Source organism: Pongo pygmaeus, chromosome 3 (assembly GCF_028885625.2).
Source record: "Pongo pygmaeus isolate AG05252 chromosome 3, NHGRI_mPonPyg2-v2.0_pri, whole genome shotgun sequence".
NCBI lineage: Eukaryota > Metazoa > Chordata > Mammalia > Primates > Hominidae > Pongo > Pongo pygmaeus.
Genome location: NC_072376.2, coordinates 48,457,413 through 48,601,591, shown reverse-complemented (window position 1 = coordinate 48,601,591; position 144,179 = coordinate 48,457,413). Strand labels below are relative to the sequence as shown.

Sequence of the window (144,179 nt, the reverse complement as noted above, 5' to 3'; positions counted from 1 at the left end):
AGTGTGTTTCAAAACTGCTCTATGTAAGGGAAGGTGCAACTCTGTGAGTTGAATGCAGACATCACAAGGCAGTTTCTGAGAATGCTTCTGTCTAGTTTTTATGTGAAGATATTCCCGTTTCCAACGAAGGCCTCAAAGAGCTCCACATATCCACTTGCAGATGCTACAAAAGCAGTGTTTCAAAACTTCCCTATCAAAACAAAGGTTCAACTCTGTTAGTTGAATGCACACATCACAAAGATGTTTCTGAGAATGCTTCTGTCTAGTTTTTATGTGAAGATATTTCCTTTTACAATATAGGCCTCAAATCCTTCCAATTATCCACCAGCAGATTATACAAAAAGAGTTTTTCAAAACTACTCTATCAAAAAGAAGGTTCAAATCTGTGAGATCAATGCACACATAACAAAGTACTTTCCAAGAATGCTTCTGTCCAGTTTTTATGTGAAGATATTTTCTCTTCCAATGAAGGCCTCAAAGACCTCCAAATATCCACTAGCAGAGTCTACAAAAGGATTGTTTCTAACTGCACTATCAAAAGAAAAGTTCAAATCTGTTAGTTGAATGCACACATCACAAAGAAGTTTCTGGGAATGCTTCTGTCTAGTTTTTATGTGAAGATAGTTCCTTTTCCACCATAGGCCTCAAATCATTCCAAATATACACTTGCAGATTCTACAAAAAGACTGCTTCATAACTCCTCTATGAAAAGGAAGGTCCACATCTGTGAGTTGAATACACACATCATAAAGATCTTTGAGAGATTGCTTCTGTCTAGTTTTCATGTGAAGCTATTCCCATCTCCAATGAAGGTCTCAAAGAGCACCAAATATCCAATAGCAGATTCTACAAAAGGAGTGTTTCAAAACTGCTCTATCAATGGAAAGGTTCAATTCTGTTATTCAAATGCACACATCACGAAGAAATTTCTGAGAATGCTTCTGTCTATTTTTATGTGAAGATATTAATTTTACACCATAGGCCTCAAATCGCTCCAAATATCCACTTGTAGATCCTACAAAAAGAGTGTTTCAAAACTGCTCTATCAAAAGGACCGTTCTACACTGTGAGTTGAAGGCACACATCACAAAGAACTTTCTGAGAATTCTTCTGTCTTGTTTTTACGTGAAGATATACCATTTGCTACGAAGGCCTCAAAGAGCTCCAAATATCCACAAGCAGATTCTTCAAAAGGAGTGTTTCAAATCTGCTCTAACAAAAGAAAGGTTCAACTCGGTTAGGTGAATGCACACATCACAAAGAAGTTTCTGACCATGCTTCTGTCTAGTTTCTCTATGAAGATGTTTCCCTTTCCACCATAGGCCTCAAATCATTGCAAATATTCCCTTGCAGTTTCTACAAAAAGAGTGTTTCAAAACTGCTCTAACAAAAGGAAGGTTCAACTCTGTGAGTTGAATGCTCACATCAAAATGTTCCTTCTGAGAATGCTTCTGTCTAGTTTTTATCTGAAGATATACCCGTTTCCAACAAAGGCCTCAAAGAGCTCCACATATCCACTAGCACAGTCTACAAAAGGAATGTTTCAAAACTGTTCTATCAAAAGAAAGTTTCAATTCTGTTAGTTGAATGCACACATCACAAGGAAGTTTCTGAGAATGCTTCTGTCTAGTTTTTTTGTGAAGATATTTCCTTTTCCACCATAGGACTCAAATCGCTCTGAATACCCTCTTGCAGATTCCACAAAAAGACTGTTTCAAAACTGTTCTATGTAAAGAAAGTTTCAACTATTGAGTTCAATGCACACATCACGAAGTACTTTCTAAGAATGCTGCTGTCTAGTTTTTATGTGAAGATATTCACGTTTCCAACCAAGGCCTCAAAGACCTCCAAATATCCACTAACAGATTCTACAAAAGGAGTGTTTCAAAACTGCTCTATCAAAAGAAAGGTTCAACTCTGTTAGTTGAATGCACACATCACAAAGAGGTTTCTGAGAATGTTTCTGTCTAGTTTTTATGTGAAAATATTTCCTTTTACACCATAGGCCTCAAATCTTTCCAAATATCCACTTGCAGATTCTACAAAAAGAGTGTTTCAAAACTGCTCTATCAAAAGGAAGGTTCAAATCTGTGAGTTGAATACACACATCATAAAGAACCTTGTGAAAATGCTTCTGTCTAGTTTTTATGTTAAGATAATTTCTTTTCCAGTGGAGGCCTCAAAGTGCTCCAAATGAACACTTGCAAATTCTGCAAAAGGAGTGTCTCAAAACTGCTCTATCAAAAGAAAGGTTCAACTCTGTGAGTTCAATGCACGCATAAAAAAGGAGTTTATCAGAATGCTTCTGTCTTATTTTTATGTGAAGATATTCCCGTTTCCAACAAAGGCCTCAAAGAGCTCCAAATATCCACTAGCAGATTCTACAAAAGGAGTTTTTCAAAACTGCTCTATCAAAAGAAAGGTTCAACTCTGTTAGTTGAATGCACACATCAAAAAGAAGTTTCTGAGAATGCTTCTGTCTAATTTTTATCTAAAGATATATCCTTTTATTCCGTAGGCCTCCAATCGTTCCAAGTATCCACTTGCAGATTATATAAAAAGAGTGTTTGAGAACTGCTCTCTGAAAAGGAAGGTTGAAATCTGTGAGCTGAATACCCACATCATAAAGAACTTTGTGAGAATGCTTCTGTCTAGTTTTTATGTGAAGATATTTCCTTTTCCAGCGTAGGTCTCAAAGCACTCCAAATGAACACTTGCAGATTCTACAAAAATAGTCTTTCAAAACTACTCTATTAAAAGAAAGGTTCAACTCTGTGAGACGAATGCACACTTCAAAAGGCAGTTTCTGAGAATACTTCTGTCTCATTTTTATGTGAAGATATTCCCGTTTCCAAAGAAGGCCTCAAAGAGCTCCAAATATCCACTAGCAGATTCTACAAAAGGAGCGTTTCGAAACTGCTCTATCAAAAGAAATGTCCAACTCTGTGAGCTCAATGCACACATAACAAAGTACTTTCTCAGAATGCTTCTGTCTAGTTTTTATGTGAAGATATTTCCTTATCCAGCTTAGGCCTCAAAGCGCAAAAAATGAAAACATACAGATTCTTCAAAAAGAGTGTTTCAAAACTGCTCTATCAAGAGGAAGGTTCAACTCTGTGAGTTGAATGCACACATCACAAAGAAGTTTCTGAGAATGCCTCTGTCTGGTTTTTATGTGAAGATGTTCCCTTTTACACCATAGGCCTGAAATCATTCCAAATATCCACTTGCAGATCCTACAAAAGGAGTGTTTCAAAACTGCTCTATGAAAAGGAAGGTTCAACTCTGTGAGTTGAATACCGAATACCCACATCATAAAGAACTTTGTCAGAATGCTTCCGTCTAGTTTTTATGTGAAGATATTGCCATTTCCAACGAAGGCCTTAAAGAGCTCCACATATCCACTAACAGATCCTACAAAAGCAGTGTTTCAAAACTGCTCTATCAAAAAAAGGTTCAACTCCATTTGTTGAAAGCACACATCACAAAGTAGTTTCTGAGAATGCTTCTGTCTAGTTTTTATGTGAAGATATACTTGTTTCAAACCAAGGCCTCAAAGAGCTCCAAATATCCACTAGCAGATTCTTCAAAAGTTATGTTTCAAAACTGCTCTATCAAAAGAATGTTCAACTCTGTTAGTTGAATACACACATCACAAAAATGTTTCTGAGAATGCTTCTCTGTAGTTTTTATTAGAAAATATTTCCTTTTACACAACAGGCCTCAAATTGTTCCAAATATCCACTTGCAGATTCTATAAAAATAGTGTTTCAAATCTGCTCTATCAAAAGGAAGGTTCAACTCTGTGAGTTGTATTCAGAAATCACAAGGCAGTTTCTGAGAATGCTTCTGTCTAGTTTTTATGTGAAGACATACCCGTTTCCAACGAAGGCCTCAAAGAGCTCCAGATTTACCCTAGCAGATTCTAGAAAAAAAAGTTTCAAAACTACTCTATCAAAACAAAAGTTCAACGCTTTTAGTTGAATGCACACACCTCAAAGAAGTTTCTGAGAATGCTTCTGTCTAGTTTTCATGTGAAGATATTTCCTTTTACAACATACGCCTCAAATCATTCCAAACATCCACTTGCAGATATTACAAAAAGAGTGTTTCAAAGCTGCTCTATCAAAAGAAAGGTTCAAATCCGTGAGTTGAATACACACATCATAAATAACTTTGTGAGAATGCTTCTGTCTAGTTTTTATGTGAAGATATTCCCGTTTCCAAAGAAGGCTTCAATGAGAGATTCACATATCCATTACCAGAATCTAGAAAAGGAGTGTTTCAAAACTGCCCTATTAAAAGGAAGGTTCAACTCTGTGAGTTGAATGCACACATCACAAAGAAGTTTCTGAGAATACTTCTGTCTAGTTTTTATGTGAAGATGTTTTCTTTTACACCATAGGCCTCAAATCATTCAAAATATCCAATTGCCGATTATAGAAGAGAGTGTTTCAAAACTGCTCTAACTAAAGGAAGGTACAATTCTGTTAGTTGAAGGTACACATCTCAAAGAAGTTGCTGGAAATGCTTCTGTCTAGTTTTTATGTGAAGATATTACTTTTTCCAGCGAAGGTTCCAAAGCGAACAAAATGAACACTTACAGCTTCTACAAAAAGAGTGTTTCAGAACTGCTCTATCAAAAGAAAGGCTCAACTCTGTGAGTTGAATGCACACATCACAAGGCAGTTTCTAAGAATGTTTCTATCTACTTTTTATTTGAAGATATTCCGAATTCCAACGAAGGCCTCAAAGAGCTCCAAATATCCTCTAGCAGATTCTACAAAAGTAGTGTTTCAAAACTGCTGTATCAAAAGAAAGGTTCAACTCTGTTAGCTGAATGCACACATCACAAAGAAGTTTCAGAGAATGCTTCTTTCTAGTTTTTATGTGAAGATAGTTCCTTTTCCACCATATGCTTCAAATCGCTCAAAATATCCACTTGCAGATTCCACAAAAAGACTGTTTCAAAACTGCTCTATCAAAAGAAAGGTTCAATTCTGTGGGCCCAATGCACACATAACAAAGTAATTTCTAAGAATGCTTCTGTCTAGTTTTTATGTGAAGATATTCCCATTTGCAACGAAGGCATCAAAGAGCTCCACAAATCCACTAGCACATTCTACAAAAGGAGAGTTTCAAAATTGCTTTATCAAAAGAAAGTTTCAAATCTGTTAGTTGAATACACACATCACAAACAAGTTTTTCAGAATGCTTCCGTCTGGTTTTTATGTGAAGATATTTCCTTTTACACCATAGGCCTCAGAATTGTTCCAATTATCCACTTGCAGATTCTACAAAAAGACTGTTTCAAAACTCCTCTATCAAAAGTATGGTTCAACTCTGTGAGTTGAATGCACACATCACAAGGCCGTTTCTGAGAAAGCTTCTGTCTAGTTTTTATGTGAAGATATACCCGTTTCCAACGAAGGCCTCCAAGAGCTCCAAATATGCCCTAGCAGATACTTCAAAAGGAGTGTTTCAAAACTGCTCTATCAAAAGGAAGGTTCAACACTCTGAGTTGAATGCACACATCACAGAGAACTTCCTGAGAATTCTTCTATCTAGTTTTGATGTGAAGATATTCCCTTTTACACCATAGGCCTCAAATCGTTTCAAATATCCACTTGCAGATTCTGCAAAAAAAGGATTTCAAAACTGCTTGTCAAAAGGAAGGTTCAAATCTGTGAGTTGAATACACACATCATAAAGAACTTTGTGAGAATGCTCCTGTCTATTTTTATGTGAAGACATTCCCGTTTGCAACGAAGGCCTTAAAGAGCTCCAAATATCCACTAGCAGATTCTAAAAAAGGAGTGTTTCAAAACTGCTCTATCAAAAGAACGTTCAACTCTGTTAGTTGAATTCTCAAATCACAAAGAAGATTCTGAGAATGCTTCTGTCTAGTTTTTATGTGAAGATATTTCCTTTTCCATCATAACCCTCAAATCGTTGCAAATATCCACTTGCAATTTTTACAAAAAGTGTTGCAAAACTGCTCTACCAAAAGGAAGGTTCAACTCTGTGAGCTGAATGCACGCACCGCAAGGAACTTTCTGAGAGTACTTCAGTCTAGTTTTTATGTGAAGCTATACCCGTTTCCAATGAAGGTTTCAAAGAGCTCCATATATCCATTAGCAGATTCTACAAAAGGAGTGTTTCAAAATTGCTCTATCAAAAGAAGGGTTCAAGTCTGTTAGTTGAATGCACACATCACAAAGTAGATTCTGAGAATGCTTCTGTCTAGTTTTTATGTGAGGATATTTCTTTTACACCATAGGTTTCAAATCGCTCCAAATATCCACTTGCAGATTCTACAGAGTGTTTGAAAACTTCTTTATCAAAAGGAAGGTTCAAATCTGTGAGCTGAATACACACATCATTACGACATTTGTGAGAATGCTTCTGTCTAGTTTTTATGTGAAGATATTTCGTTTTCGAACATAGGCCTCAAAGCTCTCTAAATGAACACTTGCAGATTCTACAAAAAGAGTGTTTCAAAACTGCTCTATTAAAGGAAAGGTTCAACTCTGTGAGTTGAAGGCACACATCAGAAGGCAGTTTCTGAGAATGCTTCTGTCTAGTTTTTGTGGGAAGGTATTCCCATTTCCAAAGAAGGCCCCAAAAAGCTCCATATATATACTAGCAGATTCTACAAAAGGAATGTTTCAAAACTGGTCAATCAAACTAAAATTTCAACTCTGTTAGTTGAATGCACATATCACAAAGTAGTTTCTGAGAATGCTTCTGTGTAATTTTTATGTGAAGATAGTTCCTTTTCCACCATAGGCCTCAAAACGCTCCAAATATCCACTTCCAGATTCCACAAAAAGACTGTTTCAAAACTGCTCTATAAAAAGAAAGTTGCAAGTCTGTGACTTCAATGCATACATAACAATGTACTTTCTAAGAATGCTTCTGTCTAGTTTTAATGTGAAGATATTCCCGTTTCCAACGAAGGCCTCAAAGAGCTCCAAATATCCACTAGCAGATTCTACAAAAGGAGTGTTTCAAAACTGCTCTATCAAAAGAAAGGGTCAACTGTCTTAGTTGAATGCACACATCACAAAGAAGTTTCTGAGAATGCTTCTGTCTAGCTTTTATGTGAAGATATTCCCTTTTACACCATAGGCCTCAAGTCTTTCCAAACATCCACACGCAGATCCACAAAAAGAGTGTTTCAAAACTGCTCTATCAAAAGGAAGGTTCAAACACATGAGTTGAATACACACATCATAAAAGACTTTCTGAGAATGCTTCTGTCTAGTATTCATGTGAAGATATTCCCGTTTCCAGCGAAGGCCTCAAAGGGATCCAAATATCCACTAGCAGGTTCTAGAAAAGGAATGTTTCAAAACTGCTCTATCAATGGAAAGGTTCAACTCTGTTAGTTGAATACACACCTCACAAAGAAGTTTCTAAGAATGCTTCTGTCTAGTTTTTATGTGAAGATAGTTCCTTTACCACCATAGGCCTCAAAGCACTCCAAATATCCACTTGCAGATTCCACAAAAATACTGTTTCAAAACTGCTCTATCCAAAGGAAGTTTCAACTCTGTGAGTTCGATTCACACATAACAAGGTAATTTCTGAGAAAGCTTCTGTCTAGTTTTTATGTGAAGATAGTTCCTTTTCCACCATAGGCCTCAAATTGTTGCAAATATCCACTTGCAGTTTCTACAAAAAGAGTGTTTCAAAACTTCTCTATCAAAAGGAAGGTTCAACCCTGTGAGCTGAATTCACACATAACAAAGAACGTTCTGAGAATGCTTCTGTCTAGTGTTTATGTGAAGATATTCCCGTTTCCATCAAAGGCCTCAAAGAGCTCCACATATCCACTAGCAGAGTCTACAAAAACGAGTGTTTCAAAACTGGTCTATCAAAAGAAAGGTTCAACTCTGTTAGTTGAATGCACACATCATAAAGAAGTTTCTGAGAATGTTTCTGTCTAGTTTTTATTTGAAGATATTTCCTTTTCCACCATAGGCCTCAAATCGTTGCAAATAACGACTTGCAGACTCTACAAAAAGAGTGTTTGAAAATTGCTCTATAAAAAGTAAAGTTCAACTAGATGAGTTGAATGCACACAGCACAAAGAAGTTTCTGAGTATGCTTCTATCTAGTTTTTATGTGAAGATATTTCCTTTTCCAATATAGGCCTCAAATCTTTGCAAATATCCACTTGCAGTCTTTACAAAAAGAGTTTTTCAAAACTGCTCTATCAAAAGAAAGGTTCAACTGTGAGAGGTGAGTGCACACATCACAAAGAACTTTGTGAGAATGCTTCTGTCTAGTTTTTATGTGAAGATATTCCCGTTTCCAAAGAAGGCGTCAAAGAGCTCCAAATATCCACTAGCAGATTCTACAAAAGGAGTGTTTCAAAACTGCTCTATCAGAAGAAAGGTTCAACTCTGTTAGTTGAATGCTCACATCACAGAGAAGTTTCTGAGAATGCTTCTGTCTAGTTTTTATGTGAAGATATTTCCTTTTCCAGCATCAGCCTCAAAGAGCTCCAAATGAAAACCTACAGATTCCTAAAAAAGAGTGTTTCAAAACTGCTCTATCAAAAGAAATGTTCAACTGTTTGAGTTGAATGCATGCATCAAAAGGCAGTTTCTTAGAATGCTTCTGTCTACTTTTTATGAGAAGATGTTCCCGTTTCCAATGAAGGCCTCAAAGAGCTCCAAATATCCACTAGCAGATTCTACAAAAGGAGTTTTGCAAAACTGCTCTATTAAAAGAAAGGTTCATCTCTGTTAGTTGAATGCACACATCACAAAGAAGTTTCTGAGAATGCTTCTGCCTAGTTTTTATGTGAAGATAGTTCCTTCTCCATCATAGGATTCAAATCGCTCCAAAAATACACTTGCCGATTCCACAAAAAGACTGTTTCAAAACTGTTTTATCAAAAGAAAGGTTCAACTCTGTTAGTTGAATGCACACATCACAAAGAAGTTTCTCAGAATTCTTCTGACTAGATTTTATGTGAAGATGTATCCTTTTCCGCCGTAGGCACCAAGTCGCTCCAAATATCCACTTGCAGATTCCACAAAAAAACTGTGTCAAAACCGCTCTGTCCAAAGGAAGGTTCAACTCTGTGAGTTCAATGCACACATAACAAACAACTTTCTGAGAATGCTTCTGTCTAATTTTAATGTGTAGATATTCCCGTTTCCAATGAAGGACTCAAAGAGCTTCAAATATCCACTAGCAGTTTCTACAAAAGGAGTGTTTCAAAACTGCTCTATCAAAAGAAATGTTCAACTCTGTTAGTTGAATGCACACATCACAGAGAAGTTTCTGAGGCTGCTTCTGTCTCGTTTTTATGGGAAGATATTTCCTTTTCCTTCATATGCCTCAAAGCGCTACTAATCAACACATGCAGATTCTACAAAAAGAGTGTTTCAAAACTGTTCTATCAAAAGAAAGGTTCATCTTTGTGAGTTGAATGCACATATCAAAAAGAACTTTCTGAGAAAGTTTCTGTCTAGTTTTTATGTGAAGATATTCCCGTTTCCAACGAAGGCCTCAAAGAGCTCCAAATATCCACTAGCAGATTCTAAAAAAGGTGTGTTTCAAACCTGCTCTATCAAAGTAAAGGTTCAACTCTATTAATTGAATGCACACATCACAAAGAAGTTTCTGAGAATGCTTCTGTCTGGTTGTTATGTGAAGACATTTACTTTTCCACAATAGGCCTCAAATCGCTCCAATTACCCATTTGCAGATTCCTCAAAAGACTGATTCAAAACTCCTCTATCAAAAGGAATTATCAAGTCTCTGAGTTCAATGCACCCATAGCAAAGTACTTTCTGAGAATGTTTCTGTCTAGTTTTTTTGTGAAGATATTCCCGTTTACAATGAAGGCCTCAAAGAGTTCCAAATATCCAATAGCAGATTCTTCAACGGAGTGTTTCAAAACTGCTCTATCAAAAGAAAGGTTCAACTCTGTTAGTTAAATGCACACATCACAAAGAAGTTTCTGAGAATGCTTCTGTCTAGTTTTTATGTGAAGATATTTCCTTTTCCACCATAGACCTCAAATCTTTGCAAATATCCACTTACAGATTCTACAAAAAGAGTGTTTCAAAACTGCTCTATCAAAAGGAAGGTTCAAATCTGTGAGTTGAATACACACATCATAAAGAACGTTGTGAAAATGCTTCTGTCTAGTTTTTATGTTAAGATAATTTCTTTTCCAGTGGAGGCCTCAAAGCGCTCCAAATGAACACTTGCAAATTCTACAAAAGGAGTGTCTCAAAACTGCTCTATCAAAAGAAAGGTTCAACTCTGTTATTTGAATGCACACATCACAAAGAAGTTTCTGAGAATGCTTCTTTCTAGTTTTTATGTGAAGATATTTACTTTTCCACCATAGGCATCAAATCACTCCAAATATCCACTTCAAGATTCCACAAAGAGTCTGTTTCAAAACAGCTCTATCAAAAGGAAGTTTCAACTCTGTGAGTTCAATGCACACATTAAAAAGTAGTTTCTAAGAATTCTTCTGTCTGGTTTTTATGTGAAGATATTCCCGTTTCCAACGAAGGCCTAAAAGCTCCAGATATCCATTAGCAGATTCTAAAAAAGGAGTGTTTCAAAACTGCTTTTGAAACAGGAAGGTTCAACTCCGCTAGTTGAATGCATACATCACAAAGAAGTTTCTGAGAATGCTTCTGTCTAGTGTTTATGTGAAGATATTTCTTTGACACCATATTCCTCAAATCGTTCCAAATATCCACTTGCAGATTCCACAAAAAGAGACTTTCAAAACTTCTCTCTCAAAAGAATGGTTCAAATCTGTGAGTTAAATACACACATCATAAAGAATTTTCTGAGAATGCTTCTGTCTAGTATTCATGTGAAGATATTCCCGTTTCCAATGAAGGCCTCAAAGAGCACCACATATTCAACAGGAAATTCTACAAAAGGAGTGTTTCAAGACTGCTCTATCAAATGAAAGGTTCAACTCTGTTACTTGAATGCACACATCACAAAGAAGTTTCTGAGAATGCTTCTGTCTAATTTTTATGTGAAGATATTTCCTTATCCATTGTAGGCCTCAAAGCGGTCCAAATGAACACATTCAGATTCTACAAAAAGAGTGTTTTAAAAATGCTCTATTAAAAGAAAGATTCAAATCTGTGAGTTGAATTCACACATCACAAGGCACTTTCTGAGAATGCTTCTGTCTAGTTTTTATGGGAAGATATTCCCGTTTCCATCGAAGACTTCAAAGAGCCCCAAATATCCACTAGCATACTCTACAAATGGAGTGTTTCAAAACTGCTCTATCAAAAGAAAATTTCAACTCTGTTTGTTGAATGCACATATCACAGAGATGTTTCTGAGAATGCTTCTGTCTAGTTTTTATGTGAAGATATTCCAGTTTAAACATAGGCCTCAAAGAGCTCCAAATATCCACTAGCAGATTCTTCAACAGAGTGTTTCAAAACTGCTCTACCAAAAGAAAGGTTCAACTCTGTTAGTTTCATGGACACATCACAAAGAATTTTCTGTGAATGCTTCTGTCTAGTTTTTATGTGAAGATATTTCCTTTTCCACCATAGGCCTCAAAGCGCTGCAAATAAACAGTTGCAGATTCTACAAAAAGATTTTTTCAAAACTGCTAAAGCAAATGAAATGTTCAACCCTGTTAGTTGAATGCACACATCAAAAAGAAGTTCCTGAGAATGCTTCTGTTTTTTTTTTTTTTTTTCCAAGATATTACCTTTTCTGTCATAGGAATCAATTCGCTCCAAAAATACACTTGCAGATACTTCAAACAGACTGTTTCGAAAGTGGTCTTTCAAAACGAAGGTTCAACTCCGCGAGTTGAATGCCGACATCACGGAAATTTTCTGAGAATGCTTCTGTCTAGTTTTTATGTGAAGATACTTCCTTTTCCGCCATAGGCCTCAAAGCAATCCAAATGAACACTTGCAGATTCTACAAAAAAAGTGTTTGAAAACTGCTCTATCAAAAGAAACTTAAACTCTGTTTGTTGAATGTACACATCATAAGGAAGTTTCTGAGAATGCTTCTGTCTAGTTTTTATGTGAAGATATTTCCTTTTCCACCATAGGCCTAAAAGCACCCCAAATGTCGAACTGCAGATTCTACACAAAGAAAGTTACAAAATTGCCATATCAAAAGACAGGTGAAACTCTGTGAGTTGAAAGCACACAGCACAAAGAAGTTTCTGAGAATTCTTCTGCTAGTTTTTATGTGAAGATACTCCCGTTTCCAACGAAGTCCTCAAAGAGCTCCAAATATCTGCTAGCAGATCCTACTAAAGGAGTGTTTCAAAATTGCTCTATCAAAAAAAATGTTCAACTCTGTTAGCTGAATGCACACATCACAAAGTAGTTTCTGAGAATGCTACTGTCTAGTTTTTTTGTGAAGATATTTCCCTTTCTACCATAAGCTTCAAAGCACTCCAAATATACACTTGCAGATTCTACACGAAGAGTTTTTCAAAACTGCTGTATTAAAGGAAAGGTTCAACTCTGTTAGTTGAATGTAAACATCACAAAGAAATGTCTGAGCATTCTTCTGTCTAGTATTAATTAAGCATATTTCCTTTTCCTTCATAGGCCTCAAAGCGCTCCAAATATCCACTTGCAGATTCTACAAAAAGAGTGTTTCAAAAGTGCTCTGTCAAAGGAAATGTTCAACTCTGTGAGTTCAATGCACCTGTCACAAAGGAGTTTCAGAGAATGCTTCTGTCTAATTTTTCGGTGAACGTATTTCATTTTCCACCATAGGCCTCAAAGGGCTCCAAATATACACTGCAGATTCAACAAAAAGAGTGTTTCAAAACTGCTCAATAAAAAGAATGGTTCAACACTGTGACTTGAATGCACACATCACAAAGAAGTTTCTGAGAATGCTTCTGTCTAGTTTATATGTGAAGATATTTTCTTTTCCACCATGGCCTTAAAGTGCTCCAAATATCCACTTGCATTATCTATAAAAAGATTGTTTCAAAATGACTCTATCAAAAGAAAGGTTCAACTATGTTAGTTAAATGGCACACATCACAAAGTTGTTTCTGAGAATGCTTCTGTCTATTTTTTATATGAAGACATTTCCTTTTCCACCATAGGCCTCAAAGCGCTCCAAATATCCACAGGCAGATTCTGCAAAAGGAGTGTTTCAAAACTGCTCAATCAAAATACGTTTCAACTCTATGACTTGAATGCACACCTAACAAAGTAGTTTCTGAGAATGGTTCTGTCTAGTTTTTATGTGAAGATATTTCCTTTTCCACCATAGGCCTCAAAGTGCTCCAAATATCCACTTACAGATTCTACAAAAAGAGTGTTTGAAAACTGCTCTATCAAAAGAAAAGTTCAAATCTGTGAGTTCAATGCACACGTTACAAAGAAGATTCTGAGAATGCTTCTGTCTAGTTTTTATAAGAAGTTATTTCCTTTTCCACCGTAGGCCTCAAAGCGCTCCAAATATCCACTTGCAGATTCTACACAAAGAGTGTTTCAAAACTGTTCAATGAATAGAATGGTTCAACTCTGTGAGTTAAATGCACACATCTCAAAGAGGTTTCTGAGAATGCTTCAATCTAGTTTTTATGTGAAGATATTTCCTTTGCCCCCATAGGCCTCAAAGCGCTCCCAATATCCACTTGGAGATTCTACAAAAAGTTTGTTTCAAAACTGCTCTATCAAAAGAAAATTTCAACTCTGTTAGTTGAATGGACACATCACAAAGTAGTTTCTGAGAATGCTTCTGTCTAATTTTTATATGAAGATATTTTGTTTTCCACCATATGCCTCAAAGAGCTCCAAATATCCCCTGGCAGATTCTATAAAAAGATTATTTCAAAACTACTCTGTCAAAAGAAAATTTCAACAGTGTGAGGTGAATTCACACATCACAAAGAAGTTTCTGAGAATAATTCTGTCTAGTTTTTATGTGAAGATATTTCCTTTTCCACCATAGGCCTCCAAGTGCTCCAAATATCCACTTGCAGATTCTACAAAGGATTGTTTCAAAACTACTCTGTCAAAAGAAAGGTTCAACTCTGTGAGGTGAATTCACACATCACAAAGATGTTTCTGAGAATTCTTCTGTATAGTTTCTAAGTGAAGACATTTCCCTTTCCACTATAGGCTTCAAAGCACTCCAAATATACACTTACAAATTCGACAAATGGAGTTTTTCAAAACTGCTCAATCAAAAGAAAGTTTCAACTCTCTGAGTTGAATGCACACATGAGGAATAAGTTTCTCAGAATGCTTCTGTTTAGTTTTTATGTGCAGATACTACCTTTTCCACCCTACGCCTCAAAGTGCTCCAAATATCCACTTTCAGATTCTACAAAAAGAGTGTTTCAATTCTGCTCAATCAAAAGAAAATTTGAACTCTGTGAGTTGAATGCACTCATCACAATGAAATTTCTGAGAATGCTTCTGTCTAGTTTTTATGTGAATATATTTCCTTTTCCACCATAGGCCTCAAAGCTCTCCAAATATCCACTTGCAGATCTTACAATTAGAGTGTTTCAAAACTGCTCTATCAAATGAAATATTCAACTCTGTGAATTGAATGCACACATCTCAAAGAAGTTTATAAGAATGCTTCTCTCTAGTTTTTAAAAAGAGTGTTTCAAAACTTTTCTATCAAAAGAAAGATTCAACTCCTTGATTTGAATGCACACATCACAAAAATGTTTCTGAGAATGCTTCTGTCTAGTTTTTATGTGAATATATTTCCTTTTCCACCGTAGGCCTCAGAGCCCTCCAAATATCCACTTGTAGATTCTACAAAAAGAGTGTTTCAAAACTGCTCAATGAAAAGAGAGTTTCAACTCTGTGAGTTGAATGCACACATCACAAAGAAGTTTCTGAGAATGCTTCAGTCTTGTTTTTATGTGAAGATATTTCCTTTTCCACCATAGGCCTCAGTGTGCCGCCAATATCCACTTGCAGATTCTACAAAAAGTGTGTTTCAAAACTGCTCTATCAAAAGAAAGGTTCAACTCTTTTAGTTGAATGGACACATCACAAGGATGTTTCTGAGAATGCTTCTGTCTAATTTTTACGTGAAGATATTTTGTTTTCCACCATATGCCTCAAAGGGCTCCAAATATCCACTGGCAGATCCTTTAAAAAGAGTGTTTCAAAACTACTCTGTCAAAAGAAAGTTTCAACTGTGTGAGGTGAATTTACACATCACAAAGAAGTTTCTGAGAATGCGTCTGTCTAGTTTTTATGTGAAGTTATTTCCTTTTCCACCTTAGGCCTCAAAGCGCTCCAAATATCCACTTACAGATTTGACAGAAGGAGTTTTTCAAAACTGTTCAATCAAAAGAAAGGTTCAACTCTGTGAGTATAATGGACACATCACAAAGAAGTTTATGAGAATGATTCTGTCGAGTTTTTATGTGTTGATATCCCCTTTATCACCATAGGCTTCAAAGTGCTCCAAATATCCACTTACAGACTCTACAAAAAGTGTGGTTCAAAACTGCTCTATCAAAAGAAAGGTTCAGACCTGCGAGTTGAATGCACATATCACAAGTAACTTTCGGAGAATCCTTCTGTCTAGTTTTCATTTGAAGATATTTCCTTTTCCAGCATAGGCCTCAAAGCAACTCAAATATCCTCTTGCAGATTCTACAAATATAGTGTTTCAAAACTGCTGTATAAAAAGAGTTTCAACTCTGTCAGTTGAATGCATACACCACAAAGAATTTTCTGAGAATGCTTCTGTCGAGTTTTTATGTAAAGATATTTCCTTTTCCACCATAGGCCTCAAAGCGCATCAGATATCCACTTGCAGATCCCACAAAAATAGTATTTCAAAACTGCTCTATCAAACGAAAGATTAAACTCTGGAGTTGAATGCACACAACACAAAGGAGTTTATGAGAATGCTTCTCTCTAGTTTTAAAGAAGAATGTTTCAAAACCGTTCTATCAAAAGAAAGATTCAACTCCTTGAGTTGAGTGCACACATCACAAAAAAGTTTCTGTGAATGCTTCTGTCTAGTTTTTATGTGAAGATAGTTCCTTTTCCAATATAGGCCCCAAAGGGCTCCAAATATACACTTGCAGATTTTACAAAAGGAGGGCTTCAAAACTGCTCAATGAAAAGAAAAATTCAAGTCTCTGAGTTGAATGCTCACGTCACGATGAAGTTTCTGAGAATGCTGCTGTCTAGTTTTTATATGAAGTTATTTCCTTTTCCACCCTAGGCCTCAAAGTGTTCCAAATATCTCTTTGCAGATCCTACAAAAAGATTGTTTCAAAACTGCTCTATCAAAACAAAGGTTCAACTCTCTGAGTTGAATGCACAATCACAAAGATGTTTCTGAGAATGCTTCTGTCTAGTTTTTAAGTGAAGATATTTCCTTTTCCACCATAGGCCTTAAAGCACTCCAAATATCAACTTGCAGATTCTACAAAAAGAGTGTTTCAAAACTGCTCAATCAAAAGAACGGTTCAACTCTGTGAGTTCAATGCACTGTTCTCAAAGAAGTTTCTGAGAAGGCTTCTGTCTAGTTTTTATGTGAAGATATTTCCTTTTCCATCAAATGCCTCAAAGCTCTCCAAATATCCAGTGACAGATTGAACAAGAAGAGTGTTTCAAAACTGTTCAATCAAAATAAAATTTTAACACTGTGTCTTGAATACACATATCACAAAGAAGTTTCTGAGAATCCTTCTGTCTATTTTTTATGTGAAGATATTTCCTTTTCCATCATAGGTCTCAAAGCGTTCCAAATATCCACTTGCAGATTCTACAAAAAGTGTGTTTCAAAACTGTTCAATCCCAAGAAATGTTGAACTAAGAGGGTTAAATGCACACATCACAAATAAGTTTCTGTGAATGCTTCTGCCTTGTTTTTAATGTGAAGATATTTCCTTTTCCACCATAGGCCTAAAAGCGCTCCAAATATCCATTTTCAGATTCTTCAAAAAGAGTGTTTCAAAATTGCTCTATCAAAAGAAAGGTTCAATTCTGTGAATTGAATGCACATCTCACAAAGAAGTTTCTGAGAATGCTTTTGTCTCGTTTTTATGTGAAGATATTTCCTTTTGCACCATATGTCTGAAAGCCCTCCAAATATCCACTTGCAGATTCTACAAAAAGAGTTTTTCAAAACTGCTCTGTCAAAAGAAAGGTTCAATTCTGTGATTTGAACGAACACATCACAAATAATTTTCTGAGAATGCTTCTGTATAGTTTTTGTATGAGGATATTTCCTTTTCCACCATAGACCTTATAGGGCTACAAATATCTAATTTCTTTTTGTACGAAAGGATTGTTTCAAAACTGCTCTATCAAAACAAAGGTTCAACTCTGTGATTTGAATGCTCACATCACAAAGAACTTTCTGAGAATGTTTCTGTCCAGTTTTTATGTGAAGATATTTCCTTTTCCACCATAGGTCTCAAAGTGCTCGAAATATCCACTTGTAGATTCTACAAAAAGAGTGTATAAAATCTGCTCTATCAAAAGAAACTTTCAACTCTGTGAGTCATATGCACGCATCACAAAGAGGTTTCTGAAAATGCTTCAGTCTAATTTTTTTGTGAAGTTATTTCCTTTTCCAGCATAGGCTCCAAAGTGCTCCAAATATCCACTTGCGTATTCCACAATAAGAGTCTTTCTAATCTGCTCTATCAAAAGAAAGTTTCAACTCTGTGAGTTGAATGCACACATCACAAAGAAGTTTCTGAGAATGTTTCTGTCTAGTTTTTAGGAGAAGATATTTCCTTTTCCACCGTAGGCATCAAAGCACTCCAAATATCCGCTTTCAGATATTACAAAAAGAGTGTTTCCAAATGCTCTCCCAAAAGAAAAGTTCAACTCTGTGAGTTTAGTGCACACGGCACAAATAATTTTCTGAGAATGCTTCTGTCTAGTTGTTTTGTGAAGAAATTTCCTTTTCCACCATAGGCCTCAAAGCGCTCCAGATATCCACTTGTAGATACTACAAAAATAGTGTTTCAAAACTGCTCTATCAAAGGAAAGGTTCAACTGTGTGAGTTAAATACACACATCACAAAGTAGTTTCTGAGAATGCTTCTGTCTAGTTTCTGTGTGAGGATACTTCCTATTCAACCACAGGCTTCAAAGCACTCGAAATATCCACTTTCAGATTCAAAAAACAGAGTGTTTCAAAACTGCTGAATCAAAAGAATGGTTCAACTCTGTGAGATGAATGCACACATCACAAAGAATTTTCTCAGAATGCTTCTGTCTAGTTTTATATGAAGATATTTCCTTTCAGCTATAGGTCTCAAAGCACTCCCAATATGCATTTGCAGATACTACAAAAAGAGTGTTTCCATATTGCTTAATCAAAAGAGAGTTTCAACACAGTGAATTGAATGCACACCTCACAAAGTAGTTTCTGAGAATGCTTCAGTCTAATTTTTATGTGAAGATATTTCCTTTTCCAGGAGAGTCTGCAATCCCTCCAAATATGCACTTGAAGATTCTACAAACAGACTGTTTCAAAACAGCTCAATGAGAAGAAAGGTTCACCTCTGTGAGTGGAATGCACCCATCACAAACTAGTTTCTGAGAATGCTTCTGTCTAGTTTTTATGTGAAGATATTTCCTTTTCCACTAAAGACTGCAATCGCACCAAATATCCACTTGCAGATTCTACAAAAAGATTGTTTCAAAACTGCCCAATCAAAAGAAAGTTTCAACTCTGTGAGATGAATGCACATCACAAAGAAGTTTCTGAGAATGCTTCTGTCTAGTTTTTATGTTAAGATATTTCCTTTTCAGCTATCGGCCTCAAATCGCTCCAAATATCCATTTGCAGATGCTACCAAAAGAGGGTTTCCAAACTGCTCAATCTACGGAAAAGTTCAACTCTTTGAGTTGAATGCACACATCACAAAACAGTTTCTGAGAATGCTTCCATCTAGTTTTTATTTGAAGATACTTCCTTTTTCACCATAGGCCTCAAAGCGTAACAAATATCCTCTTGCAGATTCTACACAAAGAGTGTTTCAGAACTGCTCAATCAAAAGAAATGTTCAAGTCTGTTAGATGAATGCAGACATCACAAAGTAGTTTCTCCGAGTGCTTATGTCTAGTTTTTATGTGAAGATATTTCCTTTTCAGCTGTAGGCCACGAAGTGCTCCAAATATCCATTTGCTGATACTACAAAAAGTGTGTTTCCAAACTCCTCCATCAAAAGAAAGGTTCAACTCTGTGAGCTGAATGCACACATCACAAAGAACTTTATGAGAATTCTTCTGTCTAATTTTTATGTGAAGATGTTTCCTTTTCCAACAAAGGCCTCAAAGCGTTCCAAATATCCATTTCAGCTTCTACAAAATAATTTTTCAAAACTGCTCAATCAAAAGAAACATTCAACTCTGTGAGATGAATGCACACATCTCAAAGTGGCTTCTCAGAATGCTTCTGTCTAGTTTTTATGTGAAGATATATCCTCTTCCACCATAGGCTTCAAAGCTCTCCAAATATCCTTTTCAGATTCTTCAGAAAGGGTGATTAAAAACTGCTCAATCAAATGAAGGGTTCAACTCTGTGAGATGAATGCACACATCCCAAAGAAGTTTCTCAGAATGCTTCTGTGTAGTTTTTATTAGAAGATATTTCCTTTCCCAACGTAGGCTACCAAGGCCTCAAATATCCACTTGCATACTCTACTATAAGACAGGTTCAAAACTACAAAATAATCAGCTCATATTATACTGACAGGATCAAATTCACACAAAACAATTTTAACTTTAAATGTGAATGGACTAAATGCTCCAATTAAAAGAAACAACCAGGCCAATTGTATAAAGGGTCAAGACCCATCAGTATGCTGGATTCAGGAAACCCATCTCAAGTTGAGAGACACACATAGGCTCAAAGTAAAAGAATGGAGGAAGATCTACCAAGCACATCAAAACAAAAAAAGGCAGGGGATGCAATCCTAGTCTCTGACAGAGCAGAATCTAAACCAACAAAGATCAAAAGCGACAAAGAAGGCCATTACATAATGGTAAAGGGATCAATTCAACAAGAAGAGCTAACTATCCTACATACACATGCTCCCAATACAGGAGCATCCAGATTCATAAAGCAAGTCCTGAGTGACCTACGAAGAGACTTAGACTCCCACACAACAATGGGAGACTTTAACACCCCACTGTCAACATTAGACAGATCAATGAGACAGAAATTAATAAGGATACCCAGGAATTGAACTCAGCTCTACACCAAGTGGACCTAATAGACATCTACAGAACTTTCCACCCCAAATCAACAGAATATACATTTTTTTCAGCACCACACCACACCTATTCCAAAATTGACCACATAGTTGGAAGTAAAGCTCTCCTCAGCAAATGTAAAAGATCTGAAATTATAACAAACTGTCTCTCAGACCACAGTGCAAACAAACTAGTACTCAGGATTAAGAAGCTCACTCAAAACCGCTCAACTACATGGAAACTGAACAACCTGCGCCTGAATGACTAATGGGTATATAATGAAATGAAGGCAGAAATAAAGATGTTCTTTGAAACCAGTGAGAACAAAGACACAACACACCAGATCCCTGGGACACATTCAAAGCAGTGTATAGAGGGAAATTTATAGCACTAAATGCCCACAAGAGAAAGCAGGAAAGATCCAAAATTGACACCCTAACATCACAATTAAAAGAACTAGAAAAACAAGAGCAAACACATTCAAAACTAGCAGAAGGCAAGAAATAACTAAAATCAGAGCAGAACTGAAGGAAATAGTGACACAAAAAAGGCTTCAAAAAATTAATGAATCCAGGAGCTGGTTTTATGAAAGGATCAACAAAATTGATAGACTGCTAGCAAGACTAATAAAGAAGAAAAGAGAGAAGAATCAAATAGCTGCAATAAAAAATGATAGAGGGGATATCACCACCCATCCCACAGAAATACAAACTAGCATCAGAGAATAATATAAACACCTCTATGGAAATAAACTAGAAAAACTAGAAGAAATAGATAAATTCCTCGACACATACACCCCCACAAGACTAAACCAGGAAGAAGTTGAATCTCTGAATAGACCAATAACAGGCTCTGAAATTGTGGCAATAATCAATATGTTACCAACCAAAAAGAGTCCAGGACCAGATGCATTCACAGCCGAATTCTACCAGAGGTAAAAGGGAGAACTAGTACCATTCCTTCTGAAACTATTTCAATCAATAGAAAAAGAGGGAATCCTCCCTGCCTCATTTTATGAGGGCAGCGTCATCCTGATACCAAAGATACCAAAGCCGGGCAGAGACACAACCAAAAAAGAGAATTTTAGACCAATATCCTTGATGAACATTGATGCAAAAATATTCAATAAAATACTGGCAAACCGAATCCAGCAGCACATCAAAAAGCTTATCCACCATGATCAAGTGGGCTTCAGGCCTTGGACGCAAGGCTGGTTCAATATACACAAATCAATAAATGTAATCCAGCATATAAACAGAATCAAAGACAAAAACCACATGATTATGTCAACAGATGCAGAAAAGGCCTTTGACAAAATTCAACAACCTTTCATGCTAAAAACTTTCAATAAATTAGGTATCGATGGGACGTATCTCAAAATAATAAGAGATTTCCATGTGCTTCTGCATAGTTTTAAAGTGAAGATATTTCCTTTTCCACAATAGGCCTCAAAGCTCTCCAAATATCCACTTGCAGATTCTACAAAAAGAGTCTTTCCAAACTGCTCAATCAAAAGAAAAATTCAACTCTGTGAGATGAATGCACACATCACAAAGAAGTTTCTTAGAATGCTTCTATGTGGTTTCTATGTGAAGATATTTCCTTTTCCTACATAGGCCTCAAAGCACTCCAAATATCCACTTGCAGATTCTACAAAAAGAGTGTTTCAAAACTGCTCTATTAAAAGGAAGGTTCAACTCTGTGAGTTGAATGCACACATCACAAAGAAGTTTCTCAGAGTGCTTCTGTGTAGTTTTTATGTGAAGATATTTGCTATACCACAATAGGACAAAAAGCATGCCAAATGTCCACTTGCAGATTCTACAAAAAGAGAGATTCAAAACTGCTCAATCAAAAGATAGGTTCAACTTTGTGAATTGAATGCATACATCACAAAGAAGTTTCTCAGAATGCTTCTGTGTAATTTTTATGTAAAGATATTTCCTTTTCCACAATAGGCCTCAAAGCCCTCCAAATATCCAATTGCAGATTCTACAAAAAGAGTATTTCAAAACTGCTCAAAGAAAATTTCAACACTGTGTGATGAATACACTCATCGCAAAGAAGTTTACCATAATGCTTCTGTGTAGTTTGCATGTGAAGATATTTCCTTTTCCTCCATAGGCATCAAAAGGCTCCATATATCTACTTCCAGATTCTAGAAAAAGGGAGTTTCAAAATTGCAAAATCAGTAGATATGTTCAAATCAGTTAGTTGAATGCACACATCAGAAGCATGTTTCTCAGAATGCTTCTGTGTAGTTTTTATGTGAAGATATTTTCTTTTCCACAATAAGCCTCAAAGCCCTCCAAATATCCACTGGCAGATTCTACAAAAAGAGTGTTTCAAAACTGCTCAATCAAAAAAGTTTCAACCCTGTGTGATGAATAAACTCATCACAAAGAAGTTTCTCATAATGCTTCTGTGTAGTTTTTATGTGAAGATACTTCCTTTTCCACAATAGGCCTCAAAGCCCTCCAAATATCCACTTCCAGATTCTACAAACAGAGGGTTTTAAAACTTCCAATGAAAAGAAAAGTTAAACTGAGATGAATACACACAACACAAAGAAGTTTCTCAGAATGCTTCTGTGCAATTTTTAGGTGAAGATGTTTCCTTTTCCACAATAGGCCTCAAAGCCCTCCAAATATCCACTTGCAGATTCTACAAAAAGAGTGTTTCAAAACTGCTCAATCAAAAGAAAGTTTCAGGAGGAGCCAAGATGGCCGAATAGGAACAGCGCCCGTCCACAGCTCCCAGCGCGAGCGACGCAGAAGACGGGTGATTTCTGCATTTCCATCTGAAGTACCCTGTTCATCTCACTAGGGAGTGCCAGACAGTGGGCGCAGGTCAGCAGGTGAGTGCACCGAGCGCCAGCCGAAGCAGGGGCAAGGCATTGCCTCACTCGGGAAGTGCAAGGGGTCAGGAAGTTCCCTTTCCAGGGGTGACAGACAGCACCTGGAAAATCGGGCCACTCCCACCTGAATACTGTGCTTTTCTGACGGGCTTAGGAAACGGTGCCCCAGAAGAGTATAGCCCGCACCTGGCTCAGAGGGTCCTACGCCCACGGAGTCTTGCTGATTGCTAGCACAGCAGTCTGAGATCAAACAGCAAGTCCACAGCGAGGCTGGGGGAGGGACGCCCGCCATTGCCCAGGCTCGCTTAGGTAAACAAAGCAGCCTGGAAACTTGAACTGGGTGGAGCCCACCACAGCTCAAGGAGGCCTGCCTGCCTCTGTAGGCTCCACCTCTGGGGGCAGGGCACAGACAAACAAAAAGACAGCAGTAACCTCTGCAGACTTAAATGTCCCTGTCTGACAGCTTTGAGGAGAGCAGTGGTTCTCTCAGCACGGAACTGGAGATCTGAGAACGGGCTGACTGCCTCCTCAAGTGGGTCCCCGACGCCTGACCCACGAGTAGCCTAACTGGGAGGCACCCCCCAGCAGGGGCAGACTGACACCTCACACGGCCGGCCAAGTACTCCAACAGACCTGCAGCTGAGGGTCCTGTCTGTTAGAAGGAAAACTAACAGAAAGGACATCCACACCAAAAACCCATCTGTACATCACCATCATCAAAGACAAAAAGTAGATAAAACCACAAAGATGGGGAAAAAACAGAGCAGAAAAACTGGAAACTCTAAAAAGCAGAGTACCTCTCCTCCTCCAAAGGAATGCAGTTCCTCACCAGCAACGGAACAAAGCTGGACGGAGAATGACTTTGACGAGATGAGAGAAGAAGGCTTCAGACGACCAAATTACTCCGAGCTATGGGAGGATATTCAAACCAAAGGCACAGTAGAAAACTTTGAAAAAAATTTAGAAGAATGTATAACTAGAATAACCAATACACAGAAGTGCTTAAAGGAGCTGATGGAGCTGAAAATCAAGGCTCGAGAACTACGTTAAGAATGCAGAAGCCTCAGGAGCCGATGCGATCAAATGGAAGAAAGGGTATCAGCACTGGAAGACGAAATGAATGAAATGAAGCGAGAAGGGAAGTTTAGAGAAAAAAAGAATAAAAAGAAACGAGCAAAGCCTCCAAGAAATGTGGGACTATGTGAAAAGACCAAATCTACGTCTGATTGGTGTACCTGATAGTGACGGGGAGAATGGAAACAAGTTGGAAAACACTCTGCAGGATATTATCCAGGAGAACTTCCCCAATCTAGCAAGGCAGGCCAACATTCAGATTCAGGAAATACAGAGAACGCCACAAAGATACTCCTCGAGAAGAGCAACTCCAAGACACATAATTGTCAGATTCACCAAAGTTGAAATGAAGGAAAAAATGTTAAGGGCAGCCAGAGAGAAAGGTCGGGTTACCATCACAGGGAAGCCCATCAGACTAACAGCGGATCTCTTGGCAGAAACCCTACAAGCCAGAGGAGAGTGGGGGCCAATATTCAACATTCTTAAAGAAAAGAATTTTCAACCCAGAATTTCATATCCAGCCAAACTAAGCTTCATAAGTGAAGGAGAAATAAAATACTTTACAGACAAGCAAATGCTGAGAGATTTTGTCACCACCAGGCCTGCCCTAAAAGAGCTCCTGAAGGAAGCACTAAACATGGAAACGCACAACCGGTATCAGCCACTGCAAAATCATACCGAAATGTAAAGACCATTGAGACTAGGAAGAGACTGCATCAACTAACGAGCAAAATAAACAGCTAACATCATAATGGCAGGATCAGATGCACACATAACAATATTAACTTTAAATGTAAATGGACTAAATGCTCCAATTAAAAGACACAGACTGGCAAATTGGATAAAGACTCAAGACCCATCAGTGTGCTGTATTCAGGAAACCCATCTCACATGCAGAGACACACATAGGCTCAAAATAAAAGGATGGAGGAAGATCTACCAAGCAAATGGAAAACAAAAAAAGGCAGGGGTTGCAATCCTAGTCTCTGATAAAGCAGACTTTAAACCAACAAAGATGAAAAGAGACAAAGAAGGCCATTACATAATGGTAAAGGGATTAATTCAACAAGAAGAGCTAACTATCCTAAATATATATGCACCCAATACAGGAGCACCCAGATTCATAAAGCAAGTCCTGAGTGACCTACAAAGAGACTTAGACTCCCACACATTAATAATGGGAGACTTTAACACCCCACTGTCAACATTAGACAGATCAATGAAACAGAAAGTCAAAAAGGATACCCAGGAATTGAACTCAGCTCTGCACCAAGCGGACCTAATAGACATCTACAGAACTCTCCACCCCAAATCAACAGAATATACATTTTTTTCAGCACCACACCACACCTATTCCAAAATTGACCACATACTTGGAAGTAAAGCTCTCCTCAATAAATGTAAAAGAACACAAATTATAAAAAACTATCTCTCAGATCACAGTGCAATCAAGCTAGAACTCAGGATTAAGAATCTCACACAAAACCACTCAACTATGTGGAAACAGAACAACCTGCTCCTGAATGACTACTGGGTACATAACGAAATGAAGGCAGAAATAAAGATGTTCTTTGAAACCAACGAGAACAAAGACACAACATACCAGAATCTCTGGGATGCATTCAAAGCACTGTGTAGAGGGAAATTTATATCACTAAATGCCCACAAGAGAAAGCAGGAAAGATCCAAAATTGACACTCTAACATCACAATTAAAAGAACTAGAAAAGCAAGAGCAAACACATTCAAAAGCTAGCAGAAGGCAAGAAATAACTAAAATCAGAGCAGAACTGAAGGAAATAGAGACACAAAAAACCCTTCAAAAAATAAATGAATCCAGGAGCTGGTTTTTTGAAAGGATCAACAAAATTGATAGACTGCTAGCAAGATTAATAAAGAAAAAAAGAGAAGAATCAAATAGATGCAATAAAAAATGATAAAGGGGATATCACCACCGATCCCACAGAAATACAAACTACCATCAGAGAATATTACAAACACCTCTACACAAATAAACTAGAAAATCTAGAAGAAATGGATAAATTCATCAACACATACACCCTCCCAAGACTAAAACAGGAAGAAGTTGAATCTCTGAATAGACCAATTACAGGAGCTGAAATTGTGGCAATAATCAATAGCTTACCAACAAAAAAAGTCCCAGACCAGATGGGTTCACAGCCGAATTCTACCAGAGGTACAAGGAGGAGCTGGTACCATTCCTTCTGAAACTATTCCAATCAATAGAAAAAGAGGGAATCCTCCCTAACTCATTTTATGAGGCCAGCATCATCCTGATACCAAAGCCTGGCAGAGACACAACAAAAAAAGAGAATTTTAGACCAATATCCTTGATGAACATTGATGCAAAAATCCTCAATAAAATACTGGCAAACAGAATCCAGAAGCACATCAAAAAGATTATCCACCATGATCAAGTGGGCTTCATCCCTGGGATGCAAGGCTAGTTCAATATACGCAAATCAATAAATGTAATCCAGCATATAAACAGAACCAAAGACAAAAACCACATGATTATCTCAATAGATGCAGAAAAGGCCTTTGACAAAATTCAACAACCCTTCATGCTAAAAACTCTCAATAAATTAGGTATTGATGGGTCGTATCTCAAAATAATAAGAGCTATCTATGACAAACCCACAGCCAATATCATACTGAATGGGCAAAAACTGGAAGAATTCCCTTTGAAAACTGGCACAAGACAGGGATGCCCTCTCTCGCCACTTCTATTCAACATAGTGTTGGAAGTTCTGGCCAGGGCAATTAGGCAGGAGAGGAAATCAAGGGTATTCAATTAGGAAAAGAGGAAGTCAAATTGTCCCTGTTTGCAGATGACATGATAGTATATCTAGAAAACCCCATTGTCTCAGCCCAAAATCTCCTTAAGCTGATAAGCAACTTAGGCAAAGTCTCAGGATACAAAATCAATGTACAAAAATCACAACATTCTTATACATCAATAACAGAAACACAGAGAGCCAAATCATGAGTGAACTCCCATTCACAATTGCTTCAAAGAGAATAAAATACCAAGGAATCCAACTTACAAGGGATGTGAAGGACCTCTTCAAGGAGAACTACAAACCACTGCTCAAGGAAATAAAAGAGCATACAAACAAATGGAAAAACATTCCATGCTCATGGGTAGGAAGAATCAATATCATGAAAATGGCCTTCCTTCCCAAGGTAATTTAAAGATTCAATGCCGTCCCCATCAAGCTACCAATGACTTTCTTCACAGAATTGGAAAAAACTACTTTCAAGTTCATATGGAATCAAAAAAGAGCCCGCATCGCCAAGTCAATCCTAAGCCAAAAGAACAAAGCTGGAGGCATCACACTACCTGACTTCAAACTATACTACAAGGCTACAGTAACCAAAACAACATGGTACTGGTACCAAAACAGAGATATAGATCAATGGAACAGAACAGAGCCCTCAGAAATAATGCCACATATCTACAAATATCTGATCTTTGACAAACCTGAGAAAAACAACAAATGGGGAAAGGATTCCCTATTTAACAAACGGTGCTGGAAAAACTGCCTAGCCATATGTAGAAAGCTGAAACTGGATCCCTTCTTTACACCTTATACAAAAATCAATTCAAGATGGATTAAAGACTTAAATGTTAGACATAAAACCATAAAAACCCTAGAAGAAAACCTAGGCATTACCATCCAGGACATAGGCATGGGCAAGGACTTCATGTCTAAAACACCAAAAGCAATGGCAACAAAAGCCAAAATTGACAAATGGGATCTAATTAAACTAAAGAGCTCTGCACAGCAAAGGAAACTTCCATCAGAGTGAACAGGCAACCTACAAAATGGGAGAAAATTTTCGCAACCTACTCATCTGACAAAGGGCTAATATCCAGAATCTACAATGAACTCAAACAAAATTACAAGAAATAAACAAACAACCCCATCAAAAAGTGGGTGAAAGACATGAACAGACACTTCTCAAAGGAAGACATTTATGCAGCCAAAAAACACATGAAAAAATGCTCACCATCACTGGCCATCAGAGAAATGTAAATCAAAACCACAATGAGATACCATCTCACACCAGTTAGAATGGCAATCATTAAAAAGTCAGGAAACAACAGGTGCTGGAGAGAATGTGCAGAAATAGGAATACTTTTACACTGTTGGGGGGACTGTAAACCAGTTCATCCCTTGTGGAAGTCAGTGTGGCGATTCCTCAAGGATCTAGAACTAGAAATTCCATGTGACCCAGCCATCCCATTACTGGGTATATACCCAAAGGACTATAAATCATGCTGCTATAAAGACACATGCACACTTATGTTTATTGCGGCATTATTCACAATAGCAAAGACTTGGAACCAAGCCAAATGTCCAACAATGATAGACTGGATTAAGAAAATGTGGCACATATACACCATGGAATACTATGCAGCCATAAAAAATGATGAGTTCATGTCCTTTGAAGGGACATGGATGAAATTGGAAATCATCATTCTCAGTAAACTATTGCAAGAACAAAAAACCAAACACCGCATATTCTCACTCATAGGTGGGAATTGAAAAATGAGAACACATGGACACAGGAAGGGGAACATCACACTTCGGGGACTGTTGTGGGGTGGGGGAAGGGGGGAGGGATAGCATTGCGAGATATACCTAATACTGGATGACGAGTTAGTGGGTGCAGCGCACAAGCATGGCACATGTATACATATGTAACTTACCTGCACATTGCGCACATGTAGCATAAAACCTAAAGTATAATAATAATAATAATAATAATAAAATACTTTGAAAACTTAAAAAAAAAAGAGAGAGAGACGACATCTCCACTGAAAAAAAAAAAAAAAAAAAAGAAGCCAGGCCTGGTGGTGCATGCCTGCAGTACCCGTTACATGGGAAGCTGAGGTGGGAGGATCACTTGAGTTCGGGAACTCCAGGCTGCAGTTAGCCAAGATCGCACCACTGCACTGCAGCCTGGGCCATGGGAATGAGACCCTGCTTCAAAAATAAATCAATAAATAAATAAATAAATAAAAAAGAAGTTGAAAACTTTGAAAAAAATTCAGAAGAATGTAAAACTAGAATAACCAATACAGAGAAGTGCTTAAAAGAGCTGATGGAGCTGAAAACCAAGGCTTGAGAACTACGTGAAGAATGCAGAAGCCTCAGGAGCCAATGCGATCAACTAGAAGAAAGGGTATCAGTGATGGAAGATGAAATGAATGAAATGAAGCGAGAAGTGAAGTTTAGAGAAAAAAAGAATAAAAAGAAACCAACAAAGCCTCCAAGAAACATGGGACTATGTGAAAAGACCAAATGTACGTCTGATTGGTGTACCTGAAAGTGATGGGGAGAATGGAACCAAGTTGGAAAACACTCTGCAGGATATTATCCAGGAGCACTTCCCTAATCTAGCAAGACAGGTCAACATTCAGATTCAGGAAATACAGAGAATGCCACAAAGATACTCCTCGAGAAGAGCAACTCCAAGACACATAATTGTCAGATTCACCAAAGTTGAAATGAAGGAAAAAATGTTAAGGGCAGCCAGAGAGAAAGGTCGGGTTACCCTCAAAGGGAAGCCCATCAGACTAACAGCGGATCTCTCAGCAGAAACTCTACAATCCAGAAGAGAGTGGGGGCCAATATTCAACATGCTTAAAGAAAAGAATTTTCAACCCAGAATTTCATATCCAGCCAAACTAAGCTTCATAAGTGAAGGAAAAATAAAATACTTTACAGACAAGCAAATGCTGAGAGATTTTGTCACCACCAGGCCTGCCCTAAAAGAGCTCCTGAAGGAAGCGCTAAACATGGAAAGGAACAACCAGTACAAGCCACTGCAAAATCATGCCAAAATGTAAAGACCATCGAGACTAGGAAGAGACTGCACCAGCTAACGAGCAAAATAACCAGCTAACATCATAATGACAGGATCAGATTCACACATAACAATATTAACTTTAAATGTAAATGGACTAAATGCTCCAATTAAAAGACACAGACTGGCAAATTGGATAAAGACTCAACACCCATCAGTGTGCTGTATTCAGGAAACCCATCTCACATGCAGAGACACACATAAGCTCAAAATAAAAGGTTGGAGGAAGATGTACCAAGCAAATGGAAAGCAAAAAAAGGCAGGGGTTGCAATCCTAGTCTCAGAAATAACAGACTTTAAACCAACAAAGATCAAAAGAGACAAAGAAGGCCATTACATAATGGTGAAGGGATCAAATCAACAAGAAGAGCTAACTATCCTAAATATATATGCACCCAATACAGGAGCACCCAGATTCATGAAGCAAGTCCTGAGTGACCTACAAAGAGACTTAGACTCCCACACATTAATAATGGGAGGCTTTAACACCCAACTGTCAACATTAGACAGATCAACGAGACAGAAAGTCGACAAGGATACCTAGGATTGAGCTCAGCTTTGCACAAAGTGGACTTAATAGACATCTACAGAACTCTCCACCCCAAATCAACAGAATATACATTTTTTTCAGCACCACACCACACCTATTCCAAAATTGACCACATACTTGCAAGTAAAGCTCTCCTCAGCAAATGTAAAAGAACACAAATTATAACAAACTATCTCTCATATCACAGTGCAATCAAACTAGAACTCAGGATTAAGAAACTCACTCAAAACCGCTCAATTACATGGAAACTGAACAACCTGCTCCTGAATGTCTACTGGGTACATAATGAAATGAAGGCAGAAATAAAGATGTTCTTTGAAACGAACAAGAACAAAGACACAACATACCAGAATCTCTGGGATGTATTCAAAGCACTGTGTAGAGGGAAATTTATAGCACTAAATGCCCACAAGAGAAAGCAGGAAAGATCCAAAATTGACACCCTAACATCACAATTAAAAGAACTAGAAAAGCAAGAGCAAACACCTTCAAAAGCTAGCAGAAGGCAAGAAATAACTAAAATCAGAGCAGAACTGAAGGAAATAGAGACACACAAAAACCCTTCAAAAAATTAATGAATCCAGGAGCTGGCTTTTTGAAAGGATCAACAAAATGGATACACTGCTAGCAACACTAATAAAGAAAAAAAGAGAGAAGAATCAAACAGATGCAATAAAAAATGACAAAGTGGGATATCACCACTGATCCCACAGAAATACAAACTACCATCAGAGAATACTACAAACACCTCTACACAAATAAACTAGAAAATCTAGAAGAAATGGATAAATTCCTCAACACATACATGTTCCCAAGACTAAACCAGGAAGAAGTCGAATCTCTCAAAGACCAATAACAGGAGCTGAAATTGTGGCAATAATCAATAGCTTACCAACCAAAAAGAGTCCAGGACCAGATGGATTCACAGCCGAATTCTACCAGAGGTACAAGGAGGAACTGGTACCATTCCTTCTGAAACTATTCCAATCAATAGAAAAAGAGGGAATCCTGCCTAACTCATTTTATGAGGCCAGCATCATCCTGATACCAAAGCCTGGCAGAGACACAACAAAAAAAGAGAATTTTAGACCAATATCCTTGATGAACATTGATGCAAAAATCTTCAATAAAATACTGGCAAACCAAATCCAGCAGCACATCAAAAAGCTTATCCACCATGATCAAGTGGGCTTCATCCCTGTGATGCAAGGCTGCTTCAATATACACAAATCAATAAATGTAATTCAGCATATAAACAGAACCAAAGACAAAAACCAGATGATTATCTCAATAGATGCAGAAAAGGCCTTTGACAAAATTCAAAAACACTTCATGCTAAAAACTCTCAATAAATTAGGTATTGATGGGATGTATCTCAAAATAATAAGAGCTATCCATGACAAACCCACAGCCAATATCATACTGAATGGGCAAAAACTGGAAGCATTCCCTTTGAAAACTGGCACAAGACAGGGATGCCCTCTCTCACCACTTCTATTCAACATAGTGTTGGAAGTTCTGGCCAGGGCAATTAGGCAGGAGAAGGAAATAATGGGTATTCAATTAGGAAAAGAGGAAGTCAAATTGTCCCTGTTTGCAGACGACATTATTGTATATCTAGAAAACCCCATCGTCTCAGCCCAAAATCTCCTTAAGCTGATAAGCAACTTCAGCAAAGTCTCAGGATACAAAATCAATGTACAAAAATCACAAGCATTCTTATACACCAATAACAGACAAACAGAGAGCCAAATGATGGGTGAACTCCCATTTACAATTGCTACAAAGACAATAAAATACCTAGGAATCCAGCTTACAAGGGATGTGAAGGACCTCTTCAAGGAGAACTATAAACCACTGCTCAACAAAATAAAAGAGGACCCAAACAAATGGAAGTAAATTCCATGATCATGGATAGGAAGAATCAATAACGTGAAAATGGCCATAGTGCCCAAGGTAATTTATAGATTCAATGCCATCCCCATCAAGCTACCAATGACTTTCTTCACAGAATTGGAAAAAACTACTTTAAAGTTCATATGGAGCCAAAAAAGAGCCCGCATGGCCAAGTTAATCCTAAGCCAAAGGAACAAAGCTGGAGGCTTCATGCTACCTGACTTCAAACTATACTACAATGCTACAGTAACCAAAAGAGCATGGTACTGGGACCAAAACAGAGATATAGATCAATGGAACAGAACAGAGCCCTCAGAAATAACGCCACATATCTACAACTATCTGATCTTTGACAAACCTGAGAAAAACAAGCAATGGGGAAAGGATTCCCTATTTAATAAATGGTGCTGGGAAAACTGGCTAGCCATATGTAGAAAGTTGAAACTGGATCCCTTCCTTACACCTTATACAAAAATTAACTCAAGATGGATTAAAGACTTAAACGTTAGACCTAAAACCATAAAAACCCTAGAAGAAAACCTAGGCATTACCATTCAGGACATAGGCATAGGCAAGGTCTTCATGTCTAAAACACCAAAAGCAATGGCAACAAAAGCCAAAATTGACAAATGGGATCTAATTAAACTAAAGAGCTTCTGCACAGCAAAAGAAACTACCATCAGAGTGAAAAGGCAACCTACAAAATGGGAGAAAATTTTCGCAACCTACTCATCTGACAAAGGGCTAATATCCAGAATCTACAATGAACTCAAACAAATTTACAAGAAAAAAACAAACAACCCCATCAAATAGTGGGTGAAGGACATGAACAGACACTTCTCAAAAGAAGACATTTATGCAGCCAAAAAACACATGAAAAAATCCTCACCATCACTGACCATCAGAGAAATGCAAATCAAAACCACAATGAGATACCATCTTACACCAGTTAGAATGGCAATCATTAAAAAATCAGGAAACAACAGGTGCTGGAGAGGATGTGGAGAAATAGGAACATTTTTACACTGTTGATGGGACTGTAAACTATTTCAACCCTTGTGGAAGTCAGTGTGGTGATTCCTCAGGGATCTAGAACTAGAAATTCCATTTGACCCAGCCATCCCATTACTGGGTATATACCCAAAGGACTATAAATCATGCTGCTATAAAGACACATGCACACGTATGTTTATTGTGGCATTATTCACAATAGCAAAGACTTGGAACCAAGCCAAATGTCCAACAATGTTAGACTGGATTAAGAAAATGTGGCACTTATACACCATGGAATACTATGCAGCCATAAAAAATGATGAGTTCATGTCCTTTGTAGGGACATGGATGAAATTGGAAATCATCATTCTCAGTAAACTATCGCAAGAACAAAAAACCAAACACCGCATATTCTCACTCATAGGTGGGAATTGAATAATGAGAACACATGGACACAGGAAGGGGAACATCACACTCTGGGGACTGTTGTGGGGTCGGGGGAGGGAGGAGGGATAGCACTGGGAGATATACCTAATGCTAGATTACGAGTTAGTGGGTGCAGCGCACCAGCATGGCACATGTATACATGTGTAACTAACCTGCACATTGTGCACATGTACCCTAAAACTTAAAGTATAATAATAATAAATAAATAAATAAATAAAAATGAAATAAAAATTTAAAAAAAGAAAAATAATGAATAGATGTTCCCCTTCCTGTGTCCGTGTGTTCTCATTGTTCAATTCCCACCTATGAGTGAGAACATGTGGTGTTTGGTTTTTTGTCCTTGCGATAGTTTGCCAAGAATGATGGTTTCTGTTGTGGGGTGGGGGGAGGGGTGAGGGATAGCTTTAGGAGATATACCTAATGCTCAATGACGAGTTAATGAGTGCAGCACACCAACATGGCACATATATACATATGTAACAAATCCTGCACGTTGTGCACATGTACCCTAAAACTTAAAGTATAATAATAATAAAAAATAATAATGAAAAGAGATTAAGTTTCATCAAATGCTTTTTAAATATATCATTACATATATTGTTGATATGGAGAATTACATTGATTTTCAAATGTTAAACCTACCTTCCATTCCTAGAATAAATTTAACTTGATCGTAATGTAGTGCCTTTTCATATAGTGCTGGATTTGACTTGCTAATATTTTGTTTAGCAATTTTATATCCATGTATATGATAGAGATTGGCCTATAATTTTCTTTCCATTTAATAATCTTTTCAGGTTTTGATATTGTACTAGTCTGGGTTCTCCAGAGAAGCAGAATCGTGTGTGTGTGTGTGTGTGTGTGTGTGTAGATAGAGACAGAGGCAGAAAGACAGAAAAGACTACAAGAGAGAGATGTATGATAAAGAACTGACTTGTGCATTTATGGAAGCTGAGAAATGCCATGATCTGCAGTCAGCAAGCTGGACCCTAAAGAGAACTGGCACTATAGTTCCAGTCTGATCTGAAGCTGTGAAAACCAGAAGAGCCAACGGTGTAAGTTCCAGCCAGAATCCAAATCTGAAGGCAGGAGAAGACTAAAGTTCCAGCTCAAAACCAGGCAGGCAGAAAGAGTGAATTCTCCCTTACCCTGCCTTTTTGTTCCATTCAGGCCTACAATGGATTGGATGAGGCCTCTCCACATTAGCGAAAGCAATCTGTTTAATCAGTCTACCAATTCAAATATTAATTTCATCCATAAACACCCACTCAGGCACACCCAGGATAATATATAACCAAATATCTGGGCACCTTGTGGTCCAGTCAAATTGACAATAAAATCAACCACCACAGTTACCAAAGTTATGGTGATTTCATGCAAGTTGGAAAGTATTCCTTTTTTTTATTCTTTGTAAAAAGTCTATAAGATTGGTGTTACTTCTTCTATACATAGTTGTTAAAATTCACCGGTAATCTATCTGGGTGTAGAGTTTTTGCTGTGGGAAGTTTTGTCAATCAGGATTTAATCAGAGAAAGAGGACTAGAATATATATAAGGATTCATTACGGAGACTTGACTTTACAAATCTGTGGTTGCTGATTAAGTCACCTATAAGGCTATTGTCTTGAGAGTTAATATTAGAGTGTGAAATCTGCAAGGCAGGCCGTGGAGAAAGGAAGATGGATGTAAAGTTGGGGAGAGCAAGAACAAGCTGGAAGACACAGGAATGAGCTGGAGCACATGAGAGTAGACTGGAACTGATGTCAATTTTTCTTGCCTCTGACCTTGATGCATGGCTCAGAAGTTCTGTTTTATGTTTGGTTGTTTAATTATTAATTTTATTTCTTTAGTAAGTTTTCTATTTCTTCTTGTATCTGTTGTGGTAAACTTTATTTTTTGAGACATTAATTGGTATAAAATTGTTAATAATGTCCTCTTATTTTCTTTATAATGTTTGTAAGATCTATAGTTGTGTCTACTTTTTCATTCCTGATGTTGGCCAGTTTTGTCTTCTTTCTTTCCTTTTTCTTCTGATCAGTCCTACCAAAGAGTTCAATTTTATTAGTTTTTTCAAAATAGTCAATCTTTGGTTTTGTCACTTTTATCTGTTGTAGTTGTTTGTTTTCCATTTCATTAATTTCTGGTCTTATCCTTTTTTCCTGTATTCTACTCTCTTTTGGGTTTAATTTTCTTTTCCCTTTTCAGCTTCTCTTGATGGGTACCTATGTAACTGACTTTTAGGCTTTCTTCTTTTCCAGTTCAGGCATTTAAGTCTACATATTTTCCTCTAAACACAAAACTATATCAAATAACTTTTGATATGCCATATTTTCATGACTATTTAGTTCAAAATATTTTCTAACTTCCATTATGGTCTCTTTTTGACCCATGGATTACCTAGAAGTTTATTATTATATTTCCAATATTTGGGACTTTCCCATTATCTTTTTGTTATTTGTTTCTAGTTTACTCTTATCACCATCAGAAAATATAATCCTGTATGAAGTCAATATTTTGACATTTGTTGAGCCTTGCTTTTTGGCTTAGCATATGGTCTGTTTTGGTAAATGTTCTGCAGGCACTTGAAAATAATGAATAACTTGAAGTTCCTTGGAGCACTGTTCTACATATGTCAATTCGATTAATTGTGTTATTCAAGCTTTCTCCTTGTTTTATCATTTACTGAGAGAGGTGTATCGAAACCTCCCACTTAGATAAGCCTTGGACATAGAAGTTAAGATCCCAAGAGCCTGATGAGTAAGCAGGAGGCTAAAACATAAAGATAGTTAATCTGATTTGTATTAGAAATTAGTAGAAATTTGGGGGAGATATGAACAACTACAGAAGAAAATAGGATATTGCCAAACTACATGATGTGGAGAAAAGATTTGCAAAGCAAGGGAATATCTAATTACCTCATTTGAATATGTTTTGAGTTTCTACAGTGTAAACCCTTCTCTATCTTCCCAAACATTCAGTAAAAGATGCTACCCACTAAGACACATAGTAAGAGTTTTTTATTTGTTTCTTTTGAGGAAGTCAAGAAAACAACCAAACTCTCTGCTTGGCATAGAACAGAGGCAGCTCCTGCTGTCTGTGTGTGGATCTGTCTCCCCAGGCACTAACAGTGTGTTTTAAATGCATATCTGCTTGCATTTACCTTGCACAGTAACATGATTCCGGTGTCAGAAATGCAATGAGACCATGTATAAATTGAAATATGACAGTAGAAGGAGATCAGTGAGAGAGATGCCTATAAGTATGTGAGTCTTGTCTCCTTCACTTCCCACAATTCACAGAAATCTTGGGAAGACACTCTCTTCTGGAAGGAGTGGAATGCGGGTTCTGGCTGTCTTACCTAGAGCTTAAAGGTAGAGAGACCCCAGTTGGCACATGGGTTATATAACCCTGCAGTATTGTTGTCAGGAGATAACATTGGTAAAGCATCTAGCTCAATAAAGGGTAAATAATCAGTAGTTGCTGTTCCATCTGTCTTTGTTTTTTCCCATCTCCCATACTTTTGTTTAGGGTAATGTCTTTTTCAGTTAAGTGATGCCTCCCACCACTGCCACAGGCCTAGTACAGTATAATGGACAAAACGGACACTGAATAAATATGTTTGTTGTTGCCAGATTCCCAAAGTTTTTCAAATATAAGTAAGTTTAAGGACTGTGTTACTTATGTATTGATACAAAACAAAGTACCCCATTACATAGTGGCTTAAAACAACAAACAGTTATTATCTGTCAAGATTTGGGACCAGTTAAGCTAGGCGCTTAGGGCTCAGGATCTCTCATAAAGTTGTAGCCAACATGGGGTTGAAGTTATCTGTAGTTTTTCTGGGGCTGGAGTTTCCAAATCTAAGGTGACTCACTCTCATGGCTATTGGCACAAGGCCTCAGTTCTTCACCACTTTTCCAAGGGGTGGCTCATGACACAGCAGCTGGCTTCTCTCAGAAGCAGACAGTGAGATTAAGACAAAAGCCCCAGTATTGTTTATAACCCAGACTTGGAGTCACATACCATCTCTTTCACTTTATTCTCTTCATTAGAAGTAAGTCACTAAGTCTAGCCTATACTAAAAGAGAAGTGAGTGAGGTTCCACCTTTTGAAGAAACTGCAGGATCATTCATGGAATCATCTTTAAAACTACTATAGGAATTCAGTGTTTTGCATATGGCAATGTGTTCAGTATATGATATCGTTTGGAGTTTGGATGTGTCCCCAGTCAAATTTCATCTTGAATCGTAGCTCCCATAATCCCCATGTGTCATGAGAGGGACGTGGTGAGATGTAATTGAGTCATGGGGGAGGTCACCCCCATGCTGTTCTGATGATAGTGAGTGAGTTCTCATGAGATCTGATGGTTTCATAAGGGACTTTTCCCTTTTTGCTCAGCACTTCTCCTTCCTGCCACCATGTGAAGAAGGATGTGTTTGCTTCCCCTTCCACCAGGATTGTAAGTGCCCTGAGGCCTCCCCAGCCCTGTGGAACTGTGAGTCAATTAAACCTCTTTCCTTTATAAATGATCCAGTCTTGGGCAGTTCTTTATAGCAGCATGAGAACAGACTAGTATGATACAATTTTGTTAAACAGATCTAAGGAATCTCCTTAGATTGTGACAGAATACATTTGGAAACTTTCTGACAACTTTTATCCCTGCCCCCCAAAAGATAAAGCAGCATTCAGTGTCCTTTCCAGTTCTAAGACCTCATGTACCTCCATGACCTACATTCAAATCATCTTCTGTGGAGATGGTGCTGTTGTGTTGAATTCGCCCCTTTGCTGCCTACTTGATGCTACAGAAGGAAAATCACTTCATGGGACCCCTCTGTGTGTTAAGGTATGCTTGCTGAGAGCCTGGTGGCCTGACTGATTGGAGGCATCAACACAGTGTGTCATGTACAGCCATGAAGTGATGTAAGCATGGGGAAAAAGACAGATGACCCCTCACAGTTCAGGGAAGGATGGTGATGGGCCGCTGCTGCTGCTGCTTATGTTAAGTCAGTAATAGTCACATGCACATTATTATTCTAGTAATTAGACTTAATTTGTTGAACATTTTCCCCAGCTTTGTCCCAAGAAGGGTTTAAAGTGCTTGATTTTCACAAGTAGTCCTTCTAGCTCATCCACAAATCAATGTCCGTCTGGGTGCAGTGACTCACGCTTGTAATCCCAGCAGTTTGGGAGGCTGGTGGGAGGATTGCTTGAGCCCAGAAGTTTGAGACCAGTTTGGGAAACATAGTGATACCTCTTCCCTACAAAAAAATTAAACAATTAGCCAGGCATGGTAGCAAGCACCTATAGTCACAGATACTCCAAAGGCTGAGGTGGGAGGATCACCTGAGCCCAAGAGATCAAGGCTGCAGTGAGCAGTGATCGCACCACTGCACTTTAGCCTGGGCAACTGAGAGAGATCCTGCCTCAAAAAAGAAAAAAAATCCTATTTTTAAGCCTTAAAGATCAAGGTGGCAGTGAGCAGTGATTACACCACTGCACTTTGCCTTGGCAACTGAGAGAGACTTTGTCTCAAAAAAGAAAACAAACAAACAAACAAAATTTCCTAATTCTAAGCCTTAAAAAGATAAGACATTTTTAATTATTTTAACTCCATAGTGAAACTTTCTTATATTACCCCAAATTCTATTTTTTATCAAAATATAGGGAAAACAATTTAGAGAAATGTTTTTATTAAGCAACATAGTTTATAAATGGAGGTAATTTCCCACTGCATAGATACCATGTTTTTTTAAGTTGAGGTTCTTCATGTGTATTTTCCCACTTTCATTAATCTCTTGTTTTTATCTTACACACTTTTTTACTTAGATTTGCCCAGCCAATAACTTCTTGTTTTAAATGTTTCATAAAAAGTATTTGGGAGTATTCATATGAAAATGATGGTTGTTTTCATAATTGTGACCTTCTTTGTAGGATCCAAATCTAAAAAAATAAAAAATAAAAAAAGTCATTGGCATGTGAAAACCATTCAGAAAGGTATATTCTTATGTAAAATTTCAACCATAAAATAAAATAGCAAATGAATAAATAAAAAAGATTCATGCATATGGGAAAGGCAAACTAAAATTTTAACCCCCAAAGTCCTCTTTCCATGGTTGTGGATAATTCCAAAGGCGCAACTGTTTAAGAATTATTGGCTAACATTGCTGAAAAATAAGTCCAGATTTTCTCTCTTGTCTTGAGTTTGAATAACATTCTCTTATAGGCAAAGGGGTCACAAAATCTGAAATGTTATTCATGTTACATTTATGCATATAAAAATCTATTTTGGCAGAACTTCTAAATTTTCTACATGTGTTAATGTGTTGTAGATTAACTCTTTACTTTGCACATGAATAACTAATTAATTATACAGCTCTGGTTGATATGATAGAATACAAAAAACACTAGGAAGAAAGCTAAGACTTGCACATAAGAGGCCACTTCCTTCCTTTTCTTCATAAGCAACCATAATATCTAACCTCTATAATGTAAGAGACAGGAGATCTGCTTCCTTTGTCATCTTAAAAGAATAATAACCAGGAATATCAAATTTAACATAACCTTTGATTCTGCTATTTCACATCTAGAGCTAGATCCTAAGGAAGTAATCAAGGTTGTGCTCAAATAGATAAGAATTCCTTAGAAGACTTTTTATAATAATAAAATAATAAATATGCAAAAATAACAAAATCGATTAGCTAAATTTTGGTGCATCCATACAATGAAATATTATGCAATGATTAAAACATATTTTAAGAAGAATACTTTATTATGGAATGAAGTTCATAATATACTATTTGGATGAAAGAATCAGATTAGCAAATAAAACAAAAACACATATACACACAGATATACATACATACATATATGTGTCATACATTTACAAAAGTAGGATAATTGTTTGATGTATAGATATATACAAGAGTGATGTCAGCAAGATGGCAAAATATGACTTTCCAGTGCTTGTCCCTGTAGAAACATCCATTTGAACAACTATCCATGCACAAAAATATCTTCACAAGAGCTAAAGATTTCAGATGAGAGATTATAGCACTTGAATGTATTAGAGAAATAAGAAAAGGCTCATTGAGAAGGGTAAGAAGGACAACTTCGCATTACCTCTATCACTCCTCCCCCAAGACTAGGTAGCACAGTAAGTAGAGAGATAGATACTCTCCGCATAGGGTAAAATGAGTGAAGTAAGCACCCAACTTTGCCACAGACCCCAGCACCAGCTCCAGGCCAATGAACACTGGCATCAGGCTGGCACCCACAGACCAAGCTTCCAGGCCCACCTAAACACCAGGCCAGCCCCAACAACCCCAGGCCCTAAGCCGGCCCTAGAAAATTCAGGCTCCAGCCCCACCCAAGGCTCCAGACTGGCATCAGTGTCAGGCCACCCCTCTAAAGCCCCAGATTCCAGGCCAGAACACATGGACCCAGCCTTTAGGCTTACCCCAGCTTCAGGCCAGCCCTGTGGTCCCTGACTCCAGTGCCCATGGACCTGCCCTCCAGAGCAATACCCACAGACCCAGGCTCCAAGCCCAACCCAGTGCTAGGCTGGCCCCTATGCAACCAGCTCCAGGCCACCCCTCATAACCCCAGGCACCAGGACAGCATTGACAGTTCCAGGCTCCAGACTGGCCCTGTGAACCCAGGCTCTAACCCACCCCAGCTCCAGACCAGTCCCTGCAGCCCCAGGTAACAGAATCTAGGCCTGCTCCAGAAATTCCAGAGTACAGGCCCACCATAGGAGACCCCAGCACTGGGTTTAACATAGGAGGCCCAGGCTCCATGGGCCCAGGTTCCAGGTCTATCCCAATGGATCCAGGCACCAGGTTCATTCCAGCACCAGGGTGGCTCTTGCAGACTCAGGCTGAAGGCCTAACCCCACACATCTACCCCAGGAATCAGGTTGGCTCTCATGGGCCCAGACTTCAAGTCCAGTCCCTATTGACACAGGCTCTAGGCCCATCCCAATGGACCCCAGCACCAGGCTGGCCCCCATAGACCCAGGCACAAAGCCTATCCACCTGCTGATCCAGGCACCAAGCAAGTTGGCCCAAGAACTCTAGCATAAGTCCTCCCATGAGCCCAGCTGGATAGCCCACTGAGAATCTTTGGACCTGCCAACTGGTAAAGGCTTTCCCTGCCAAAGCCAATCTGTAAAGACTAGAAGAGATGCCCACTTTTTCAAATGTACGGATACCAGGGCATGTCCATAAAGATCACAAATAATCAAGGAAAGATGATACCACCAAAGGAACAAATAAAGCACAAGTAACTGTTGCTGATGAAAAACAGCCTAATGAAAAATTCAAAATAATCACCTTGAAGCTAAGTGAGCTACAAGAGAACACAGATAGACAACTAAACAAAATAAGAAAAAGAGTACATAAACAGAATGAAAAGTTCAATAAAGAGATAGAAATCATAAAAAAGAACCAAACAGAAATTCTAGAGCTAAGGAACATCATAACTAAACTGAAAAATTCAATAAAGAGATTGAACAGCAGACTCAATCAAGCAGAAGAATCAGAGAGCTCAAAGTCTGGTCATTCAAAATTACTCAACCAGAGTAATAGAAAAAAGAATGAAAAAGTGAAGATAGCCTACGGAAATTATAGGTCATCATTAAGTAAACCAATATACACCTTATTGGTGTTCCAGAAGAAGCAGAGAAAGAAGGAAAAAGGGAGAGAAAGCTTATTTAAAGAAAAGCAGCTGAACTTTCCAAATTTGGAGAGGAAGATTAACATGCAGATCCATGAAGCCCAAATAACTTCCAAATATATTAAATATAAAGAGATTGCTACCAAGACACATTATAATCAAATTTTTAAAAATCAAAGACAAAAAGAAAATTTTACAAGCCACAAGAGAAAAGCAAAGAGAAAAAACATTCAAGGGAACCCCTATAAGACTATCAGTGTGTTTCTCAGTAGAAACCTTGCAGGCCAAAAGAAATTGAGATGATGTATTCAAAGTGCTAAAAGAAAACAACTGCCTACCAAGAATACTATGTAGCAAGGCTGTCCTTCAGGGACAAGGAGAGGTAAGGACTTTCCCAAAGAGGCAAAAGCTGCAGGAGTTCATCATCATTAGATGCACTTTATGAGAAATGCTAATGGGAGTTTTTCAAGTTGAAATGAAAGGACATTAACAATGTGAACACGTATGAAAGTATAAAACTTATTGTAAAGATAATAATAGAGTCAAATTCAGAAAATATTAATACTTTAATGCTGATGCAGCATCATTTTTAACTCTAGTGTAAAAGTTAAAAGACAGAAGTATTAAAATAACTATAACTACAAAAATTTGTTAATGGATATATGATATATAAAATACGTGAATTGTGACATCAATAACATAAAATGTAGTGGGAGGAAAAGCTAAATCTCAGTTTTTATATGCAGCAAAGTTGTTTTCAGCTTAAAATAAATAGTTATGTTTTATGTAAGACTCACAGTACCTACAAATAAAAAACCTATAGTACATACACAGATGATAAAGAGAAAGCAATCAAAGCATACTATTACCAAAAAGCTCATCAAATCATAAGGGAAAAGAGGAAGAATAGAATGAAGGAACTGTAAAACAGTCAGAAAACAATTCTTTAAATGTCAATACTAAGTCCTTAACTATCAGTAATTACTTTAAATGTAAATGGATTAAATTCTCTAATCAAAAGACAGAGTGAAAAAAATAAGTTATAAGAAATTGCTGCCTATAAAAAAAACTCACTTTAGCTTTAAGGATATACACAGACTGAAAGAGAAGGTTTGGAAAGATATTCCATGCAAATGATAACCAAAAGAGATGAGGGATGGCTCTACTTAGACAAAGTAGACTTTAAGTCAAAAACTGTCAGAAGAGACAAAGAAGGTCATTATACTAAAGGGCTCAATTCATCAATATAATATAATAATTATAAATATATGTGCACCCACCATCAGAGAACCTAAATAGATGAAGAAAATATTAACAGAACTGAAGGGAGAACTAGACAGCAATACAATAGTAGTAGGGGACTTCAATAACCCACTTCCAACAATGGATAAATCATTCAAATAGAAAATCAACAAGGAAACAGTAGACTTGAACAACGCTATAGACCAAATCGACCTAACATACATAGAGAGCATTTCACCCAACAGCAGCAGAGTATACATTCTTTTCAAGCGCAAATGAAGGGAAAATAAATCTTGGAGCCCCAAAATCACTAAGCTAGAGGGAAAAGTCAAGCTGGGAACGGCTTAGGGCAAACCTGCCTCCCATTCTATTTGAAGTCATCCCTCTGCTCACTGAGATAAATGCATATCTCACTGCCTCTTTCAGAGAGGCTAATCAGAAACTCAAAAGAATGCAACCATTTCTCTCTTACATATGAACTGAAAGCCTGCTCCCTGCTTCGAGATGTCCTGCCTTTGCTTCCAGTTGTCCTGCCTTCCCGGACTGAACCAATGTTCATCTTACATATGTTGATTGATGTCTCATGTCTCCCTAAAATATATAAAACCAAGCTATACTCTGACCACCTTGGGCACATGTCATCAGGACCTCCTGAGGCTGTGTCACAGGTGTGCATCCTTAACTTTGGCAAAATAAACTTCCTAAACTGACTGAGAACTGTCTCAGATTTTGGGGGTTCACACGTTCATGGAACATTCTCCAGGACAAATCTTATGTTAGGCAACAAAACAAGCCTTAACAAATTTAAGAATACTGAAATCATTTTGAGTAGCCTTTCCAACAAAAATAGTTCAATTATAAATTAATAAGAGGAAAATTGGAAAATTCACAAATATGTAGAAATTAAACAACACTTTCCTAAACAGACAACGGATCAAAGAAGAAATCAAAAGGAAAGATTTAAATTATGTTGAGACAAATAAAAATGGAAACACAATGTACCAAAACTTACGGGATGTAGCAAACACGGTTTTAAAAGGGAATTTTGTAGCAATAAACACCTACATTAAGAAAAAATAAAGACATCAAACAACCTAACTTTATACCTGTGGGAGTAGAAAAAGAACAAAGCCTGACATCAACAAAAGGAAGGAAATAATAAATATTAGAGCAAAAATAATGAAATAGAGGATAGAAAAATTTAAAAAAATCTATGAAACTAAGAGTTGGTTTTTTGAAAAGATAAAACGGATAAACTGTTAGCTAGACTTACTAAGAAAAAAGAGAGAAAATCAAATTAATAAAATTATAAATCAGTGTGGAGATGTTACAACTGATACCACAGAAACACAAATAATCATAAGTGACTACCATGAGCAATAATATGCCAAAAAACTGGATAGCCTAAAAGAAAGAAATGGACCAGTTCATAGTAACAAACAATCTACCAAGACTGACTCATGAAGAAATTCAAAATGTGAACAGTTCAATAATGCATAAGGAAATGGAATCAGTAATCAAAAACCTCCTCAGAAGCAAAAAGCCCAGACCCAATTGCCTCACTGGTGAATTCTACAAAACATCTAAAGAAAAATTAGGTTGACCACAGTGGCTCACGCCTGTAATCCCAGCACCTTGGGAGGCCAAGGCAGGCGGATCACCTGAGGTCAGGAGTTCAAGACCAGCCTGGCCAACATGGCGAAACCCTATCTCTACCAAAAGTACAAACATTAGCTGGGTGTGGTGGCAGGAGCCTATAATCCCAGCTACTCAGGAGGCTGAGGCAGGAGAATTGCTTCACCTGGGAGGTGGAAGTTGCAGTAAGCTGAGATCGTGCCGTTGCATTCCAGCATGGGTGACAAGAGTGACACTCTATCTCAAAAAAAAATGAAAGAAAAATTAATGCCCATCCTTCTCAAACTCTTTCATAATTGAAGAGGAGGGAACACCTGCAAATTCGTTATTAGCCTGATACCAAAGCCAAACATGGATGCTACAAGAAAAGAAAATGATAAGCCAATATCCCTAATGAACACACATGTAGAAAATCCTTAACAAAATACCAGCAAACAGAATTCAACAGTACCTTAAAAGGATCATACACCCTGATCAAGGGGGATTTATCCTTGGGATGCAAGGATAGTTAAATATATGCAAATCAATAAATATGATACAATGTATTAACAGGGTAAAAGACAAAAATCATATGATCATCTCAATAGATGCAGAAAAAGCATCTGAGAGATTTTGTCACCACCAGGCCTGCCCTAAAAGAGCTCCTGAAGGAAGCGCTAAACATGGAAAGGCACAACCGGTACCAGCCACTGCAAAATCATACCGAAATGTAAAGACCATTGAGACTAGGAAGAGACTGCATCAACTAACGAGCAAAATAACCAGCTAACATCATAATGACAGGATCAGATTCACACATAACAATATTAACTTTAAATGGAAATGGACTAAATGCTCCAATTAAAAGACACAGACTGGCAAATTGGATAAAGACTCAAGACCCATCAGTGTGCTGTATTCAGGAAACCCATCTCACGTGCAGAGACACACATAGGCTCAAAATAAAAGGATGGAGGAAGATCTACCAAGCAAATGGAAAACAAAAAAAGGCAGAGGTTGCAATCCTAGTCTCTGATAAAACAGACTTTAAACCAACAAAGATCAAAAGAGACAAAGAAGGCCATTACATAATGGTAAAGGGATTAATTTAACAAGAAGAACTAACTATCCTAAATATATATGCACCCAATACAGGAGCACCCAGATTCATAAAGCAAGTCCTGAGTGACCTACAAAGAGACTTAGACTCCCACACATTAATAATGGGAGACTTTAACACCCCACTGTCAACATTAGACAGATCAACGAGACAGAAAGTCAACAAGGATACCCAGGAATTGAACTCAGCTCTGCACCAAGCAGACCTAATAGAAATCTACAGAACTCTCCACCCCAAATCAACAGAATATACATTTTTTTCAGCACCACACCACACCTATTCGAAAATTGACCATATACTTGGAAGTAAAGCTCTCCTCAATAAATGTAAAAGAATAGAAATTATAACAAACTATCTCTCAGATCACAGTGCAATCAAGCTAGAACTCAGGATTAAGAATCTCACTCAAAACCGCTCAACTACGTGGAAACTGAACAACCTGCACCTGAATGACTACTGGGTACATAACGAAATGAAGGCAGAAATAAAGATGTTCTTTGAAACCAACGAGAACCAAGACACAACATACTAGAATCTCTGGGATGCATTCAAAGCAGTGTGTAGAGGGAAATTTATAGCACTAAATGCCCACAAGGGAAAGCAGGAAAGATCCAAAAGTGACACCCTAACATCACAATTAAAAGAACTAGAAAAGCAAGAGCAAACACATTCAAAAGCTAGCAGAAGGCAAGAAATAACTAAAATCAGAGCAGAACTGAAGGAAATAGAGACACAAAAAACCCTTCAAAAAATAAATGAATCCAGGAGCTGGTTTTTTGAAAGGATCAACAAAATTGATAGACAGCTAGCAAGATTAATAAAGAAAAAAAGAGAGAAGAATCAAATAGATGCAATAAAAAATGATAAAGGGGATATCACCACCGATCCCACAGAAATACAAACTACCGTCAGAGAATATTACAAACACCTCTACACAAATAAACTAGAAAATCTAGAAGAAATGGATAAATTCCTCAACACATACACCCTCCCAAGACTAAACCAGGAAGAAGTTGAATCTCTGAATAGACCAATAACAGGAGCTGAAATTGTGGCAATAATCAATAGCTTACCAACCAAAAAAAGTCCAGGACCAGATGGGTTCACAGCCGAATTCTACCAGAGGTACAAGAAGGAGCTGGTACCATTTCTTCTGAAACTATTCCAATCAATAGAAAAAGAGGGAATCCTCCCTAACTCATTTTATGAGGCCAGCATCATCCTGATACCAAAGCCTGGCAGAGACACAACAAAAAAAGAGAATTTTAGACCAATAACCTTGATGAACATTGATGCAAAAATCCTCAATAAAATACTGGCAAACAGAATCCAGCAGCACATCAAAAAGCTTATCCACCATGATCAAGTGGGCTTCATCCCTGGGATGCAAGGCTGGTTCAATATACACAAATCAATAAATGTAATCCAGCATATAAACAGAACCAAAGTCAAAAACCAGATGATTATCTCAATAGATGCAGAAAAGGCCTTTGACAAAATTCAACAACCCGTCATGCTAAAAACTCTCAATAAATTAGGTATTGATGGGTCGTATCTCAAAATAATAAGAGCTATTTATGACAAACCCACAGCCAATATCATACTGAATGGGCAAAAACTGGAAGCATTCCCTTTGAAAACTGGCACAAGACAGGGATGCCCTCTCTCACCACTTCTATTCAACATAGTGTTGGAAGTTCTGGCCAGGGCAATTAGGCAAGAGAAGGAAATCAAGGGTATTCAATTAGGAAAAGAGGAAGTCAAATTGTCCCTGTTTGCAGATGACATGATAGTATATCTAGAAAACCCCATTGTCTCAGCCCAAAATCTCCTTAAGCTGATAAGCAACTTCAGCAAAGTCTCAGGATACAAAATCAATGTACAAAAATCACAAGCATTCTTATACATCAATAACAGACAAACAGAGAACCAAATCATGAGTGAACTCCCATTCACAATTGCTTCAAAGAGAATAAAATACCTAGGAATCCAACTTACAAGGGATGTGAAGGACCTCTGCAAGGAGAACTACAAACCACTGCTCAAGGAAATAAAAGACGACACAAACAAATGGAAGAACATTCCATGCTCATGGGTAGGAAGAATCAATATCATGAAAATGGCCATCCTTCCCAAGGTAATTTACAGATTCAATGCCACCCCCATCAAGTTACCAATGACTTTCTTCACAGAATTGGAAAAAAACTACTTTAAAGTTCATATGGAACCAAAAAAGAGCCCGCATCGCCAAGTCAATCCTAAGCCAAAAGAACAAAGCTGGAGGCATCACGCTACCTGACTTCAAACTATACTACAAGGCTATAGTAACCAAAACAGCATGGTACTGGTACCAAAACAGAGATATAGATCAATGGAACAGAACAGAGCCATCAGAAATAATGCCACATATCTACAAGTATCTGATCTTTGACAAACCTGACAAAAACAAGAAATGGGGAAAGGATTCCCTATTTAATAAATGGTGCTGGGAAAACTGGCTAGCCATATGTAGAAAGCTGAAACTGGATCCCTTCCTTACACCTTATTCAAAAATCAATTCAAGATGGATTAAAGACTTAAATGTTAGACCTAAAACCATAAAAACCCTAGAAGAAAACCTAGGCAATACCATTCAGGACATAGGCATGGGCAAGGACTTCATGTCTAAAACACCAAAAGCAATGGCAACAAAAGCCAAAATTGACAAATGGGATCTCATTAAACTAAAAAGCTTCTGCACAGCAAAGGAAACTACCATCAGAGTGAACAGGCAACCTACAAAATTGGAGAAAATTTTCACAACCTACACATCTGACAAAGGGCTAATATCCAGAATCTACAATGAACTCCAACAAATTTACAAGAAAAAAACAAACAACCCCATCAAAAAGTGGGCAAAGGACATGAACAGACACTTCTCAAAGGAAGACATTTATGCAGCCAAAAAACACATGAAAAAATGCTCACCATCACTGGCCATCAGAGAAATGCAAATCAAAACCACAATGAGATACCATCTCACACCAGTTAGAATGGCAATCATTAAAAAGTCAGGAAACAACAGGTGCTGGAGAGGATGTGGAGAAATAGGAACACTTTTACACTGTTGGTGGGACTGTAAACTAGTTCAACCCTTGTGGAAGTCAGTGTGGCGATTCCTCAGGGATCTAGAACTAGAAATTCCATTTGACCCAGCCATCCCATTACTGGGTATATACCCAAAGGACTATAAATCATGCTGCTATAAAGACACATGCACACGTATGTTTATTGCGGCATTATTCACAATAGCAAAGACTTGGAACCAACCCAAATGTCCAACAATGATAGACTGGATTAAGAAAATGTGGCACATATACACCATGGAATACTATGCAGCCATAAAAATTGATGAGTTCACGTCCTTTGTAGGGACATGGATGAAATTGGAAATCATCATTCTCAGTAAACTATCACAAGAACAAAAAACCAAACACCGCAAATTCTCACTCATAGGTGGGAATTGAACAATGAGAACACATGGACACAGGAAGGGGAACATCACACTTCGGGGACTGTTGTGGGGTGGGGGGAGGGAGGAGGGATAGCATTGGGAGATATACCTAATGCTAGATGACGAGTTGGTGGGTGCAGCGCACCAGCATGGCACATGTATACGTATGTAACTTACCTGCACGTTGCGCACATGTACCATAGAGCCTAAAGTATAATAATACTAATACTAATAATAATAATAATAAAATAAAATAAAATAAAATAAAAAAGAAAAAGCATCTGAAAAATTCAACGTCTTTTCATGATAAAAACTCTCATAAATTTGTTTGAGTTCATTGTAGATTCTGGATATTAGCCCTTTGTCAGATCAGTAGGTTGTGAAAATTTTCTCCCATTTTGTAGGTTGCCTGTTCCTCTGATGGTAGTTTCTTTTGCTGTGCAGAGGCTTTTTAGCTTAATTAGATCCCAATTGTCAATTTCAGCTTTTGTTGCCATTGCTTTTGGTGTTTTAAACATGAAGTCCTTGCCCGTGCCTATGACCTGAATGGTATTGCCTAGGTTTTCTTCTAGGGTTTTTATGGTTTTAGGTCCAACGTTTAAGTCTTTAATCCATCTTGAATTAATTTTTGTATAAGGTGTAAGGAAGGGATCCAGTTTCAGCTTTCTACATATGGCTAGCCAGTTTTCCCAGCACCATTTATAAAATAGAGAATCCTTTCCCCATTGCTTGTTTTTCTCAGGTTTGTCAAAGATCAGATAATTTTATATATGTGGCATTATTTCTGAGGGCTCTGTTCTCTTCCATTGATCTATATCTCTGTTTTGGTCCAAGTACCATGCTGTTTTGGTTACTGTAGCCTTGTAGTATAGTTTGAAGTCAGGTAGCATGAAGCCTCCAGCTTTGTTCTTTCGGCTTAGCATTGACTTGGCGATGTGGGCTCTTTTTTGGTTCCATATGAACTTTAAAGTAGTTTTTTCCAATTCTGTGAAGGAAGTCATTGGTAGCTTGATGGGGATGGCATTGAATCTGTAAATTACCTTGGGCAGTATGGCCATTTTCATGATATTAATTCTTCCTACCCATGAGCAAGGACATGAGCAGACACTTCTCAAAAGAAGACGTTTATGCAGGCAAAAACACATGAAAAAATGCTCACCATCACTGGCCATCAGAGAAATGCAAATCAAAACCACAATGAGATACCATCTCACACCTGTTAGAATGGCAGTCATTAAAAAGTCAGGAAACAACAGGTGCTGGAGAGGATGTGGAGAAATAGGAACACTTTTACACTGTTGGTGGGACTGTAAACTAGTTCAACCATTGTGGAAGTCAATGTGGTGACTCCTCAGTGATCTAGAACTAGAAATACCATTTGACCCAGCCATCCCATTACTGGGTATATACCCAAAGGACTATAAATCATGCTGCTATAAAAACACATGCACACGTATGTTTATTGCAGCACTGTTCACAATAGCAAAGACTTGGAACCAACCCAAATGTCCAACAATGATAGACTGGATTAAGAAAATGTGGCACATATACACCATGGAATACTATGCAGCCATAAAAAATGATGAGCTCATGTCCTTTGTAGGGACATGGATGAAATTGGAAATCATCATTCTCAGTAAACTATCACAAGAACAAAAAACCAAACACCGCGTATTCTCACTCATAGGTGGGAACTGACCAATGAGAACACATGGACACAGGAAGGGGAACATCACACTCTGGGGACTGTTGTGGGGTGGGGGGAGTGGGGAGGGATAGCATTGGGAGATATACCTAATGCTAGATGACGAGTTAGTGGGTGCAGCGCACCAGCATGGCACATGTATACATATGTAACTAACCTGCACATTGTGCACATGTACCATAAAACTTAAAGTATAATAATAATAATAATAAAACTCTCAACAAATTAGGCATAGCAGAAATAGACCTCATCATAACAAAGGCCATATATGACAACCCACAGCTAACATCATACTCAGTGATTAAAAGTTGAAAGCTTTTTCTCTGGGATCAGATCAAGACAAGGATGCCCACTCTCAGCACTTCTATTCAACACAGTACTGAAAGTCCTAGCTAGAGCAATTAAGCAAGTAAAATAAATAAAATACATCTAAATTGGAAAGGAAAAAGTTAAATTGTCCCTATTTGCAGGTGACATGACTATATATATATATATATTTTTCCCTAAAAACTCCACTGAAAAACTGTTAGAATTAATAAATTCAGTAAATTTGCAGGATACAAAAGCAGCATACAAAAATCAGTAGCATTTCTATGTACTACCAATGAACTATCTGAAAAAGAAATCAAGAAAACAATCCCATTTACAATAGCATCAAAAAATACTTAGGAATAAATTTAACCAAGGAAGTGAAACACCTGTACACTGAAAACCACAAAATAATGATGAAAGTAATTGAAGACCACAAATTAATGGAAACATATCTGGTGTTCATGAATTGGAATACTCAATATTGTTAAAATATTCATACTACCAAAAGCAATCTGCAGATTCAATGTAATCCTTATCAAAATTCCAAGGACATTTTTCACAGGAATAGAAAAATCAACCCTAAAATTTGTATAAGACCACAAAACACCTCAAGTAGCCTAAGCAATCATGAGCAAAAAAGAATAAAACTGGAGGCATCACACTACCAGATTCCAAAATACACTACAAACCTGTAGTAATTAAAACAGCATGGTACTGGCATAAAAACAGATATATAGATCAATAGAACAGAATAGAGAGCCTAGAAATAAATCCACACATTTACAGTCAATTGATCTTTGACAAAGATACCCTAAACACACAATGGGGAAAGGACAACCTTTTCAATAAGCAGTGGTGGGAGAACTGGGTATCCACATGCAAAAGACTGAAATTGGACTCTTACCTCATACCATATACAAAAATCAACTCAAAATAGATTAAAGATTTTTGGGCTTGAAACTGTGAAACTACTAGAAGAAAATATCAAGAAAAATCTTCAACATTGGTCTGCGCAATGATTTTTTAAATATGATCCCTAAAGCACAGGAAACAATAGCAAAAATAGACAGATGGGATTCTATCGAACTAATAAGCTTCTATACAGCAAAGAAGACAACCAACAGACTGAAGAGACAACCTATGGGATGAGAGAATATATTTACAAACCATATATAGGTTGAGTATTCTTTATCCAAAATCACTGGGACCAGAAGTATTTCAGATTTTGGATTCATTTTTTGGAATATTTACATTATACTTACTGTTTGAGCATCCCAAATCCAAAAGTACAAAATCTGAAATGCCCCAAGCATTTCCTTAGAGCACTGTATCAATGCTCAAAAAGTTTTGAATTTTGGGGCATTTCGGATTTTGGATTTCTTTACTTGAGATGTTCCACCTATATATGATAAACGGCTAATATCCAAAATATACAGTGAACTCAAAAACCTTAATAGCAAGAAAGCAAACTGACTTTTTTTAATGAGCAAAGGACATGAATAAATATTTCTCAAAAGAAGACATCCAAGTGGCCAGCTAGTATGTGAAGAAATGCTCATCACTAATCAAAGAAATACAAATTAAAAGTGCAATGAGACATCACCTCACACCTTTCAAAATGGCTAGTACCAAAAAGGCAAAAGACAGCAAATGCTGGCAGGAGATGTAAAGCAAAAGGAACCCTTGTTCACTGTTGTGGGAATGTAAATTAGTATAGCCATATTATGGAAAACATTACCAAAGTTCCTTTAAAAATTAAAAATAGAACTACCATATGATCCAGCAATCCCACTTCTTGGTATATATCCAAAGGAAAGAAATTAATGTTGAAGAAGTATCTGTACGCCCACATTCACTGCAGCATTTTTCACTATAGCCAAGAAATATAATTAACCTAAGTGTCCACTGACAGATGAATGGATAAAGAAAATGCAGCTATACACAAACATACATATGTATGGAATAGTGTTCAGCCTGAAAAGAGGAAATCTTGTCATTTGCAACAACATGGATGAACCTAGAGGACATCATGCTAAGTGAAGTAATCCAGGCACATAAAGGCAAATACTTCATGATCTCATTTATATGTAGAATCTGAAAAAATTGAACTTGTGGAAGCAAAGAGTAGAATGGTGGTTGCCAGGGGCTGGGGGAGATGAGGGTTGAGAAGATGTTGGTGAAATGATACAAAGTTTCAATTAGACAGGATGAAAAATTTCTGGAGATCTATTGTAAAGCATTGTGACTGTAGTTAATAATGTACTGTATATTTGAAAATTGCTGAAAGATTAGATCTTAAATATTCTCATCACAGTTTTAAAATTAAGGCATGCCTTCTACTTATGCCTTTACTATTTTCATAATTAAACTGAGTAGGAAAGCAAATCTAGCTCCCTTCACAGTTGGTTTGGATCAATCTGCAGTTGTGGTTAGCCAAAAATATTTTATTTGGATTTCTCCGCACTCCTGCTATATGAAGAATAACGACACAAGAAAATCCTTTTCTTCTCTGATTTTTTCGCTTCCATTTAAGAAACCATCTCAATCAGCAAAAGGAGGGAATCCTTCTATTTTACTTCTACCATTACTACTGCAAATACTAATGTTGCTATTGCAGCTACTGTTAAACAATGAGCATTCACTATGCACTATTCTAAGAACTTTTTGTGCCATTCATACCTCACATAGCCTTAGGAAATGGCCACTACTATTTTTCCCATTTTTAGATGAGGCACTTGAGGCTCAGAGAGGTTAAGCAACTGGCCCACAGTTACCAAGCTGTTCACTGTCAAGAGTGAGGATTTGAACCAGACAGATGACCCCAAGACCCGCGGTTTCCTAGTCACATTACACTTACACAGGGCAAGATCAATACAGGAATTGCAACAAATCTAGACTTGGTGATAACTCTCCTCATATTCATCACCTACACTTTGGTACAATTTTTTCTTGTTGTAAGGAGGGACAAAGAAGAAAAAGAGAATGGAGAAATTTCTGTTTTCTCCCCTAAAAATGAGGAATGTTTATTAGCTGGTAAAAGTGGTAGAAATGCCAAATAATAATAATGTATACGATATGTTCTGTGTTTGGCTTTATGTAGAAGTTTCCTCTCATTATCCAGTCATGGGGGAGAAAAGAGCACATACTCCAACTCATGTTTTGCTGCAAATAGATTTCTCTTTTAAAAACAAAACAAGGCCGGGCACGGTGGCTCACACCTGTAATCCCAGCCCTTTCAGAGGCAGAGGCAGGTGGATCACCTGAGGTCAGGCTTTCGAGACCAGCCTGACCAATATGGTGAAACCCTGTCTCTACTAAAAATACAAAAATTAGCCAGGCGTCAGGGCATGAACCTGTAGTCCCAGCTACTCAGGAGGCTGAGACAGAAGAATTGCTTTAACCCAGCAGGCAGAGGTTGCAGTGAGCTGAGATCGCGCCACTGCACTCCAGCCTGGGTGACAGAGCAAGACTCCATCTCAAAAAAAAATTATATTTCACATGGTAATGAATTTTTCACATGTGATGTAAATGAATTATCCATGATCCATAGTCTCAATCCTAACTGCACATTAGAATAACCTGGAAATAATTTTTTAAATTCCACAGCCCAGATACCACCCCAGGAGGTCCTGATAAATTGGTCTGCGGTGGGGCCCAGGCAGTGGTATTTTTTAAAAGCCGTCCAGGTGAATCCAATGTGCAGCCAGAGCTGAGAATACCAGCAATCCAACGATGCCAACAGGCTTTCTCCCCACTTATTAGTTCCATCACTGACTAGCCATGTGAGCCCGGTGAAGTTACTTCATGTTCTTAAGCTTGAGCTGCCTCATCTACTAAACAGGGATAATAAGAGGACCAACCAATAAGGTTTAATTGAGATAACACAAAAAGCACCTAGAATAGGGTCTGGGACATAGGAGCATTCAAATACTAGCTATCGTGGGGGTGACAGTGATGATGATGGTGATGATGTTCATGATGATGATGATGATGATGATGATGATGATGTGAACTTTTTTAACCTGAGGTTACAACATATTTCTTGATTCCAGAAAGCAAGCACCATAACTTCAACCCAAACCAGATTTTATCATCTTTGACACAGGCTCCCTTACCTGGAATAAACCTCTAGGACAAAATATAATTTCTAGCTCATTTTGAGGTAATATGTAGGTTCCATAGAGGGATGCAGTAGCTCATAACTGGAACTACAACATAAAGGAACTCACCTGGGATTAAAATGAATTTTCTCAGGAACTTCTCTGCGGTCTATGACCACTTTCTGGTTGTCTTTATAATTAGTGGGGTCATCAGGAATCCTAAATTTTGCCATCTGAATTTCTGAATCACTCAGTTCAGCATGGGAGATTCTTGCATAACCCAACCTGTAGCAGAAACAGAAATGGTTTGTAAAGGTTTTATTATTATATAGAACTCTAATGAGATCCAAGTGATACCACCTTTGTTATTAAGCCAGTTTCCCACTTCTAACTCTACTCTGTATATCACAACTAGAATTAACTTAAATTGTTAATCTAAATATTGGCAAAATATTGCTTTTATGATATAAATGAATAAATAATATGTACATAGATTTAATTAAGTAACTATTCTTAGCAAACTTACTTTACTTTTTTTATACTAATGAATATTCTAGCCATACAAATTGCCTCCCACACAATCATGTTTTGAGTTAATAACAGGAATTCTTCAGAATGACAGAGGTATTTGCCTAAATTCTTTCTTACCTTTAAAAATCCAAATGCTGGATGTATCTCAAAATAATAAGAGCTATCTATGACAAACCCACAGCCAATATCATACTGAATGGGCAAAAACTGGAAGCATTCCCTTTGAAAACTGGCACAAGACAGGGATGCCCTCTCTCACCACTCCTATTTAACATAGTGTTGGAAGTTCTGGCCAGGGCAATTAGGCAGGAGAAGGAAATAAAGGGTATTCAATTAGGAAAAGAGGAAGTCAAATTGTCCCTGTTTGCAGACGACATGATTGTATATCTAGAAAACCCCATCGTCTCAGCCCAAAATCTCCTTAAGCTGATAAGCAACTTCAGCAAAGTCTCAGGATACAAAATCAATGTACAAAAATCACAAGCATTCTTATACACCAATAACAGACAAACAGAGAGCCAAATCATGAATGAATTCCCATTCACAATTGCTTCAAAGAGAATAAGATACTTAGGAATCCAACTTACAAGGGATGTGAAGGACCTCTTCAAGGAGACCTACAAACCACTGCTCAAGGAAATAAAAGAGGATACAAACAAATGGAAGAACATTCCATGCTCATGGGTAGGAAAAATCAATATCGTGAAAATGGCCATACTGCCCAAGGTAATTTATAGATTCAATGCAATCCCCATTAAGCTACCAATGACTTTCTTCACAGAATTGGAAAAAACTACTTTAAAGTTCATATGAAAGCAAAAAAGAGCCCGCATCGTCAAGTCAATCCTAAGCCAAAAGAACAAAGCTGAAGGCATCACGCTACCTGACTTCAAACTATACTACAAGGCTAGAGTGACCAAAACAACATGGTACTGGGACCAAAACAGTGATATAGATCAATGGAACAGAACGGAGCCGTCAGAAATAACGCCATGTATCTACAACTATCTGATCTTTGACAAACCTGAGAAAAACAAGCAATGGGGAAAGGATTCCCTATTTAATAAATGGTGCTGGGAAAACTGGCTAGACTTATGTAGAAAGCTGAAACTGGATCCCTTCCTTACACCTTATACAAAAATTAATTCAAGATGGATTAAAGACTTAAACGTTAGACCTAAAACCATAAAAACCCTAGAAGAAAACCTAGGCAATACCATTCAGGACATAGGCATGGGCAAGGACTTCATGTCTAAAACATCAAAAGCAATGGCAACAAAAGCCAAAATTGACAAATGGGATCTAATTAAACTAAAGAGCTTCTGCACAGCAAAAGAAACTACCATCAGAGTGAACAGGCAACCTACAAAATGGGAGAAAATTTTCACAACCTACTCATCTGACAAAGGGCTAATATCCAGAATCTACAAAGAACTCAAACAAATTTACAAGAAAAAAACAAACAACCCCATCAAAAAGTGGGCGAAGGATATGAACAGACACTTCTCAAAAGAAGACATTTATGCAGCCAAAAGACACATGAAAAAATGCTCATCATCACTGGCCATCAGAGAAATGCAAATCAAAACCACAATGAGATACCATCTTACACCAGTTAGAATGGCAATCATTAAAAAGTCAGGAAATAACAGGTGCTGGAGAGGATGTGGAGAAATAGGAACACTTTTACACTGTTGGTGGGACTGTAAACTAGTTCAACCATTGTGGAAGTCAGTGTGGCGATTCCTCAGGGATCTAGAACTAGAAATTCCATTTGACCCAGCCATCCCATTACTGGGTATATACCCAAAGGACTATAAATCATGCTGCTATAAAAACACATGCACACGTATGTTTATTGCAGCACTGTTCACAATAGCAAAGACTTGGAACCAACCCAAATGTCCAACAATGATAGACTGGATTAAGAAAATGTGGCACATATGCACCATGGAATACTATGCAGCCATAAAAAATGATGAGTTCATGTCCTTTGTAGGGACATGGATGAAATTGGAAATCATAATTCTCAGTAAACTATTGCAAGGACAAAAAACCAAACACTGCATGTTCTCAGTTATAGATGGGAATTGAACAATGAGAACACATGGACACAGGAAGGGGAACATCACACTCTGGGGAGTGTTGTGAGGTGGGGGGAGGGGGGAGGGATAACATTAGGAGATATACCTAATGCTAAATGATGAGTTAATGGGTGCAGCACACCACCATGGCACATGTATACATGTGTAACTAACCTGCACATTGTGCACATGTACCCTAAAACTTAAAGTATAATAATAATTTTAAAAAATAAATTAATAAAAAAAATAAAAATCCAAATGCCACATGCATATTTTCAGCCTACTTTCAAGTCTGAAATCAAAGATTTTACATATCTGAAAAAATTCCATATCCTGTTTTGGCTTAGAGCTTTCAATTTCTGGGGAAATTCAAAGCACTTTGTGGACATTATACAAAGAGTTCTTATGTGAGCAGCTCACGTGGAAAACAGGGGGAACCATGAACAACAAAGAATTCATTTTATTTTATTACATTGTGCTCTTCCAGAAAAAAAGACTTAGGTCAGCTTCAGTCATTCATTTATTCAATGAAGCACATATGTATATATATGGAGTGCCTACTACATGCAGGCACTGTTCTCGGTGTTGGGGAATAAGTCGTGAATAAAATGAAGTCCTTGCCTTCATGGAACTTTCATTCTAGCAGGGAAGGATGCATTAAACACATATGTATGTTTACAATCAGTCAGGTAGTGATAGATAAGTAAGCACTGGGGTGAATGCAGTGTAAGGAGGACAGGCAGTGATGAGTAGGAGAGGTTGCTATATTATGGTGGATGGTCAGGGCGTACCTCTGCAATAAAGTGACACTACAGCAAAAAATTCAATGAAGGGAGGGATCAAGCCATACAGACACTGGAGGAATGGTGTTTAGGGAAGGGGAACCACAAATGCAAAGGTCCTGAGGTGGAAATATGCTTGCTGTTTTGCAGGCCAACTCCACCATGACCGGAGTGAAGTGCATAAGAGGGAACATGCAAAGCCTTCCTCACAGGCCACTGTGAAGACCTCAGTTTTTGTTGTTGTTGTTGTTGTTGTTGTTGCTGTTGCTGTTTTTTCTTTTTTTTTTTTTTTTGAGAGTGAGATGAGAATCCATCAGAAGGGTTTGAAGCAGAGGTCTGTGACAGCTACCAGGTAGAGAATCACCTTCAGGGAAAGGGTCAAAGCAGGGAGACAAGTTATGAGGCCACTGCAATAACTTAGATAAAAGATGATGGGGGCTTGGACCTGAGCGGCAGGAGAAGAGAAGCACTTAAAACAAAGCCTATGCCTGTAACTCCATGCAAAATAGAAACAGAAACCCAGAGCAGGACCAGCAGAAGCAGAAAGCCTGCCCACTGGGAAAGGTAAGCAGAGCTGTGACTGAACATCAGATGTGACTCTGAGCTGTCAGATAGCTTAATGCATTGTCTGGGCTCAAGTCCTAAATCTGTGCACTTCTGTGTAATTCTAGGTCACTGTCTTTAGTAAATCTAGATTATTTATTCCCAAATCTCTAAGATCAAAGTTCTAACCCATTTAACAGACACTGCCTTCAAAAATACACCAAAAGCCTTGAAACTGAAGAATCTGACAATCAAAATCTTCCATTAAAACAGAGGATCTCCCATTGTTGTCCAATAAGTATTTATTAAGCACCTAATACCTACTACGTGTAGGGCATTGAATTTGGTGATTGAGATGAAAGCTTACAAAATTAGTTTTGTGGACAGAAACTGAAAAACCCTAGTTCCTAACTTCATTAATATGGGAATTTTTAAAATTACCTTCCTATTTTGTGTTCCCCCCAAAATTCATTTGTTGATGCTCTAACCCCCCATGTGGCCATATTTGGAGACATGTCTTCTAAGGAAATAATTAAGGTTAAATGAGGTCATAAGTGCAGGGGGGGCGTGATCCTAAAGGATTAATGGCTTTATAAGAAGAGACACCAGAGAGCTCACTCTCTCTCTGCAGGCACAACCCAAGGAAAGGCCATGTGGGCACATGGCAAGAAGGCAGTTATCTGCAACCCAAGGGGACAGTCCTAACTAGACACCAACCCTGCTGGCACCTTAATCTTGGTCTTAGAATCTACAGAACTGCAAGAAAATTAATTTCTGTTGTTTAGACCACCAAGTCTATGGTATTTTGTTATGTCACAGAGTATTAAATTCATACATAAATAAATATATATTTATATATATGATATCGTATTTTATATATACTTTATATATATACATATATATGTGTGTGTGTATGTGTGTGTGTGTGTGTGCGTGTGTGTATATATATATATATATATATAAACTCTGCCATCCCATTCTCCTAAGGAGAGGTAATAAAGGTTTCAGAGCCCAGCAATGAGCTATTATGGGCACCAGTTACTATAAATACCACTGTTCCTTGGTTCCCAACATTTTTTAAAACTTGAAATTAAACCTATTTCAGCCTATATGAAAAGTCGTTTTCTAGAATTTCTGATATCTCATTTAAACAATTGCTTTAACAAATATTTAAACAGAAACAGTGTTTTCAATCTTAGCTATAAAATACTTTACAAAACTCACCCTTCAGCACCTTCTCTCCTACCGTAACACTTTGGAAACACGAAATTATAGTCAAGCTATCTGTTCCACAGCTATTTGGGCATGTGATGCACCTTTTAGAGTTTCTGAGTTAGTGGTGTAACCGAAACAATCTTAGCATCTCAAGGGCCTCCTTGGCCCACCTCAGTAAGCATATGGCTCCATGGAGTTGTCCAAGAACCAGTAAAGGTCACTATTTTACTTAGTAATGTCCAAAGTGCTTGCTAAGGATCCACAGATCCTTACAAGATCTGTTCTCTTCCCTGCCTGCCCACACACTCTCTCCTTCCCTCCTTGGCCGCCCCTCACCCCACTCTACCCCAACCCTCTCCAGCCCCACTAGCCTCACTTTTCCTCAAACATATGCAGCACTCCTGCATTGGGGCTTTTGCACTAGCTCAGCCCTCTAACAGGAGGTATCTTCTGCCAGGTGGCCAAATGGCTCCCTCTTTCCAATCTTGGCTGAAATGTAAGATGGTAGTAAGACCTACCCAGCTCCCTACTTACAATTGCACCCCACCTCCATATTCTGGAAGCTCCTTCCCCTGCTTAGTTTTTCCCACCACTCTCATCGTCTTCTAAAATAGATCACCCTGCAATTATTTATCATGATTTTTGTCTGTCCTCCCTCCACCAGCATAGAGATCCTTCTCTGTTTTGTTTACAGCTTTATACCCATTGCCTGGCATCCATTCTGCTAGACCAATACTTGTTGAATGGCAAATGGAGTCTAGAGCAAGAGAAACTAACAATTTGCTTTCACTGGACTGTAACTCATAACCGAACAAGCCATATCCCCACTGGGAGAGGAGTTGAATCCATGATTCTGTATCATCCCAGAAAGCAACCATTTTCTCTCATAAATGTAGGCCACAGATCTTAGAAGATAAGGTTACTTAAAGAGTGATCCATTAACGTCGGCCCCTATCTTCAGGCAGGCAATGCCAAGATGCCTTTGGGTGATGAACTGCTCTATATAGAGAAAAGACTAAGGCTCAGGGAAGTCTGTCCTAGGAGCCCACACCAGGGCTCCCCACACCGTCCCCAGGATGGCAGTTAGAGGGCTCAGGTCAAATACCTCCAGACAGATTCTGTCCTAACAGGAGAACCCTTGAGTGTTTCAGGGAAGGTCTCCAGCATGTTCCCTCTGTGGAAGAACTTTGTATGTAGAGGAACCTGTGAACCAACCCACTGTGTACATCATCTACCACCACCTGCCATACTCACATCACTTCTCTCACTCTACTCCAGCCACACTGGCCTCCTTGCCCTTACCCCGCAACATCCAGCATCCTCCTCTCAAACTTTCCCTGCCTCCCCTGCCTGAAGTGCTCTTCCTCAGGGTATGCACAGGTGGGGTGCCTCCTTCCACTTGAGGTGCTGCCAAGAAGTCACTCCATCATACCCCACCCACGCTTTATAACCTACCACAGCCACCCCCACACACCCTGCCTTCTCCCCTGGATTTATTATTTTTCTTTCACCATGTGTGTCTCCACCTGTCATAGCCTGTCATTTCTTATCTGCTTACTTTATGTCTCCTTCCACTGCAATGTAAGTTCTACAACAGTCAAGGATTTTGTTTTCTTCCTATTATATTTCCACTCCCAAGAACAACACCCAGTACATAAAGAGGATTTAGTAAATACTTGTTGGATAAATGAATGAATGAATGAATGAATGAATGAATGGTTAGTCCCTCTTTTTCTTTTTTTTTTTTTTTTTTTTTTTTGAATCCAAATCAACGGTTTATTGGCCTATTCTTTCAATTCTTCTTTTTTTTTTTTTTAATTATTTATTTATTTATTTATTTATTTATTTTCTTTTATTATTATTATTATTATTATTATACTTTAGGTTTTATGGTACATGTGCGCAACGTGCAGGTAAGTTACATATGTATACATGTGCCATGCTGGTGCGCTGCACCCACCAACTCGTCATCTAGCATTAGGTATATCTCCCAATGCTATCCCTCCCCCCTCCCCCCACCCCACAACAGTCCCCAGAGTGTGATGTTCCCCTTCCTGTGTCCATGTGTTCTCATTGTTCAATTCCCACCTATGAGTGAGAATATGCGGTGTTTGGTTTTTTGTTCTTGCGATAGTTTACTGAGAATGATGATTTCCAATTTCATCCATGTCCCTACAAAGGACGTGAACTCATCATTTTTTATGGCTGCATAGTATTCCATGGTGTATATGTGCCACATTTTCTTAATCCAGTCTATCATTGTTGGACATTTGGGTTGGTTCCAAGTCTTTGCTATTGTGAATAATGCCGCAATAAACATACGTGTGCATGTGTCTTTATAGCAGCATGATTTATAGTCCTTTGGGTATATACCCAGTAATGGGATGGCTGGGTCAAATGGAATTTCTAGTTCTAGATCCCTGAGGAATCGCCACACTGACTTCCACAAGGGTTGAACTAGTTTACAGTCCCACCAACAGTGTAAAAGTGTTCCTATTTCTCCACATCCTCTCCAGCACCTGTTGTTTCCTGACTTTTTAATGATTGCCATTCTAACTGGTGTGAGATGGTATCTCATTGTGGTTTTGATTTGCATTTCTCTGATGGCCAGTGATGGTGAGCATTTTTTCATGTGTTTTGTGGCTGCATAAATGTCTTCTTTTGAGAAGTGTCTGTTCATGTCCTTCGCCCACTTTTTGATGGGGTTGTTTGTTTTTTTCTTGTAAATTTGTTGGAGTTCATTGTAGATTCTGGATATTAGCCCTTTGTCAGATGAGTAGGTTGCGAAAATTTTCTCCCATTTTGTAGGTTGCCTGTTGACTCTGATGGTGGTTTCTTTTGCTGTGCAGAAGCTCTTGAGTTTAATTAGATCCCATTTGTCAATTTTGGCTTTTGTTGCCATTGCTTTTGGTGTTTTAGACATGAAGTCCTTGCCCATGCCTATGTCCTGAATGGTAATGCCTAGGTTTTCTTCTAGGGTTTTTATGGTTTTAGGTCTAACATTTAAGTCTTTAATCCATCTTGAATTGATTTTTGTATAAGGTGTAAGGAAGGGATCCAGTTTCAGCTTTCTACATATGGCTAGCCAGTTTTCCCAGCACCATTTATTAAATAGGGAATCCTTTCCCCATTTCTTGTTTTTGTCAGGTTTGTCAAAGATCAGATACTTGTAGATATGTGGCATTATTTCTGACGGCTCTGTTCTGTTCCATTGATCTATATCTCTGTTTTGGTACCAGTACCATGCTGTTTTGGTTACTGTAGCCTTGTAGTATAGTTTGAAGTCAGGTAGTGTGATGCCTCCAGCTTTGTTCTTTTGGCTTAGGATTGACTTGGCGATGCGGGCTCTTTTTTGGTTCCATATGAACTTTAAAGTAGTTTTTTCCAATTCTGAGAAGAAAGTCATTGGTAGCTTGATGGGGATGGCATTGAATCTGTAAATTACCTTGGGAAGGATGGCCATTTTCATGATATTGATTCTTCCTACCCATGAGCATGGAATGTTCTTCCATTTGTTTGTATCCTCTTTTATTTCCTTGAGCAGTGGTTTGTAGTTCTCCTTGAAGAGGTCTTTCACATCCCTTGTAAGTTGGATTCCTAGGTATTTTATTCTCTTTGAAGCAATTGTGAATGGGAGTTCACTCATGATTTGGCTCTCTGTTTGTCTGTTATTGATGTATAAGAATGCTTGTGATTTTTGCACGTTGATTTTGTATCCTGAGACTTTGCTGAAGTTGCTTATCAGCTTAAGGAGATTTTGGGCTGAGACAATGGGGTTTTCTAGATATACTATCATGTCATCTGCAAACAGGGACAATTTGATTTCCTCTTTTCCTAATTGAATACCTTTGATTTCCTTCTCCTGCCTAATTGCCCTGGCCAGAACTTCCAACACTATGTTGAATAGAAGTGGTGAGAGAGGGCATCCCTGTCTTGTGCCAGTTTTCAAAGGGAATGCTTCCAGTTTTTGCCCATTCAGTATGATATTGGCTGTGGGTTTGTCATAAATAGCTCTTATTATTTTGAGATACATCCCATCAATTCCTAATTTATTGAGAGTTTTTAGCATGAAGGGTTGTTGAATTTTGTCAAAGGCCTTTTCTGCATCTATTGAGATAATCATGTGGTTTTTGTCTTTCATTCTGTTTATATGCTGGATTACATTTATTGATTTGCGTATATTGAACCAGCCTTGCATCCCAGGGATGAAGCCCACTTGATCATGGTGGATAAGCTTTTTGATGTGCTGCTGGATTCTGTTTGCCAGTATTTTATTGAGGATTTTTGCATCAATGTTCATCAAGGATATTGGTCTAAAATTCTCTTTTTTTGTTGTGTCTCTGCCAGGCTTTGGTATCAGGATGATGCTGGCCTCATAAAATGAGTTAGGGAGGATTCCCTCTTTTTCTATTGATTGGAATAGTTTCAGAAGGAATGGTACCAGCTCCTCCTTGTACCTCTGGTAGAATTCGGCTGTGAATCCATCTGGACCTGGACTTTTTTTGGTTGGTAAGCTATTGATTATTGCCACAATTTCAGCTCCTGTTATTGGTCTATTCAGATATTCAACTTCTTCCTGGTTTAGTCTTGGGAGGGTGTATGTGTCGAGGAATTTATCCATTTCTTCTAGATTTTCTAGTTTATTTGCATAGAGGTGTTTGTAATATTCTCTGACGGTAGTTTGTATTTCTGTGGGATCGGTGGTGATATCCCCTTTATCATTTTTTATTGCATCTATTTGATTCTTCTCTCTTTTTTTCTTTATTAATCTTGCTAGCGGTCTATCAATTTTGTTGATCCTTTCAAAAAACCAGCTCCTGGATTCATTTATTTTTTGAAGGGTTTTTTGTGTCTCTATTTCCTTCAGTTCTGCTCTGATTTTAGTTATTTCTTGCCTTCTGCTAGCTTTTGAATGTGTTTGCTCTTGCTTTTCTAGTTCTTTTAATTGTGATGTTAGGGTGTCAATTTTGGATCTTTCCTGCTTTCTCTTGTGGGCATTTAGTGCTATAAATTTCCCTCTACACACTGCTTTGAATGCATCCCAGAGATTCTGGTATGTTGTGTCTTGGTTCTCGTTGGTTTCAAAGAACATCTTTATTTCTGCCTTCATTTCGTTATGTACCCAGTAGTCATTCAGGAGCAGGTTGTTCAGTTTCCATGTAGTTGAGCGGTTTTGAGTGAGATTCTTAATCCTGAGTTCTAGCTTGATTGCACTGTGATCTGAGAGACAGTTTGTTACAATTTCTGTTCTTTTACATTTATTGAGGACAGCTTTACTTCCAAGTATATGGTCAATTTTGGAATAGGTGTGGTGTGGTGCTGAAAAAAATGTATAGGCTGTTGATTTGGGGTGGAGAGTTCTGTAGATGTCTATTAGGTCCGCTTGGTGCAGAGCTGAGTTCAATTCCTGGGTATCCTTGTTGACTTTCTGTCTGGTTGATCTGTCTAATGTTGATAGTGGGGTGTTAAAGTCTCCCATTATTAATGTGTGGGAGTCTAAGTCTCTTTGTAGGTCACTCAGGACTTGCTTTATGAATCTGGGTGCTCCTTTATTGGGTGCATATATATTTAGGATAGTTAGCTCTTCTTGTTGAATTAATCCCTTTACCATTATGTAATGGCCTTCTTTGTCTCTTTTGATCTTTGTTGGTTTAAAGTCTGTTTTATCAGAGACTAGGATTGCAACCCCTGCCTTTTTTTGTTTTCCATTTGCTTGGTAGATCTTCCTCCATCCTTTTATTTTGAGCCTATGTGTGTCTCTGCACGTGAGATGGGTTTCCTGAATACAGCACACTGATGGGTCTTGAGTCTTTATCCAGTTTGCCAGTCTGTGTCTTTTAATTGGAGCATTTAGTCCATTTACATTTAAAGTTAATATTGTTATGTGTGAATTTGATCCTGTCATTATGATGTTAGCTGGATATTTTGCTCGTTAGTTGATGCAGTCTCTTCCTAGTCTCGATGGTCTTTATATTTCGGTATGATTTTGCAGTGGCTGGTACCGGTTGTGCCTTTCCATGTTTAGCGCTTCCTTCAGGAGCTCTTTTAGGGCAGGCCTGGTGGTGACAAAATCTCTCAGCATTTGCTTGTCTGTAAAGTATTTTATTTCTCCTTCACTTATGAAGCTTAGTTTGGCAGGATATGAAATTTGGGGTTGAAAATTCTTTTCTTTAAGAATGTTGAATATTGGCCCCCACTCTCTTCTGGCTTGTAGGGTTTCTGCCGAGAGATCCGCTGTTAGTCTGATGGGCTTCCCTTTGATGGTAACCCGACCTTTCTCTCTGGCTGCCCTTAACATTTTTTCCTTCATTTCAACTTTGGTGAATCTGACAATTATGTGTCTTGGAGTTGCTCTTCTCGAGGAGTATCTTTGTGGCGTTCTCTGTATTTCCTGAATCTGAATGTTGGCCTGCCTTGCTAGATTGGGGAAGTTCTCCTGGATAATATCCTGCAGAGTGTTTTCCAACTTGTTTCCATTCTCCCCGTCACTTTCAGGTACACCAATCAGACGTAGATTTGGTCTTTTCACATAGTCCCACATTTCTTGGAGGCTTTGCTCGTTTCTTTTTATTCTTTTTTCTCTAAACTTCCCTTCTCGCTTCATTTCATTCATTTCATCTTCCAGGGCTGATACCCTTTCTTCCATTTGATCGCATCGCCTCCTGAGGCTTCTGCATTCTTCACGTAGTTCTCGAGCCTTGGTTTTCAGCTCCATCAGCTCCTTTAAGCACTTCTCTGTATTGGTTTTTCTAGTTATACATTCTTCTAAATTTTTTTCAAAGTTTTCAACTTCTTTGCCTTTGGTTTGAATATCCTCCCGTAGCTCGGAGTAATTTGATTGTCTGAAGCCTTCTTCTCTCAGCTCGTCAAAGTCATTCTCTGTCCAGCTTTGTTCCGTTGCTGGTGAGGAACTGCGTTCCTTTGGAGGAGGAGAGGTACTCTGCTTTTTAGAGTTTCCAGTTTTTCTGCTCTGTTTTTTCCCCATCTTTGTGGTTTTATCTACTTTTTGTCTTTGATGATGGTGATGTACAGATGGGTTTTTGGTGTGGATGTCCTTTCTGTTAGTTTTCCTTCTAACAGACAGAACCCTCAGCTGCAGGTCTGTTGGAGTACCTGGCCGGCCGTGTGAGGTGTCAGTCTGCCCCTGCTGGGGGGTGCCTCCCAGTTAGGCTGCTCGGGGGTCAGGGGTCAGGGACCCACTTGAGGAGGCAGTCAGCCCGTTCTCAGATCTCCAGCTGCGTGCTGGGAGAACCACTGCTCTCCTCACAGCTGTCAGACAGGGACATTTAAGTCTGCAGAGGTTACTGCTGTCTTTTTGTTTGTCTGTGTCCTGCCCCCAGAGGTGGAGCCTACAGAGGCAGGCAGGCCTCCTTGAGCTGTGGTGGGCTCCACCCAGTTCAAGCTTCCAGGCTGCTTTGTTTACCTAAGCGAGCCCGGGCAATGGCGGGCGCCCCTCCCCCAGCCTCGCTGCCAACTTGCTGTTTGATCTCAGACTGCTGTGCTAGCAATCAGCGAGACTCCGTGGGCGTAGGACCCTCTGAGCCAGGTGCGGGCTATACTCTCCTGGGGCAGCGTTTCCTAAGCCCTTCGGAAAAGCACAGTATTCGGGTGGGAGTGGCCCGATTTTCCAGGTGCCGTCTGTCACCCCTGGAAGGGGAACTCCCTGACCCCTTGTGCTTCCCGAGTGAGGCAATGCCTCGCCCCTGCTTCGGCTGGCGCACGGTGCGCTCACCGACTGACCTGCGCCCACTGTCTGGCACTCCCTAGTGAGATGAACGCGGTACCTCAGATGGAAATGCAGAAATCACCCGTCTTCTGCGTCGCTCGCGCTGGGAGCTGTAGACCGGAGCTGTTCCTATTCGGCCATCTTGGCTCCTCCTCCTAGTCCCTCTTTTTCGATACTAAACTGTTCCTTGCTTCATTGATACAAATACTGCCTTCAAAACTGATTTATACAGTTACATATTTGAATTTTAAAATCTCAGCTGTATTATTTTGGGTCACATATGTATGTATACACAGTCATGCGTCGCTTAACGACAAGAATGCATTCTAAGAAATGTGTCATAAAGCGATTTCGTCATTGTGTGGACATCATAGAGCATACTTAGACAAGCCTGGATGGTATAGCCTACTACACACCTAAGCTATATGGTATGGCCTATTGCTCCTAGGCTACAAACCTGTACTGCATGTAACAGTACTGAATATTGTAGACAACTGTAACACCATGGTAAGTATTTGTGTATCTAAAAATAGAAAAGGTACAATAAAAGTATGATATTATAATCTTATCAACTACCATTGTAGATGTGGTCTGTTGTTGACCAAAAATATCATTAAGCAGCACATGACTGTATGTATCCAAATATGTATTATCCAAGTATATCATACACACACATACGCATGTATATGATATACTTGGGTAATATTTTTATGTGGAATGATATTTTTTAAATACAATTTACCTATAGATCTCACTACAGTATAGTAATGGCCCCATCAAATTAGTTAACCTACCCAGGATTATTGATTAGAAGCTGGCAAGGCTGGAACTCAAGCCCAGGACTTTCTCATCCAATGGTCCATGATGTTTCCACTAACCCATACATTCAAAAATGGTGCCATTCCTCCCATGTGTTGACAGCTACATATTCACCATGCCTAATAGCCTACACAGTACCCTCTTATATAATTAAGCTTAATTTGCTTAGCTATTTCTACTTTTGTAAATTATGAGACTATGCCTTGAAAAAGATGTTAAACTGTATAGTCAAATCAATGTTTATAAACATTGATTGCTTTTTATAAAAAGCAACAAAAATTAATTGCTTCCATAAAGTTGTTTTTCCTTCTCGGACAGACCCAAAAGATCACAGTAATAATAGATTAAAAACAAAATCAAACCCCTGTGCTCACCTGATCAGCCCTCGATACATAATGTATTCACACCATCTGTCATGATCAGTGCTGTCGATATCCTAATAAAGAGCAGAGAGGAGAATGTTTAAAGCATAAAAGCAAAGCTCTATTCCACATTGCCAAAAAATGTGTGAGCTACATGATAAATATCTCTTTGTACATGCTGTTTTCTCTTCCTGGCTCCTACTGATCTTTTTTGGTCCAAATTATTTGCTCATTCTACATATATTTATTGAGCACCTACTGTATGCCCATCTAGCTTCTGTACCACATGCTAAGAAAACAAAGAGGAAGGAGGTCTGGAGAGTGACTTACGTAAATCAATGATTACAAAATAGCCCCTGACTCCTGGCAGCTGTCCATGTCTCTCATCCCCAGCAGCACTGACCACACTTTCACTGGTCATCCTGTACAGTACTTTACACACACTAGTTATGCCATCGTGCCACGTATCTGTTTCTATGTCTCCATCCTCCACACCTGCACAGAGGGACTCTTAATCACTTTTAGCCAACCTGTCACTTAGCATAAAACCTGGCGTTGAGCAGGTGCTCCATCTGTGTTTCTTAAATTGAATCATGGAAATAAGAACATTTGGGGAGCAATCATGAGTCTTTTTGATGTTGAGAGCTTGGGACCAGGGTTATTATTCATCAAAGAAAGAGAACAGAAACATATTCTTTTCTATCATGTGTTGGGAAAACTATAAATATGAGGTGTTTATTCTGAAGAAAGAAATCTCCATTTTCTTCTGTTTAAACATCTTATAAATAAAAAATAAACCTGACTTTTCACCACTTCTGAATCTTACTATTAACATTTAATTAAAACCACATTTTTAGATCACTAAAAGAATACATCACAATTTATTATATAATTCTTTATTTTTTTCTTAAGCTTAGTGATAGACACATGGATGTCTATCAATTAATCTTTATTGTTGTTTATAGTACACACATGCATATACCTTTTGTATACATAAAAATTATAATAGATTTTTAAAATTAAATTTAAAATGTTGATGAAGGAAATAAAGAAGCACTGTTTCGGTTTGTCTTGGGAAAATAGAAAACTTTAGTATTGGGAATAATAAACTAAATAAATAAATAAATAATAAATAAATCTATCATTTTGTTTATCAGATTTTTTAAAGATGCTGTAAGACTTGCAAAAAAATTTAAAAAATAAAGATGCTATAAAGTTTGAAGACTGCAGTATTTAAACACTCATTTCTTTAAGAGAAAAATCTGTTCATCCAAGCATTAATGATTAAAACTCTTCTCCACATTAATAAACTTCCTCCTAGAGAAAGCAATATAAGAATCCACTACCAATTTTGACACAGCTTTTTATCATGACAGTGGAAACCAAGAGAGGATTAGATGAAAATCAAATCAAATTCTCCTTCCTTAACACCATGTACATCCCTCACACACACTCACGTGCACATGCACACACACAATATAAGAATGCCCTATTAGGATGCAATTTTTACATAGACTTGCCAAATTTCATCTTGTCTAATATTCCTTTGTGCTTTATAGACCATGTACTTACATGTTTCTCTTATTTGATTTTCAACATACAGCCAGACACACATAATATATGTCATGTAAGTCTGAGGGCTTTGCAGATATTATCTTCTATTTCATCCTCAAACAACCCTATGATTCCACAGATATCGCTCTCACCACTTTGCAGATGTGGAACTTGAGGCCCAGAAAGGCTAAGTAACTTGCCCAATGTCACACAGCTGGTAAATGCAGCATCATCTAGGCTAGTAAATAATGACAGACCATGAGAAGAGAGAGACGTCCAGCACCAGGACCCAGACGCCTGTGTGGGGCTATCTTAGACCCTCCTGCTATAAGTAAGCCATCAGCTGACTGCACAGGAGAACCCAGGCAAGAACAGAAAACCACCCAGTCAACCCAAAGAATCATGAGAATATTCAATTATTACTGTTTTAAGCCACTACGTTTTGAGGTGGTTTGTTACACAGTGATAAATAACTGATACAGTCTCTGTGATTACACACTTTCCAAGTTTTCCTCTTCTGAACTCTCCTTACTCCCTTTCCTGAAATAATCTGTCTTCTCTTCCTTCACCTACACCCCCATGATAACCACATTCAGTGTGGCTTCATTGGGGCTTTATTTGGTCTTCCTTTTGCACTTCTCTAATTCTAGCACTCTAATTTGCACTTCTCTAATTACTAGCAATATCACCCACTTCCATAGCTTCAACGCTTCCCTACATGGTGGCCACTCCTTAATCTGTAACTCTAGTTCTCACTGCCCTTCTGGATTCCAGATCTGTATATGCACCTGCCTATTGGACATCTCCATTAATGTCCCACAGATGCCTCAAACTCAGCCCAAAGCTGAACTCATCTTCCTTGTAAAACATTTCTTCCTTTCGTATTCTCTATAAAAATAAATGTCAGTATCATAATCCCTCTGACCACACCCAGAAATCAAGGATCCATCTGTGGCTCCCCGCTAAGTTATACAAGGCAATACAGTCTTTTTCTTGTTCTCTTGGGATACTCACTATTGGAAATCAGCTGCAAGGCAGAGAGGAAGCCCAAGTAGCCCACGGTGAGGAACCCGGGTCCCCAGCCCAAAACACCAATTTGCCACCTGTGAATCATCTACTGAGTAGGTCCTCCAGTCCCTAGTTGAGCCTCCTAGCTGATACTGCATGGAGCAGACATGAGCTATCCCCATTGAGCCCTGTCTGAACTCCAGATTGATGAGCAAATAGACGACTGCTGTTGTTTTAACACTCTAATTTCTGCCTATCCAAAAAATACAGAGACTAACTCATCTTCCTAATATCTGCCTTGCCCTTCTTCCAAAATTATGGTATTTTAGCTGTGAATATGGCCATGAGGACTAAACATTGCACCTCTCAACTTTCTGTACAGCAAGGTATGGCCATTAGACTAAATTTCTGCCAGTGAAATATAAGTAGAAGTGTTACAGATCAGTTTCTGGGACTTGCCTTTAGAAGAACTGGCATATGCTCTTGGCCCCTTCTTTATCCCTTCCTCTATCCTGCTAACTAGAACCTAAAGGCTGCTGGTTTGGGAATAGAGGCTTTGTCAAATGGAACCACAAGATAGAATTCAGATTCCAAACACCACAGAGTGCCATTCCAGGGCTGATTCACCTGCCCACACTTTTACATAAAGAAATACATCTCCTTAAGCTGATGAGCAACTTCAGCAAAGTCTCAGGATACAAAATCAACGTGCAAAAATCACAAGCATCCTTATACACCAATAACAGACAAACAGACAGCCAAATCATGAGTGAACTCCCATTCACAATTGCTTCAAAGAGAATAAAATACTTAGGAATGCAACTTACAAGGGATGTGAAGGACCTCTTCAAGGAGAACTACAAACCACTGCTCAATGAAATAAAAGAGGATACGAACGAATGGAAGAACATTCCATGCTCATGGGTAGGAAGAATCAATATCGTGAAAATGGCCATACTGCCCAAGGTAATTTATAGATTCCATGTCATCCCCATCAGGCTACCAATGACTTTCTTCACAGAACTGGAAAAAACTATTTTAAAGTTCGTATGGAACCAAAAAAGAGCCTGCATCACCAAGTCAATCCTAAGTCAAAAGAACAAAGCCAGAGGCATCACGCTACCTGACTTCAAACTATACTACAAGGCTACAGTAACCAAAACAGGATGGTACTGGTACCAAAACAGAGATATAGATCAATGGAAGAGAACAGAGCCCTCAGAAATAATGCCGCATATCTACAACTATCTGATCTTTAACAAACCTGAGAAAAACAAGCAATGGGGAAAGGATTCCCTGTTTAATAAATGGTGCTGGGAAAACTGGCTAGCCATATGTAGAAAGCTGAAACTGGATCCCTTCCTTATACCTTATACAAAAATTAATTCAAGATGGATTAAAGACTTAAACGTTAGACCTAAAACCATAAAAACCCTAGAAGAAAACCTAGGCAATACCATTCAGGACATAGGCATGGACAAGGACTTCATGTCTAAAACACCAAAAGCAATGGCAACAAAAGCCAAAATTGACAAATGGGATCTAATTAAACTAAAGAGCTTCTGCACAGCAAAAGAAACTACCATCAGAGTGAACAGGCAACCTACAAAATGGGAGAAAATTTTCGCAACCTACTCATCTGAGAAAGGGCTAATATCCAGAATCTATGATGAACTCAAACAAATTTACAAGAAAAAAACAACCACATCAAAAAGTGGGCAAAGGATATGAACAGACACTTCTCAAAAGAACTGTTGTGGGGTGGGGGGAGGGGGGAGGGATAGCATTGGGAGATATACCTAATGCTAGATGACAAGTTGGTGGGTGCAGCGCACCAGCATGGCACATGTATACATATGTAACTTACCTGCACGTTGCACACATGTACCATAGAGCCTAAAGTATAATAATAATAATAATAATAGTAATAAAAAGAAAAAAAATTAAAAAAAAATAATAAGACATTTATGCAGCCAAAAGACACATGAAAAAAATGCTCATCGTCACTGGACATCAGAGAAATGCAAATCAAAACCACAATGAGATACCATCTCACACCAGTTAGAATGGCAATCATTAAAAAGTCAGGAAACAACAGGTGCTGGAGAGGATGTGGAGAAATAGGAACACTTTTACACTGTTGGTGGGACTGTAAACTAGTTCAACCATTGTGGAAGTCAGTATGGCGATTCCTCAGGGATCTAAAACTAGAAATACCATTTGACCCAGCCATTACTGGGTATATGCCCAAAGGATTATAAATCATGCTGCTATAAAGACACATGTACACGTATGTTTATTGTGGCACTATTCACAATAGCAAAGACCTGGAACCAACCCAAATGTCCAACAATGATAGACTGGATTAAGAAAATGTGGCACATATACACCATGGAATACTATGCAGCCATAAAAAATGATGAGTTCATGTCCTTTGTAGGGACATGGATGAAACCAGAAACCATCATTCTCAGCAAACTATCGCAAGAACAAAAAATCCAAACACCGCATATTCTCACTCATTGGTGGGAATTGAACAATGAGAACACATGGACGCAGGAAGGGGAACATCACATTCTAGAGACTGTTGTGGGGTGCGGGGAGGGGGGAGGGATAGCATTAGGAGATATACCTAATGCTAAATGATGAGTTAATGGGTGCAGCATACCAACATGGCACATGTATACATATGTAACTAACCTGCACATTGTGCACATGTACCCTAAAACTTAAAGTATAATAATAATAAAATTTAAAAAAAAAAAAGAAATACACTCTCTGTTATTTTCTGTCACATGCAGAAAACTCTCATCATGCCATGCTATTTCACCTGTCTTCCAAACTCTGTAAATAATATTACACCCTAAGAAGAGTTAAAGTAGTAAAATCAACATAAGACGGATAAGCTTTTTTCTCTGCAGATATTATCTCAAGACATGAAGTTGAAAACAGAATGAAAGGGACCAAGACATCTGCATAGGGCATAACTAAACATAACAATCATATTTCTCATTCTAAATTAATTCATTTGGCATTATAGTATATATATATATATATATATATATATATCAGTCTCCTGAGAATTTGATTTGTGTGGCAGTTCCCCAGAACATGATTATATTCTGGTACACTGACAAATTCAAGTGTTTTAGACCTGAAAAGGTAGAGTAATTCAGTGTCATCTGCTGTGGCCCTGTTGGCTAATTAGCCATTCTCTCTGTGGGGCATTTCATTTTGTTTTACTCTCAATTCTTTTTTTTATTTTTATTTAGTTATTATTTATTTATTTATTTAATTTAATTTATTTATATATTTTTTTGAGACAGAGTCTCGCTCTGTCACCCAGGCTGGAGTGTAGTGGTGCGATCTCGGCTCACTGCAAGCTCCACCTCTCAGATTCCTGCCATTCTCCTGCCTCAGCCTCCCGAGTAGCTGGGACTACAGGCACCTGCCACCACGCCCGGCTAATTTTTTGTATTTTTAGTAGAGATGGGGTTTCACCATGTTAGCCAGGATGGTCTCGATCTCCTGACCTCGTGATCCACCCGCCTCAGCCTCCCAAAGTGCTGTGATTACAGGCGTGAGCCACCACACCCAGCCCCATAATTAACTTTCATAATGTGGCAGATTGTGTTTTCTAAACATGGCTACAACAAAATCTCACTTTCCATTTGTATTCTTATCATGTGGTTTGGATATTCCTCCCATCAAGAATTTAATGTGATCAGACTTGTGATGACAGTGGAAGTAACAGTATATGACTTACAAGGCTATACCATACAAAGCAAAAGAGACTTTTTCTGGTTCTCTTGGGATATTCACGACTGAAAGCCAGTACCATGTAGGGAGGAAGCCCAAGTAGCCCATGGTGAGGAACCAGGGTCCCAAGCCTAAAGCATAACTTGCGACATATAAATCATCTATGAAGTAGATCCTCCAGTCCTTGGTTGAGACACCTGGCTGACCCTGCATGGAACACAGATGAGCTACCCCTATTGAGCCCTGTCCACATTGCAGATTCATGAGCAAATAGATGATCGCTGTTGTTTTAAGCTCACATGTTTTGTGCTGATTTTCTAGGCAGCAGTAGATACTCAGACTGCACATTAAATTGTTAGGTGAGGTTGGTTTTTTTAAAAAACATGAAAGAAAAAGAAGTGTTTTACTTAATAAATTAGAAATCCTATTAAGATTATGTTACCTTCACATTGCCATGTTCAGTGAGCTGTAGATAATCTCTGGAGCCAGGTGCTGAAGTGATATATCCCAGAAATATCACTTGATTAGAGCTACTTTTCAGTAGTTTTGAAACAGCAATAGCCTGCAGTTTCCTGTCGAGGTCATCTCTAAAAACGGTAAAAATATGATCCTTTATTGTATTTGTAAAACAAACTTTAAAAAGTCTTAGGTACCTAAGTTGCCAAAGACTATCTGCATATAGTGAAGAAGCCCAGAGTCATCCCTACTCGGGCAACTGTCTTAACATTATACAAATGAACAAGACCTAGATACAGCGCTTCAAATGAATAGGCTGACAGACATTTGGCTAAGAACATGACCTTTCTTCACAAATCATTTGGAGTCAAGTCAATTTAAAGATCTACTCTAAATACAGCATTTGTTCAACTTTTCATCAGAAGAAATGAAATCACTAATGTGATAACTCACCATCAGTATTACAGCTAAAGAATTAGTAGTTTAAAAAAGTAAAAAGAGCCAGGAATACTGGTAAGATGAAGAATCCTGACATTCACAGAGCCCATCAGGCTTATGTAACCTAAGCTCCTTCAACTGAACACTTTTTTTTTTTTTTTTTTTGAGACAGAGTCTCACACTGTCACCCGGACTGGAGTGCAATGGCACAATCTCAGCTCACTGGAACCTCCACCTCCTGGATTCATGCAATTCTCCTGCCTCAGCCTCCTGAGTAACTGGCATGACAGGTGCACACCACCATGCCCAACTTAATTTTTGTATTTTTAGTAGAGACAGGGTTTTGCATGTTGGGCAGGCTGGTCTTGAACTCCTGGCCTCATGCAATCCACCCACCTTGTTTCCCAAAGTGCTGGGACTACAGGCATGAGCCACTGTGCCCAGCCCAACTGAACACTTTCTGAAAGCCTCCTTGGTTCTCCTGCTCAAACACCGGCTGAACATGGTGCTTTTATTATGCTAAGCACTGTAAACCTATTACTGAGATACTTAGGTGGGTACATCAAGCTTCTGGGGAGTTTAGAGTCAGTCTGTTTGGGGGAAAATAGGACATCATATTTTACGTGATCCAGCCAGGAAAACAGAAACACCCTAGATGTTTCAAACAAAGTGAATTTAATATAGGGAATTGGTTATCTAGGTGATGAGAAGCCAGATAGGAGTCAATGAGGCAATCAGAGATTAATAACAATAAGAAACCAGTACCACCTCTACAGCTACAGGGAAAACAAGAGGAGGTGACATTATCAGAGTCCAGAAGCCAGCACTGACTAGTGGGAGATGTAGCAATGGAGGAGGCTTCTCAGAGGAGCCGGGACCATACAAAGAAGAACTGGAGCCACAGAAGAGACTCAGCTCCTCCCAGAGACACCAGAGGAAGCAGAGAGAGAAGGAGAGAAATACACCCGCTTCTCTACTCCCTCCAACCTTGCACTAGTGCCTCCCGTTGGCTAAACCTACCCAGAAGCCAGAAGGCAAGGGACTGTGGGAAATGCAGTTCTCTGCAATGCATAGCTGAGAGTAAGAGCAAGGAATGGAGCCCAGAACAGATAGGCAGTAGTCAAACACAGGCATTTACATAGAAAGGTAGCTAATACATGAGTGTTAAGGAGGAAAACGACAAAGAAAAATAGAAGATCACCAAGCACTGAGAAGACCGGAGAAACCTTGTTGAGTTAGGATCTCAAGACAGGACTGAGTTGGATAAAAATGGCTGAGGGCTATTAAAAGATGTCTCAAGAAATAAAACAGTGAAAAGAACGGCCATTTGTTAAACCCCTTTGCTACTGAATTCTCACAACAGAAGGCAGGTGGTAGCTCTATTTTTAAATGAGGCTAATATGCCTACGGTTATTCTTCATCTCCCCAGCCCACATTCATCCTCTCTCTTTCTCTATGCCCTGGGAGGCTGACCCCTGCAGATTTCATCTCCTGGACTTCCTTCTTTGCTGGTTTCCAGTTAGGTTTGGCCAATCGGAGGCACCAATGGGAGAATAAAAGATGGGAGAAGAGCAACATTCAGGGATTCCTTCCCCAGTCCCTCTGGCAGTAGCTGCATTCTATGCCAGGTGGTCCCTTTTCCTGGTTCTGGGTCTCACTGGGCTCTGGGAACACTGTTTTCTCTGCCTGTTCCTCCAGCCTTAAGGCAGGTAATGATTCCCCACTGTTAACTAGTGTCTGAGTGCCTCAGCCTCTCTTATTTGTTCCATGGGTCCCTCCAGCATCTTGTTAAGTAGTTCTTTCATTAGGTCTGCAGGGAATTCTGTTCCTTCTGATACCTACAACAAGGATTCAAATCCAGGTCTAGAAAATTCCAAAGCTACTAACCACAGGCAGTGTTTTCAATCCAATATATTTTAGTAGCATCTAACTGGAAGTAATCTGTGAATTTGGTTTTACATTTTCTCAGGAGATAAATCTTACCTAGTGAGAGTAATAAAAGTAAAAAGTATATGTATAAGGAAAGAGGGCAAGACAGACAGAAAGAAAGAGAGCTCACATATGCTTTATGTTTTCTTATCTGTTAATATTTTGTCGGTCCAATAACCCTATAAAGTAAGCTGGAAAAGAGAATTTTATCCCATTTCCAGAGACACGAGAACTGGAACTTACCAAGGTTAACCGGCAACGGAACCAAATCTGGAACATAGGTTTGGTTCCATGTCACATAGTGTCAGACTATGGATTCTGTGTTCTCTCCTCTTTGTATATGATGCGTGTTATAGATTTCTTTAAATGGTGATTAGTGGCTCAGTTAATTACCTAAAATAATATCAATTTTCATTATGGTGTTTGCCTGAATGACTTCTAAAAAATGCTGCTATTTCCTATTTAGTGGTTGTAAAAGACATATTTGTGCAGTCAGTACTCTTTAAAATCTTGTTGAATCAGCTAATAACATGCACAAGCATTAGGAATTATTCATTCCTAATAGGATTTTCATATTTATGTGCCATAATCACTGGAAAACGAAATCTCTAAATATTTATTCACTGTAAGAATTTGTGTATCTAGTACTGTAGAAAACAAAGACAAATAAAACGTGTCATGATCACGTCACAAATTATTCAACGTGTTAACTTTCCTATGTCGCTTGTTGGGAGGCTACAGTGTCCCGGACAGTACTTCTGGGGAGTGGCTCAGAGCAGTGGTTCCTAAAGCAAGGACTGAGTCTAGCTGTGTGCTTGGGACATGTCAGATGCTTGATTCATGTTTGACAAATGAATTATTTTTTAAGCTGCCCAATATACCTTATATCCATAGTTGTCTGATTTGGTTTAGTAATGGCCAGTGTTAATTGAGCACTTACTACATTCATGTACTTTGCTCAGGTGATATGGGCACAAGAACCCCATGAAATAGGTAGGACTATTGCACGTGATTTACAGATGAGAAAACTAAAGCTCAAGGTAGTTAAGAAACTCAGCAAAGGATACACAGCTAGTTAATGAATTAGGATTCAAACCAGATTGTCTGATTCCAGGTTCTGGAATCCCATGCTCTTAATCATTAAACTACACTGCGTTCATTCCTGGAGTTATGTATCATCAATAAGTGTTCACTATTATTGTTACTGGTATTGTCGTCATTATTATTGAATCAAATGAGCAAGACAGCAAGTAAAGGATATGGTGTTATCCAGAGAGCTTTAAGTAGGTGGTTAACAGAAAGTGAGAAAAGGCAATCCTTCCCTCCTCTTTTCCAAGCACATTCCTAGGGCTCTCTTTTAGCTTTCTCTTCCTTTTCAAACCTATTCTTCACATTTTGGGATATATTGGAGAGAGTTAAAGGGGACAGGGGAAAAAGGCAAAGGAAAAAGGGGAAGGAGTTCAACTGTTTCTTAGGTTGAGAACTTGCAACCTTTAAACATGAAAGTACCTATTTTTTTTAAAGATAAACCCAATGTTAAGTACAACATAAGGTCATGGGAATGATTTGTGAATGCCTGTACTTGCTACACGAAAATCACTGGGAAAAAAAGAAAGCATTTCTTCAAACAGCTTTTTTAAGAGATATGAACCATCTGTATCATGCATCCTCCAAATACTCTTCTTATTTCTAAGGAGGTAAGCAAGAGTCTGGTTCATAAATGGTTCATATTAATTATATTTGGATGGTTTATTTATATTATTTATGATCTGACTTATTTAAGAAAATATTCAAATATGCTTTCACAGATTCACATAATAGTGTTAGAAACAGTGAGGTAACCAGGGAAATAAGAGTGGCAGACACAACAATTTGTTTAAATAAAACTTATAGTACAACAACGTTGTTTTCCTAAAGTATGTCTCTTTAAAGTTCTGTGGCCTCTGTGTCAACGCAGGCAAAGCTTGCATGTGAATGGCGTAGCACATAGCTCTTTATATTCATGTTTAAATTATTGTGGTTTAGTATGGTCAAGTATAAGTTACATACTTTTATGTTTGCTTTTACAATATATTGCTGGGATTATTCGTGATTTATTCAGTACTGTCACTGGTTGTAAATGTTATTCTTTGGGGATAAAACTCACTCCCCGCTCTTCATGTTGCGTGTAGAGGGACTTCCTTAGAAAACCATCACTGGCCTCTCTCCCCATTCTTTACTTTTTGGGAGGACTTTTCTAATTCAATAATCTTGAAATTAACTTCATGTGCTTGTCTCAAAGCCTTCTTTTCTATTCTCCTTGGAAGCTGCCAGTTTGCAGACAGGCTGTTTTCCGTCCTCTTCTTTCCATCAAGGAGAGCGCTTGCCAGGGCAAGCAGGGTAGGTCCACCATTTAGGGGGAGTCAGTTTCGTGTATATTTAGGCATGTATTCACAAGTCCATATGGGCACTTAAGCCAGGTTGTCCAAATAGGCTTATCAGTATTCAAAGTGATATTTTGATCTCCCACTTCCAGATTCCTCTGCCTATCTGTTGTTTGTGAAAACATGAGGGAGAGAAGAGATGTCATTTAATAACCTCAAATCCCAACAGTACTTCCATTTGTAGCAGTAATCCTGTAGGAAAAGGAAATTTCTTTTTCTGTTGTCTGGTTTATTGTGTGGTTGCAAGCACTTGCAACCCTGGGTTTGGGACTGCCTATGCCCTGGCTGTGTGCTTGCTCCTGGTTGGATGAGTTGTCTGACCTCTCTCAGCCTAGTTTCTTTACCTGCAAAATGGGGCTCTAAGAGTGCTTACCTTACACAGAGTGAAGAGCAAACACAGTAATGCACTTTGGACAGCCCCTGCACAGGGAATTGACTGTACAGCTCAGTAAATGCAGACTAACACGGCCTGTCCCTACACCAGCACTAACGGCTGCCTGCATCTTAAATGCTTCTGTATGATTTTTAAAACCAGCAACGCAGGGAGAAATACTTTGGGAGGTAAAAAAGAAGAAAATGAGAAAGGTGATTTCATAGAAATCAAAGTACATTGTTAATAACATTTCTTGGCATTTGTGTAATATTAGGTAGGCCAAAGAAACCCACTCGTGGTTCCCAAAGTGTGTCACGACAAAATCCACCAGCTTGCCCGAAATGTTAACGGTCAATGTGATGGCTGGTGCGATCTCGCCCTCTGGTGACGGAAGAAGGTGATGCTCAGATTTCACAATTGGGTATCTTGACAAAGCCATAATCCTGTATTGGAATGAAAAGAGACATGGGCATCATTGTCAGTCCCATTCTACCGTGCACTGGGACTAAGCAAATGCATTAAAAAGGGACGTGTCCCACTGCACACATCCCACCAAGGGACATTCAAAGCAATGTGGCAGAGACTTATATGGCAGTCCATTTGTCAGATTGTTTCATCTGATAGTTAGCATGTCTCACTGTGTCACTAAGGAAACACCATCAACTCTGTTTTAATAAGTGCTATGGACACATGAAAAGGGCAGCATTAGTAATACAAAAAACCCATTGTATTTGCAGTTACTCTGGCAACACATTTGCATAAACAATTCTAATATTAATCAACACATATGGGAAGGTACAATCTTGCCAGCTAGAACATGGAGTAACAACTTACAAATTAGAAATGAAAAACTGTCCTATAGGCATATGAAAAGGCATTCCACCTCACTCTAAGCCACAGAGCTCAGTCCTTAGCAGGCTTCTCTTCCCTAGCTAGATGCATTCTCTGTCACCTTCATGGAGTCTCTGAGACAGGTCTATCTCTATATGATGATAGCTGAAGGTACATCTCCAGCCTGGCCTGTCCTTCTCAGCCCTCCAGGCCATACCCAACTGCCTACTGGGCATGACTTGACTGCCTTGGGGTATCTCACACTTAGCACAAACATAAAGCTCTCCTGATGGTTCCTATTCCATTAAAGGGTATCATCTCTTAGCGGGTACTCAGGTCAAAAACCTAGACATCACCCTTGATTCTTCCTTCCCCTCCCCTGACATCTAAACTATTGTAAGTTCTGTTGGTTCTATTCTAAAATAGTTCCTGAGTTTGTCCTCTTCTCACCATCTCCACTGTTCCCATTGTCATCTCTCATCTGTGCTATTCCACCTATCATCTCTGCCTCCTGGCTCCCACTCTTGCCCCTGAGAATCTGTTCTTCCAGATCACTATCCTGTTTAAAATCCTCCAGTGGCTTCCAATCACAACTGGATAAAATGGAGCCCTCTATGATCAGGTACCCACCCTTGACTTCCTTTCTTACCAGTTGCTCTTTGGCCCCCCATGCTCCAGGCACACCAAGATGGATCCTGCCTCAGTCTTCACCCTGACTGTTCCCTCAGCTCTGCCCAAGGCTGGTCCTGGGTCCTGCTCACCATGTTATCTTCGCAGAGACCTTCCTGACCACCCTGCCTATAGTAGCATTTCCATGGCCACTGCCCACCCACTTATTCTCCCTCAGTGGTTTCTTTTCTACACAGCACTTATCATGATTGTGAAGTATCTTATTTATTTTTTTGTGTACATGTTGATTTTCTGTCTTACACTGGAAGGTAAGCTCCATGAGGACAGCATCCAGGCCAGACATGCTTGGTGCTGCAACCTCAGCTCCTAGATTGATTGGTTTATAATGCTGAAGAACTGGAAATATCCAGCCACAGAAAAACCATTTGAAAAATTACAGAATGTGCATATCTCCAGCACCTCCTCATCCCCCAGGAAGCATCACTGGGGCACATTCACCAAAGGTATGACAATATCAACTTGCCATTCCAAGCCTATGCAGCCTAGCCTTTCAGGACTATCTTCAGGATTAATTCCCAAGGTATACTCACCCCCAAGTGTGATACCTTGTGCTTGGACCAAAGTCTGTATAGAAACCCAACTTCTCCCCTAGCCACATGGTTAAGTCATTGTTCCCCATATAGGGCTTAGAAGCATCACTCTCCAAAATTGTTATGAAATCTGCACCTGTTCAGAAAAAAAAAAAAGTAGCATACAGTGATGAATCACAGCAAGGCAAAAAACAATTAGCAACACTTTATTCTTGACCCTTAACCTTTTTTTTTCTTTACTGATAAACCCAAAAACAAAGTAATTTTTAGTGAGTCACTAGAGGGAAGTGGCTCAAATCTGAGCTCTAAAGGAGTTTTTCCACATTTAGAATGCAATTAAAACATGAAACACCTCCAGGAACTACCGAGAAGGTAAAAATTTTCAAATGTGCTCAACATCATTCCCAAAATTTCAAACAATCTTAATGCATTTCTCAAATATCCAATTTATGTTCAGAAACAAGAGAATGGTGCACCATAGCATTTTATTACAGGACAGACAGCTCCATAGTACTGACCCAGAACTAAGTTGACTGGCTTTATTAGATCTTGGCCAGGTGTGCCTTGGAAGCCTGTAATCAGACTAAAAAAAGGCTAAGGGGCAAAAAAATGTCTTAGTGATATTACATCCATATAGACACTCAGATATGTCTCAGGAGGCACGCTTATCATTAAGAATAACCGGAAGAGGTTAATCCTTTACTTATCCTGCTCCATACACCCGTAGTTGGTCTAAGAACCAAAAACACTCACATTTCAAAGATGCTTCACACAAAAATGAGCACCCCGGAGCATTGAAACAAATCAAATTGGCCCTAGGCCTGTTGAAAGCAATTTGCTTCACAAATCAACCTCCCTCTGACCCATGAAGGGGGCCAGCCCCTCCACACCTGTGGGTATTTCTCGTCAGGTGGGATGAGAGACTGAGAAAAGAAATAAGACACAGAGACAAAGTATAGAGAAAGAACAGTGGGCCCAGGGGACCGGTGCTCAGCATACGGAGGACCCGCACCGGCCCCAGTCACTGAATTCCCTCAGTATTTATTGATTACTATTTTTACTATCTCAGCAAGGGGAATGCAGCAGGAGAACAAGGTGATAGTGGGGAGAAGGACAGCAGGAAAACATGTGAGCAAAGGAATCTGTGTTACAAATAAGTTCAAGGGAAGGTGCTGTGCCCAGATGTGTAAGTAGGCCAGATTTATGCTTCTCTCCACCCAAACATCTCAGTGTAGCGAAGAGTAACAGAGCAGCATTGCTGCCAGCATATCTCGCCTCCAGCCACAGGGCAGTTTTCTCCTATCTCAGAATAGAACAAATGTATAATCGGGTTTTACACTGAGACATTCCATTCCCAGGGACATGCAGGAGATGGAGGCCTTCCTCTTATCTCAACTGCAAGAAGCCTTCCTCTTTTACTAATCCTCCTCAGCACAGACCCTTTACGGGTGCCGGCCTGGGGGACAGTCAGGTCTCTCCCTTCTCATGAGGCCATATCTCAGGCTGTCTCAGTGGGGGGAAACCTTGGACAATACCCAGGCTTTCTTGGGCAGAGGCCCCTGTGGCTTTCCGCAGTGCATTGTGCCCCTGGTTAATCGAGAATGGAGAATGGCGATGACTTTTACCAAGCATAATGCCTGTAAACATATTGTTAACAAGGCACATCCTGCACAGCCCTAGATCCCTTAAACCTTGATTCCACAGAGCACATGTTTCTGTGAGCACAGAGTTGGGGCTAAAGTTACAGATTAACAGCATGTCAAGGCAAAACAATTTTCTTAGTACAGATCAAAATGGAATTTCTTATGTCTTCCTTTTCTACATAGACACAGTAACCGTCTGATCTCTCTTTCTTTTCCCTACAACCCATTCTGCCTTTTGATCCAAGTCTTCTGGTCCCCAACAGTGGGTCCCTAGGTGACAGAAGCTACTAGCAGGGGCATCCCTAAGAACTACAACACAACATGAATCCCCTGAAGATACTGAGTATGAGTAGTTGCTCAGAATCAACTGAATTAATTGCTCTCAAACAAAGACAGGAGTGGTTACAGAAGCTCGGTCCCCCTGCAGCTGCCTGCCAAAGTGAAGCATTTTTGAGGTGAGTTTATGACCATCTGCTGGTCATAAATTTAATTTAATACCTGTATTAAGCTATGGCTTATGACCCTGCTGAAAATAAAAGTAACAATAATAGTTTCTCAAAACCTGGAACTAATTCCAGGAAGACTTACCTGTTTCATTGAGCAGGTGAGCTGATCTTTCTAGACTAGACCACCCTTCATTGTTATATCCAAACCTGAAAGGCCAGATGGCAGCAGAGACCTCTTTAGTTGGTGCCTGAGGGATTGTTTTAATGGTAGTTTAGGATGACTGTGAACAATGGCAGTTTCAGTGACCCACTTTTCTCCACTCCTCCCCACCAAAATTCTTATTTCAGCAAAGAAAATTCCTTAGACATTTTCCCACATTTAATCCATGAAAATAAGGAGATATTTGCTATATGGCATTCTCAAATTAGTCTTCTGTGAACTTCTAGCTTAAGTTTGGAAGTTAGGAGGGATGTTTGAAAAGTGAGTTTTGTAATAATCACTGCTTATAATAGTAAAAAGTTAGAAACAGCCTGGCTGTCCATCAACAGGAAAATGAATAAACAAATGGTGCTATGTGGAATGGAACACTACACAGCCCTAATAAATGAATTAGGGCTACATAGGTCCACAAGGAGGAATCTCAGAAAGATGATTTTAAATTTTAAAAAAAAGTATGTTGCAAAATACATACATCAGATGTCATATAGAAAAAAATATTGTCTAGGGATCTGTCATATATGGTAACAATAGAAAGGAATTCATGAAATTGCTAAAAAAAATCACAATACTCAGGATAGTGTTTACTCTTGCATGGGAAAATGAATCACACAGAGGGATATAGAGGGGCCTTCAACATATTGAAGAAGTGGTCAGCCTATTTTAACCTAGTTATGAATGATGTAACACCCTTGCTGTACTGGAAAGGTCAAGGCCCAGGAGCACAGCCCCCTTTACGAGGTCCTCTCTTAGGTCATGAGCGAGTCAGATAATGCACTGCCCAACCCTAAGTATCCATCTCAAATGATTACCTACTAGGGTAGTGGGGGACTCAGGGAGGGAGGTGGCAATGGTTAATGGGTCAAAAAAAAATCAGAAGAATAAGACCTACTATTTGATAGTACAATAAGGTGACTATAGTCAATAATAACTTAATTGTATATTTTAAAATAAAGAATGTAATTGAATTGTTTGTAACCCAAAGGATAAATTCTTGAGGGGAGGGATATCCCATTCTCCAAAATGTGCTTATTTCACATTGCATGCCTTTATCAAAACATCCTATGCGCCCTAAAAATATATACACCTACTATGTACTGACAAAAAAAAAATTTTTAAATAATTTTTAAAATGGTAAAAACAGAAAAAAATCTAATGACTACCTAGTAAAGAAAGGAGAACCATCAACAGAGATTTCAAGAGGCGTATTATATTTATCATGCTATCCTTTTTCTCACAGCTATTCATCTGTAATTAATTCTAGATGTCATCACTCCAAAACATGTTATTCCTTCATTCTTCTCAGGAAATGCCACCTCCCTTCATCCGGTTGCTCAAACCAAAAACATAGAAGTCTCCTTGATTCCTTCCTTCTCCTCACCCAACAACATCTACCCTCTCAGCCAATCCTATCAGTTCTACTTTCAAAATATATTCTAAGTCTATCCATTTATCTCCAACTCTACTTCCATTACACGAGCAAAGATCACCATCATCTCTCTATGAGACAGCGGAAGAAGCCTCAGAACTTATCTCCTTGCTTCCATTCTCATCTCCCTATAATCCATTTTTCACAGAGCAGCCAAATTGACATATATCATTTTTCTTCACTCTCCTGCTTGAGGCACTACAGTGGCTTCCATTGCAAGTTAAATAAAATCAGCATGAGAATGTAAATTAGTACAATCACAATGGAAAACAGTTTAGAGATTCCTTAAAGAACTAAAAGGAGAACTACCATTTGATCCAGCAATCCCACTACTGGGGATCTACCCAAAAGGAAAGAAGTCATTATGTTAAAAAGACACTTGGACACACGTTTACAGCAGCACAATTCACAATTGCAAAGATATGGAACCAACTTAAGTGCCCATCGACCAATGACTGGATAAAGAAAATGTAGTATATATGTACACCATGGAATACTACTCAGCCATGAAAAGGAACAAAATAATGTATTTTGCAGCAACTTGGATGGGGCTGAATGCCGTTATTCTAAGTGAAGTAACTCGGGAATGGAAAACCAAATATCGTATGTTCTTACTTATAAGTGGGAGCTAAGCTATGAGGATGCAAAGGCATGAGTTATACAATGAACTTTGGGGACTTGGAGGGATGAGTGGGAGGGGGTAAAGGATAAAAGACTACATCTTGGGGATGGCAGGAAAATGGCAAATAGGAGGCAAAACTAACTTGCAGCTCCCACTTCAACAGAGAGAGCAGCACATGGAGACCCACATCGTGAACTTTTGCTCCAAGAACTACCACAGGAACATGCCAAGAAAGCCAAGGGAATCCACAGACCCTTTGAAGGAAGTGGATTGTTGCTGCAGGGTCCATGGGACAGCCAAGGAACTATGAGTCAGCTTGCTTTCTCAGCTGGGAGGCTTGTAGCCTGGGGCAAGTTCCTAGCCCTGCTCACTGGCTGCCTGGGCATAAACTTAGTGCTGTTGTGGGGGCACAGTTGGAGTAAGACCAGCCTTTCGTGCTGTGGGTTGCATGAGAGCTGGGTGAGGCCTGTGGGCTGCTGGCTTTCTCCCACTTCCCTGGCAACCTGTGTGAGACAGCAGAGGCTGCGATAATTCTCCTGGAAACATAACTCCATTGGCCTAGGATCCACACACCCATCTCCCACAGCAGCTACAGCCAGCCCAGCCCAACAAGAGCCTGAGCTCAGACACACCTAACTCTGCCCCCACCTGATGGTCTTTCTCTACTGGCCCTGGTAGCTGAAGAAAAAGGACATAATTTTGTGGGAGTTCCATGGCCCCACCCACCACTTGATCCTGCCTGTACTACCACAGCTGATGTGCTCTTGAAAGTGCCACACCCTGGCTGGAGGCCAACAAAACCAGCACACTTAACAAAAATACAACCAAGGACCCTCACAGAGTACGCTTCACTCCTCTGCTACCTCTACTGGAGCAAGTGCTGGTATCCATGGTCAAGAGATTTGAAGATGGATCATATCATAGGACTCTTTGCAGATACTCCCAAGTACCAGCCCAGAGCCCAGTAGCTCTGCTGGGTAGCTAGGTCCAGAAGAGAAATAATCACTGCAGTTCAGCTCTCAGAAAGTCCCATCCCTGGGGAAAAGGGGAGAGCACCACATCAAGGGAGCACCCTGTGGGACAAAAGAATCTGAAGAGCAGCGCTTGAGTCCCAGATCTTCCCTCTGACATAGTCTACACAAATGAGAAGGAACCAGAAACACAATTCTATTAATACGGCAAAACAAGGACCTTTAACACCTCCAAAAGATCACACTAGCTCACCAGCAATGGATCCAAACCAAGATGAAATCACTGAATTGCCAGAAAAAGAATTCAGAAGGTTGACTATTAGGCCAATCAAGGAGGCACCAGCAAAGGTAAAGTCAGACTTAAAGAAATCAAAAAAAAAATGATACAGGATATGAACGGAAAAATCTCCAATGAAATAGGTAGGATAAATAAAAAACAATCACAACTTCTAGAAATGGACACTCTTAGAGAAGTGCAAAATGCACTGGAAAATCTCAGCAATAGAATTGAACAAATAGAAGAAAGAACTTCAAATGTTGAAGACAAGGCTTTCGAATTAACCCAATCTGACAAAGTCAAAGGAAAAAAAATTTTAAAGATAAACAAAGCCTCCAAGAAGTTCAGGATTATGTTAAATGACCAAACCTATGAATAATTAGTGTTCCCAAGGAAGAAGAAAAATCTAAAAGTTTGGAAACAGATTTGAGGGAATAATTGAGGAGAACTTCCCTAGCCTTGCTAGAGATCTAGACACCCAAATACAAGAAGCTCAAAAAGCACTTGGGAAATACATTGCAAAAAGATCACTACCTAGGCACATAGTCATCAGATTATCTAAAATCAAGACAAAAAAAAGAATCTTAAGAGGTATGAGGCAAAAACATCAGGTAACCTATAAAGAAAAACCTATCAGATTAATAGCAGATTTCTCAGCAAAAACCCTACAAGCTAGAATAGATTAGGGTCCTATCTTTAGCCTCCTTAAACCAAAAAATTTTCAGCCAAGAATTTTGTAGCCAGCAAGACTAAGCTTTCATAAATGAAGGAAAGATACAGTCTTTTACAGACAAACAAATGCTAATAGAATTTGCCACTACCAAGCCAGCACTACAAGAACTGCTAAAAGGAGCTCTAAATCTTGAAACAAATCCTCGAAATACACCAAAATGGAATCTCCATAAAGCATAAATCTCACAGAACCTAAAAAAACAACAACAAAATGAAAGAAAACCCAAGGTATTCAGGCAACAAATAGCACAATGAATAGAACAGTACCTCACGTCTCAATACTAACGTTAAATGTAAATGCCCTAAATGCTCCATTTGAAAGACATAGAATGCAGAACTGGTAAGAATTTACCAACCAAGTACCTGCTGTCTTCAAAAGACTCATCTGACACCTAAGGACTCACATAAACTTAAGGTAAAGGGGTGGAAAAGATATTCCATGCAAATGGACACCAAAAGTGAGCAGGAGTTGCTATTTTTATATCAGACAAAACAAACTTTAAAACAACAGCAGTTTAAAAAGACAAAGAAGGACATTATAAAATGATAAAAGGACTAGTCCAATAGGAAAATATCACAACCCTAAATATATGTGCACCTAACACTGGAACTCCCAAATTTATAAAACAATTACTATTAGACCTAAAAAATGAGATAGATAGCAGCACAGTAACAGTGGGGACTTCAGTACTGCACTGACAGCACTAGAGAGGTCATCAAGACAGAAAGTCAACAAAGAAACACTTAAACAATACCATAGAATAAATGGACTTAACAGATATTTACAGAACATTCTACCCAACAACTGTAGAATATACATTCTATTCATCAGCACATGCAACATTCTCCAAGATAGACCATATGATAGGCCATAAAACAAGTCTCAACAAATTTAAGAAAAAGAAATTATAGCAATTACTATCTCTCAGACCACAATGGAATAAAATTAGAAATCAACCAGGTGCAGTGGCTCATGCCTGTAATCCCAGCACTTTTGGAGGCCAAGGCTGGTGGATCATCTGAGGTCAGGAGTTCAAGACCAGCTGGACCAACATGGGGCAAAACCCCATCTCTACCAAAAATACAAAATTTAGCTGGACATGGTGGTGCATGCCTGTAATCCCAGCTACTTGGGAGGGTGAGGCAGGAGAATCACTTGAACCTGGGAGGTGGAGGTTGCAGTGAGCTGAGATTGTGCCATTGCACTCCAGCCTGGGTGACAAGAGAGAAACTCCATCTCAAAAAATAAAAATAAAAATTGGAAATCAACTTCAAAAGGAACCTTCAAAACCATGCAAATATATAGAAATTAAATAACCTTCTCTTGAATGATCATTGTGTCCACAATGACATCAAGATGGAAATTTTAAAATTCTTTGAACTGAATGATAGTAGTGACACAACCTATCAAAACCTCTGGGATACAGCAAAGGCAGTACTAAGAAGAAAGTTCATAGCATTAAATGCCTATATCAAAAATTTTGAAACAACATAAATAGAGAACCTAAAGTCACACCTCAAGGAACTAGAGAAACAAGAACAAACCAAACCCAAACCCAGCAGAAGAAAAGAAATAACAAAATCAGAGCAGAATTAAATGAGATTGAAACAAACAAACAAAAATACAAAAGATAAATGAAACAAAAAGCTGGCTCTTCGAAAAGATATATAAAATTGATAGACTATTAGTGAGATAACCCAAGTAAAGAATCAGTTCAATTAGAAACAAAACAAACGATACTACAATGGATACCACAGAAATACAAAAGATCATTCAATGCTACCATGAACACCTCTATATACATAAACTAGAAAACTAGAGGAGACTGGTAAATTTCTGGAAATATACAGCCCTCCTAGATTAAACCAGGAAGAAATAGAAACTCTGAACAAATCAATGAAAAGTAGCAAGATTGAAATGGCAATTTAAAATTGCTAACAAAAAAAGTCCAGGAACAGACAGATTCACAGCTGAATTCTATCAGACATTCAAAGAAGAATTGGTACCGATCCTACTGACACTATTCCAAAAGATAGAGAAAGAGGGGATCCTTTCTAAATCATTCTATGAAGCCAGTATCACCCTAATACCAAAACTAGCAAAGGACATAACAAAAAAGAAAACTACAAACCAATATCTCTGATGAATATAGATGCAAAAATCCTCAACATAATACTAGCAAACTGAATCCACCAGCATATCAAAAAAGATAATCCACCATGATCAAGTGGGTTGCATATCAGGGATGCAGGGATGGTTTAACATCAGTAAGTCAATAAATGTGATACACCACATAAACAGAATTTAAAACAAAAATCACATGATCATCTCAATAGACACAGAAAAAGCAGTTGACAAAATCCAGCGTCCCTTTATGATTAAAACCCTTAGCAAAATCGGCATAGAAAGGTCACACCTTAAGGTAATAAAAGCCATTTATTATAAACCCACAGCCAACATTATACTGAATAAGGAAAAGTTGAAGTCATTTCCTTGAGACCTGGAACAAGACAAGGATGCCCATTTTCACCATTATATTCAACATAGTACTGAAAGTTCTAGCCAGCACACTGAACAAGAGAAAGAAATAAAGGGTATCAAATTGATAAAGAGGAAGTCAAATTGTCGCTGTTTGCAGATGACATAATGGTATACCTGGAAAACCCCAAAGACTCCACCAAAAAGCTCCTAGAACTGGTAAATTAATTCAGCAAAGTTTCAAGATACAAAATTAGTGTACACAAATTAATAGCCCTGCTATACACCAACTGTGATCAGTGATAATCAAATCAAGAATTCAGCCCTTTTAACAACAGCTGAAAAAATAAATAAAATAAAATATTTAGGAATATACTTAACCAAGGAGATGAAAGACCTCTACAAGGAAAATTACAAAACACTGCTGAAAGAAATCATAGATGACACAAACAAACGTGAACACATCCATGCTCATGGATGGGTAGAATCAATATTGTGAAAATAACCCTACTGCCAAAAGCAATCCACAAATTCAATGCAATTCCCATTAAAATACCACCATCACTCTTCACAGAACTGGAAAAAAAAATCCTAAAATTCATATGGAACAAAAAAAGAGTCTGCATAACCAAAGCAAGACTAAGTAAAAATAATAAATCAAAGGCATTACATACCCCAACTTCAAAATATACTATAAAGCCCTAGTCATGAAAACAGCATGGTACTGGTATAAAAACAGGCATATAGACCAATGGAACAGAGTAGAGAACCCAGAAATAAAGCCAAATGATTACAGTCAACTGATCTTTGACATAGCAAACAAAAACATAAAGTGGAAAAGGACATTCTATTCAACAAATAGTGTTAGGATAATTGACAAGCCACATGTAGAAGAATAAAACTGGATCCTCATCTCTCACCTTATACAAAAATCATCTCAAGATGGATCAAAGACTTAGATCTAACACCTGAAACCATAAAAATTCTAGAATACGACACTGGAAAAACTCTTTTAAAATTGGCTTAGGCAAAGACTTCATGACCAAGAACCCAAAAACAAATGCAACAAAAACAAAGATAAATAGATGGAGCTTAATTAAACTAAAAACTTCTGCACAGCAAAAGAAATAATCAGCAGACTAAACAGACAGCTCACAAAGTAGGGGGAAATCTTTGCTATCTGTACATCTGACAAAGGACTAATATCCAGAAGCTACAAGGAACTCAAATCAGCAAGAAAAAAAATCCCATCAAAAGGTGGGCTAAGGACATGAATAGACAATTCTCAAAAGAAGATACACAAATGGCCAAAAATCATATGGAAAAATGCTCAACATCACTAATGATCAGGGAAATGCCTGATCCAAACCACAATGTGATACCACCTTACTCATGCAAGAATGGCCATAATCAAAAAATCAAAAACTAATAAATGTTGGCATGGATGTAGTAAAAAGGAACACTTTTACACTGTCTGTGGGAAGGTAAACTAGTACAACCACTATGGAAAACAGTGTGGAGATTCCTTAAAGAACTAAAAATAGATCCAGCAATCACACTCCTGGGTATCTACCCAGAGGAAAAGAAGTCATAATATGAAAAAGACACTTACACATACATGTTTACAGCAGCACAATTTGACATTTCAAAAATATAGTACCAGCCCAAATGCCCATCAATCAACAAGTGGATAAAGAAAATATGATTTTTTATATACATATGTGTGTGTGTGTGTGTGTGTGTGTGTGTGTGTGTGTGTGTGTGTGTAATGGAATACTATTCAGCCATAAAAATGAATAAAATAATGGCATTTGCAACAACCTGGATGGAATTGGAGACCATTACCCTAAGTGAAGTGACTCGGGAATGGAAAACCAAACATTATATAGTCTTGCACATAAGTGAGAGCTAAGCTATGAGGATGCAAAGGTGCAAGAATGATACAATGAACTTTGGAGACTCAGGGGAAAGGGTGGGAGGGAGTGAGGAATAAAAGACTACAAACTGGGTACAGTTAAACTGCTCAGGTGATGAGTGCACCAAAATCTCAGAAATCACCACTAAATAACATATTCAAGTAACCAAACACCACCCGTTCCCCAAAAACCTATTGAAAAAAACGTGATCACAAAAAAAGACTACATATTGGGTACAGTGTACACTGCTTGGGTGACGGGTGCACTAAAATATCAGAAAACACCTCTAAAGAACTTATCCACATAACCAAAAGCCACCTGCCCAAAAACTATTGACAATGGCTAGGTGCAGTGGCTCACGCCTGTAATCCCAGCACTTTGGGAGTTCAAGGCGGGCAGATAACTTGAGGTCAGGAGTTTGAGACCAGCCTACCCATCATGGTGAAATCCCGTCTCTGCTAAAAATACAAAAATTAGCTGGGCATGGTGGTGTGCGCCTGTAATCCCAGCTGCTCCGGAGGCTGAGGCAAGAGAATCACTTGAACCCAGAAGGAAGAGGTTGCAGGGAACCGAGATCATGCCACTGCACTCCAGCCTGGGTGACAGAGTGAGACTCCATCTAAAACATTTAAAAAAAAAAAACTATTGACATTAAAAATAATACTAATAATAAAATGAAAATAAATAAAAAATAAAAGCAGTACTTCTCACTGTGTTCTACAATGCCCTGGTATGGCCCTCCCCAGCCTCTCCACATCATCTTCTACTACTCTTCACCGAGCTTCAGCCATGCCAGTCACCCTGATGTCCCTCAAACACACCAGGTGTGGTTCTCCCTCAGTCCTTTATATGTGTTCCTTCTGCCGACATCCCAGGCCTCACTTTTTTCTCAATTTGCAAATTTCATCTCAAATGTCACCTCCTCAGACAGCTTTCTCTAATCCCCCATACCCAGTTACCCTCCATTCTACAATCCTGTTTCCTTCATGGCAGCTTTATCTAAAATGAGACCATTTCTTTATTTGTTCTCTAAATACTATCATTCTCCCCTACTAGAATGCAAACTCTGGCAGGGCAGGTTCTTGTCCAACTTGTTTATATCTGTATCAGTGGCACCAAGTAATAAAGAAACATTCAGTAATCATTAGCCAAATGAATGAATGAGCAAATGACCAAAAGAACAGGTATTAAATCCAATTCAAATAACTCCTTCCAAAAAGAATTCCTGGATGACATTAGGTATCCTTTTCTGATGGACATTATGTTGCAATAATAATGACCGACAGTTAAAGGAGCATGTAATGATGGTCTACTATTATCTACTTATTAAGAAATAGTTACTTAGTTCTGAATACCTGGCAAGCACTCTGTAAGTTACTGGAAGTACAAAGACCAAGAAGAGAAACATGGTCTATGTTCTCAGTGTAGCTTTTTATTCAAAATGAAAAATGTTCCTGCTAGTACAGATTGCTAAAATTCAAAGTCAACCCTCAACAATTTATATTTTAACCAAAACTGTAACTCTGACTGCATTATGAAACACACTAGATTTTTTATCAGATCAGATAGAAAGCACAACATTCAATTACTTATTCTTATTTCTGCCCACTGTTCTAAAAGAGAAAAGGATATTAAAACATTTAAAACTGCAGATAGCAAGAGAGGAAAGAAAGAGACAAGAAAAGTTTTACTACCTGTCAAGGCATAAGCTACCCATAATGTGCAAAATCAAGAATTATCTGTAAGAGTTTTCCTAAAGAATCTCACATTGCTGTATTCAGCAATATCTACCAAGAAGTACAGAAAATCCAATATAAAATAGTTTCTTATTTTACAGTGACATGGTTTGAATCTGTGTCCCTACCAAATCTCATGTTGAATTGTAACCTCTAGTGTTGGAGTTGGGGCCTGGAGGTGACCAGATCATGGAGGTGGAATTCTTATGAATGGTTTAGCACCATACCCTCGGTACTGTTCTCTAATAAATAAATAAATAAATGATAAAACACCCCCTTTGGTGTTGTTGTAATAGTGAACAAGTGAGTTCTCATGAGATCTGGTTGTTTTAAAGTGAGTAGCACCTGCCAGGTGTGGTGGCTTATGCTTGTAATCCCAGCACTTTGGGAGGCAGGCAGATCACAAGGTCAGGAAATCAAGACCATCCTGGCCAACATGGTGAAACCCGTCTCTACTAAAATACAAAAAAAAAAAAAAAATTAGCTGGGCGTAGTGGCACACCACCTATAGTCCCAGCTACTCAGGAGGCTGAGGCAGGGGAATTGCTTGAACCCGGTAGGCAGAGGTTGCAGTGAGCCGAGATGGCACCACTGCACTCCAGCCGGGCGGCAGAGTGAGACTCCATCAAATTAAAAAAAAAAAATGTGTAGCACCTACTCCCTCTCTCTCTTGTTCCTCCTCCACCACATAAGATAACTAGCTCCCTGTTTGCCTTTCACTATGATTGCAAGTTTCCTGAGGCCTCCCCAGAAGTAGAGCAGATACCTCCATGCTTCCTGTACAGCCTGTAGAACCGTGGGATAACTAAAATTCTTCTTTATAAATTACCCACTCAAGTATTTCTTTATGGCAGTGCAAGAACAAACTAATACACATAGTTTAGATATGTTAAATCATGAATGGCAGAAATAACTCCATAAAACAAAATCATCAACAATTTGCCTCTAGTGTATGGGCCTATCCTACTCCAAGAACCCAACTTCATAAAATAATCCCACTATCTTATCAGTCTGGCACATAAGGGTTAAGGAGATAGGGTCCAGGGCTCTGAAGTCATCAGATCCAGGTTCAATCAGAATGGTAAACTGTACAAATATATGCACATATATATACCATATAAAATTCTATTTCAAGGTTTTTAATTACTTACCACTTTGCCCAGTTTTCTCTCATAGGCTTTATGCCGTAGTCCTAATCCCAACAATCCCACACCAACAAGCAGCCACAGAACTAAACAGAAAAAAGAAATAATTGTTTTTTTTTTTTAAGTAAATAAAATAAAATAAATTTGCTGACACTGACCTTCAGAACCTCGGCTCCAGAGCCATGGCGCCCTCCAGGAGGTTCTTCATGGGGGAACTGGAAGATGAATGGGTGGAAGAAGAGTCTTGGGGAGCTCATTGACACTGAATGCGACCAAGGTGCCAGCCGACACCGAGGTGGTTTGCTCTCCCCCCACCGCCTATATCGACTTCAGCCAGCAGAAGCTAGATCCCAAGATTGCTGTGCCTGGGCAGAACTGCTACAAAGTGACTAATGGGGACTTTACTGAGGAGATCAGCCCTGGCATAATCAAAGACTGCGGAGCTACGTGAGTGGTCCTGGGGCACTCAGAGAGAAGGCATGTCTTTGGGGAGTCAGATGAACTGATTGAGCAGAAAGTGGCCCATGCTCTGGCAGAGGGACTTGGAGTAATTGCCTGCATTGGGAAGAAGCTAGATGCAAGGGAAGCTGGCATCACTGAGAAGGTTGTTTTCAAGCAGACAAAGGTCATCACAGATAAGGTGAAGGGACTAAGCAGCCCAGAAGCCCAGTAACTGCCCCTCCCCTGCACATGCTTCTGATGGTGTCATCTGCCCTCTTTTGTGGCCTCGTCCAAACTGTACCTTCCTTTACTGTTTATATCTTCACCCTGTAATGGTTGAGACCAGGCCAATCCCTTCTCCACTTACTATAATGGTTGGAACTAAACATCACCAAGGTGGCTTCTCCTTGGCTGAGAGGTGGAAGGGGTGGAATTTGCTCCTGGGTCCCCTAGGCCCTAGTGAGGGCAGGAGATAAACCATCCTCTCCCTTCTAACACCGTGAGGCCAAGATCCTCCCATCAGAAGCCAGGAATGCTGCCCTCTTCCATGGTGCCCACTTCCGTGTGTGCTCTGTATGTGAACCACTCACATGGGAGGGAATAAACACATGGCACTAGGGAAAAAAAAAAAAACTAAATTTATTTTAAAATAACAAGGTTTATAAAATTATTGAATTTATTGGCCAATGATTTTGTGCAAAGGGGAAATGTGTAGTTCTTGGGTTAATTTTCATGTGTGACATGTGTACATCGACCACTCTTTAAACCCAGATTTCAGGAATTTTCCCTAAAAATGTTCCAAGGATCATGAGCTTAAAGTAAAAATAAGTCATAAAACACACAAGAAAACAAGTTTCCATGAGCAGGAAACAAAGAAAAAAACACCCTGCAGAATCAAGCCCACAAAGAGACAGATGTTGGAACTCTCTGAATCAGAATATAAAACAAGTATGCTTATTATATTTACAAAAATAAAAGAGAGTATTCAAAAGTATGACTAGCGAACATAAGACTAAAATAAATAATCAGAAAATTTTGAAAAGAAATCAAATAGAGTTCTAGAAATAAAAAGATAATTATAATAATTGAAATTAGAAACTCGAAGACAATCAAATTAGACAAAGCTGTATAGAGAATTAGTTCAAGGGGCAGCCCAAAACATAGAGGTAGAAAATATGAAAGAGGTTAACAGCAATGGAAAACAAAATAAGAAAATCAACACATATCTAATTGCAGGCAAAAAGAAAGAGAAAGAATGGGAAAGAAGCAATATTTGCAGAAATAATGTTGAGAATTTTCCAGAAATAATAAAAGACATGACTCTTCAGATTCATAAAGCCTGAAGACTACCAAGCAAGATGGAGGAAAAAATCTGCATCCAGATATATCACAGTGAAACTACAGAGCACCAAAACAAAGAAAAATCTTAAGAGCTTCCAAAGAGAAAAGACAGATTATTTTCAAAGGAAAAACAATTACACTGACAGCTGACTTCTCAACAGCAGAAGACAGGAGAATAATATCTTCAATGTGCTGAGAGAAAAACAACCAACTACTAAAAGAATAGATATTGAAAGTATAATTTCCAAACTAGAAAGAGGAGTGGGGAGGAGGGGCATAAGGAAAAAAAACCCTAATCAATGAAAAAAAATCAAAAAGAAAAAGGAAAAAACATACCTAGAAAAAGTGAAAAATGAAAAAGAAAAGTAAGATGATCAAATTAAATAAATATACATTCAGAAATCATGGTAAAAATAGATTAAACCCTTAAAAGACAAAAATTGACATTCTGGAAAATGCAAAACAATGAAAACAGTAAAACATTAGTGGTTGCCAGGGGTTTGGAGGAGGAATAGATGATTAGGTGGGGCACAGGAGATGTTTAGGGCAGAGAAAGTATTCTGTATGATACTGCACTGAGGGATCCATGTAATTATACATTTGTCAAAACCCCTAAACTGTACAAAACTAAAAGTGAACCCTAGTGTAAACTATGGCCTTTGGGTGACAATGATGTATCAATGTAGGTTCATTTATTATGTATGGACATTATTATGTATGAATATTATTATGTATGAACATTATTCTGTATGAACAAATGTATCATTCTGGTGAGTAATTTTGATAGTGGGGGGTGCTATCTAGTTTATTTATGCAAATAAACTAGAAAATCTAGAAGACATTGATAAATTCCTGTACACATACACCCTCCCAAGACTAAACTAGGAAGAAGTTGAATCTCTGAATAGACCAATAACAGGCTCTGAAATTGAGGCAATAATTAATAGCCTACCAACCAAAAAAAAGCCCAGGACCAGAAGGATTCACAGCCGAATTCTACCATAGGTACAAAGAGGAGCTGGTAACATTCCTTCTAAAATTATTCCAATCAATAGAAAAAGAGGGAATCCTCCCTAACTCATTTTATGAGACCAGCATCATCCTGATACCAAGGCTTGGCAGACACACAACAAAAAAAGAGAATTTTAAACCAATATCCCTGATGTACATTACTGCAAAATTCCTCAATAAAATACTGGCAAACTGAATCAAGCAGCACATCAAAAAGCTTATCCACCAAGATCAATTTAGCTTCAACCCTGGGATGCAAGGTGGGTTCAATATATGCAAACCAATAAACATAATCCATCACATAAACAGAACCAAAGACAAAAACCACATGATTATCTCAATAGATGCAGAAAAGGCCTTTGACAAAATTCAACAGTGCTTCATGCTAAAAACCCTCAGTAAACTAGGTATTAATAGAACATATCTCAAAATAATAAGAGCTCTTTATGACAAACCTACAGTCAATATCACACTGAATGGGCAAAAACTGGAAACATTCCCTTTGAAAACCAGCACAAGACAAGTATGCCCTCTCTCACCACTCCTATTCAACATAGTGTTGGAAGTTCTGGCCAGGGCAATCAGGCAAGAGAAAGAATAAAGGGTATTCAATTAGGAAAAGAGGAAGTCAAATTGTCCCTCTTTGCAGATGACATGATCGTATATCTAGAAAACCCCATCATTTCAGCCCAAAATCTCCTTAAGCTGATAAGCAACTTCAGCAAAGTCTCAGGATACAAAATCAGTGTGCAAAAATCCCAAGCATTCCTATACACCAATAACAGACAAACAGAGAGCCAAATCATGAGTGAACTTCCATTCACAATTGCTACAAAGAGAATAAAATACCTAGGAATCCAACTTAAAAGAGATGTGAAGGACCTCTTCAAGGAGAACTACAAACCACTGCTCAATGAAATAAAACAGGACACAAACAAATGGAAGAATATTCCATGCTCATGGATAGGAAGAATCAATATCATGAAAATGGCCATACTGCTCAAGGTTATTTATAGATTCAATGCCATCCCCATCAAGCTACCAATGACTTTCTTCACAGAATTGGAAAAAACTACTTTAAAGTTCATATAGAACCAAAAAAGAGCGCACATAGCCAAGACAATCCTAAGCAAAAAGAACAAAGCTGGAGGCATCAGGCTACCTGACTTCAAACCACACTACAAGGCTAGAGTAACCAAAACAGCATGGTACTCATACCAAAACAGATATATAGGCCAATGGAACAGAACAGAGGCCTCAGAAATAACACCTCACATCTGCAACCATCTGATCTTTGACAAACCTGAGAAAAACAAGAAATGAGGAAAGGGTTCCCTATTTAATAAATGGTGCTGGGAAAACTGGCTAGCCATAAGTAGAAAGCTGAAACTGGATTTCTTCCTTGCACCTTGTACAAAAATTAATTCAGGATGGATTAAAGACTTAAATATTAGACCTAAAACCATAAAAGCGCTAGAAGAAAACCTAGGCAATACCATTCAGGACATAGGCATAGACAAAGACTTCATGACTAAAACACCAAAGCAACAAAAGCCAAAATTGACAAATGGGATCTAATTAAACTAAAGAGCTTCAGCACAGCAAAAGAAACCACCATCAGAATGAACAGGCAACCTACAGAATGGCACAAAATTTTTGCAATCTATCCATCTGACAAAGGGCTAATATCCAGAATCTACAAAGAACTTAAACAAATTTACAAGAAAAAAACAACCCCATCAAAAAGTGGGCAAAGGATATGAACAGACACTTCTCCAAAGAAGACATTTATGCAGCCAACAGACACATGAAAAAATGCTCATCATCACTGGGCATCAGAGAAATGCAAATCAAAACCACAGTGAGATACCATCTCACACCAGTTAGAAAGGCAATCATTAAAAACTCAGGAAACAACAGATGCTGGAGAGGATATGGAGAAATAGGAATGCTTTTATACTGTTGGTGGGAGTGTAAATAAGTTCAACCATTGTGGAAGACAGTGTGGTGATTCCTCAAGGATCTAGAACTAGAAATACCATTTGACCCAGCCATCCCATTACTGGGTATATACCCAAAGGATTACAAATCATGCTACTATAAAGACACATGCACACATATGTTTATTGCGGCACTATTCACAATAGCAAAGACTTGGAACAAACCCAAATGTCCATCAGTGATAGAGTGGATTAAGAAAATGTGGTGGGAGGAGGAGCCAAATGGCCGAATAGAAACAGCTCCGGTCTACAGCTCCCAGCGTGAGCGACGCAGAAGACGGGTGATTTCTGCATTTCCATCTGAGGTACCGTGTTCATCTCACTAGGGAGTGCCAGACAGTGGGCGCAGGTCAGTGGGTGAGCGCACCATGTGCCAGCCGAAGCAGGGGCCAGGCATTGCTTCACTCGGGAAGCGCAAGGGGTCAGGGAGTTCCCTTTCCAGGGGTGACAGAAGGCACCTGGAAAATCGGGCCACTCCCACCCGAATACTGTGCTTTTCCAACGGGCTTAGGAAATGGTGCCCCAGGAGATTATAGCCCGCACCTGGCTCAGAGGGTCCTATGCCCACGGAGTCTCGTTGATTGCTAGCACAGCAGTCTGAGATCAAACAGCAAGTCGGCAGCGAGGCTGGGGGAGGGGCGCCTGCCATTGCCCAGGCTCGCTTAGGTAAACACAGCAGCCGGGAAGCTTGAACTGGGTGGAGCCCACCACAGCTCAAGGAGGCCTGCCTGCCTCTATAGGCTCCACCTCTGGGGGCAGGGCACAGACAAACAGAAAGACAGCAGTAATCTCTGCAGACTTAAATGTCCCTGTCTGACAGCTTTGAGGAGAGCAGTGGTTCTCCCAGCACGCAGCTGGAGATCTGAGAAAGGGCAGACTGCCTCCTCAAGTGGGTCCCTGACCCCTGACCCCCGAGCAGCCTAACTGGGTGGCAACCCCCAGCAGGGGCAGACTGACACCTCACACGGCCGGCCAGGTACTCCAACAGACCTGCAGCTGAGGGTCCTGTCTGTTAGAAGGAAAACTAACAGAAAGGACATCCACACCAAAAACCCATCTGTACATCACCATCATCAAAGACAAAAAGTAGATAAAACCACAAAGATGGGGAAAAAACAGAGCAGAAAAACTGGAAACTCTAAAAAGCAGAGTACCTCTCCTCCTCCAAAGGAACGCAGTTCCTCACCAGCAACGGAACAAAGCTGGACGGAGAATGACTTTGACGAGCTGAGAGAAGAAGGCTTCAGACGATCAAATTACTCCGAGCTATGGGAGGATATTCAAACCAAAGGCAAAGAAGTTGAAAACTTTGAAAAAAATTTAGAAGAATGTATAACTAGAATAACCAATACAGAGAAGTGCTTAAAGGAGCTGATGGAGCTGAAAACCAAGGCTCGAGAACTACGTGAAGAATGCAGAAGCCTCAGGAGCCGATGCGATCAAATGGAAGAAAGGGTATCAGCCCTGGAAGATGAAATGAATGAAATGAAGCGAGAAGGGAAGTTTAGAGGAAAAAGAATAAAAAGAAACCAGCAAAGCCTCCAAGAAATGTGGGACTATGTGAAAAGACCAAATCTACGTCTGATTGGTGTACCTGAAAGTGACGGGGAGAATGGAAACAAGTTGGAAAACACTCTGCAGGATATTATCCAGGAGAACTTCCCCAATCTAGCAAGGCAGGCCAACATTCAGATTCAGGAAATACAGAGAACGCCACAAAGATACTCCTCGAGAAGAGCAACTCCAAGACACATCATTGTCAGATTCACCAAAGTTGAAATGAAGGAAAAAATGTTAAGGGCAGCCAGAGAGAAAGGTTGGGTTACCATCGAAGGGAAGCCCATCAGAATAACAGCGGATCTCTCGGCAGAAACCCTACAAGCCAGAGGAGAGTGGGGGCCAATATTCGACATTCTTAAAAAAAAGAATTTTCAACCCAGAATTTCATATCCAGCCAAACTGAGCTTCATAAGTGAAGGAGAAATAAAATACTTTACAGACAAGCAAATGCTGAGAGATTTTGTCACCACCAGGCCTGCCCTAAAAGAGCTCCTGAAGGAAGCGCTAAACATGGAAAGGTACAACCGGTACCAGCCGCTGCAAAATCATGCCAAAATGTAAAGACCATCGAGACTAGGAAAAGACTGCATCAACTAACGAGCCAAATAACCAGCTAACATCATAATGACAGGATCCAATTCACACATAACAATATTAACTTTAAATGTAAATGGACTAAATGCTCCAATTAAAAGGCACAGACTGGAAAATTGGATAAAGAGTCAAGACCCATCAGTGTGCTGTATTCAGGAAACCCATCTCACGTGCAGAGACACACATAGGCTCAAAATAAAAGGATGGAGGAAGATCTACCAAGCAAATGGAAAACAAAAAAAGGCAGGGGTTGCAATCCTAGTCTCTGATAAAACAGACTTTAAACCAACAAAGATCAAAAGAGACAAAGAAGGCCATTACATAATGGTAAAGGGATTAATTCAACAAGAAGAGCTAACTATCCTAAATATATATGCACCCAATACAGGAGCACCCAGATTCATAAAGCAAGTCCTGAGTGACCTACAAAGAGACTTAGACTCCCACACATTAATAATGGGAGACTTTAACACCCCACTGTCAACATTAGACAGATCAACCAGACAGAAAGTCAACAAGGATACCCAGGAATTGAACTCAGCTCTGCACCAAGCGGACCTAATAGACATCTACAGAACTCTCCACCCCAAATCAACAGAATATACATTTTTTTCAGCACCACACCACACCTATTCCAAAATTGACCATATACTTCGAAGTAAAGCTCTCCTCAATAAATGTAAAAGAACAGAAATTATAATAAACTATCTCTCAGATCACAGTGCAATCAAGCTAGAACTCAGGATTAAGAATCTCACTCAAAACTACTCAACTATATGGAAACTGAACAACCTGCTCCTGACTGACTACTGGGTACATAACGAAAGGAAGGCAAAAATAAAGATGTTCTTTGAAACCAATGAGAACCAAGACACAACATACCAGAATCTCTGGGATGCATTCAAAGCAGTGTGTAGAGGGAAATTTATAGCACTAAATGCCCACAAGAGAAAGCAGGAAAGATCCAAAATTGACACCCTAACATCACAATTAAAAGAACTAGAAAAGCAAGAGCAAACACATTCAAAAGCTAGCAGAAGGCAAGAAATAACTAAAATCAGAGCAGAACTGAAGGAAATAGAGACACAAAAAACCCTTCAAAAAATCAATGAATCCAGGAGCTGGTTTTTTGAAAGGATCAACAAAATTGATAGACCGCTAGCAAGATTAATAAAGAAAAAAAGAGAGAAGAATCAAACAGATGCAATAAAAAATGATAAAGGGGATATCACCACCGATCCCACAGAAATACAAACTACCATCAGAGAATACTACAAACACCTCTACGCAAATAAACTAGAAAATCTAGAAGAAATGGATAAATTCCTCAACACATACACCCTCCCAAGACTAAACCAGGAAGAAGTTGAATCTCTGAATAGACCAATAACAGCAGCTGAAATTGTGACAATAATCAATAGCTTACCAACCAAAAAAAGTCCAGCACCAGATGGGTTCACAGCCGAATTCTACCAGAGGTACAAGGAGGAGCTGGTACCATTCCTTCTGAAACTATTCCAATCAATAGAAAAAGAGGGAATCCTCCCTAACTCATTTTATGAGGCCAGCATCATCCTGATACCAAAGCCTGGCAGAGACACAACAAAAAAAGAGAATTTTAGACCAATATCCTTGATGAACATTGATGCAAAAATCCTCAATAAAATACTGGCAAACAGAATCCAGCAGCACATCAAAAAGCTTATCCACCATGATCAAGTGGGCTTCATCCCTGGGATGCAAGGCTGGTTCAATATATGCAAATCAATAAATGTAATCCAGCATATAAACAGAACCAAAGACAAAAACCACATGATTATCTCAATAGATGCAGAAAAGGCCTTTGACAAAATTCAACAACCCTTCATGCTAAAAACTCTCAATAAATTAGGTATTGATGGGACGTATCTCAAAATAATAAGAGCTATCTATGACAAACCCACAGCCAATATCACACTGAATGGGCAAAAACTGGAAGCATTCCCTTTGAAAACTGGCACAAGACAGGGATGCCCTCTCTCACCACTTCTATTAAACATAGTGTTGGAAGTTCTGGCCAGGGCAATTAGGCAGGAGAAGGAAATAGAGGGTATTCAATTAGGAAAAGAGGAAGTCAAATTGTCCCTGTTTGCAGATGACATGATTGTATATCTAGAAAACCCCATTGTCTCAGCCCAAAATCTCCTTAAGCTGATAAGCAACTTCAGCAAAGTCTCAGGATACAAAATCAATGTACAAAAATCACAAGCATTCTTATACATCAATAACAGACAAACAGAGAGCCAAATCATGAGTGAACTCCCATTCACAATTGCTTCAAAGAGAATAAAATACCTAGGAATCCAACTTACAAGGGATGTGAAGGACCTCTTCAAGGAGAACTACAAACCACTGCTCAAGGAAATAAAAGAGCATACAAACAAATGGAAGAACATTCCATGCTCATGGGTAGGAAGAATCAATATCATGAAAATGGCCATCCTTCCCAAGGTAATTTACAGATTTAATGCCATCCCCATCAAGCTACCAATGACTTTCTTCACAGAATTGGAAAAAACTACTTTCAAGTTCATATGGAATCAAAGAAGAGCCCGTATCGCCAAGTCAATCCTAAGCCAAAAGAACAAAGCTGGAGGCATCACACTACCTGACTTCAAACTATACTACAAGGCTACAGTAACCAAAACAGCATGGTACTGATACCAAAACAAAGATATAGATCAATGGAACAGAACAGAGCCATCAGAAATAATGCCACATATCTACAACTATCTGATCTTTGATAAACCTGAGAAAAACAAGAAATGGGGAAAGGATTCCCTATTTAATAAATGGTGCTGGGAAAACTGGCTAGCCATATGTAGGAAGCTGAAACTGGATCCCTGCCTTACACCTTATACAAAAATCAATTCAAGATGGATTAAAGACTTAAATGTTAGACCTAAAACCATAAAAACCCTAGAAGAAAACCTAGGCATTACCATTCAGGACATAGGCATGGGCAAGGACTTCATGTCTAAAACACCAAAAGCAATGGCAACAAAAGCCAAAATTGACAAATGGGATCTAATTAAACTAAAGAGCTTCTGCACAGCAAAAGAAACTACCATCAGAGTGAACAGGCAACCTACAAAATGGGAGAAAATTTTTGCAACCTACTCATCTGACAAAGGGCTAATATCCAGAATCTACAATGAACTCCAACAAATTTACAAGAAAAAAACAAACAACCCCATCAAAAAGTGGGCAAAGGACGTGAACAGACACTTCTCAAAAGAAGACATTTATGCAGCCAAAAGACACATGAACAAATGCTCACCATCACTGACCATCAGAGAAATGCAAATCAAAACCACAATGAGATACCATCTTACACCAGTTAGAATGGCAATCATTAAAAAGTCAGGAAACAACAGGTGCTGGAGAGGATGTGGAGAAATAGGAACACTTTTACACTGTTGGTGGGACTGTAAACTAGTTCAACCCTTGTGGAAGTCAGTGTGGCGATTCCTCAGGGATCTAGAACTAGAAATTCCATTTGACCCAGCCATCCCATTACTGGGTATATACCCAAAGGACTATAAATCATGCTGCTATAAAGACACATGCACACGTATGTTTATCGCAGCATTATTCACAATAGCAAAGACTTGGAACCAACCCAAATGTCCAACAATGATAGACTGGATTAAGAAAATGTGGCACATATACACCATGGAATACTATGCAGCCATAAAAAATGATGAGTTCATGTCCTTTGTAGGGACATGGATGAAATTGGAAATCATCATTCTCAGTAAACTATCACAAGAACAAAAAACCAAACACCGCATATTCTCACTCATAGGTGGGAATTGAACAATGAGAACACATGGACACAGGAAGGGGAACATCACACTCTGGGGACTGTTGTGGGGTGGGGGGAGGGGGGAGGGATAGCATTGGGAGATATACCTAATGCTAGATGACGAGTTAGTGGGGGCAGCGCACCAGCATGGCACATGTATACATATGTAACTTACCTGCACATTGCGCACATGTACCATAAAACCTAAAGTATAATAATAATAATAATAATAATAATAATAAAAGAAAAAAAAAAGTAAACCCTATGAAAGTGTTTACTCATTAAATACAATAATCTGAAAAAAAAAAAAAAAAAAAAGAATGTAAAACTATACTTACAAAGTTTCATGTATTTTTCACTCTTTCTGAAAAGCACTTTAGAACTGTTTTTTGTTTGAAGAAGCAAGTCAAAGTTTTTCTTAGGACCAAATAGCATATTCAGCCCAATAATTAACATCATTGTCCCTTTTATAAGAGAAAGAAAGAATATGTTATAGTCTGATCCAAAAACCCTTCCAATGTTGTATTACAGCAGCTGAGAGTTCTTTTAAAGGAACATACCCTGGAAATTCATGTACTGATTTAATTTATCTCAGAACCTAAACAATTACTCTAGTAGTGCTTTTGATAACTGGAAAATATCAGGTAGGGTTCTAGGAATCATGCTTTAAATGACAGGACCCCAGCCTTTTCCCGATGCATATTTCTTTGAATTTCTTGAGTATTTCCTAGTTGTTAGGTTGCTGAATGTGTTCTTGACTGACTGTTGATTGGGCAGGGGACAGTGAAGCCTTCTGAGCTCCCATAGGGATGCAATAAGAGCCCTTCCGTGCACCAGGTTGAGGATCACGATGGAGCATATGTAGGCTCTTAATATGGCAGTTCTTGTAATAATTCTGCCCCAGGATGTGAGTTTTCTGGGCACAGAGGCCTCACAGAGGATGCATGCTGGAACTCACAGTGTGCCAACAGGCCAGCCAATAAAGTGGAGCTAAATTGGGATGCGCAACAAACTAGCTTACACTTAAAGTTTACTTACTTTACCTAAAACCATACACACTAAGAATGGAAACAGAGATATGCTGCCATATGGAAATTAAGAAATTAAGGCATTTAAGAAATGTCAAGTAAAAGTCAGAAGCCAAGCAAAAACAGCGGTGTCCAATTTTCCAGGAAATAGCAGAAGGAATCCAGAAAATATAACTAAATTCTGATACAATAAATATTATTTTCAACTCAGTTGTATTAAAAGCCACTCTGAATATTACCAACATTTCTCGGCTTTTGTGGCCTCATCGAATAACATCACTCTTATTTTTCTTTAAAGTTCTTAGTTGTATGAAGCTGTAGTTATGCACTGTTTCTACAATCCCATAAGTAATGAGAAGAAACTAAAAAAAAAACTCATCGTTCATAAAATTCTAAAAAAACAAACTTATGCATGGAATAGCTCTTACTTTCATTTGTTTTCTTCTCATGGCAGATCCCTAAGCAAGCTGGTATAAGAAAAAAAGCAGGGCATTGGAAAAGAAAACAAAGCAGGAGAAAGTACACACACCTGGAAGAAATCAGAAGAAATACAAAGTTTGGAAAGCCAAGGTTACCACGGAGAAAATGCAGCAATGTGTTTCTCTCATTAGATGAAAGCTTGAGTATTTACCAGAAATACCAAATTCTCCAAGTTAATTCAAAAATATTTCATGTAATTTTAAAATATGTCTTTCAAACCAGCCTCTCCTGACAGATGTCTAGCTCATGGGGTAGAAAAGCATATGGCAAAATGTGCAGAGTAGTTGGATGTCTGTCAGGGCACCAGGGGAACTGTAACAGATCCCAGGTAGATGTAATCCCAGCACCTTGGGAGGCCGAGGCAGGAGAATTGCCTAAGCCCAGGAGTTCGACACCAGCCTGGGCAACAAAGTGAGACCCCGTCTCTACAAAAAACAACATAATCAGCCAGGCGTTGTGGTGTGTGCCTGGAGACCCAGCTACTTGGGAGGTTGAGGGGGGAGCTCAAGGATACAGGGAGCTGTGATTGCACCACTGCACTCCAGCTGGAGCAACAGAACAAGACCCTATCTCAAAAAAAAAAAAAAAAAAAAAAAAACAGAACCCAAATAGAAGCCTTCACTTCTCCTGAGTAGCACTCACACAACTGTAATTTCTTAAGTATTTGTCTTGTTTTATATATGGTGTTTCCCCCATTCAACTAAAGCTCCAGGTAGGCAAGGACAGTGGGTGTTTTTAATATTTCAGCAGCTTGGAATGGTAGATAAAGTAGACCAGAAGAGTGAGAGGGCGGGAAAGGGGGCAATGATGAGAAATTGATTAATGGATACAATGTAACCTGTCGGGGTGATGGATACTCTAAATGCCCTGACTTAACCACTATGCAACCTATGCATGTAACAAAATTGCACTTGTACCCCACAAATTTATACAGATAAAAAGGTGAAAACATAATCTTCAGTATCTGGCACTGTTCCTGGAACATAAGGTACATGATCATTATTTTTTTCAAAATGTAGACAACCAGTGAAATCGTGTTAATATTTTTAATAAATAAGTGAACAAATGAACAAGTAGATCCCTTATTAACATGTTTTTTCTCCTCATCTTTCAAATATTTTGTGGAAGTATTTGACATGTTACTTAAGCTAAAATTATGTAAACTAATATGATTCACAACATTCGATTTATGTATGCCTGGTATACACCAATAATTGTATTATTGCCAGAAGCCAATTTTTAAAATATTAAAATTGAACTAAGTTTATGAAATTATAATTTTGGTATGTGAATCAATTTTTAAAATATTAAACTGAGCTAAGTTTATTAAATTATAATTTTGGTATGCAAATTCATAACCACTAAAATGGTAAATATATTTGTTCTATGACTTGGAGATTTACCATTTACACTAAGATATATGAATTTTTTGTTACAAATATGATAAATAAAAATAATAGAGTCTAGGTGTGGTGGCTCACACCTGTAATCCTAGCACTTTGGGAAGCCAAGGCAGGAGGATCACTTGAAGCCAGGAGTTCAAGACCAGCCTGTGCAACATAGCAAGACCCCTGTCTCTACAAAAATGTTTTTAAATTAGTGGAGTGTGGTGGCCCACACCTAGTAGACCCAACTACTTGGGAGGCAGAGGTAGAAGGATCGCTTGAGCCCAGGAGCTCAAGGCTGCAGTGAGCTATGATCACACCACTGCCAGAGTAAGACGTCATCTCAAAAAACATTCATAAATAAAATCCAGAGGAACCCCAAAAAATCACAATCCCCATGTATATTTACGAGCCAACCACTGAAGTGTCAGCATGAGTATCATGATCATACCTTTTCCTAACACATCGTATAACACAAGTGTTACATTGTTTACGCTTTAGTATGGACTGAATCTTTTCACAACTAATTAATGTAAAAGATCTTTGTAGTAATAAGTATTACCGAAATGCGCTGGTAAATTAATACATTTGATTTTAATTTATAATTTAGACATCCCTCCAGGTTTTGTGTTTTAATCAAGAGAGTCTATTTTACTAAGAAAGCTAGATCATCCTGTTTATTTCCACCAGTTACATAAAGCGCTAAATCCTGGTCAGTCCATAAGGATATTTTTGAGCAATTATTTTAATCCAGACCTTTCAAATGTACTCACCCAAAAGCACATCTGATCTTTCTCTAGCGTAGACACCTCCTGGGACAAACTTAAAAGCTGTGCACCAGGCACAAAAAAATATTTCTAGAAGATAAAATATCATGGCAATGGTCATGGTTTTCCCAGGGTTTGTCCCTGAGTTAATAAGGTGTCCAAGTGTTTGAGGCCACATGGATGCAGTAAAGACGGCAAAGACACAGCCAGACACAGCAGCTGCCCATGTGTGCAGGTAAAGGAGCCCCGCAGCTGAAGCTGTTCCTGTTTGTGAGAGAGAGAAACGAATCAGACAGGAAAGCAGTCGAGCTTAGAGAATGACAAATGTATAGCCTTTAGGACCAGAACAGACCTTAGGGGTATACTGATCCAATCTCCAGACAGATGAGAAAACTAAGGTCTGACAAGGTTAATGTGATTTACCCGATGTCACACAGCCAGTTATTGTCTCAACTGGAGGTATAATGTGGATCTAGTAAATCTCAGTTCAGTGCTATTTCTTCAGAAAGGGCAGGAGGAGGGAAAAGGGTATTTTTAGGTAATTGCTGTTAAGATCCTAACAGCAATAAAAACTAAAATTATCTGCAATACCAAAAATATGTCCATTACATTTAACCAATCAGATGCAGGACATTAGAAAACCGGTAGACTGTGGTTTCTAGAACACTTCTGTTAAGGGGCTTCTAAGGAACTTCTGTCCATCTAAATGCTACCACCTGTCCTACAAGAGGTACATTGACTTTTCCAACCACACAGCCCCAAGAGAAGACATAGCATTTGTAGGCTCACTGCTTTAGCAATTCTGCAATCAGTTCATTCATTACCCAACAGCCTGCTAGGTGTCAGGAGCTATGCATTCTGCCTGATCCACAGCAGGCACTCTGTAAATGTTAGTTTATTGAGCCAATGCTGAGATCATATAACCTTTCCCCCAATTCTTGTGAAATCAGCTTTGAAATAGCACTGCAGGGTCCACTCCATCTTGGGACCATCAATATAACCCCTTTCCATAGAAAATATGGCATATTTGAAACATTCCAATCCATGTTGTATAACTGGGACCCACCCTTCAAGGGTAGCTACAACAGGCTCTTCACTACTTCGGCCGAGAATTCCAGAAAGGAGTGGGAAGCAGAAAGTGGCCCCAGTCAGCATCTTAATGCCCCATGGCTCAATAAGCTCATCACAGGGCAATGCCACCTGCCTGACTGCCTATTTCTCCCCACTTCAAAAAGAACATCTCTCAGATGAGCATGAGAACTAGATTCCAAGGTCCTCTACAACCCATGGAGTTTAACTCCACAGGGAGATCTTCAAATACCTAGATTCTCAATGGAATTTTTTCATTTTAAAATAAAACAACTGTAATGCCTACTTGCTTTAGAAATTTTAAAAATACAGAACTGAAAAGAAGCAATTAAGGATTGTCTAAGGTGGAGATAACCACAGCCAATATTTCTGTGTATTTCTAAGTCATCTTCTGTGTATATACAGAAGTATTTTTACATAAATGGAATTGTACCACATACTAAAGACTATATGCTGCTTTTTATGAAACATTATATCAGGAACATTTACCAGTGTAAATAATTTTTTTCTAAAGCATTTTAATGTACATATAATACTTCACTGGATAAATACACCACAATATAAGTAAGCACTTTCCTATTGCTGGCCATTTGTGAAGGTTCCTGTGTCAAGCTTTTAAAACAACTGTGTGATGAACATCTTTTTTTGTCAATGATCCCTTACCACATTACCCATTATTTCCTTAAAACAGATTCCTAGCAACACAACTCTTATGTTAAGGGGCATAAGTATTTTAAAGTCATGACTTGTGACCAGTTGCTTTCCTGAAAGCAGCTTTCAGGAAACCTTATACCCAACTTTCAGGAAACCTAATACTTGTCTTTGCTTCCTGCAGAAAACTTGCCAAGTCTTGACACCTCTTAAATCCTGCCAAAATTTCATCTTTAATTTGGTAAAAATCTTTACCAAATATATGTAATAATACCAAAAATCTTTACCAAATTAAGGTCGAAAATGCTATGACATTTTAAATTGCACTTATTTGACTGTTAGTGAGGTTGAATTTTTCTTACTTAAGGCTTACAATGACTGTTTTTAAAAGAATGATCCCGAATTTGATATTCTAATCTAAAGACGTTAGAATAATATTGTTCTCCTTACTACAGAGAATTATCTAGAGGGAATGAAAACATCTCTCGAATTTATCTTGACTGTTATCATTTTTATTTCTATTTTTAAATAGGCTCTATATTTTAAATCCACCAAAATGGTACTGTTTAAATAGGTTACAAATTCAAAATTACAATTCACATGCTACAAAAGGGAGTTTCTGACCCATAACCCATTTGTTCCCCTTAGTGAAGGCACCAATCCAGTGTAAGCACTTACCTTTGCATCCTTCCAGAGATACTCTACACGTACAAAGAAATACATATGTGCATGCATTTCCCTTCCTTTTTGTACACCAATGATAGTATATGATACGCCCTCTTAGTCACTTTACCTTTTTCATTTAACTGTATTCCTTAACTGCTTTTGTTTGAGCCCTTCCAATAATCTCCCCCAAATCTGTGCAACATCAAAGACATCAAGCAGAAGTAATAGTAACTATTTCAATAACAATTATAATAACTGACATGTAAGTTTTCAATAAATCAAGTTTTCCATATAGTAAAATTATCTGGACACTATAGTACAATGGGGTCCTGTCAATGTGTTTACTATATCTAGCCTTTTTTAAAAATAGAACTCTGGCTTTACTAATTTAACTGCTATCAACATTTAAAGCACCTGTATCTTTGCTTGTATGAAATTGTTCAGTCACTGCCATAATTAATTTCATATTGAGTCTCCAGTTGGGATTGTCAACGTAAACTGTACAATGGGAAAACAGGATTCCTTTGGCCACGGCTTGCATTACTGTGTTGTTTCCACAGATGAATCACAGTGAAAAGTGGGCACCACCTCCAGATAATTAAGCTTGAGCTCCAACTTATTGCAGGTGAGTAAGTGATCAGAAAGGAAGATGAAGCTGGTGAATTATGGCCCTGCTTTCTTCTACTGCAAGCAGCCTTCTAGAAGCCTTAAATCTGCTTTTCTTAGAGTCTTTAAAGCTACTATTTAATACTCCAGAGAGACAGCAAAACTAGATTAGGTTTGACTCTCAAGGATATGACCTTATTTGTTTGGGGAAATAAGCATAAGACGGTAGGTTCACAGCTTTTCTGTTCTTTAACTAACAGTCTATTTCTCTGTGTTCTTCAGGTTAAAATGAAGCTGTTAACTACCTGCCCAATAAGCACTTTGCTTATACTATATGAGAAAAGGCATGATATAAATGCTGAACAAACACTCAATGCATTTCTTTTTCCTTTTCCAAGTTATATGCAGATTAAGAAGCTACTGTATATGCTTAATGCAAACTCAGCACTGACAAAATTTCCTGGCCCTTTTCCTGAGGAATCTCACAAATAAACTCTCTGACAAGAAGAAAGATTACTCTTAGGTACACACAAACCTCCACAGGCTCCAAATACAATGCCTATCAAAAAATACACAAGCAAGTATAAACAGCTCAACAAGACTGCAACAGTGTGCTCACATAGCTCCAGGAGGAAGAGGACCTGGCCAACCTCATCGATTTAGCCATGTATCTGGATTACACATACATTTCCATGCAAATGTGATGGCACTTACAGTGTACAGAAATTCACTTGCTATGTTGTCATCCTAAATCTTCTATTACTGATACAGTCTCTCAAACCCACACACAGCATCTAGAGTACCACTCTGAATCACCAACTTAATTAACATGTATTAACAACATCTCATCTCTCCTCACATAAACCAAATATAGTATTTGCTATATAATAAAGTGGTTTTTCTTTTTTTACTTAGAGTCAGAAAACCTGACTATAATCATTAAATACTGCCTTTTAAGGGAAAGGAGGAGGACTGGCATAACTCTGTTATAGGAAAATAAGTTCAATGCTCCCTCCTCTTCACAAAGACTAGGGGAGAGGGAAGAGGGCAGCCCAAAACATGATTGTCTTCACTGATACTTCTGGGGTCCTAAAGGGTGTAACTGGGAAGAGATGGGCCAGGTCTTTGAGTAAGCAGACATGGACCCTACAGCTGGGTGGAAGGCTGGGAGCTCTACTGTTACATGTAAAAGAGAAAGGGAAATGGAGCTTCATCATGGACTTCTAAACGGCATTTTTGAAACACAGAAAAGCAAGGAATCTTGAAGAGTGAAAGAGGTCTGGCAACTAGCAACATGGCAATGCACAGCCCTCATCTCCTCAGTAAAATCTGCTACTGATGAGAATTACTTAATGGGTTCACTGTATCCATCAGGTGAGGGATAGCCTAAGAACTCTGACTTGACCACTACCCAATCTATGCACCTATACACTGCTGGTGAGAGTGTAAATTAGTCTAACAATTGCGGAAATCAGTGTGGCAATTCCTCAAAACAGAATTACCATTTGACCTAGCAATCCCATTACTGGGTATGTACCCAAAGGAATATAAATTGTTCTACCATAAAGACACATGCACACGTATGTTCACTGCAGCGCTATTCACAGTAGCAAAGACATGGAATCAACCTAAATGCCCATCAATGGTAAACTGGATAAAGAAAATGTGGTAATATACACCATGGAATACTATGCAGCCATAAAAAAATGAGATCATATCCTTTGCAGGAACGTGGATGGAGCTGGAGGCCATTATCTTTAACAAACTAATGCAGGAAGAGAAAACCAAATGCTGCATGTTATCATTAAATGGGAGCTGAATGATGAGAACACATGGACACAAAGAGGAGAACAACAGACCCTGGGGTCTACCAGAATCAGGTAGGAGGAGAGAGAGGATCAGGAGGAATAACGGGTACTAGGCTTATTACCTGGGTAACAAAATAATCTGTACAACAAACCCCCATTGCACAAGTTTACTTATGTAACAAACCTGCACACGTACCCCTGAACTTAAAAGTTATCAATCAATCTCACTTGTAACCCATAAGTTTATACAAATAAAATAATATACTTTAATTAAAAATCAAGAATTTATATAAATCTGCTACTTAACACATGTGCCTTGTTTATGTATTTTTGAGAGTAGGTAGTATTACAGCAGTGTGGTCCAGGAAAGCAGCACAGCCACAGGAGGAGGGGAGGCGGAGGTAGGAGGAAGCATGAACTCAGAGCAGGTAGTCACCGGTGACCTTGGTGACATCTGCATTATAGTCGCTGTTTGCAACAGGCCATTTGGCCACAGTACATATTTGTATGGTTGTATCTACTTTCAGTTGAGTTGCGCATGCTTGCAAATAAACTGGATAACCAAGCTCAGTCATGTTCTATCTGCAGGTAAATTCCACATACCTGTAACCCACCAGATCAAACCAGTACCACGAAACCACGAACAAGCTGGAAGCATCAATCCACTTGCCAAGCACAGCAGTACTGCACCTCTGTGAAAAAGGACATGCTCTAAGTCATGTGACATTAGTAATATTTCATCATCCCGAATATAAAACAGAAATATACCTCCCACCTCTGGGTACATATAAGAGATAATGTGTGTGAAACAACCAGTGAGATCATGAGAGCCCACTGGGAGCCAATATTATACACATTCAGAACAGAGAAGGAATAAAACCTCTGCCATGAGATCAATGATATCTGCCAACTTATCATGTAAGCACAGTAACCAAGCTTTCTCAGACTATTAAAGTACAGTCCATGTTGGTCAGTAACATTTTAAATGATTCTGCCAAGAACAAAAAGCAAAGGTCATTGGAATGGTTTCTATTTAGTTTGCTTTTTTTTTCTTTCTTTCCTCTACCTCAATACTGCTCTTGCCTAGAGTCTCTGCCTTCCCAAGACCAGTGTCAGTTTGATAAATAACTGATAGCTGTGTGTCTTTTAAAACAACCACAAACTATTTTATTCTTTTGCTATTTTGGCAAAAAGTTGCAAGAGGAGGAAAAAAGAAATTTAACTAAACTTTAGAAGGAAAACCAGAAACAATAATAGCTAAAACATAGGGCTCATTTAAGTAGCTGTCACATAAATTAAGCTCAAAACCATAGCATGCACTACATACTAGGCACTATTTTAAGATTTTCCCCTGTAATTATTATTCATTTAATTCTCATGTGCCTGTAAGATAAATGCTAATATTATCCCCATTTTGCAGAGGAGAATACTGGGGGAAAGGACATGTAAGTAACCTGCTTGAGGTCATACACAGTAGCCCACATAGGACTAAGAATCTAAAATTGTCCTCAGGCTCTGGGATGAGGCTGTTAGCCACATTACTGCCTGCTCCTACCTGTGTAAGAATGACCCTGGGGCTACAGAAGACCAAATATGAGAAGAGGCCATGAAGGGCAGTGTGGATCTTTTTCTACTCCCAAATCAACAACAAATATTTTTGAGTGCCCACCATGTGCCAGGCTCCGTTCTAGGTGTCTGGGATGCATCAATGAACAACAATCCCTTTCTCCCATAGAGCTCACATTCCAGTGGGGGAGACATAAAATAAACACCATTAATAAATAATGCAGATAGGGCCAGGCACAGTGACTCATGACAGTAATACCAGCACTTTGGGAGTCAGAGGTGGGAGGATTGTTTGAGGTCAGGAGTTTGAGACCAGCCTGGAAAAAATAGTGAGACCTTGCCTCTACAAAAAAAAAAAAAAAAATGTTTTAAGTTAGCCAGGTGTAGTGTCAGGTGCCTGTAGTCCCAGCTATTCATGATGATGGCCTAATGCAACATTTCTCAAGCTGGTTCTGAGAAACACACCTATTCTGTCAGATATTAATAGACGTTCTAAAGAAGAATTCCATGGTCAAATAACTTTGGGAAACCTCCAAAAGTCTCTAATATGCTGATGTGCATTGTGAAGCACAAAGAAAGGGAGATTGAAATGCACTATTTCCTCAACCTATTTGATGTAGGAGCATTTTCTTTTTCTCAGAGTAACCATTAACATCTCAAGAAACCAGCATCTCACAGAACACACTTTGGGAAATGCTGGTCTCGTGAGTTGCATTTCCGTCTTCAATGTCTCATTCTAACATACAGGATTAGGAAATATCTGAAAAGCAAAAGCTCATTTTATATATGTGAGAAAGTTTCCCCCTGAAGTTTAGTTACATTCTTCTTGTGAGAAAAGCAAGGCCAGGGATGTAACATGATTGGCCCAGAGTTGAATGGTGAGTTTCTCCTGGCTACCAGGACTCACCATTTACCATTAAAGTTCTTCCGTTACTCTGCCACAAAACTTATGCTTGTTTTCACAGGTAACTTTGGAAACTAAGCTTTAACACATAGGAATAAACTTCTTCCTTCCTCTCTGGCCTTTTGTTCCTTTCTTTCTTCTCTGCCTTCCTCCCAGATATGGAAGAAGATACAGACTCTAAATGAAATAATATTTTCAAACGTCCTTGTTCAGGACCTGACACAGAGTAAGTAATCAATATTCATTCCTTTTCCCATTCCCTGCCCTCAAGGGACTTAGTGTCTAGACAGGAAGAAAAACATTTTTTAAAATCTGTAATACAGAATATAAAGTTTCTAACAGATACATATATGTGTGTGTGTGTGTGTACACATATATAACACATATATAAAAATTGATTGACTCAAAGTATTATAGTATGTGGCATAAAGGAGGATCCCCTGTGATAATAACAGAATAATTCACAGAGAAAATATTTGTGCTGGGTTTTGAAGGGAGTAGGGCTTGCCAGGACATCAAGGCAGAAAAGCAAGCCCAGGCAGAGGGGGGACAGGAACAGTCTGGCACTTCCAGAGAAGCGCAAGTGGGTTCGACTCAGGTGAAGCAGGAGGATAAGATCAGAAAGCATTTGGAAAGGTAAGTAGCGGGGCCAGATCCTGCCTCATATGGGAGAATTGGGGGCAGTATTTTCCCCGGGTATTGGGGGGGGAACTGCTGAGAGGTTATAAGTAAAGGAGTGGAAGAATCAGATTTCAGATTTGCATTTTACAGAGATCATTCTGGAACCATGTAGAGAAGATTCTGCTAAAGAGAGACAATTAGGAGACAACAGTAATAGCCTGAGTGAAAAAATGGTGAGGACTCCACTAAGGCAGATGAACTTAGGGATAGAGAGGAAGGGGTTAATCTAAGAGAAGTCATAGAACTGAGTTGGAGAAAATGAGGAAGATGGAGAATTCTGGGCGAGCTCTTGGTTTCAGGTTTGGATGATGAGGTGGACAGACAAAGTGGACCTGGGCATGGGGGAAGAAGAACATACGTGGAGGACTGGGAAATACTGAGTTCAGATTTGGACAAGCTGAGGTTGACAAGCCTGCGGGATATGCCCAGATCCCTGCTGGGGAAAGATCCAGTAGGCAGCTGCATGCCTTCAATTGTAAGAATTCATCACTACAAGAGAGAAAAGATATCGGAGGCAGATCTTTTAAGAATTCCTCCAATTTTTTTGCAAGAAGAGATGGAGCCAGTTACAAGAGAAAAGACGTGTCAGGAAGAGCAGAGAGAGGGTTAAAAAGGACCAAACACAAGGACCAACACTTGACTCCAGACTACTAACTCCCTGTGTGTCCCTGTCCCACAGCTGGAACAAGAAAGTACCAGAAGATGCAGGGATCTCCTGGGGCTGCCCTCCTTTGCTGAGAATAGAAATCTGTGCCTCAGGCAGCCAACCTAGTCTCCTCAGGGGAGTGTGGTCTTGTCCTACTAAACGCCCATAACCATAACCAGAGGGTCTGGAGGAAATGGCCAGGGAATGCTGCTCCTCTCCCATCACTGAGAATGCTCTTCTGTGCAGGCATTTCTCGGGATGCCTATGCTGGAGCTCTGGGAACCTCTTACTTAGCTGTGCACAACCATTGGGCCTCCCACATCTACTTTTCAGCAATCCTTCTGCACAGAGGAAAAGACCCTTCCAGTGCCCTTCTCTCCAGAGCACACAATAATTTCATGCCACATTCTGATATCTAGGGAGAGTGGGTGTGAAATATCTGGCTAGCACAGACCTAGCTGTCTGACAAAGGAGACATTGCTTCCTCCAGGCATAACTGCCAATTTTGTGATTGCTTCCAAACTCAAACTCACCCAAATGGGTTAGGATCTGGCCCTGGATGTGGATGCCCACTCACTGCCCATCTGGAAACAAGAGAGACTTCTCCAAAAACCCAGTGGGTGAGGAACACAAGGCTACCAAAAGTAGCCCCTGCCAGCAGCCAGTTGGGTCTAGAGGCCATCCCCGTGGCTACCTCACCAGTCTTCTTTTCTTCAGGTTTACTGCAGTCACCATCTAGAATTAAAAAAATACATATATGGAAAAAGTTTAGTTATATGGAAATTTGCGCTCTATATTTAGCAGACTTTTAGCAAGGAAGAAATGGTATTTGGCTTCAAGAAGCTTACTTCGGAAGAGGAGATGAGACATGCAACTACAATAAGAAGCTAAACGTGCTGACAGCTATTTAGTGGGAGAGATAATTCCATGCAGGCCAGATAAGGAATGGTTTAAGGGAGAAAAGTCATTTTGGAATTCAACAGGTGAAAATGCAGAAAATTATTTGCTTCATGTGAAGTTAACACATTGCAGAAAAAGTGTTTGTGTTTGGGAACAAATGTTGTACAAATTGAGCGGAACATTTCCAGTACACAAGCTGCTTCCTCCCAAAGAACAGGGCTCTCATCTAACCCTCTGTGGATGCAGAGTAATATTAGTGCATTGACTGGGCAGCCACTGTGCACCAACCTCTCTTCCAAGCCCTGTATATTAACTTTATATTAACCCATTTAATTTTCACAACTTTTATGAGGTAGGCTTTACTATTAATCCTATTTTACAAATTAGAAAACAGGGCCAGATGCAGTGGCTCGAGCCTGTAATCCCAGCACTTTGGGAGGCCAAGGCAGGTGGATCACCTGAGGTCAGGAGTTTGAGACCAGCCTGGCTAACATGGTGAAACCCTGTCTCTACTAAAAATAAAAAAAAATAAAAAAAAAGTTAGCCAGGTATGGTGGCAGATGCCTGTAATCCCAGCTACTCGGGAGGCTGGGTCAGGAGAATCGCTTGAACCTGGGAGGCAGGGGTTGCAGTGCGCCGAGATCGCGACACTGCACTCCAGCCCGGGCAACAAGAGTGAAACTCCATCTCAAAAACAAGAAAACAGACCCAGAGAGATCAGGTAGCCTTTCCAAGTTCACACAGCTAGTAAAGATAACCTAGGAACCTGGGATTGGAGCTTAGGCAGTGTAGCTCTTTGGTACTGTTTAACCAAGAGGTCCAATTCGTCACAGCAATGACTTCACACACAAAACTGTAACAACTGGAGAAGATACCAGCAGGAGGACTTCTTCGTAGAAACAGAGAAAGCCTATTGGGCAGATGCTTTGTGACCCCATCCAGCCCTCTACAGGACAGAAGGAAGGTCTTAGGGTCTGACTGTATGGCTGGCAGTCTAATTTCCCAAGAAAGCTTCTCTGACATTAACAGGATCAGAGTGAGGAGGGGCAGAGCCGACAGCTATGGGGATGGGATGGAATGGGAGAGGGTGGTGGTGACAGAAGGGAGGCCAGGGGTCTGGGGGCTCAGCAGAGAGTTTTGAGGAAAAAGAGCCATCTAAACTGAATTTGCAGAGTAAAATGCAGTGTATTACAGTGGGTGACTCCACCCCCACCCAGGACCCAACAAATCTTCAAAGGAAACTACAAAAAAATACTTGGTATGCTCAGATAGGCTGAGAAGGTGCAGGGTGAACAGTCAGTTTTACAAAGGAAGGCACAGAGCAGAAATGGAGGAAGGGACTGCCAGCCAGGGACTGCCAGCCAGGAACTGGGTCACATACATTTAAAACAGAGGCCAGATAGAAGAAAAGTCAGGAAATGTAAACAGTACCCTGAAGTTCAGATCTTTATCAGGCTGTACTGGCAAAATGGGCTGCCCAAGTCTCTGCCTCTAGATATGAATGTAAAACATATGTTAGGGGACCAGACCGAGTTCTAAGTCTTCTACTATTAACATCACACAGCCAATTTACTGACATAATTTCCCTCTATTCTCATTTCATGCCAAACTAGGGCCACAGGGGGAATTATAAAAGCACTTTGTGGTGAGCCAATACCCTCTAAACTTCCATTAATCTGTGAGATTTCACCTTGTAGTTACAGAAGAACAGTGACTCACTGAGAGTTACACAAAAAGCTAGGAGCAAGTTAACTAGAATCCACTAATACTTCTCCCTTCTTTTTAGAAGAGTCTCGGGTTGGTTTATAAAACAAACTCTAAGCTGGGCATGTTTCTGTCTCGGAGAAAGCTGGCCCCTGGGAGAGACAGGTGATTGGAAAGTCGGTATGCATATGCAAGGTTTCCTTTCTTTTCAAGTCTTAGATTTGGAGCTTCAGACCTCTGGGAAAAAAAAAAAACCCAGGGAGTTCCAGTGACAGCTATAGGTGACAGAAACTTTCCTTAGTGTTACAGATGTACTGGGGTCAGTGTGGATGTGGAGGATGGAGAATCCCATCCTAGAGAGCCCTGACCAGGGGAAAGGAGGAGGAAGACAGAGCTGAATGCCAGCTGGGATATGAGGCCTGGTTCTCGTCTCCCACTGCCACAGTGCTACAAACCAGTAATGGTATTTTATTTTCACCCTCTGTCTGTACAGGCAAGGAAAATGTGCCTCCTGCTTAGCAAATAGCCCACTGGCTGCACCAATTATTATTTCAGAGGAAGAAAAAGCTGAAATATAGATATAATGCAGAAAGACTACTTTTATAGATTTTCTTTCCAAGATGTGCAACATTCACATAGGAAAGGTAAGCTCTGCAAAAGAGAAAATTCCTAAGTTACTGTATTACCTGTGCCAATACGATCAAGTGTGGCTATGGCACTTAATGTCAGTATCACTTTGTTGGACATCTGATAACTCCAGATTGGGTTTAGTGAAGTATACCATATGCGTAGAACAACAAGAACAATCTGTCCTAAAATGAATCCCCAAATTCTGAGGTACCTGTAAGTGCAAAAATATTTTTAAACACTTTTTATGTGGACTCAATGTACTATGCCCATCATGAATTTCAGTTTCATAGAATAAGTAGCTGAAATAGTCTTATTGGTAATTTGCAATAATGAATGTGATTTAGCCTCTATATAGCAACTTCAGCAACTTGCTATAATTCTTTAATTTTCAAAACCTTATTGAGATTGATGGCAAGTATTCATGTCCTTGTTTTGGGAAAAGGAAAAAAAGGAGACTTTGACAAGGCCATATGGAAGGTAAAAACTATAACCTGGAACTCCTGGCCCCAGGTTTCCCTTTGGTAACTGGTTATACTTGTTTGTCTATAAGTACATGAAACATTAACCATACCTTTGCAAATGACTTCCTGACCACCAAGTCACAGCTTGCACTATCAGTGAGGAAGACACCCCAAGTGCAAGAACCATCAGTCGAAGTTTGGCATTTGGAGCCTGGAAGGAGGCTATGCTGCCTACAAACAAAATAGGGAGAGCTAAGCATTTCTGGCAAGCATGGATTGGAACTCCGTGATCTGCATTTGATGCATGTTATCTGATACCATCTTTATACTCAGGAAGACAGAGTTGATGTATAATTTTATATATGTATTTAAAATTTTTATTGAAATACAATTCACATATCATAAAAGTCACCACATTAAAATATACAATTCAATGGTTTTTAGTATACTATAAAGTTGTGCAACAATCACCACTATCTAATTCCAGAACAATTTCATCACCCCAAAAAGAAACCCCATCCCCATTAGCAGGTCACTTCTCATTCCCTTCTCTCCACATCCCCTAGCCTCCGGCAACCACTAATCTATTTTCTGTCTCTACAAATTTTTCCTATTCTGGGCACTTAATATTAAATTGTACAATATGTGGCCTTTTGTGACTGCCTTCTTTCCCTTAGCATAACGTTTTCAGGGAGCATCCAGGTTGTAACGTGTATCAGTGTTTCATTATTTCTCATAGCTATATAATATTCCATTGCATGTACATACCACATTTTGTTTATCCGTGTATCAGTTGATGGGTATTTAGGTTGTTTGCATTTTGTGGCTCTCATGAATAATGCTGCTATGAACATTTGTGTACAAGTTTATGTGTGAACAGATGTTTCCATTTTTCTTGGGTACATACCAAGGAATAGAGTTGTTAGATCGTATGATAACTGCTTCTATCACGCTTTGCCAAAGCAGCTGTGCCATTTTATATTTCTTATATTTCTACCAGTAATGTGTGAAGGTCCCAATTTCCCCACATCCTTGTCAACACTTATTATTGTCTGTCTTTTTTGATTATAGCCTTTTTGGTGGGTCAAAAATAATCTAAATTGATAGGAGTATGAACTGGTTTCATAGTTAATTACACAGTAATTAACCTAAAATATCTGAGGTGCCAGAAGTGAGATGGCATGTAACGCTCAGATCCTCTCTGTATTTATATAAGAATATCTCAGGACTCTAAAAACAAAGTTGTTTCATTTCCTTAAGAAGTATTTGAAGGGAGTTTTAAGACAAATTGTGGCTTACTTCAGCCTCTGTTAGCAACAACAAAGCTCAATGGTCACCTGGAACAGCATTTAGCAGAGATTGGCCACTTCCTCCTCAACTCTGAGTAATATTCCCTACCTATTCCATATTTCCAAATATAATTCTACTTCTGCTCAAGGGGATGGGTTTTCATGTAGGAAGAAAGTGAAAAGGGAAAAGGAAGCATCGAAATAAAATACAGTATCTACCCCAAACTTATTTTATATCACATCCCTTACCATCACCAGAAGTTACTGGGCCAAAAACAGACTTAAGTAATGGAAACTGTCCCAGTAACTACTCAGTCTGTGGATCTATATAGGTAAGGCCCACATAGGCAGCATCAAAGGTGACAAGAAAGTACCACCTATGAGATCACTCCCATAAAATCAACCTGAACTGTGATAAGGAAATGAATCTTGCAAGACTCGGAGCTACGGTGGTTCATGTAAGGATACTGTAAGCCAATGCCAGTTGAAATCAATTAATATATACTCAGTTAAGGGTAGGAAACTTCATTTGTTATTTTTGGAGCTGAAAATTTCAAGACCATTTGACATGTCTTTCAATTCCTATGGACACCAACTTTGTAAAGGGCACACTTTTCAGGAGTTTTTACCACTATCCTTCTGAACCTGAGTTGTTTTAAAAACAAGAGTTCTAGGCCATGAGCAGTGGCTCACACCTATAATCTCAGCACTGTGGGAGGCCAGGGAGAATGGCTTGAGCTCAGGAATTCAAGACCAGCCTGAGCAACATAGCAAGACTTCATCTTTACTGACACAAAACAAAACAAGAGCTCTATACCTTTGTGGGGATCCACAGAACTCACTGCTCTGTGTTGTGCGATGGCAATGTCCCAGTGAAATGTCACTATGCAACACATGACTGTGAGTATATCTGTAGGATATATTCCTAGAAGTGGAATTTCTGGTGAAATATGCATATTTGTCATTTTTGATAATACTGCTAAATTGTTCTCCATAGAGGTTGTGCCAATGGACACTCGCACCAGCAGTGTATGAGTGCCTGTTTCCCCACCCTGACTGCATAGTTCAGTCAGACTGTTATTTGCCAATCTACTTGTCAAACTATAGATAAACATATCTGTATGTGTATAATTTATGATCTATACATTTGATTCCATTTTTAAGAACTAATTGTATTTCCAGTGAACTGATCAGATCCTGTGCCCCCTTTTCTATTGAATTGTTGGTCTCTTTTTATTATTGGTTTGTAGGAACTCTATATATAAGATAAATTAGCCCTTTGGCTAAAAGAGTTGCAAATATTTTTCCTAGTTGCTTGTTTGACTGCTTACTGTGGGGTTTTTCATCATAATTTTCACATTTCTTGTGAATTATTATTTAACAAACTTTTTTAAATGGCTCCTGAGTGTTATGTCACAGTTGGAAAGGAAAACACAATATACTCAAGAGCTGCTCAATTCTTTAAGGTGTCTTTCCCCTACTCATTGCAGTGATTTTTAGGTCTTTCTAGTCTGGCAAAAACATTGGAAATGTAAAACACATTGACTCTCAGTCTAGTCTTCCAATTACTAAAGCTCTTCTAAGGTAGTGGTAAGGGAAAGAGAAATCTTTGACTTTTTAAATTCAAATATTTAGTATTCAAAGAACAGTCTACATAATCTCACTTGATTTTTAACTTAAAAAAAACTTAAAGAAACTCTTTTAAATCTTACCAATAGTGATTATCCTCAGCAGGGTTAGCATCCACTTCTTGTTAACCAATTTCCAGAAAGGAGTAATTGTTAGGAATATTGGAGAAAGAAATGCTATACTAAAACCTTCAAGCCCAGTGAGTTCTAGTGTTTGCAAAGGAAAGTAATAGATCATCGGTCCCAGGTCATGGTAGAGAGACCAAGAAACATATCCTAAAAAAAAAAAAAAAGTTAAAGAGAGAATGTGTAACTTCAGCATTGTTTCTAACAACAGTCCTGTCCCTCCACTCCAACCGCTTGGGCTGGTCATTCTTCTTCATGACTCTGGCCTGACCTGGGTTCCAGTTGTCTCCACTGACATGAAACAAAACAAGAGCTCTATACCTGTGTAGGGATCCGCAGAACTCACTGCACTGACTGTGTTGTGCTTAAGAGACTGATGGACAGAAAAGCAATGGCAATTTCCTAGTGAAATGTCACTATGTAACGCATGACACTGAGTATATCTGTAGGATATATACCCAGAAGTGAAATTTCTGGTGAAATGTACATATTCTCCCACTCCTCGCATCAGGTCCCAGTAGAGGGTGGCTTCCTGCTGCCGTGAGTCTCTCCACATCCCTTGCTTGTTCCTTTCCCTTGCCCATATGGCTGTAGACAGTCTGTTTATTAAGTCCTATTCATTTGGACCATCTGAGTTGAATTTAGCATCCCGTCAGGACCCTCACTGACAAAATTTTCTTACCTAAGTTGTCCCCTGTATAATGAAAAATATTGTGAGAGTCCAAAAGGGCAGCAAGCAGCAGGACTCCCTCCTCCAACCCCAGACTACACCCAAAAGCACTTGAGTGAGGCAACAGTCATTCCCTTGAGTAGACCATTTTCAGTCCAATCCTTATGAGGCAGTGCAGGGTAGTGGAATACCCAGATCTGAAGTAAGTTGTACCTCTGCCAACAACTGCTGTATAATCTTGAGCAATAATGATAATTAACGCTATGGGCACTTGCCATGCACTAGGGTCTGTGCTAAGTATTAACATGTACCATCTGTCTCATTCCTTACACAGCCCCGTATGCTATGAGGTGGGTACTATTTCCGCTCCCCTCTTGTAAATGCAAAAACTAAGCAAGAACAAAACAACAAACAAAACACTGAGACTCAGAAAGTTAAGTGAGTACCTAAGGTTACACAAGTAGCAAATGTCAGTTGCCCTAACTCTAAGCAGCCTGGCTCCAAAGGTAGCCGGTCTAACTACTAGGCGTGGGAACTTTCTACCAACTGACTTTCCAACCTCCCCTTCTTAATCAGCAAAATAGGACTTTCAACCCCTTCACAGTGTTGTTGGGAGGATTAAGTGAGATCAAGTGCACTGAGTACCTAGCACCTGAGGTACTTATTGAATGCTAGGCACTGTACATCTCCCAACTTATAGATACAGGCTGAGCCAGAAAATAATAGACTGAAGCACTCCCGAGAATTACCACCTCCCAGAAAACCAAGTTCTCAGCAAGGCGCCCCACCCAGACCAGAGGGATCTTTGTTTTGTAACGAACCGGGGATTCTAGCAATATCCCAAATGTTTGGGAACTTTGATTTTATTACTCACACAGCTCCGACAGAATTACACCAATAAAATTGTCCTCGGGATTTTGTAAAGGTGGTGAGAGAGCACATGAGAATCGAGTCTGATGCTTTTCGCCAAATGCCCAAGTGTGCAGCCGACACCAAGGCCACTTGTCCTGGGCCCAGCCCACGGCAGCAGCTGCCGCCCGGTGTTCACCTACAGCTCCTGGGGAAAACGGGTGCCCCTTTCCTTCTGAGTTTTAAAGTTCAGCACTGAACTGTATTAAGTTAAACTTAAAGGCCACTGGTGGGGGGCTCTGGGGACAGTACCGGCCGCGCGGGGTCGAGACCGACACGAGGGGAATTCGCGCTCCTTGGACACAATCCCAGGGCTGCTGGGAACTCGGGCGACGGCGTCTCCCGCGGGCGCCTCGCAGACTCAGCTTGAGGACTTCAATCTAGGTCTTTTCCTTTATTCCCTTCAGTAGGAAAAGTTCCCGGGGGACGATAAGCATCTCCACTCTGGGCACGGAGCGCCCTTTTCCTCCTATCTGAACTCAGCCAACCTGGCCTAGCGCCACGGCTCTGGACAGGGCCCGGGGAGCTGGCACCAGCGAACGCGCGGCAAGGGGCTTCGGCTTACCCAGCAGCGACTCCAAGAGGATTTCTCTCCACAGCGAGGGCATCGCCGCGGCGAGGGGCAGCGCTTTCCAGGAAAGCCGTGCGGGCCGGGCCCGCTGCCCTAGCCCTGCGCCCCCAGATTCCCGCCGCCGCGTCCTCCCGGGCCTGCGTCCGCGCCCCTCATCCCCGCGTCCCCTTGCCAAGTGAGCCCCAACCAGCTGGCCCACTTGCCGAACCGAGGCGGGGTGGGGCCGGTCCGCCCGCCCCTTCCCGACCACACCCAGCCTCGCCTGCCAGAGCCTGGCCAGGCCGGGCGCCACCTGTGCGCGTTGCGCCACCTCGGGCGCCTCTGGTCCCCGCCTTTGCCTCCTTGGCGCGAGCCCCAGCGGCACCCTTGGCTGGCGCAGGGGACATGCGTCTCGGCTCTGACTCTGCTGTCGGGCCAGAACCCGAAGCAACTCCGGGGATGCAGCGCTGCCAGAGCCCAGGAGGGAGCGAATAAGTGCAACTCCGGACCAGTGGTGCCCTTGTTTAGACTAGGCCCACGGGGTGCGCTGCGAGGAGAAGGCAGAGAGGAAGGACCGCTGGAGACCCAGATGGGGACCCTGGAGGAGCAGGTCCTGTGCACCGGCTCCAGCGCCCTGGAAGCCTTAGGGGACCACGGGGCGCGAACCCGACGGTGGCGATCTTCAGGCCAGGGCGATGCATCGGAAGCGTGCCGGCAGGGCAAGGGCCACTGCTGGGCCACTCTCAACTTTGATAGTGAAAATGCAATTTGTTAATTGCCTCCTCGCAAAGGGGCCCAAAATTCCAGCGATTGCAAGATATTCTCAGGGGAGAGAAAGTAACTGATGCGAGTGGAAACCCGGCCCTCCCCTAGTTTATGAATAATGATATTTGAGAGCGTTATCCCTAAAAAGAAAGTGGGAGACGTTCTGAGTAATGTGGAGAGTGAACTAGGCCAGCTGTTTCTCGTTCAAATGTATCACACTCCTGGATGTCTTGAACTTGTTTAAGAACCCCTGGAAGCAATTTATTTTAATGCACTTTAATTTCTTAAGAAGAGCTTATTATTTATCAGTTCCAGAAAGTTTGCTCTGAAATTAAACAATGATGGCATGCCCAAAAAGTATTAGAATCACATTAGCTGCAATCATTGCTATTAAGTCCATAGGAGTACTGAGCAAAGAGTTGTTTCTGTTTTATTGTGTTTGAGACGGAGTCCTGCTCTGTCGCCCAGGCTGGAGTGCGGTGGCATAATCTCGGCTCACTGCAACCTCCGCCTCCTGGGTTCAAGCGATTCTCCTGCCTCAGCCTCTCGCGCAGCTGGGACTACAGGCACGTCCCACCACACCCAGGTAATTTTTGTATTTTTACTAAAGACGGGGTTTCACCGTATTGGCCAGGCTGGTTTCAAACTCCTGACCTCATGATCCACCCTCCTCGGCCATCCAAAGTGCTGGGATTACCAGCGTGAGCCACCGCGCCTGACCAAGTAAACAGTTCTCAATCGATTAATTACTAGCTCTCTCAATCTCAAGGGTAGATACATAGATTAATGGAATAGAAGTGAGAGACTGGAGATAAAAACCCCCTTTTAGGGTCAAATGAGTTTCACAAACTTGCCAAGACAATTCCACAGGGAAGAGTCTTTTCAAAAAAATGATTCTATGACTACTATCTGTATGCAAAAGAATAAAGTTGGATCCATATTTCACACCATATACAAATATGAACTCGAAATGGATCAAAGACCTAAATGTAAGAGATAAAACTGCAAAACTCTTGGAAGAAAACATCAAAGTAAATCTTCATGATCTTGAATTAGGCAATGGATTCCTATTATATATAAAACGCCAAAGCACAAGCAACCAAAGAAATAATAGATAACTTGGACTTCATTAAAATTAAAAGCTTTTTGCTTCAAAAGACTCCATCAAGAAAGTAAAAAGACAATATACACAATGAAGTTCTGGGATACAAGTGCAGAACGTGCAGGTTTGTTACATAGGTATACACATGCCATGGTGGTTTGCTGCACCCATCAACCTGTCATCTACATGAGGTATTTCTCTTAATGCTATCCCTCCCCTGGCCCCCAACTCCCCCACGACAGGCCCGGGTGTGTGATGTTCCCCTCCTTGTGGCCGTGTGTTCTCATTGTTCAACTCCCACTTATGAGTGAGAACATGAGGTGTTTGGTTTTCTGTTCTTGAGTTAGTTTGCTGAGAATGATAGTTTCCAGCTTCATTCATGTCCCTGAAAACGACATGAACTCATTCTTTTTCATGGCTGCATAGTATTCTATGGTGTATATGTGCCACATTTTCTTTAACCAGTCTATCATTGATGGGCATTTGGGTTGTTCCAAGTCTTTGCTATTGTGAATAGTGCTGCAACAAACATACGTGTGCATGTGTCTTTATAGTAGAATGATTTATAATCCTTTGGGTATATACCCAGTAATGGGATTGCTGGGTCAAATGGTATTTCTGGTTCTAGATCCTTGTGAAACTGCCCCACTGTCTTCCACAATGGTTGAACTAATTTACACTCCCATCAACAGTGTAAAAGCATTCCTATTTCTCCACATCCTCTCCAGCATTTGTTGTTTCCTGACTTTTTAATGATCACCATTCTAACTGCTGTGAGATGGTATCTCATTGTGGTTTTGATTTGAATTGGGAGAGAATACTTTTAAATCACATCTGTTCCACCACATTTACTTTGATTTCTATTTGCAGTAGGGCATTATTGGCGTTCTCCCTTGATCTATTGAAAATGTCTCCCAGTGTTCAGAAGTCCCTGGATAATTTTGTTTAAAAAAATGTAATTTTAGAAATGTTAGAATTTATGGTGGCATTGATTGCTTTTTTAATGAGAAAACAAAGAGAAGAATCAGATCATCTCTTCTTACCCTTCTATTATATCTCTGACTTCTTGGGATCCTGCACATATCTGAAGGTCTCTTAGAAAACATTCTAGCTATTAGGTACCACTTTCCTCAGTATACAATTTTACACATTTGCCAGACATCTCAAGTCACACTGGAACATAGTCTCGAATGCATGATTCTTCTATTATCAGGTTGGAAAATTTGTAGCACATGGGAAGCCCCACAGTGCTGTCTCACCCAGCACATTGCAGATATACACAGCCACAGCTCTCTTCCCTGCTTCCCTCAGAGTTGACCTCAAAATCTTCTCAGAAATAATGACTGGATAAACAAAATATTGTATGCCCATTCGATGGATTATTATTCAGCCATAAAAAGGAGCAAAGTACTGATCTATGCTATAACATGTAGAATGTATGTTATATGTTATCTTGAATACATTATGCTAAGTGAAAGAAGCCAAACTCCAAAGGTTGCCTGTTGTATCACTCCATCTATGTGAAATGTCTCGAATAGGTAAACCCATAGAGGCAGAAAGAGCATTGGCAGTCACCAAGGGGTCAGAGGAAGGAGGAATGAAAAGTGACTGCTTAAGGGGTTTCTTTTGGGGAGTGATGAGATGTGCTGGAATTAGATTGTGGTGATAGATGCATTATTCTGGGAATATGCCAAAGCCATTCCATCGTACACTTTAAAAGGGTGGCCCGGACATGGTGGCTCACGCCTGTAATCCCAGCATTTGGGGAGGTCGAGGCAGGCGGATCATTTGAGGTCAGGAGTTCCAGACCAGCCTGACCAACATAGTAAAACCCCATCTCCACTAAAATACAAAAAAAAATTAGCCCGGCATGGTGGCTGGCACGTGTAATCTCAGCTACTCGGAAGGCTGAGGCAGAAGAATCGCTTGAACCCAGGAGGCGGAGGCTGCAGTCATCCGAGATCGTGCCACTGCACTCCAGCCTGATCGACAGAACGAGACTCCCTCTCAAAAATAAATAAATAAACAAAAATAAAAATAAAAGTGTGAATTTTATGGGATGTCAATTTTTAAAGGAAGAAACAATTGTTCATAGCAGCATTATTAATAATAGTCAAAAAATGGAAACAACCTGAATGTGCATCAACTGGTTGATGAATAAACAAAATGTGGAATATCCATGGAGTCGAATATGATTCAGCAATGAAAGGAATGAAGTACTGCTATATACGCTGACATGGATGAACCTTGAAAACATTGTGCTAGGTGAAAGAAACTACCTATTGTATGATTCTATTTGTATGAAATGTTCGAAACAGACAAATTGATAGTGATGGAGGGTAGATAAGTGGTTGCTTAGGGCTGTGCGGACATGTGGGATAGGAAAGGTGAATAATGAGTACAGAGTTTCTTTTAGAGGGAGATGAAAATATTCTAAAATTAGATCATGACAATGGTCGCACAATGGTTGCACAACTCTGTCAATACATGAAAAACTTTGTGTTGCACATGTTAAATGGTGTTTGAATTATATCTCAATATGGCTTTTTTTAAATGCAATTCATTCCAGTTAAATAGTATTCAAATGCTTTGGTTGGGATTTCAGTCATTTAGTGTCAAGTATTCCCTAACATGTGAAGGACTTCAGTGACTACAGACATCAGACACTGCATTTTCCTTCTTTGTTGCCCATATGTTTATTTTGCATGCATGTATAGAAAGCGTCTAGCTCAGTGCCGTGTGTGCCTAGCAGGTGCCTTGTAAAGTGTGTTCCTTTACAAAGCTGAGTGCTAGGAAAAACTTTACTTCTACTAAGGATACAATGTGCCTTCTCCACCCAGAGCTCAATTTTTGGTTTTAGTGTTGTTGGTTTTATTTATTGCCTCATTAACCATTTGATCACAGCTAACCATAAGGAAGTCTGGAAAATGCAGTCTAGCTGTGGTCCCAGAAAGAGAAAGAAATCAAGTTTTAGTGAGCAGCTATCTATCTCCGCTACAAAAACTGCTTTATATATAGGATTGTTTTGAAATTTATTTATTTATTTATTTATTTATTTATTTATTTTGAGATGGACTTTTGCTCTTGTTGCCCAGGCTGGAGTGCAGTGGCTCCCTCCGCCTCCTGGGTTCAAGTGATTCTCCTGCCTCAGCCTTCCGAGTAGCTGAGTAGCACCCGCCACCACACCCAGCTAATTTTTGTATTTTTACTAGAGATGAGGTTTCACCATGTTGGTCAGGCTGGTCTCAAACTCCTGACTTCAGGTGATCCACCTGCCTCAGCCTCCTGAAGTGCTGTGATTATAGGCGTGAGCCACCACACCAGACAAAGTTTTAAGGCACTCAGCACAGCACCTTTGGTATTCACAGTATTCAGGAAATAGTACTTGTATTATTACAAGTATGCCCCCACCCCTAATGTTTTGCCTTGTGACAAGTACATGGTAGGTCTTCAGAACACAACTGGTAATTATATCAACAGCATCTCCATCCTGCACTCACTTTAATTGCCTTTTCTAGCTTTCCACAACTCATTCTGGCTTTTTTCCAACTGCGGAGATAAGAATGGCACTGAGTATGCCAGGAAAAATTTTGTCAGAGGACCCCCCACTCTTCTACAAAGGAATCAAGATGTTTCTGCTGTGTTTGCAATCATTGTTCAGATTTGACAGTTTGTCCCTCAGTGGCACATTATGGGAAAGTTTGTCATGATTTCTAGCACTTTCCTATGTAATTTTTAAGTATAGTTTGAATTATTGTTCCTATAACAGGTTAAATATGAAGCTGCTTTTTAATTTCATTCCTAAATATCATAAGTCAAATAGGATACTCATAAAGTTGAATAGAATATTCATATAAACTTCTTGCTCTCCATTAAGTTTCACTGCTGTTTAACTACTAATGTTATATATTAGTAGGCTGGAGTGCAGTGGCATGATCTTGGCTCACTGAAACCTCCGCCTCCCAGGTTCAAGCAATTCTTGTGCCTCAGCCTCCCAAGTAGCTGGGATTACAGGCACATGCCACCATCCCCAGCTAATTTTTGTATTTTTAGTAGGGATGGGGTTTCACCATGTTGGCCAGGCTGATCTCGAACTCTTTACCTCAAGTGACCTGCCTGCCTTGGCCTCCTAAAGTGCTGGGATTACAGGCATGAGCCACCATGCCCAGTCTGATATTACATAATTATTACTCAGAACATGCAGGATATGAGTTATCATATGACTGATGAGATAATAGCATCATTCAGTTTGACTTGTCTTGTGAGTACATCCATTATACATAAGTTTACTGCTGCCATGTCAATTTTCATATTTACAGTCTGCCTGGTTTTAATTTAATTTTGAAGGCCACTGTCTTTTCATTGTTGTTGGAATCTCTTCTTGGACTTCAAGTTACCATTTGCATACTTATTTTTTTTTCTTTTTTTTTTGAGATGGAGTCTCGCTCTGTCACCAGGCTGGAGTGCAATGGCATGATCTCAGCTCACCATTTGCATATTTATTTTACATGGAAATGAATGAAGTCCATTATGACACTGCCCACACCTTTTTCTTTCTTCCCTATTTCTTGGAGTGTGAACACATCAAGTTTACTCAGAGCATGTTGAGACTACTTTTCTTTTCATCAGAAGACAAAACACAATGCAAAGAAATGATAAATATTTGAGGTGACAGGTATACTAATGACCTTGATTTGATCATTATGCATTGTATACATGTATGGAAATATCACTCTTTATCCCATAAATATGTACAGTTATTACATGTCAGCTAAAAATAAAAGGGAAAAAATTGTTTAAAAAAATACAAGAATCGGCCAGGCATGGTGGCTCACGCCTGTAATCCCAGCATTTTGGGAGGCTGAGGCAGGCAGATCACTTGAAGTCAGTAGTTTGAGACCAGCCTGGGCAACATGGTGAAACCCCATCTCTACTAAAAATATAAAACTTAGCCAGGCATGGTGGTACACGCCTGTAGTCCCAGCTACTCAGCAGGCTGAGGCACGAGAATCACTTGCACCCAGGAGGTGGAGGGTGCAGTGAGCCTAAATCACACCACTGCACTCTAGCCTAGGTGACAGAGTGAGACCCTGTCTCAAAAGAAAAAAAAAAAAAAAAAAAAAGAATCTCTACTAGTAGATAATCCCTTTTATCATATAATAAAGACCTTCTGCTCACCTAGAGAAAAATAGAAATCCTCTTCTTTTTGTTCTTTTTGAGACAAGGTCTCACTCTGTCGCCCAGACTAGGGTGTGGTGGCATGGATCACAGCTCAGTGCAGCCTGGAACTCCTGGGCTCAAGCGATCTGCCCCCCGTCAGACTCCCAAGTAGCTGAGACTACAGACATGCATCACCACACTTGACTAATTTTTTAAAATTTTTGTAGAGACAGAGTCTCACTATGTCTCGAACTCCCGAGCTCAAGCAGTCCTCCTGCCTTGGTCTCTTAAAGTGCTGGGATTGCAGGCATGAGCCTCCATAGCTGGCTTCCTTTTCTTTAAAGAGGTAAAATAAGGAGAACCCCCTTAATACCACTTCAGGCCCTCAGTTATGCTCATTAATTTTAAAAACACCTCTGCCACTTTAGGAAGAGCTAAGTTCATATTAATTTAATTTTGAAGTCCACTGTCTTTTCATTGTTGTTGGAATCTCTTTTTGGACCTCAAGTTACCGTTTGCATACTTATTTTTCTTTTTTTTAAGATGAAGTCTCGCTCTGTCACCAGGTTGGAGTAGAGTGGCACTTCATCTCCACTGAAGCTAAGTTCAGTGACAAAGGTCTATTTCTCCCTTGTATCATGTCTATCGTGGGATGGCTGCAACTGCACTCCATCATGATCCAGGACTCTGGCTGAAGGGGCAGGCTCCACTTGCAGGTCTCATAGAAGACCACATCTCTTCCTCTCACACTCAGCAAACACAGTGGCCAAGACAACCTCAATGGGGCAGCATCTACACAAAAGAGGCAGGAAGTGTTTTGAACAATAATGCAATCTATTGCAGCCCTCTTTTTTAATAAGAATGTATAGCTCTGTTCTTTTCATGTTAATTTGTAATTGATTAGTAGTTATTTAATGATCATCTTTGTTTTGGAGGTTTTTTGAGTTAAAAAACTATGTTCTACTGAATAAAAATCTCATGTTCGACTGAAGAACGTATTACAAAGCACACAGATTTCCATTTATAAATATCTGATCAGATACATATGAGGCTATGTATTCAGAAATTATTCATTGTGACTACATCTAGTTCATTGCTTTTGATAGTTTCTTTTCTTTTTCTTTTTCTTTTCTTTTTCTTTTTTTGAGACAGTCTCCCTCTGTCTCCCAGGCTGGAGTACAGTGGTGTGATCTCAGCTCAATACAGCCTTGACTTCCAGGGCTCAAGCAATAATGATCATCTTTTGTTACCTGCTTTTTTTTTTTTTGTCTAATACATTAAGAATATTTATTCATGTCAATAAATATTCTTCTGCAATGTGACTTTAAAAACAATTTGTTTTTAGAGACAGGGTCTCACTCTGGGGCCTTGGCTGGAGTGCAGTGGCATGATCATAGCTCACTGCAGCCTCGAACTCCTGGACTCAAGCAATCCAAGTAGGCATGCACCACCATGCCTGGCTAACTTTTTAAATTTCTGTAGAGACAGGGTCTCACTATGTTGCTCAGGCTGATCTCAATTCCTAGGTTCAAGCAATCCTCCTATCTTGGCTTCCCAAAGTGTTGGGATTACAGGCATGAGACACTGTACCCGTCTGCAACGTGACTTATAAATATTAATAGTAATATTATTTCATAAAATGATTACATAATTTACTTAACCATTCCCATTTTGAGGGCTATTTAGGTTGTTTTGTTTGTGGGAATAGTCAAACAAACAGACTACCCACCTAGAAAACATGAACACTTTTTTTTTTTTTTTGCCACGTAGTTTATTTTAAATAGAGAGTTTACATTGTCTCCAACAAAAAGTAATGAAATTCTCTAAGGAGCCGATGGTTCTTGGTTCTATTTTAGCTAGAATCTCCAGGGCACTGGGTTTCGCTTAAGATCAGCAGACTCAGACCCCAGGTGTTGTCCGAGTTTACTCACCCAGTGCTGTCTGAGTTTACACTACTTATGCCTGTAATCTCAGCACTTTGGGAGGCTGAGGTGGGTGGGTCACTTGAAGCCAAGAGTTTAAAGACCAGCCTAGCCAACATGGTGAAACCCCCATCTCTACTAAACATACAAAAATTAGTCAGGAGTGGTGACTCATGCCTATAATCCCAGCTACGCGGGAGGCTGAGGCAGGAGAATCGCTTGAACCCAGGAGGCAGAGGTTGCTGTGAGCCAAAAACATGCTACTGCACTCCAGCCTGGGTGATAAAATGAGACTCTGTCTCCAAAAAAAAAAAAAAAAAAGCCGAATGTGGTGGCTCATGCCTGTAATCCCAGCACTTTGGGAGGCCAAGGTGGGCAGATCACAAGGTCAGGAGCTCAAGATCAGCCTGGCCAACACGGTGAAACCCCATCTCTACTAAAAATACAAAAATTAGCCAGGTGTGGTGGCGGGTGCCTGTCATCCCAGCTACTCAGGAGGCTGAGGCAGGAGAATCGCTTGAACTCAGGAGGTGAAGGTTGCAGTGAGCCAAGATTGCGCCATTGCACACCAGCCTGGCGACAGAGCAAGACTCCATTTAAAAAAAAAAAAAAAATCAGCAGACTTCCACTCTGACTCTGAAGAAACGAAAGCGTGCACTTTGTCTGCCTCTCTCCACTGAGACAGGTGGGTTTCTTTCCTTGAATGGAAAGAAAGTGGAAGCCCCCTATGGCAGAGGAGGTTAACTATCAACCAAACATCATGCTTATCCTCCATCATCTATAGAGTAGTTCCTGGAGAGGAACTGCCAGCCAGGGGCTGCATTTCTCGGCTCCCCTGGCATCTCCAGGGTCTTGTGTGATTAGTTCTCACCAACTGAATGTGGCCAGAGTCACTGAATTGTGTCACTTCCAGAGAAGAAGATTTAAAAGTGGTTTTTTTCACCCCTCTTTCCTTTTCTGCTTGTGATAATAAGGCCCTGGGGAAAGGATGAGCCACAAGAGGAAGGGAGCCCTTGCTGGGAACGCTGACTTTGAGCAGTTATGTGTGATTGTCTTAGACCACTGAAATGATGGGGTTTACTTATTACAGAACTAACATTGCCCAAACTATGACACTCCCAGCCTACTTTTTCCTCTGAGAGGTTAAGAGGGTATAAAAATTAAAGGGAATCCCATTGGGCATTCATCCTATGCCCCTCTAGGCACAGGAAAGAGAGAAAGAAAATCAAGTTACAAAATGGGAGTTTAATGTTTCAACTGATTTCTCCTCTAGGAATTGTTATGCTGCCTGAGATGATTATTTGTTAGGTAAACACCATCCAGGACAATCAGTACAGGCAAGGATCCAGTCTTCCCCACCCCCAGAATGCTCTGTTGGATTTTTAAACAGAGATCGCATGTGAAATCACCACGTTCTTTGAACTAGAAAAATGGGGAGGATGACACAACTATGAAGAGTGGGACCTCGGAGATAAACCAACCTGTGTTTGAATCCCAGCTTTACCACTGACTAGCTTGCTCAAGGCTAAACTTCCAGGAACAATGGCCAAAAACCATGCTGCATAACTGATCTGAAAAGATCTCCACTGGCTGCACTGAACACCAGATTCCACAGTTGTCCCACTGCCATGTTGGTGCTAAGAATTCAACTACCCCAAAACTGTTCCAGCCACCAGCACCAAAGCCACCACTGCCCCCCAACCTTGCCTTTTCAGCTACTGTTTCTGCCATCACTTCCAAAGAGGGTGGGTCAATATTGGTCTTTTAGGAAGCAGACTCCAAGGCTGGAATTAGAAGTGGAAGAGATTAAGAGGGAAATGCCCATGAAAGACAAAGAGGGAGGGAGCAAGAGTAGGAAGGGAGAACCTTCAGCTGTGATATGGATCTGGCACCTTAGAAAGGAGCAGGGGAAGGAGAGGACTGGGTAAGAAGAGACTCAGATGGTAGTGACCTCTGCAAACATCTCTGCCAGGCAGCAAGGGAGCCTATTAGAGTAGCTGGCACTGGCGAGGAATGGCCCAGCTCCAGTATCCTCTCTGTGCCCATTCATTGACTGGAGCTGCCTAGACAGAACAGAGACTCATAGAATGAATACTGTAGCAGATGCCAAAGGCTGTCAGTTAATTACACTCCTCACAGCAGGTTATCTTGAAAGCATAGCTGAGTGGCACAACTCCATGCTGCCAGAGGAATGCTTGGCATCAATAGATCCTGAGTTGAAGTCTAACTGATGGAGATTAGACCATGTGTCCTTGCTGCAAGAAAGCCTGGAGAAACAAGTGACTGGCATTTTCAGCACCAAAGGAGAAAAGGTCAAAACGAATGAGTGTCCACCATAGCATGTAAATCACTGAGCCCCATACCTGGCATACAACAGACAACTGGATGAATGGAAGCTGCCATCCTCACTAACCACACTGAGAGAGTGATGGAAGGAGAATAGGTTGTTGCATCAATCTCTCCTGGGTTCACATCTGAACTCCAGCCTTCCAGTGAAATCAGACAAGCTACTTAACCTTTCCCAGCCTCAGTTTCCTCATCTGGAAAGTCTCCTTTGCAGAGTTGTGAGGATTTGAGTCATGCATCAAATGATTGACCCAGAGTAGGCTCTGAGAAGATAACACTACTAAAGTTGCTTGGTGGTGAGCAGAGTATGGAGCACCAAGATTAGAGTGAAAACTCTGTGGGGGTGAGTACTGCACTGCACCACACTCATCTTTGATGGTTTGTTTTTTGGGGTTTTTTTTTTTTTTTTTTTGGTTTTTCTTTTTTTTTTGAGACCAAGTCCCATTCTGTCACCCAGGCTGCTGGAGTGCAGTGGCACAATCTCGGCTCACTGCAACATCCACCTCCCGGGTTCAAGTGATTCTCCTGCCTCAGCCTCCTGAGTAGCTGGGACTACCGGTGCCTGCCACCATGCCTGGCTAATCTTTTTGTATTTTTTTTAGTAGACATGGGGTTTCACCATGTTGGTCAGGTGATTCTCAAACTCCTGACCTCAGGTGATCCATCTGCCTCAGCCTCCCAGAGTGCTGGGTTTACAGGTGTGAGCCACTGTGCCTGGCTTCATCTTTGATGTTCGGATAATCAGTAGCGGAGCATGGCATATACCAGGTGCTCAGCAGATATTTGGTGGGTGCAAATGAATGAATGAGTGAACGAATGAACATTGTTTCTTATTGATAGATAACAAAGAAAAAGCTGCATAAATCATTTTAGGCTGGGATTTTTGTTCTGCAGACTGGTTCTTCCTAATAATATTCTCCCTTTCCCTCTATTTCTTTTTCTTGCATTCCATCCAATCACTTCAAGGAGCTTGAAGACTATATAGTCAAAAAGTTTATTTTATTTCATTATTATTTTTATCACAGTGAAATTTTTAATTTTATCAAAACAGTTCTAAGATTCACACAGTAACGACAAAACTTCTTTCTCCTGGCCCTACCTGTCCAATCCCTAATTCCTATTCTTCAGGGGCAAACATCTTCATAGCTATTTTTTCAGTGTTCACTTCCATATTGCTTTTTCTTGATTTTTAAATATTTTGACATCATTGTTTTTATTGTAGAAGATGAAGGGTTAAATCTCTTACAGTGCTTCTCCCCTAGAAACACATGCACACATATACATAACATGCACGCATACCCCACACACACACACACACCTTCTCCCATTCAATATAGTTGTTTCAACTATTTCTCAAATTTTGATTAAATCAATAATGTGTTATCATATTAAGACTGCATCACTGCTAATCATGCAGAATGCTGTAATTATATTTATTTCTCATCTAATTATTGTGTTCTCTTTATAATTGATTTTTTGTTAATTTGTTTGTTTGTTTGTTTACTTAACTGTGACAATCACAAACTCATTCCCAAACTATCCTCCAGTCCTGTAAAACCTCAGGACCATCAAGCCCATGAGGTATTCTATCAGCTCCCTTTTTCCCTGAAGTTATCGCTCCTGGTGTTCTCTGCTCTTCTGCTCCAATCTGGGCAATCTGCTTTCCAAGCTTGCTGCAGGGCTGTTGTCCTGAACTTCCCTTCAGCCTCATTGGAGACATTGCTTTATCTCTCTCCTATACTCGACTCCCTCTTTATAGGATCCTATGTCTTCCTCTTGACTGGTTTACTCCAGCAGCTTCCTGAGAAAGAGTGCATGGGAAGTAAGTTTTTTTTTGAGGCCTTTCATGGCTGCAAATGTCATAATTCTACCCCATGCATGTTAGCACAATCCATTGAGATTGAAAAATTATTAGAATAGGAAACACCATATTGCAATTATTCATCTCCAGGTTTAGCCAAGTGTGAGAGGAATTCCAAAATAACAGTGACTTGAACGAAATTGAGATTTTTATCTCTGTCATGTAAAGGTTGCCATAAGTAATCCAGGGCTGATGTGCTTGCTCCACAGGCATCAAGAGCCTGGGCTCTTTCTATCCGGGTACTCACCATCCTCAACAGGCATCCTTCGTTTCATGGTTCAGGACAGCTGCTTCAGCTTCAGGCTTCACATTCTCAGTCTAACTTACAAGAATAAGAAAAAGGAAGGAGAAGGACAGGGGGCCACCCTTTCAGGACATTCCCTAAAAGTTGCATACCTGACTTCTACTTCCAACCCATTGACCAGAATGCACTCATCTGACTACATGAACAGTCCATCCTTATTTTACCCTTGTGTGTAACCTTAATTTCATGACACTTCCCACAGATTTTATTGTACCTATGTGTCTGCATCATTACTATTATTAGATTTTAAGCATATGGTGTGACATAAACACGCCTCTTAATTTTTATTATATCTTCACTTAGTAACCCAGATGTTGGGTGCCACTAACCATTACTTCTGTTTTGTAGGCTGTATTAAGTTTGAAGCACGATATTACCATACTCCCCCAGAAGAAAGTTCACTCCACAAATCATCAATAATTTTTGAAGGTTGGCCTGATTGTCTTCCTGGGGAACTTTGTCCATATTGGTAATTTATTTATTTATTTATTTATTTAGAGACTGGCTTTCCCTTTGTCACTGAGGCTGGATTACAGTGGCACAATCTATAGCCCACTGCAGCCTTGAACTCCTGGGCTCAGGCTCAAGTGATCCTCCCACCTCAGCCTCCCAAGTAGCTAGAACTACAGGTATGCACCACCACATCCAATTAATTTCTTAAAATTTTGTGTAGAGATGGGGTTTGTATTAGTCTGTTTTCACACTGCTATAAAGATGCTACCTGAGACTGGGTAATTTCTAAAGAAAGGAGGTTTAATTGACTCACAGTTCCATTCTGCATGGCTGGGAGTCCTCAGGAAACTTACAATCATGATGGAAGGTGAAGGAGAAGCAAGGCACCTCTTACATGGCGGCAGGAGGAGCAGGGGGAAGCGCCACACTTTTAAACCATCAGATCTCATGAGAACCCACTCACTATCATGAAAA

The 144,179-nt window shown here is 39.4% G+C and overlaps 1 protein-coding gene and 1 pseudogene across 3 annotated transcripts; one reads left to right on the top strand and one right to left on the bottom strand.

Moving 5' to 3' along the window:
- Positions 1 to 39,081: 39,081 nt before the first annotated feature.
- Positions 39,082 to 130,017, bottom strand: CWH43 (cell wall biogenesis 43 C-terminal homolog). Of its 3 annotated transcripts, XR_008502191.2 has the most exons (17): positions 129,808 to 130,017; positions 127,622 to 127,813; positions 124,731 to 124,851; positions 124,216 to 124,370; positions 121,459 to 121,660; positions 117,732 to 117,820; positions 112,315 to 112,572; positions 108,987 to 109,112; positions 97,861 to 97,940; positions 86,473 to 86,578; positions 84,242 to 84,377; positions 82,484 to 82,633; positions 77,014 to 77,158; positions 70,263 to 70,324; positions 56,318 to 56,473; positions 39,670 to 39,869; positions 39,082 to 39,187 (listed from the first exon to the last, which is right to left on the bottom strand). XR_008502191.2 is itself a non-coding variant. In XM_054485814.2 (16 exons), exons 1-16 carry the CDS (start codon positions 129,848 to 129,850, stop codon positions 39,791 to 39,793), a joined length of 2,100 nt encoding a protein of 699 aa, XP_054341789.1. In that variant the 5' UTR covers positions 129,851 to 130,017; the 3' UTR covers positions 39,606 to 39,790. The 3 variants fall into 3 exon arrangements, 2 of the variants coding, with proteins under 2 accessions (XP_054341789.1, XP_054341790.1); XM_054485814.2 differs by lacking the exon at positions 39,082 to 39,187 and having other exon boundaries at positions 39,606 to 39,869; XM_054485815.2 differs by lacking the exons at positions 39,082 to 39,187; positions 127,622 to 127,813 and having other exon boundaries at positions 39,606 to 39,869.
- Positions 97,986 to 98,824, top strand: LOC129035440 (triosephosphate isomerase-like; annotated as a pseudogene).
- Positions 130,018 to 144,179: the final 14,162 nt, after the last annotated feature.

Bases quoted from the DNA above. Each gene is read 5' to 3' on its own strand.
- CWH43 (XM_054485814.2), bottom strand. From the start codon at position 129,850: ATGCCCTCGCTGTGGAGAGAAATCCTCTTGGAGTCGCTGCTGG. The intron at 84,378-86,472 runs GTAAGTCTTCCT...TTTTCTGAACAG, and splicing joins TCACCTGCTCAATGAAACAG to GTGCAGATTTCATAACAATT. The intron at 77,159-82,483 runs GTGGGTTTCTTT...TACCGTTTTTAG, and splicing joins ACACACTTTGGGAACCACGA to AGATGACCTCGACAGGAAAC.